Source organism: Gopherus flavomarginatus, chromosome 3 (assembly GCF_025201925.1).
Source record: "Gopherus flavomarginatus isolate rGopFla2 chromosome 3, rGopFla2.mat.asm, whole genome shotgun sequence".
Taxonomy (NCBI): domain Eukaryota; kingdom Metazoa; phylum Chordata; order Testudines; family Testudinidae; genus Gopherus; species Gopherus flavomarginatus.
The window spans coordinates 151,890,839-152,012,191 of NC_066619.1; the positions used below are offsets into that span (position 1 = coordinate 151,890,839).

At 46.0% G+C, this 121,353-nt stretch overlaps 1 protein-coding gene and 1 long non-coding RNA gene across 3 annotated transcripts; both read right to left on the reverse strand.

Moving 5' to 3' along the window:
• Positions 1-19,900: 19,900 nt before the first annotated feature.
• LOC127047137 (uncharacterized) lies at positions 19,901-25,695 on the reverse strand. Of its 2 annotated transcripts, none has more exons than XR_007773308.1 (3): positions 25,585-25,695; positions 23,448-23,602; positions 19,901-23,095 (listed from the first exon to the last, which is right to left on the reverse strand). It is a non-coding gene; the product is annotated as an uncharacterized LOC127047137 (long non-coding RNA). The 2 variants fall into 2 exon arrangements; XR_007773307.1 differs by having other exon boundaries at positions 23,448-23,622.
• Positions 25,696-39,921: 14,226 nt separating this feature from the next.
• PARM1 (prostate androgen-regulated mucin-like protein 1) lies at positions 39,922-93,747 on the reverse strand. Its single transcript, XM_050945058.1, has 4 exons — positions 93,618-93,747; positions 50,851-51,612; positions 44,121-44,199; positions 39,922-41,422 (listed from the first exon to the last, which is right to left on the reverse strand). Exons 1-4 carry the CDS (start codon positions 93,658-93,660, stop codon positions 41,338-41,340), a joined length of 969 nt encoding a protein of 322 aa, XP_050801015.1. The 5' UTR covers positions 93,661-93,747; the 3' UTR covers positions 39,922-41,337.
• Between the last annotated feature and the right edge of the window lie 27,606 nt (positions 93,748-121,353).

Consider the following 121,353-nt stretch of genomic DNA (forward strand, 5'->3'; position numbering starts at 1 on the left):
TCACAGAACTCAACACCATGTGGCCAGCTGACCCAAGATGCATGCTTGGTGCTTGTCACCTCAAGTCTACATCTAGCTGTGAGGGTCCCTGTCCGTTTCCAACAAGGTTTCATGGTGGTTCCATCACTGCCCAAGCCACGACTGTCCCTGGAAATACTGTTTCCACCAGCAGTCAGTCAGCTGTTCCCGTGATGAAAATTGGTGCTGCGGCCATATATGCTGGCATCCCATTAAGGGCTCTTCAGAAGTGGGCTTGTGCTTTGAGCCCTCCACAAAGAGGATAGTAGATGATGATGTAACTTTATGCAAATCCACATCTTGGCACAGCAACTTCCCTTTTAGTGAGTGTCTAAATTAAATGATGCTCTTTGCCCGAGCTGAAATCTGCACATTTTATAGCGCTTGTGCTGTGCTCGGTTGACTTTTCTTCCGGGCATTGTGCCATTGCCCCAGTACGTTTATGATTGATTTTATGCAGAGAAAATGGGCAACTTTTCAGCATCAGGCTTAAAAGTAGGTTCACTTTGTAACGCTAAGTGGCGTGAGGCGCTGCTCCGAGTGGTGTGTGTTTAGGATAATGTTGTGCCTCTTTGTTGAAAATAAGGCTTTATGCTATTTTGTTCTGATCACAATTGACTTCATTGAGGTACTATGTTAAACTGAGCTTGTCTTTCCTTCCAATGCTCCGCTGTACCTTCATTACCCTGGGAATCAGCTTTGATTCCTACATCTACTCCCTTCATGCCTAGGCTGTGGTCACGCTAGATCCTGTGGCTTTTTCCTTCATGTTTCTAAAGTCTATCCCAGATATCCCCATTAAAGTATAGCATTCTCTTCTTGCTCAGGTCAAAATCTTCTGACTATTGTGCTCGTGTTAATCAGGAATCACTCCATTTTAATGTGGTATCAAACTGATGTGAGATCAGGATCAAATCCTCCATCTTTTTCTGTAAAAGCGGCAAAGAGTTCTGTGGCACCTTATAGATCAGGGGTAGGCAACCTATGGCATGGGTGCCCAAGGTGGCACGCAAGCTGATTTTCAGTGGCACTCACACTGCCCAGGTCCTGCCACCAGTCCGGGGGGCTCTGCATTTTAATTTAATTTTAAATGAAGCTTCTTAAACATTTAAAAAGCTTATTTACTTTACATACAAGAATAGTTTAGTTATATGTTATAGACTTAGAGACCTTCTAAAAATGTTAAAATGTATTACTGGCACGCAAAACCTTAAATTAGAGTGACTAAATGAAGACTCAGCACAGCACTTCTAAAAGGTTGCCGACCCCTGTTATAGACTAACAAACATATTGGAGCATGTGCATTCGTGGGTGGAAGCTCATGCTCCAATATGTTTGTTAGTCTATAAGGTGCCACAGAACTCTGTCACTTTTACAGATCCAGACTAACACAGCTACCCTGCTGATATTTGACATCTTCTGAGCATTCATGTTTCAATTCCTCAGCCTCAGCTTTCCGCTATAATGGAGCACAAGCGTTTACCTAAAGAAATAAGAATTATTTCACTCTCAGCATGTCGCATATGGCTCTTTATTAGTTGGGGTTTCTAGATGAGAGCATGGAATGTCCCATGGCATTCTCACTTCCATTGCTTAAGGACATATAGAATGAGGTAACCTATTTATTAGGGTTGTATGTATGTTTGGAGACTCAGAGCTGCTGCATTAGTCTTAAATCTAAATAAGACTCCCTTAATGATTTCCAACTAGAAAAGAAAGATGATCCAGTGGTTAGGGCACTAGCTTAGGACTTCCACTGTGACCTTGGGTAAGCCCGTCTCTGTATGCCTCAGTTTCCCATTTGTCCAATGGGGATAAGAGCACTGACCTACCGCACAGGACTGTTGTGAGGATAGTTACATTAAAGACTGAGGCACTCAGACGTTATGGCAATAGTGGCAGGATAAGTACCCCAGTGAGGGAAACAGGAGCATTAGTAAGCCGGAGTGGGGAGAGCTTTCCCTGCCCTGCAGCCTCTTCCCTAAGTGCGACTGCAATGCACTGTTCTGGAGGGATAGCTCAGTGGTTTGAGCATTGGCCTGCTAAACCCAGGGTTGTGTGTTCAATCCTTGAGGGGGCCGTTTAGGGATCTGGGGGCAAAAGTCTGTCTGGGGATTGGTCCTGCTTTGAGCAGGGGGTTGGACTAGATGACCTCCTGAGGTCCCTTCCAACCCTGATTCTATGATTCTGTATCTCACCTTGGACTGTGTTTTGATTCTATTGGGTTCTACACACTTGGTTCTCACAACCTGGCATCCCCCACCCCTTGTCTCCATCCCGCAATTCCCCCTGTTCCTCCCATGAACCTTGGCTGTCCATCTCCTTCCACTTTCTCATGGTTCCATTGCACCTACCTCTCCAAGAGCAGTACAACACAGCCATCCTGAGCTCCTTCAGAACCTGACCCACAGAGATCACCAGCTAATGTAAGCAGTAGAATGATCTGGCACAAAATGGAGGACAAGGCTATATCTGAATTAATGGGTTTGGGGACCATGCATACCTTGAGCGTTACATAAATGCTGAACCTTCCTGCCCTACAGCTTCTTTACAACAAGGTATCTTTCCTCCCCAACCTTGTTTTTTGCTTTGTGCAGCTACTTGGCCATTCAGCTGGCCTTGTCCGGTTTTCCGTTAAGAAGACAAAGTGTATTGGTGAGATGTTCTTAGACCTAGGAGTAGCCTTTACATACAGGCTTTGCTGGGTGGGAAGGAATGACATGGCCCCATCTGAGGAATGATTCCTTCCTATCGTGCCCCTCTTGTTATCCTCCTCTGGGGGTGGAGCAAGCTGCATTTGTCCTTTTGCTTCCCTGCCTCAGTTTCCCCATCTGGAAATAACGTTTGCACTTAGCACAGCAGCTGAAACCTAGTGGAACTTGAAGTTATACTGATGATACTGCAGTGGCGCACTAGCTATGAAAGAGAAAACCCACCTAAGGGCTGGAGATATTGGTAACATCAATTTTTTTATGGCTCTGGTCTGTTTTTCCTTACGGGTTGCACAGTGTTAAAGGCTAACTTGTTTGGAAGGGAAAATAACATTATGAGAAAACAGAATACAGAAACTAATGAGAAGCAGGGGCCGTGCTCTGGTCCTTTCTGTGTTGTATTATCTACTTTGAGTAGAAGTAAATAGACAAGAATCTGGTTTCATAAGCAACTGAGGCCAGTTGATTAGGAGCAGAGGTGGGAAAGTGCCTGAATTCCCACCTGGCTGAGAGAGAATAACTTCATCCCCTGCTCCCTAGTGGGCCAGGATTGCTCACAGCACACTCCTGTTTTGTGAAGAGTGAACCATTCTGCAGTGTCATCTTTGCCATTGCTATCAGTTAGGTTTGTGAACAGAAAAGCTTCCCCCCCACTTATGACAATAGTCTTACACTTGAGAAAGGGTGGGGCTGTGTTGCGGAGGTGACCAGTGACATAGTGGGATTCTAGTGAAGGGGTGGGGCTCTATCATGGAAGTGGTCAGTGACACAGAAGGTTTTTTGAGCATGCCAAGGCCAAAATCTGAATACTCAAGTCTTTAAGGACATGGGTTGCTGGACAGTTCCCCAGTGACATTAGGCACAGCAAGAGCTGAGGTGGCTGCAGGTCCTCTTAGGAACTTTGGAGCAGTTGTGATGTGGACTCGCAATAGCTGTGACCTTGAAATGAGAAAAGAAGTTTCAAGGCAGAAAGCTATTTCAGTCCTCAGTCATTTGGCTCTTTGGACTCTGCGTTAATTCAGTGTCTTCTCACCCAGACTATCTCAGGTGTGTTAATCTATGTCAGGAGTCAGCAACCTCTGGTACGCGGCTCGCCAGGGTAAGTTTGCTTACCTGCCGTGCCAGCAGGTTCAGCCGACCGCGGCTCCCACTGGCCACGGTTTGCTGTCCCAGGCCAATGGGGGCTGTGGGAAGCGGTGCGGGCTGATGCAGCAGGTAAACAAACTGGCCCAGGCCACCAGGGTGCTTACCCTGGCAAGCCATGTGCCAGAGGTTGCCGACCCCGATCTGCGTAAACCCACACCTACTTTAATTGCAGGCTGGGTTACTAAATTCAGAGTGTAATTTGAACTGATGATGTCCCTTCATGAATTTTTACCTCCTACATTGCAAGTAACATTTAAAGTTGAAATTAAAAGATTGTATTTCCTATTTGTTCACTGCAGTTTACAGGACTTGGTTCCACTGGTTCTTCTGTGTTGCTAGTAGCCAGTTTCTCGTTTTGGTTTGTGTCATTCACAAAGCAACAATGGAGAGACAAATGTTTGAAATGTGATTTATAAAAGCGCAGAGCTTTTGGTAGAGGATCTTGGGGGTTAGTGTATAACTTGAAACTTTTTAACCAGCTCTTTCAAAAAACTGACCAGAATCCAACCTGTTTTGACTGATTGGGGCTAAGTTTCGATAAATTTAGCTCCTCCTTCGAGGTGTGGATCAAGTCTCCTCCTTGGCGTTTGCTACTTGTAGTGGCTTCTCCCCTCTCATTACACAAGTTGGGTCCTGGGTTCATTCTTGTGATGCTTAAGGTGGCTTCCTCGCTGTGCCCAGACACAAGGGGTGCTGTCCCTTGGGGAAACGGATAATGCTGCCACTGCTGGCAAGGAGTATAAAACCCAGTGCACCAGAAACAAAGTACACCTGCACAACCGCCTGCGAAGACATGATGCACCAAGGAAAGGCTGAGGGTTACTGAATAAGTACTTAACATTAACTCAACCAGTTCCCCACCTGCCACCCTTCACAGCTTATCCCAGCCCCCTGTAGTCTCCCTGGCACCTTCCCAGGCAGACGGTATGCTGAGGATGAAACCAGAGACAAGAGCTGCAGCACTGTGGACATTGGCTGATTTAAGCAAAAAGGGCCTTCTTACAGTGTCTTCTCCTGGGTCCTCTCCTTGGTCGCTGGCCTGAAGTTCTGTGCTAGTCTCAGCTAGCTCTCAGGTTTCAGAGGGGCAACGTGTTAGTCTGTATCAACAAAAACAATGAGGAGTCGTGGTGGCACCTTAGACTAACCCACTTATTTGGGCATAAGCTTTTGTGGACTGAAACCAGGCTGGTCCAGCTCTGTAGGGCTGGAACTTCCTGACCCATGCACCAGATCTCTCAGCAGCTCAGACTCCCTTAATGGGAAGTTGGAGTGAATGTGAATCAGACGCTCTCAGAGCTGCCCAGTTTCTCTCTCTCTCACGCCCAAGCTCAAAATTGAAACAAGTCTTTGTCTCTGAGCCCACAGAGGGGCTGAGCAGCCCTGGCTCTTTGTTGGTCCAGCAAACTCTATGCAGAAGCTTCCCTATGGATCTCCTCAGGAGATTCCAGACCATTCTGGCACTACCCCTGACCCCAAGCATGGGAGCTGGTATCCAAGGGCTCTTGTACTCCCTAGGGCAAGACCCCTTAGCGGCCCAGTGCAGACTTCCAGGAGCTGGCCTCAGTAATTGGACACAGATGCTGCCCCGTTTCCTGGGAGACGGGATTAGGGATGTGAATGGAACAGCAGGCTGGAAATGGAACATCTGTATTAGCTAAGGTAAGGGGGAGGGGACCCCCAGGGAACCATTTACAGGGGACAAGATAGCAATGAACAAAACAAGCCTGGACTATAAAGAGTAAGCTGTGCATGGACAGAGGACTGGTTCCTACAAAGTGCTTCCAAGCCAATCCCAAAATGTGTGATACAATGTACTGTAAATACATCAAATGTATCATTGTATATAAAAGAAGGGGTTTACCATGTAACATTGGATGTGCAGTTTCCCCTATACACCCCTCCCTCCGCCCACTATCCCATGGTTGAGTGTCTGGTCAGCCTGGTGTAGCTTTGCTGTATGCCAAATAAAGGAGCATGAGTAATGAGACTGGAGTCAGACTGAATGACGGGGGAGCCAAGTGGAAGAGGTCTAGGGGGAACCCCTACATTAGCAAACTCCAGTGAGCGTTACGTAAGCACTTCAGCATGTGTTTATGTCCATTGCTGAGCAAGGCTAGATGTCAGCATGTGCTTAAGTGCTTTGCAGAATTAACAAGACTCAAAATGCTCTTTCTTCTGCTCCTTGCACTAAGGGCTGGTCTACACTACGGGGGAAAATCAATCTTAGATACGCAACTTCAGCTACGTGAATAACGTAGCTGAAGTCGAAGTATCTAAGATCGAATTACTCACCATCCTCACGGCGCGGGATCGATGTCCGCCGCTCCCCCTGTCGATTCCACAACTCCATTCGGGTTGGTGGAGTTACAGAATCGATATAAGTGCCTTCAGGGATCGATATATCGCATCTAGATGAGACGCGATAGATCGATCCCTGAGCAATCGATTGCTACCCATCGATACGGCGGGTAGTGAAGACGTACACTAAGGGACATGAGTCTCTTATTTCTTTATTGTGGACTGAGACCTCATGTGTGACATTTCATCCAGAAGAAAACATTTCAGTATACATGGTACAAATTAGAAGTTTCTAATGCGAATTCCAGCACATCTCTTTATGGCATAGGGTGACCAGATGTCCTGATTTTATAGGGACAGGCCTGATTTTTTTGGTCATTTTCTTATATAGGTTCCTTTTACCCCTCACCCTCTTCCCACTTTTTCACATTTGCTGCCTGGTCACCCTATTATAGCATAACTAGATAAATAGATTTTTAAGCCAGGAAGAGACCATTAGATCATGTAGCCTGATCTTGTGTATAACAGTTACTCCTGTATTAAGCCAAATAACTTGCATTTGATATCAGCCTAAAGTATAGTAAAACTAATTGAAACAAAACAGATCTTCAAATTATTGTACAGTGAACCATTTTTAATGGTTGGTTAGCTGTCTTTCGTTACCATAGACCTAAAGATGAAAAGAGATGGAGAAAGGAGTGAATTATAGGTGGCATGTTTTCATTAGCTGTAGTGAAGATTGAGCACGTATTTCCATTTGGCAAAGATACAAGCAACGGAACAAAGTACCTTCAAATGTCTACTTGTTTGCTCACGGCAAAGAGTGAATTGTTTCAGAAACTTTAACAAAAATGGTTGAGGCATTTTGAAGAGTGAAGAGATAGGGGTGTGTGTGTCTGTGTTTTTAAGAAGAGAGAGAATGTACTTTAGCCATTATAAAATTCACCTCCACTTTTTTTTTTTTTGACAACTCTTGTGTCTTTAGTGGGATATTGCTCCAATCTGAAAAGAGGCAAGGACGTTAGAATATGAGCCGAAGGTTGGGGAGGACCTGTTTAGATATCGACGATATGTGGTTTGATTTACAAAGTTGCTGAGCACCCAGTAGTTCCCATGTAGGCACGCATCTTTGGAAATGTTGGCCACAGTGTCTAGATCACAAATGGACACTTTGGTCTGGAGACAATCTGTTCAGAATTGAACAATAAGGGTTTTAAAAGCATATGCTGTGTAGGAACCCTAACCCTAGGGCGGGTGCCCTACCCTTAGGAACCCTAACCCTAGGGCGGGTGCCCTACCCTTAGGAACCCTAACCCTAGGGCGAGGTGCCCTACCCTTAGGAACCTTAACCCTACCTCCAAGTGCCCAACCCTTAGGAAACCTAACCCTAGGGCGGGGTGTCCTACCCATAGGAACCCTAACACGAGCTCCAAGTGCCCTACACTTAGGAACCAAAACCCTAGGACAGGAAGCCCTACCTATAGGAACCCTAACCCTAGGGAGGGAAGTCCTACCCATAGGAACCCTAACCCTAGCTCCAAGTACCCTACCCATAGGAACCCTAACCCTAGGGCGGGAAGCCCTACCCATAGGAACCCTAACTCTAGGGCTGGAAGTCCTACCCAAAGGAACATGAACCCTAGCTCCAAGCAGGGGCGGCTCTAGATATTTCGCCGCCCCAAGCAGGGCAGCATGCCGCGGAAGGTGCTCTGCTGGTCGCCAGTCCCATGGCTCCGGTGGACCTCCCGCAGGTGGGCCTGCAGAGGGTCTGCTGGTCCTGTGGCTTCAGTGGACCCTCCCCTTCGAAACCCTAACTCTAGGGCGGGAAGCCTTACCCATAGGAACCCTAACCCTAGCTCTAAGTCCCCTAACCTTAGGAAACCTAACCCTAGGGCAGGAAGCCATAGCCATATGAACCCTAACTCTCGGGCGGGGTGCCCTACCCATTGGAACCCTAACTTGAGCTCCAAGTACCCTACCCTTAGGAACCCTAACCCTGGGGGGGGAACCCTACTCATAGGAACCCTAACTTTAGCACCAAGTACCCTACCCATAGGAACCCTAACCCTAGGGCGGGAAGTCCTACCCAAAGGAACATGAACCCTAGCTCCAAGCAGGGGCAGCTATAGACATTTTGCCGCCCCAAGCAGGACGGCATGCCACGGAAGGTGCTCTGCCAGTTGCTGGTCCTGCGGCTCCGGTGGACTTCCCACAGGCGGGCCTGCGGAGGGTCTGCTGGTTCCATGGCTCCAGCGGACTGTCCTCTTAGAAACACTAACCCTAGAGCGGGGCACCCTACCCATAGGAACCCTCACCCTATCTCCAACTACCCTACACTTAGTAACCCTAACCCTAGGGCGGGAAGCCCTACCCATAGGAGCCCTAACCCTAGCTCCAAATGCCCTACCCATAGGAAACCTAACCCTAGGGCGATATGTCCTTCCTATAGGAACCCTAGTTCGAGCTCCAAGTAGCCTACCCTTAGGAACCCTAATCCTAGGGTGGAAAGCACTAAATATAGGAACATGAACCCTAGCTCCAAGTGCCCTATGCTTAGGAACCCTAACCCTAGGGCAGGGCGCCCTACCCATAGGAATCCCAACCCTAGCTCCAAGTGCCCTACACTTAGGAACCTTAACCCTAGGGTGGGAAGCCTTTCCCAGGAGAACCCTAACCCTAGCTCCAAGTGCCCTACCCTTTGGAACTCCAACACTGGGGGGAGGCCCTACCTAAAGAACCCTATCCCTTGCACCAAGTGCCTTACCCATAGGAACTCTTACCATAGCTCCAAGTGCCCTTCCCTTAGGAACCCTAACCCTAGGGCGGGAAGTCCTACCCTTAGGAATCCTAACACTACAGCAGGGTGTCCTACCCATAGGAACCCTAATCCTCGTTCCAAGTGCACTACTCTTAGGAACTGTATCCCTAGGGCGGGAAGCCCTACCCATAGGAACCCTAACCCTAGCTCAAAGTGTCCTACCGTTAGGAAGAGGGCCGACTTTAGGAAGTCCGGTGTCCATTTCGAACAGTTTCGATGGGGCCCCAGCAGGGAAGACCAAAAAAAAAAGAAAAAAAAAGCACATAAAAAAAAACACGCGGGGCTTGTACTCACCGGGCGGTGCTCTGACTCTTCGGCGGCACTTCAGCAGCGCGTCCTTCGCTCGCTCCAGATCTTCGGTGGCACTGAAGGACCCCGCTGCCGAAGTGGCGCCGAAGACCCAGAACAAGCGAAGGACCCATCTCCAAAGTGCTGCTGAAGACCCGGAGCACCTCCAGGTGAGTAAAAATTAAAAAGGCACCTCTAGCCAGGGAAGAGATTCTCACTGGGCGCGGGGCCCTTTTAGGTGCTGGGCCCGATTCGGGGGAATTGGTGGAATTGGCCTAAAGCCGGCCCTGGCTGTGCTTATCCTCTGTACAATAGTTTAGTTATTGGAACTGCTCAAGTGTGCTGTTAAAATTGTGTAGAATTTTTTTATCCAGTCTACAATCTGTCAGCTTTCTGTTCACTCTGGCCATGTGCATAGGGGTGGGAAAGTTGAGAGAGTTTTCACCTTTCCTGCATAGGAATGCAGAAGAAATCTGGGAAGAGGGTGCGTATGGAGTGAGGCCAGGCTCTCTGTGATGGGCATCAAAGTGAATACAGACCAGAATTGTATTTAAATATGTAGATCTATATTATACCCAACAATAGCAGAGCATTTTGGAAGAATCACACATTCTGTTCCTGTTGACTAGTGGACTGACTCAGCCAAAAACAGCTGTAGTCAGCAAAGTGTGGACTGCAAGGGTGAGTGCTTTATAATAAGGAAGTATAGTAAACCGAAAGTACATGGAACAACTCCCTATTTAGGGACATAGCATGTTTGTATTACCTTGGGTGTGGCTTGCTCTCTTCCAACCAACGTATTTGTTCTGTGTTGGCATAAACCTACAGAATAAGTGTGGCTGAGATAAGAATGCAGGACTGAGCCCACACTATAATCAAAGAAAAACAGAGATGTTTTGAAGACTAAATGCTGATGCAGAAAGAAATGCAAAAGGGGCATTTCTGTCCTTTGATCATGTGAAATCTAGTTTGTGATGCTGCTTAGTGTATGCGCAACATGCAGGTGGCACGTGACCAGGATTCATCACTGAATTTGGTCCACTGGTTGGATTGTTCGCTTCCCCAGCTTGGGGCAGGTACTGACGGGTAGTGCGACGTGAATGCTGATCCATGTCCCCCTAGTTGTGCTAATTTTGTCACTTAAAACCCAAGTCATCAAAGTAATATGGGTTCCATACAGTAGGTGGAAATTTTTTGGTTTCGTATGTCATTAGCTCATGAAATGTGTTTATCCTCTTTCAGAGTGTAAGGCTTCATTCTAGCAGTGATGCCCACATTTGTATAATGTGAAGAAACTGGCACGCTGTCGATGGCATGCTTCAATATTGGGACAGGGCCATTTTTTAAAAAGTATAGAGAACTTGTGTTAGTAGAGCAGTTTATTTCCATTTGGGCTTCGTATGAGGTTAGAAGGCCTCAGACGAGCAGGATACTAAAGAAAAAGCTGGCAGAACTGAATGGGCACCTCTGCCGTAGATTTAAGGCCAGAAAGTACCATTCTCTAGTCTGACCTCTTGCACAAGCTATAGGTTTCAGAGTAGCAGCCGTGTTAGTCTGTGTCTGCAAAAAGAACAGGAGTCCTTGTGGCGCCTTAGAGACTAACAAATTTATTTGAGCATAAGCTTTTGTGGGCTACAGCCCAATTCTTCAGATGCATAGAATGGAACACACAGTAAAAAGATTGCACCCACACACACCCACCATGAAAAGGTGGAAGTAGCCATACCAACTGTAAGAGGTAGTTGGACTTAGGAAAAGGGAGAGGCCGTAAGACTCATCTAGACTTTATTTCAAGAGTTGAATGTTTTCATTTTTCCAAGTCTCAGTAATCTAATTTTCTGCTCTGATTGACCTACATTGCTGCCAAAAAATGTCAAAGCTAATATCAGGCTGAAAAAAGTAATCAAACCAGTATTAAAAGAGCAGTGTGTGAAAGGTCATAATACTTCTCAAGACAGATAACTATGGAGTTCAAATACAGCTAGTTGTATTTTTTTTTCCTGCTCTTTGCTTATCCTACTTAACATTGCAAACCTCTTATATGTTGTGCCAGCAGATGCAGCCATGGCCACAAATGTCTCCTTGTCCCACCACCTCAGCCCTATCCATATAAACACAACTCCAATTTGGGGGAGGAGGAGTGTTTGTCATGAAAATTCAGTGACTTGCAAGATTGATTCCTCATCAAGAAGAGGGTGATTGAGAATACAGTGTGGTCCTGGAGGCTTGGAGTATTTCAGATGCCACACAACTGCCATTGTTTCTTCCCCCGTATGACATAATTCCAAAAAGCTAAACTTTTTGAAACTTCAGACTTGATATGTAATGCAGCATCGGCTTTGCGGCTAGGTATTAGAAAGAAATATTGGTTGGATCATTGTTAAGCATTTGAAAAATCACTTCTAAGAATTTTCATGTGGGGGTGCGTGAATGTCTCTCCTAATGAAATGCTGCCTGCTCTCCCCGTGGTGAGGTATTTCACATTGATCCTGACTGGGATAAATTATTCCAGTGAGACTTTAGCTTTGCTGATTTGAATTCCAAAGATGTGAGGGTCTCAGAGAAATGAGAAATTGCAGATAAGTCTTTGTCTCTTAGAAATTAGAGACTAATGTAGCAAAAATCTCATTTTTTTTTAAATGTTATGCTCCTATCTGTTGGCAAGAACTGTCCTGCTGCCACCCAAATTAATCTGGCCTTGTGGTCAACTCTCTTCAGGCAAATGGGATCAGTGGTTGGAATTCTTCCTCCAGTCAATGAGATGAGAACATCCAAGTATTTAATGAAAACTACGTAGCATGAGAAACATGGTATATAATTAAAAACAATGGGGTTGTAATACAGTGGTATGCAAAACAGCCTCTGCCCACAAGAACATCATTTTTGGCAGTTGCTATCCATATAGAACACGGGCCCCCCCCCTTCTTTTCTCAGGGTGGGCTCTTAAAATCTGACGGAGGCCAGTCACTGCAGTCCCCGAATGTGGGTATTTTGTAGCTAACTTGCTGCATCCATTGTGGCAGGATCCTTAACTTACTTATTTCCCAACTTCTTTAATGGTGCAACCTTAATGTTGCACTTTTAACATTTGTGTAGGCTGACAGTTTCAAAGCTGCCTAGGAAATTTAGGTGCACAACTTCCAAGAGTTTCAGTGGAAACTCTCTAAATTCAATTTGTTTTTAAGTCCTCTGTGTGGCTCAACCATTAAGTCTAAGGCTTCTGCTTTTGTTGCACGGATAGTTCTGCTGAAGTTACTGGGACTACCTGCCCGAGTTAGACTATGCCTTTGAGAGAAGTCGCAGAACAGTGCTAGTTAGATGTTCTGCTAAGTTCTCAAAGGACCTTGTGCAGGCAGAAGAACAAGTTAGTTTAGTTTGTGTCTCTACAAAGTTTATACTGTGCCCTAAGGGAAAGGCAGGGGGCCAGAATGGGGGAGGGGTGGAGAGGGAAAGAGAAGCGGATGGTAACATACTACCAACCAGGGTTTCCACATGCTGGCTCCTCTGTAGGATTGGGGTAAAAGCAAAATTCTTGGCTATAGCTGGGCTATGCTAGAGTGTGTGGTGCAGATGGGGTCAAGGTGGATCTCTGCATCATGCGGGGTGTGGCTGTGAACCCATGTCAAGGGGATCAGTAGTACACGAGGGTCTCCAGTCTGCGGACCACATGTAAGTGGTAAAATACCAGATATTGTAGCCTCTGGCCTACAGCCAGAGTTAATTGGGACAAATTCATTGTCTTGTATGAGGTTGATGCATAGCTCAGTGACCAGGATGCAGAGTGGGCGTGAGGCAGGTGTAATGGAGAGGATCAGCTAAATGAAAAGAAGGGAAAAGGGAGAGGGGACATTTAGTGGAAGGGGGCGTGGGGGCAAGGCAGAGGAGAAGAGGGGAAAAGGGTCAGGGATGGAGTGAAACTGAGATCAAGACTGAGGGAGGGAGAGGGTTGGAGCAAACAGCCAATCAGCACAAGGCAGAGAGAGTCTCTGAATGTCCTGGCTGCTTCTGCAGCGTCTCTGGCTGGCTAGTGTCTGACTGGTTCCTCTGTGCAGTCCCCCCCGGCCCCCAATGCCACACGGTCATCTCCATGTGAATATATTTGTTTCAATAGGTCGGAACAGCTTTTCCAAAGTCACTGCTTGATGTGCTGAGTCACCCGAGCAAAGTCTGGTTGGGTAACATGCAGGAGTTACTACCATAGCAGAAAAAGAGCTGTTTATGTCATAAGGTGCATCACATGTGCTGGCGGCATCTGTGATAAGATCGTATGATCTTCATTGTTTTTAGATCTGTCTTCCTGTCTCAGGTTTGACACTTTTCAGCCTCGGAGATAAACACTGACTTTGATCAGCAGAGTGCAGTGACTTTGGCCTATTTTCTCCCCTAGTCATGAAACAGAACTCTTGCTTGCAGATCAGGATTCATGGGCAGCCCAAGGATTGCGCACTAGTATTTCTTGCAGACTTTGACATGACTGGGACAGAAAGGAGCCTGAAAGCTCAGCCACGCAGGGGAAACTGTAGCTTGAAATGGTCCCTCTTACCAGTGTTGTAACCTCCTTACAGTGGGGATTGATGTTGTCTCTTCACTAGTGTAGGTCTAGGACATTTAGTGGGTTCTAGTCCAGCTTGGTCACTAATCCTGACCTTGATTAAATCAACTTCACCTTCCTAGTACCCATTTGCCTCCTGTAACATGGACTTGATTCTGCCACCCTTACTCAAGTTGAGTAGCACCTTACTTCCCAAGTAGCCCCGCTGGATCCAGTAGGACTCTTTGCAGACTCAGACACTACTCGGATTGAATGAGGGAGTTAGGAGTTGGTAACCTTCAGGGTGAGGCTGTGAGATCTCTGTCTAGAAGGCACTGTTCCAGGGCACAGTGACTCACAAGCAGGTTGAATTGGGATTGGAACCACTGGGATCTTAGAAACATCCTTGCAAATGGCGTGAGTGATGCATAGGCCTTTCTGTGAGGGGCCCTGGGGCTGACCAGGCCTGGGCGAGGAATCTCGCAGGCAAAAGTATTAGCAAGGAAATATCAGAGTAGAGTTTGTTGGTGTGACGTGATAAAGTGCAGCTGGCTTGGGGGAGTGGAGCAGCAGAGGAGATGGTCTCATGCAGCTCACAGTGTGTGTTCTTGTGTTGGAAAAACTGCAGCCGTTTCGGGGGCGCAAAGTAACCAGCAGCATCCACATGCCCTCCTCAGCCTACTGCTCTGACACCCAGGGGCAGCGGGAACAACTGTAGCAGCCGGGGCCCTGAGCAGGCACCCACACAGTAGGGAGTCTGAACATTGTCCAGGAGGTTGGGGAACCCTCCTGGTGGGAGCAGAGGAGAGTTCCTGATGGGTGATGGGGCAGCCAGTGGGGTATGGGTGCTGATCCCCAGGCTGGGGGTGGGGAAGGTTGTGCCCTTTGGGGGGTGTCTGTGTACTGTGGGGTCCCTGTGCTGGCTCCCATGGGGGAGCGAGGCACTCAGCCCTGGGGAGTAAGGGACAGCCTGACAGCGCAGGGCATACTGAGCTGGGCCTCCCATCACACATGTTCCAAGTGATGTCAGGTTTTATGCAATGCACGGTAGCCAGTGCCGCTGCCGCTTGGAACATGTGCTCTGAGAACGATATACGCGTATGCAGAGGCTTGCTTTTGCGCCTCCTTCCCCCTGGTGGAAAACCCACGGTACTGAATTGCTAATTTCTGTGCAGTCTGTGAAATTGTGATTTTCCTCAGGGCCCTAATCTTAATCGAAGTCGGTGAGCTGTCGACTTGTCCCTGGGAAAGCTGGGAGGAAGGTTTGTGGTAATACAGGCCTGACCCGTGTTAATGTCTTCGGTGCTTTGCTGTGGGTTTTCCATCCCTATCCCATGGGAACATGCCCCAGTACCCACAGTAGTTTTGCACAGGAGCTGCTATGGGTTGGGGGCAATGGCAGAGCACTGTGCTTCACCCCTTCATTCTTAGCAGGCCCAGTTTTTCACATGTTAACTCCCTTCTGCCAGCAAAATGGGTCCTTGGGGGTGTCACGGGAAGGGGTGGTCACAACCTTGGAACCAGACTATCTCAGATGACAAATTTTATTACCTTATTGCATGTTTAATCCTTCTGGAACTAGAACAAAAGTTGTCTTAATAAGTATCCTTGCAGCACCCCAGTAGCCTCTCCCTGTTCCCTTCGAGTCCCAAACTCGCCGCTTTGCCTATGATATCCAAATTAGAGCTTCATTCCATTATAACTTACATTATCATCTGTATTGTTGTAGCTCCTATGAGCCCTGGGTTTATCCACTAAAATAACCCAAAGCTGTATTTACAGGCCTTGGAAATCAGTCTGCCTGCAGCACAACTATTTCTAACAATACATGTCTGTCCATGGAGCTGTCCTGTCAACTTTCTTCCCACCCCAAAATCTTGTCAGGCTTCATGTTAAAAGGAAGGTGGAGACACAGATCTTATTATTTTTGAAGCATTTGCTTTTTGTTCAGTGTTTAGCCTTTGCTTAGTCTGGTTACAGTGCCTGCCATACTCGTGTCCTGACCTTCCTTTTGTTCCTTATATTCTTGGAAGCCTCTTAATAGTTAACTTGTCTTATGTAATCTTCCTTTTACCCTCTACAATTAGCTTTTATGAGATGTAGTCTTGACGTCATTCAGTTAACTGCACTCCCTTTTTATTTTTCCACAGTGGCCTTTGTCCTACCCAGTGTGCGTAATTCTTCAATGTCATGCTAACTTACCTCAGAATGCTTTGTTACTTCACTTGGATCATTTCCCTGTGTGTTTATCTGTAGGTGTGGAAGGGACCTCAAGAGGTCATGTAGTCTATCCTACTGCACTGACGTAGACTGAAGTATACCCAGATTATCCTTGAAAGGTGTGTGCTTGTCTAACCAGTTCTTAAAAACCTCCAGGGATTCCACAACCTCCCTAGGTAACCTGTTCCAGTGCTTAACTATCCTTATAGTTGGAATGCTTTTCCTAATAGATAACCTAAACCACTCTTATTCCAGACTAAGCTGATTACTACTTGTCCTACCTACAGTGCATATGAAGAACAATTGACCACTGTCCTCTTTATAACAACCATTAACATATCTGAAGACTTGTCATGTTCTGACCTCCGCCCACACTCCCTATTTTCTCTCCCCTAGACTAGACATGTCAAATTCTTTAAACTTTCTCTCCTAGGCCAGGTTTTCTAAAACTTTTTTTTTTTTTTAGCATTTTTGTTGCTCTCTTCTGGACTCTCTCCAACTTGTTCACATCCTTCTTAAAATGTGGTACCCAAAACTGTGCACAATACTGTAGCTGAGACCTTATTGGTGCGGAGAAGAACATTACCTCCTGTGTCTTCCATCCGCCGCTTCTGTTAATAATCCTGGAATGACATTTGCCTCTTTCACAACATCATACTGTTAACTCGTATTTAATTTGTGATCCACTATCACCCCCAGATCTTCTTCTGTAAGGGTACGTCTTCACTACCCGCCTTATTGGTGGGTAGCAATCGATTGCTCGGGGATCGATATATCGTGTCTCATCTAGACGCGATATATCGATCCCTGAACGCGCTTATATAGATTCCGTAACTCCACCAACCTGAACGGAGTTGCGGAATTGACAGGGGGAGCCGCGGACATCGATCCCGCACCGTGAGGACGGTGAGTAATTCGATCTTTGATACTTCGACTTCAGCTACGTTATTCACGTAGCTGAAGTTGCGTATCTAAGATTGATTTTCCCCCATAGTGTAGACCAGCCCTAATACTACTGCCCAGACAGTTATTCCCCATTTCGTATTTGTGCATTTGACTTCTGTTTCTCTGGTACAGTACTTTGCACTTGCTCTATTGAATTTCATCTTATTGGTTTGGGCCCTGGATCTTTGTTTGGGGTTCCTAGCACCACTGTAATATCATTTGCTGCAATCTTCCAAAATTTGCTGTTAAACTTATTCTTATTTTTCCTCCCTCTTCTCACTGAAGCCTTGATCACAAACCCTTCTCGAGCTAGGAGAACCCCAAGATTCTGATGCTTATTCGTATGTTGTGCAAAATACTAGTTTGCCTTCGTCTTTGCTATTTTGCTCGTAAAGGAAAATGTTCACATGTGGTGGCAAAGTGAGGGATGGGGGAATTCTGTATTATTGATTCACGAAGGAGTTAAGTCTGAATCACCATGACCAGAAATGCCGCCAATGCCTTGCTGACCTAGGATTCCCAACATGGAGACTGTGACCAGCTGTTTGGTTCCAATGAATCCATGGAGCATGGAGAGACGTGTCCTTCTCTTGTTCTCAGACAGCAGCACTTTGATTTCTAGCTGAGCCAATTGGCACAGTGTGAGGAACCAGGAACTCTTGCTCAGCAGCTGTGCAGGACATGATGATGCTTCAGGAGCAAGACCCTCACACTCACTTGCTGGAGGATTCTTTGCACCTTGAGGTCTTTAAACCACGATTTGAGGACTTCAATAACTCAGACATAGGTTGGGGGTTTGTTACAGGAGTGGATGGGTGAGATTCTGTGGCCTGCATTGTGCAGGAGATCAGACTAGATGACCATAATGGTCCCTTCTGACCTTAAAGTCTGAGTCTAAAGTAGCTGGCGGCTTTAGCTGCCCTTCCTGCAGCTGGCCTCATCGCTTCTTGGCCTTTGTGCTCCCCACTTGTGCTGGGGGGATTTAGTGGGTTTTATGGTATGGATCCCTAAGAACTACACCGAGATCTGCTACAAATCCCCATACTGGGGAACGCTGGGATTGGTGTGGGCATGGCAGGGCCAGGAAATTGCTTTGGTGGGGCATTTCTGTGCCCCAGCTACTTCCACACCCATGGGGACCATGGTAATTGGGGGCACAAATTGAACTGGTCCCTGGAGGCCCCAGCAGCTTCCTCTTGCTCTGTACCAGCACAGAGATGCATTGTGGCTTCTGAGCCTGATCTGTAACATGCAGCATTATCCCTGTCTGCATTGGTGCCCTTGTCCCCCTTTCCTTCACATCCTTAGTGTGAGATTCCTGCAACTTGTCAGTCCCAGCTCTCCGGTTCTGTTGCCTTGCGCCCTTCTACGTCCCCAGTTAGCTGCCTCAATATGAAGGGACTAAGCTCCCAATCAGATGGTAGACTGAATTGACTCACAAGTAGAGTAAAACTGGTGCAAAATCAAGTTGCTAATCTGTTGTGTGGTGCTATATGTTGTTTTACCTCTATGTGGTGAGGTGATTTAGAAGAATGGTCACCTAGGTACTTCTTGGAATAGACTCTAGCAGGCTCTCTGGGGAATGGCTTCTTGTCAGTGATTAAGGCAGTTGTCTTTTCTCTTGACTGAACTTGTGGCTTTCATTGTAATCCAAAACTGCTAGAAATGCCCTTGCAGGCAAAGGCAGAAACCAGGAAAAGTGTGAAACACCTTGGAAATTCAGAACGTGCTTGTCCGTTTCAGTTCAGGAAGCATCTTGCACAAATAAAGTTGCAAGCTGCTAGTATTTAAATCCTAGTTAATCTGCCAGTCACATGGGATGACCCGTCTTCCAGCTCTAATACGTGAGTAAAATGTAGATAATATAGAAATTTAGAAAAAATCCAAAGCAATTTCTCATCCACTGTCACCAGGAATAACATGGTCTTCCTATCTTAGCTCTGCTTGCTGTAGCAGTCTTCTGATTCAAAGAACAGAGCCCAAACTAAGGACTGTTCAGAAACAACGTTCCAACAAGGCTTACTGATAAGTTGACACCTCCTTCAAAAACAACCAGGGGTGCTTTTTGGGTGAGAACCATAGACTTATTAGGGGTAGCTGATCAGGCATTTACGTTGACTGACTGGTGTCCACCCCAGGCCATCAAAGGATTCATGATTCTTAGTGAAAGACATGTGACGCTGTGTCAATTTGTATATGATAAATGTTGTTAAACCTCTTCTACTAAAATGAAATCAAGAACACATGGCTCTAGAATTAAACTAGTAATACTAACCACTGTTAAATCAAAATCAAATCAACTAAACAAGAAAGTCTCCATATTGAACTGGAGTCAAGTCATCAAATTAATACCAAACATAATCCTTTTTCTAAGAAAGTGGCTGGCTGTTTGGTTATAAATCCCCACTAATACATTTTACCAAAGTCATCAGATTTCTCATTTGTATTTGGTTAAGCAGCTTAATAATGAAACCAAATGATTATCTTCATGTCTGAACCACAACCTCTGGGCCAATTATAACACTTTCTCTCTTATGTGGCTTCCTTCCCCCAGCACAGCGCTTATAATAATCTTTAACACAACATTGTAGGTAAGCAGATGTTTTACAACTCTTGCTTGTAGGAAATTGGAGATGACAGTTTCAGGTCTCAAGACTTTAATTAGTGTCTGTTATGAGACCATGTTCTGGGCTTGTTTAAACCCAGAGAAGGTATCTGAAAGAGTAATTCTCTGCATAGGCTTTGAGGGCTCACACAGCCCCACTTTCACACCCTAAAATTAGAGAGACTAAAATGGCCAGGGCATTTCCCTGTTAATAAAAACAAGACAAAATCTAGAAAGGAACAAGAAGACACATTTGGGGTGAGGGCTTCATGGACTTCAGCTCTTTGTTGTCGTCTGGAGTCTTGTAGGGTAGGAGCTGGGACTGTAGTCAAGGAGCCAAATGTTGGGCCTCCTTCAGGTACAGAGAGAGAGGGCTGAAAGCTGGATTGGCTGGATTGTCTGATGTTGGGACTTACCTCCCCAAGTTGAGATCATGAAATGTCACTCTGTCCTCCCATGGCTTGTACACACACAGCAAGGTGTCTTTGCCATATCTGGGATTCTTATGGGTTATGAATTTCACTTGCTTCACCTTGCAGCTTCCATGGGTTCCAGACAAATCAGGTGCGAGAGGCCTGCTTTGGGGCTGTACGACTTAAGTCACTGTTATCAAGTGTCAACTCCGATAGGTCCCACTTAAGATTGCCTTATGTGTAAGATGTATCTGGTTTTAGTTTAACTGAGGGAGAAGATGACATTTATTGGATGTCTGCATTTATTTTTATTTCCTTGATGGATGAGTGCTTGAGAGCCTGACTTTTCCGAGATGGGTTTTGATTTTTATATTGAATTTAAAAAATATTCAGCCTTTTCTATAGCATATAACCTGTTGGTCTGTGTCTCCCTCTCCTCCTCAAAGATATTGAAAATCTAGCTACTTTTGAGGAAGCTGGCATGGTTTTATCTAGGTCAAATGCCTTAAACGTTGATGGGAAATTCAGTATAACCCCTTAAAAATAATCCTTAGCACAACAAAGCCAGTCTCTCAAACACTCATTCGTCAACAAAATAATAAATTCAGGCATGTGGTCTCCTCCACCGCTGATCTAAACCAGGCAAATTGTCTTCCTGTAGACAAGGCATTCCCAGTAACCTGTCTTGTCTGGAACTGGGCTACAGGTCACAAATTATTTTCTGAAACCAAAATCTTGGTGGAGAAAAATTGCTTTACAGCTTGTGAAGATGAAACCTTTTTGAAATATAACATCTTAAATTTTGTCTAGTTCTGTACGCCCAAACAGGCTATATGCCTTGTATTGGCCCTGTGAGAGACTCTGAGATCCTAGTTCGTCAGCTTACAGGAGATTGCTAAGGCTACCTCCAGGCCCGTTGAGAGAAATACATACATCATGGTTGCCAGATCCCTACTCCCTCCCATTTGATGTTAGACATTTTTGGGGGCTCCCTGAGCTCAGTGCCCTGGTACAATTGTTCCCTCTTTTCCCACCTCTCTCATCCACCCTGGCTACTGATGCTTCAGGAACTAGAACCTCACGCTGACAAAGTAGCTGGTGGTTTTAAGACTTCCCATCATACAATCAGTACCTCCCGCTCTTGGCACCTCTGCTACTAACCTCTGCCAATGATGGCAGTGGGTTATATGGTACTGTGACGTTATTAATATCAATTGTGACCGCATAGATCATTGTTGCAACCAAGGTCCTATAGTGGCACCAAATCTTGTACAAAGTGGGGTGTCTATGAAAAGGTTATGATTTGCTGGTTATCATTATGCTGTCTGTATGCGGGTATCATTTAAAGCTATAAGCATTGGCTCTATCCTGTCCGTATTTCAAACTTGTGCTGTGCTTCTGGGTGACACCCTGGACAGTTTGGCATCGGCACTGCTAGCCTGCTTGATCGCCCATTAAGGACCATCAGCTATACAACTGACCCTTTGAGAGAAGGCAGATACACCTCCCGACTCAGCAAGGCATGCAGGGACCTGCCTATGGAGAGAACGCTAAGGCTTTCAAGCTATGTGCTGGGCAGCTTGTGTTTGGAACAAAGGATGCACAGGCTGCATGGCAAGAAACTATAAAAGGCAGCTGCTCCTTCTCCATTTTGTCTTCAATCCTGCTTCTTACCTCTGGAGGAACTGAAGCTCTGAACAAAGGACTGAATGACCCATTCAAGCTGTGGATGTTCTCCAGAGACTTGATTTGAGCCTGCAGTTTATTCCATCACTGCTACAAGCCTGAACCAAGAACTTTATCATTGCTGTATGTATTTGATCGATTTGACCAGTTTTAACTCTCATCTATATTTTTCTTGTTATGAATAAACCTTTAGATTTTAGATTCTAAAGGGTTAGCAACAGCATGATTTGTCGGTAAGACTTGTATATTGACCTGGGTCTGGGGCTTGGCTCTTTGGGATCTGGGGAACCTTTTTATTTTACTGAGGTATTAGTTTTCATAATCATTCATCCCCATAAGGAGTGGTGCTGGTGGTAATACAAGGGAACTGGAGTGTCTAAAGGAATTGCTTGTATGACTTTGGTTAGCCAGTGGGGTAAAATTGAAGTCCTCTCTGTCTGGCTGGTTTGCTGTGCCTTAATAGTAAAGGAACCCCAGCTTTGGGCTGTGACTGCCCTGCTCTAAGCAATTTGTCCTGAACTGATACTCTCAGTAGTGTCCCACCAGAGGCCACATCGTTCTAGGTGTGGATTCCTAAAGACCTGTTACTGGGACGCCTGGTACAGAGAGCATACAAGGGGTTAGTGGGAGGGACGTGGCAGGTCTAGGAGCAGGAGTAGTTGAAATGCTTATATTGTCCAGTTGCTGCCACGTGCATTGAGGCTGTGGCAACTTGATCTTAAGTTGCAGTAGCCCCAGTTGCCGTGTCTTGGTTTTTGTGCTGGGCTCTGCATTAGCATGAGGATGCATTGCAGAACCTGAGCTGCTATAATGGAGGCAGAGAACAACCTTGTGGGAGCAAAGAAATGGAGAAGCAGCAAAGGAAAGAAAAACAAATCCAACCCAGTGAGTAACCTAGGTTCATTTCATGTTTAATGTGTATTAGTCCTAAGTAATGGAGGCTTCTCCTTGACTTGGATCTTTCCCTTCTCCCATCTGCTGATCTCTTCTTCCCTCTCACACTTCACACTGTGCTCCAGGCTTCTAACCTTTTGAGGACGAAGGCAATGAAAAATTACCTGTGCTAACTGAAAGTAGCCGTGTCGCTTACACACAGTGATTAACAGCTGTAGCTCTCTCCTGTGTTTATATCTTACTTGAAATTGTCTCTTTATAGTTTGTTTTACATCTTCAGCTTGGAGTCGGGATTAACTCTTACAGCAGTTTAGCTAAGGAATGATCCCCGAGCCACTCTAGAACTGCTGACATTTTAAGAATTCTTAGAGCAATCACTAATGAGTTGGCAGAATTCTGTTGGGCTGGGCTCATGCTCGCAGTAATAGAGTGCTGTTAAGAGGCTGATCTTTGTGTCCTGGCTTCACTCACATGTCTGCAGAAGGGTAACATGGAAGTTGGTTGGCAAATGCTATGTATTGTCTGAAAAAAAAAAATGGAACAGAGCAATAATTTTATAGAAAATATTTTGCTCATTTTCTCTTTTTTCTATTTTAGCTAAACGAAATCATTTTTTCAGAGTTCCCCTCCTTCACACTGGAAAGATGGGGAGGGAAAAACCAAAAGAACAATTTATCATTTTTCATTGAAAAAAATCTTTTTTCCATAATGAAAATGTCTTACAGAATTTTTGTTTTGGTTGAAAAGCCGTATTTTGGCCACCCCAAAAAATTTGACCAAAAAACAATTTTGGTCCAGTTACTATTTTCATACATGGCTGAGGTCAGCATCCTCTGACCATATCTACTTTGTCTGAGGAGTATACTTAATTTACCTGGAGAGTGAAAGATGATGTGGCTATTGGAAAATGCAGCCCTGCTTCCACGAGTGATGCATTTCCTTCTCTCCCAGCCAGTTGGTGCCATTCATTTTCTACCACTTTGTAGCCATATGTGTTTCTCACCAGAAGTTATGCTGTACTTAAGATAACTGGAAATAGAACGTTGCAGCTGCATAGAGGTGCAAGGTGAAAGGTTTGGTGTCTGAGATCGTTAGATGTTGCCCCACCTACATCACCATCCCTGAATTAGAGTTCCAGTTAACCCGAAGACCAAGAAGGAATTGTTACATTTATGGTATCTTGGACTCAGACTGTGGGCCAGAAGGGACCATCATGATCATCTAGCCTGACTTCCTGCACACCACAGGCCACAGAACCTCACTCTTCTCCTCCTTTTTATAGACCCATGGCCTCTGCCTGAGCAATTGAAGTCCTCAAATCGTGGGTTAGATACTCCAAGTTACAGAGAAGCCACCATTTACACTAGTTTAAACCTGCAAATGACCCGTGCTGCAGATGATGGTGAAGCCCCCAACCCCCCGCCAATCTGACCTGGGGGAGAATTCCTTCCCAATCCCTAATGTGGTTATCAGTTAGTTTCAGGACATGTCAGCAAGACCCATCAGCCAGACACCTGGGAAAGAATTCACAGTAGCAACTCAGAGCCCTCTCCATCTAGTGTCCCATCTCTGCTGTTGGAAAGATTTACTAATAGCAGACATGGATGGGCCATATGCCATTGTAGGCAGTCTCATCCTCCCTTCCCTTCCATAAATTTATCAAGCTCAATCTTGAAGCCAGTTAGGTGTTTTTTTTTTGTTTTGTTTTTTTTTGCCCCTACTGCTCCCCTTGGGATGCTATTCCAGGATGTCCCTCCTCTGATGGTTAGAACCTTTCATCTGATTTCAAGCCTAAACTTGTTGATGGTCAGTTTATATTCATTTGTTCTTGTGTCCACATTGCCCTTAATTTAAATAGCTTCTCTCCTTCCCTGCTGTTTATCCCTCTGTAGAGAGCAATCCTATCTTCCATCACATTTGGTTTGGTTAATCTAAACAAGCCAAGTGCTTTGTGTCTTCTCATAAGGGAGGTTTTCCATTCCTCTGATCAGCCTAGTAACTCTTCTCTACATCTGTTCCAGTTTGAATTAATCTTTCTTAAACATGGGAGACCAGACTTGTCCACAATATTCTAAATGAGGTCTCACCAGTGCCTTGTATAATGGCAATAATATGCCCCTCTCTCCATTGGAAATATCTCGCCTGATGCATCCAGGGATTGCATTAGCCTTTTTCACAGTCGCATCACATTAGCAGCTCATAGTCATCCTGCGATTTAAGCAATACTCCCAGGTCTTTCTCTTCCTCTGTTGCTTCCAAGTGATATGTTCCCAGCCAATCGCAAAAATTCTTGTTGTTAGTCCCTACATGTATGATTTTGCATTTTGCACTATTAAATATCATCCCATTTCTATTACTCCTGTTTCAAAGTCACTCAGATCTTTTTGTATGATGTTCTGGTGCTCCTCTGTATTGGCAATACCTCCTAACTTCATGTCATCTGCAAATTTTATTTGTGCATGTCCACATTTTGGGCCAAGGTCATTAATGAAAATGTTTAAGATTGGTCTCAAGACTGATCCCTGACGAACTCCACTAGTAACCTCCCTCCAGACTGATAGTTCATCTTTCAGCATGACCATTGTAGTTTCCCCTTTAACCAGTTCCTTATCTACAATTCAGTTCTTGTATTAATCCCCATCTTCTCCAATTTAACTAATTTCCCACGTGGAAGTGTATCAAATGCCTTACAGAAATCCAAGTAGATTAGATCTACTGTATTTCCTTTGTCTAAAATATGTTACTTCAAAGAAATAGATACGGTCGATCTGACAACTGTTTCCTTGTCTGGGTTTTGTAAATAATGTGAGGATATACTGTTAGCACTTAACAACTTTTAACTTGGTTTTGAAACACTATAAATAGCGAGACCCACTGTATAACTTCAGCCTTCGTCCTATTTCCTATGCGTGATGGTGTTCTATGCATTTGCCAGACAAAGTGTTAGGTTGGGATTGAGGCTAGCTAGCCAAATTCCAGGCCTTTGGTCAGCTCCTGATTTACATACTGACCTCTCAGATGAGTGACATGTTGTTGGCAAAGTCCTTTTACGAGTATGTGGGGGGAACAGGCCTGTCGTCCTCTTCGTGCTTAATAGAAGAATCAGTGAGCAGGGTGTTTTATCTCTGGGAATGTACAAAGTGAGAGTATATTATTCATCTAATGCACAAACATCTAGGAAATCTAGATGTATGAGAGAATCCCTAAAGGAATTCATGATCATATTTCCACGCCTCAGTGAGCATTAGATTGGCAATATGCTTTTGCAGACCCGGCCTCGACGCTAATTTCTTCTGACCTTCTCAGATGACTATTGTGGTCCCAGTTGCATTTGTTAAATGCACTTTATGAAAATAAGAGATCATGCATATAATAAAGGAAAGCAGCGAATGAAACAATTATGCAAATGGAGCAGGCTTTGTCATCCCCAGAATGCTTGATTTACTGGAGGCTGCTGAGTGAAAGCGAGATGTAGAGCCTGCATCGATAACTATGATTAACTGAAAGCTTAAATGAAGTGCATGGTGGCTCAGATCTGCCTGATACTATGATGGCAGATGTGGTTTATGTGAAATAACATTTGGCGATGTGCTGACAGGCTGGGGAACAGCAGGCTGCTGTGAGCAGGGCTATCTGTGGGTTCCCATTGTTACTCCTGACCTGGAAAACAAACAGCTGCTTGACAAAAGAAACCAGCCATCTTCAGTATTGCTCTTTAGCCAAAGATTTAGATGGGATTGCAGCTTTTTTCTTTATTTCATATTTTTTCCACCTGACTCAGCCCTCTGCTTTCCAAAGCCTCCCCTATCTCTAAGCACCCAGTTCACCACCTTGTGAAGTTGCTGGGAATTAGATAAAGCCCTATCAGGAAGCTTTTGCACCCATGCACTTGCATTGATAAACTGACATGAGAGGGTGGTTTCTTCACTTGCTGGAAGGGACCTCTCTTGACATATCAACAAATGACCAGAATTTGTTTTTTCTGGGCAGGAAGAAGAACGTAGGGGCCTTGGTTCATAATGCTTTGGCAGCTGTGGATACAAGCTGTCGATGGATATTCTGGCTAGTCATTTCTCTGCACCAGATCTTTGTCACCATTTGAGTGCTGTCTGCCCAGTCTGGTCTCGCTAACACATGCCCGGGTAACCAGGTCTCAAAACCAACCAGAGAGAGAAATTAACAGTGAGGGTGTCAAAGGTTGTGTCTTAAGGTTCTCTCTCTTCTCACCCCACCCTCCCCACTTGGGGTGAAGGCAGGCTCCTTGCTTGCTTCATCGTCACCTTGTTACCTGGGTGAGGGCACACTGATGGTTGAGTCCTGGGGGGTAGCTCTTGGGCTGTGCCCTGTAGCAAGTCCGTGCCCTCCTAGGGTGGGGAGTAGGAAACAGTCTAAGTAAAAAGTTCCAATGTCTCCAAGGGGCTCGGGCCCCTGCTTCGCCCAAAGCAGAAAGGAGGCCGTTTTTCAGGCTCTTCAGAGAGTCTTGGCTCCCACCGTCCTGCCGAGACTTAATCCTGGGAGTTTTAACGAAAACAAACTGACCCCTTGTCAGGCTGGGGGAAGGGGAGGGCTGGAGCATTAAACCAGTCACTCAGATAATGGCCCGTCTTTGTTTAACGTACCGTTCAGAAAACATGCCAAGCAGCTCTCACCCCATAAGCTTAGAGGTGACCGAGAGAGAATATCCGCCCTTGTATACTCGAGTGGGCTTCCCAGTTCCTATTTAGGGGAATGGGAGTTTTGCCATTCAATTCAGTGGGACCATGATTGGGCTCTGAGGTCTGGATCTGCAATCACTTAGATACGTGAGTGGCCCTATTGAATTCAACAGGACTACTCATGAGTATAAGTTAAGCACTTGTGTTGCAGATTCAGGCCGGAGTCTGCAACCTTAGCATTGCCTTGATTTTTTTTTTCTTTTCTTGAAAGGATTTTTTGTTTTATAAGCTGAAGTTCTTTCTGAAAAAACCTGGCCACACTTTGTGATCGCTTCAGACTGTGATGTCTTTATACTGAACCGACACCATTGGCGCTTAAGTTACTGAAGGCAGCCTAATTAAAGCTGGAGTCCTCAGACACGCAGGATGACTAAAGCTTAGCAAAACGCTTATGGATAAATGAGTTAAACCTATTACCTGTGATTCCACAGAGAGGTGTGTGTTGCTCAGACACTGCAGGGGTAGGAGATGTCAGATGATTTACTGTGACTTGTGGTGACCAAGTGATTAGAACGTACAGCAGGTCAGTGAGCTCGTTGTGTTCTACACTGATAGCTCCCAGTGCTATGCAGCGCGGTGTACTCATTTGACCACTTCCTGGGGCATAATATTGTAGGACGATATTTTTTTCATATGGAAAGAAGGGTGTGACCAAGGGACCTTTTGGTGCCAACTGGCAGAGGGCATGAGGTGCATAAGGGTTGCAAGGATCCCCAGGTCTGGTATCTGCATCCTAGTTTGCCAGAGTGTGTCACATAAGGTCTCTATGGAAACTAAGGGCATGGCTACACTCACAGATGTAGAGCGCCAGTCGTTAAACCAGCCTTCGGAGACAGCAGCAGGGAAAGCGCTGCTGTGTGTTCGCACTGTGCTCCTTGTGACCGGGGAGCATGTCCACATTAGCAGCTCTTGCAACGCCACAGAAAGCAGTGTGTTGTGGTAGCTATCCCAGTGTGCAAGTGGCTGCAGCGTGCTTTGGAAAGGGTTTGCAAAGCATGGGGGGGCAGAGTGTGTCAGCATGCTATCTTGTGAGTTCAGACAGCGGCAGGGGGGATGGGGAAACCCGACATCAGCCCCCGCCTCTCTCTATCTCTCACACACACACAGACGCCTGCTTCTGCAGCAGGAGCATTCCACAGTAATGGTTTGCTGTGCGTTCCAGAGTAGATAAGCATGTGGGCAGGGCGGTCCTTAGGATTTATGGGGCCCTAGGCAGTATTATTAAACTGGTGCCCCTATGCCGGATGGCAGCCCAAGCTCACAGCCTGGTGGGGGAAGGGGAGGAGGGACTTGACAGCAAAGGATAATGAGATGCCCAGCCTGCCTCATGGTGGCGGAGAGTCACAGTTCCCCGCAGAGACTTCCATGCACTCTCCCTCATGCAGAATGGACATGAAGAAAGTACCTAATTAAAAGCACTAAAATTTGGGAATAAAAAATGTCAGTCACAGGTTTTTTGATATGCCCTGAAGTTTGTCAGAGATTTATTTGCAAAAACTTCATAGTAAGGGTGAGTCAGCTGTCCTGCTGAATACAACATTACATATAATGGAAAACATGATGTAGCTCTTCTCTGTTTTACATTTTCTTCATCAGTATTTCTAAGTTGAATTTATATTTTAAATGTACTCAAATCTTAAGCCAGCATTCCAGATTACTACATATTTAACTCACTGAAACAAAGACATTCTTTTAAATTAATCAGAGAGATTTAGTGTGTTCATAACAATGTTCATTGCTTTTAGAAAAAGGGAGCAGTAATTTACTTTGTGTGATCTCCATAACAAGAGACATGGTTATGAAATTTCACCAACTTTAAAAAAATATGTTTCCAAAGATTTTAGGTATAACAAGGATTTTGTCTTACTAAGGTCCTGTTTTGCTGGAGGGTTCTTTTAAAACTAGTTTGTCGGATAGTCAGAAGTAAAGAAAGGGAACTCTTTGTCCAGCTATCTGGAAGGGAAGGACTGTTGTCCCTTTAAGGGCTCTCTTCAGTGGGGAGTGGGGGGAGAGGTGGTGAAGGGATGGACAGAAAGGACAGGAAAACTTGGAAGCACTTTTTTTTTTAACTATAGTAATTAAAATGTGTATTTTAGATAAGGGAGGTCTTTTGAAGGATTTATTTAAAAAACTATGTGTGAAGATCCACACATTTAAGGCTAAAGATGATTGTGCATCTAAAACTCTATGCAAGCATTTTTTAGAAATGTGATTTTATCATCTTCACCAGCTCACTAATGAAATATTTTTAAAGCAAATTTTAAACTAAGGTCCTGTAGACTGACATATTCTGTGTAAATATTACATTAATGCACAACTGTTTTTGTCAGTAAAGTCAGAAACTGACAGTATAAAAATTTATTTGGGCATAAGCTTTCGTGGACATCTGATGAAATGGGTTCTAGTCCACAAAAGCTTATGCCCAAATAATTTGTTAGTCTTTGAGGTGACACAAGGACTTAGTCTGTATCAGCAAAAACAAGGACAACAGGACTACCACTCTGAAACCTGTCAGTATATACCTTGGGGTTGGCAAATGCCTGTTAAATGGCTTTATTACCCCTTGAATGTCTCTTTAACAGTTTCAATGTTGTGCTAATAGGTCTGGCAGGCTGGAGGTTTTTTCACTTTTAACTACTAGATTCCCTCCCAAGGAAGACTCACCAGGCTAGAGCAGCCATCTGTGGGAGCCTGCAGGAAGGGTCAAAACAGGGATAGGAAAACAAGAGGGTGGACACTAAGACCCAGTGGTGCCCCAAATTTTCAGGTGCCCTACGCAGCTGCCTATGTTGCCTATGCCTAAGGACGGCCCTGCATGTGGGCTGTAAGAAACGGAGCTTTGAAAGGGGATATTCGCATGCCTGCAGCCGAGTTCAAAACAATGAGGAGAGTGGCCACTTGATTTCAGGGGATGATGGGACGTTTCTGGAGGCCAATCACAGTGCAGTAATGGAACATGTTGTCTCCACTGACACTCCAGCGCTCCAGCCTGGGCACAGCAAGCTTTATGCTTCTTGTGGAGGTGGATTACCAGGGGCGCTCCAATCGCAGGGTCTGGGTGCTGTAAGTGCCTTGCCAGTGTGGACATCTCAGGAGTTAGAGAGCATTAAATCAGTCCCGGTGCCCTAACTTGCAAGTGTAGCCAAGGCTTAAACCTTTGTCTCAGTGGTCATTGTAATCCTAGCAAAATGTATGTGCAGACAATGCTTAAGGATTTACGTAGATCAGCGGTTCTAAGATTTTTTTGTACTGGTGACCCCTTTCACATAGCAAGTCTCCGAGTGTGACCACCCCCCCTTATACATTAAAAACACTTTTTCATATATTTAACACCATTATAAATGCTGGAGGCAAAGCGAGGTTTGGGGTGGAGGCTGACAGCTCGCGACCCCCATATAATGACCTTACGGCCCTTTCAGGGGTCCCAACCCCCAGTTTGAGAACCCCTGATGTAGATATACTGAAAATTATATTCTTAAAGTGTGTGAGTTGGGATGAGTCATTAGAATGTCAGAAACTGGTTTCATGCAGGCAAAAGATGTCTGTTGGTCTACATGTGAATTGAGTGTTGTATGTGCTGCAGGGAATACCATTTACAGGCCGAACAAAATGCTAATCAAGTAATTGCAAAGTCCCCCATGGAGATTCCAGACAGAAAAACACAAGTAGTGGGGGATAGACCAATTAACCTTAACCTGAACGTGGAGGAAACCTAGAGAGTGCGAGGGCCTGATTGCAGATGAAGTCCAGCTTGGGGGAGGAGCTCGGCAGGATCTGTAAAGAGAGGACATTACCAGGTTGGGAGAGACGACCTGTAGTTGCACTCCCTGGTACAAGGAGGGAGAGCAGGAAGCTGTCAGGGCAGAGTAGGAAGCCATCCAGAAAGGAGCAGTCAGGGCTGGAAGATTAATGCCCAGAACTGCTGCATTGAGGGTCCGTGGATTGGAACCTGCTGCAGAGGGTGGGCCCGGGTCCCCCTACCAGCCACTGGGGGAGTGGCACAGACCAGGTAGTAGGGAGCTGACCACCTGGGACGGGGTTTGCCTCAAAGAACTTGCAGTATCCCAGAAGGGGGGGGAACTTGAATGTGACTTGGCCGGAGGGCTAAGCTATGAAGAGGAAAGTTCTGCAGCTCCAGAAGCAGAAGTTGCTGTGGAGTGAGTGAGTGAGGGGATTGATGGACTGTGTAACCATAGAGAGGGGCCTCTGACCAGCTGACTGAGCTAATTCCCCAGATGAACAGCAAGGAGGTGCCACTGAGCAGTGAGTACAGCAGTCCCCAAAATAAAATGACAGGCCTGACTGGGAGCTGCTGAATCCCTGCTGCTCACTGTAGTCAATGGGAGATGTGGGTGCACAGGTTTTAAGGATCAGGGCTAGCTTTAAGGATCACTACCTACTGAAATGCTGACATGTTTGCCCCTGCTGAAACAGTCTATTTTTCCCCTTCCCACTCCAGGTATGAAAGAAGTGTTGTGTCTGTGCAAAGTCAGAACAGCTGGTGGAGGAGCAGTGATAAAAATCCAAGTTTTTAGTATAGAACAGCTGGAGGGCATAACTGGCATTACAAATGACCTGTATTAAATAATTCATGCTACTGCTTCAGGAAGGAGAGGAAAAGTGCTGGAGAGCAGCACACCTGAGCAGCTGTATTGTCTAATCAGCTGCTGGAGTGATGACAGGAACCTATGTGTCTTCATCAGACATGCTGCCGGGTCCCTAACTGAGATGTGCCAATGTCAGTCCAACTCCGACAGCAGCAGATGCCACCCAGGTTTGATGCATTGTAAGCGCAGAGATGGGTATGCGATGGGATGCCTACTCCTCGCATGCTTTGATTGTGTCTTTCTTATCTCAGACATTGCATCCCCTAGAAAAATGAAATCCTGTTTACCCGTAATTACCTTTAATTATCCAGGGAGCTCCATGCTTCTTGAAATATTATGTATGGCTTCTAAAAGCAAATCTCTCTGGATACCTGTACGGGTGTCCGCTGTCGAGAGATGGGGCGCTCTTCGGTCTCCGGGGCGCCTGGGAGCCAGGCCGCCTCACTACACCGAGCAAACCGTTCAGCCTGTAAAGCCCAGGCCCTGGGTTTGGGTGGGGCAGCAAACACAGCAAAGTCAAATAGGCTCAGGCCTCCTCAGGCCCAGGGAGAGGGGGAGGCTGCCACCCAGACGTTGGGTGGCAGGGGGGACACAGGCCCTCCCACTCCTCTGCATCCCAACCCAGGGCCCCTAGCAGCGGCATGCAGCCTGCTGCTGTGTCAGTGGGGATCCTGGCCGCAACACACTGACGTTGGTTCTGGCAGGGTTGCAGCCAGACTGGGGTCGGCTGCACCCGGGCTACTTCCATTCCCCCTGTCCTCGAGTATCGGAGTCGTCGTGGCCTCGGCATAAGAGTCAACCACCATCGGCTCCTCAGGGTGAGTGTCCACGGGCAGGCTCAGTGGGTCCTCGGGGTAGGTGGCGAGAGGTAGGCTTGGCTCCTCCTCGGGGTAGCTGGAGCGGGGCGGTCTCGGCCAGTCCTCCTCCGGGTAGCGAGCGTGGGGCAGGCTCGGCCAGGCCTCCCCAGCGGGAGCTCAGTCGCAGACGTCTGGCCCCTCTGATGGCTGGTCCCTCACTGAGCTCGGAGGGCCTGCCTTTATACTTCTGGGCCGGCGCTTGACCCTTTGCGGGGCGGGCTCCGAGCTCCGTAGCTCCGCCCAGTCTGGCCTCCGGCTGGGCTCTTCATTCTCTGGGGCGCTGGGAGCCAGGCCGCCTCACTACAATACCCCAAATAACTGTGACTTCAGAGGCAAGATGGAAATATAGAAATGTACGAAAGTGACCCAAATAATCAGGAGAGAGTGCCATTTTCCTGAATGTTTCACACTCATTCTTTTCCTCTTATTTTGTATGTCTATGAAGTGTGATTCCCAAGCTCCTGATGAATGGCTGAGTAGAGACTCGATTGGTTTATGCATCTACTGTGTCTGAGCTCCTGGGGGGCCTGGGTCGGAATTGTGCTGGGTACTGTTCAGATGTAAGCCCAGACCCCAGCGATTGGGTCCATACAATCAGTAAGAAGTGGGTAGGAGAAATAAGACCTTATCCCTACAGCCCTGCTTCCATGTTACACTTAGTATTTATACCTTTGAGGAATTTATATAATTTTTTTTTAAAAAATAGGAGGTGTGAGAAGAGAAATTGCCTCTTTTTCCCATGGGAAAGGTCTCTGTGCATGGATGTGACATTGACAGCAGAGTGCGTGTTGGAGCGTCACACTGGCAATGGAGAGATGATCTGTGGTTTGTTTTGCAGGATCCCAGACTAAGTTAGCGGGACCCTGTCCACTTAATCACCCTTCTGTCTGAATCTTCAGCTACAGTTGATGCAAAATACAGCAAATGCAGCTGGTTTGGAAAGAGATTAGCCAGGATGACGACGTTCTTAGTTTATTTTGCACATCCGAGAGCCTGTTGTGGTGGTAACCTAGTTATTTTTATCACAGTAGCACCTGCAAAAGCCTGGGTAGGGGAAGGTCCCAGACTACACTGACAAATAAACTCCAGCCCTGTGAGATGCTGCCCACAGGAGATTGTGCAGATGTTTACCATAAGTAGGCGTGTGCCACTTGTCTGCGCTCAGCAGGGCTTCGTTATGCACATGGGCCCCGCTAGGTTCCTTTGGGTTGGCTCCTTCTTGCTTGGGGGTTTGTTATAGGAGTGGGTGGGTGAGATTCTGTGGCCTGCATTGTGCAGGAGGTCAGACTAGATGATCATAATGGTCCCTTCTGACCTTAAAGTCTATGATTGGGATGGGGAGGGGAATGATATATAGGGGTATTTCCAAAATGCCACCCACTTATGGCACCCAATGAGCTATCACTTGTGGTAAATTGTGCAGATCTGTGACTCTTACCCCTCCCCCGCCCAAAACCTTTTTTTTTTTTTTTTAACCTGAGGGATGAGTCAACACTGTGTACATTTAAATTGTCATCAGAGATGTTTGAGAGAACCCTTCCCTGAGCTGAACGGGGCAGTTCACACTCCCTCAGAGGTCGTGTTCCAGGCATTCTGCACTCTCATCTCTGCTTTAATTATGCTCAGGTTGCGTTTCCGAGGCTTTTGCTGCAACCAGAACAGCTAGAGACTTCTTAAAAATGAAAACTGAGATTCAGAAGAGGGTCCTACCTTCTGAGAGGTGCTGTTACAGCATTTAGGCCCATACCACCTGTGTCTGATCCCTGAGCACCTCGCAGGCCCTGGTTGGGGTTATGCTGGGTACTGTTCAGAAATAAGCCCAGACCCCAGTGATTGGTTCCATCCTAGGCAGACTCTTGTGCCCACACAGAGCCACGCTCCAAAAGAGTCTACTCACACAGCTCTGGTTGCAGGTTGTTTCTCTTGTGTAGTCAGTTTCCTTTGTTTCATGTGGGCATTTCACACAGCAATGGGCAGAGAGATTCTTTGGGGGTATTTTTGTAAAACCACAAATAATGGCCAGGCTGCTGTATGACCAGTTAGAGCTGGGCGAAGAGTCATGGGCACTTAGCTGAAACGCTTCTGTTTTGTCAAAGCTTGAAAGATGTCACCCAGCTCTACGATAAATGTATTTTAGCCGACGAGATTTCCAGTTGTCCCCTCAACTCTAGACGTGGAATTCCTTTTTTTTTTAAATGTAGGGCATTCAGCATTTCGTACCAAAGATGCACAATGCACTGTGCATGGGGAGAGATTCTTTAAAGAGTTTGTAGGATGTTAAAGGACTTGATGAACGGGCACTAAGATTGGGTTGAGTTTTGGCCTTGTCTACCTGGAAACCCATTTCAGGTGTGAATTTAAACAGACACAGTTATACCAGTCCAATATATTTGCGCTATCCTCTTATTCTGAAATAAGTGTGTTCTCAGGACTTCCCAAGTCACATAAACAAAACCTCGAAAAGCAATTCTTACAGTGGAGTAAGTGTCAAACCTGTATAACTCATAAAATTTCTCCATGTAGACAAGGTCTCAAATAACCCATTGTAAAGCACAGTTAGTAGCCTGCCTGTCTTCCTAAAGCATCTAAAAGGGAGGCAGAGCTCTTGCTGCAGCTGCTTCCTCCAGATGCTGTGTAATGAGGACCAGGTGTTCACTTGGATGGCAGTTTCTCATACAGATTAGGTCTGTGGCTGCCTTACTGGGCAGACAGTACCCAATACCATTCCTCACAGTAGGTTGGAAAACAGCTGCTTATGGTTCCTGTGCCTTATGAGGTGCAGTAATTGAGTGGCCAGACTAAACTGTCTCTGATCGGGGTTAGGACAAGAAGGGGAGTAGACCCTCTACCATTCTGAAAGCAGCCCATGCTAATGCAATGGCTCCAGGCTTTATTAGTTCATATATCATCTTCTTAAATTGTTGGGAAGTGAATGGTTTGAATGTCACACACCACAGTTTGTACTTAGCTATGGTGGCTCCTCCTTCTTCTTCAAAGTCTTACACCGAGGTGAAAAGCAAGGAACAATATGGTCCCCAGAAATTCCACAGCCAACTTGGCTGCAATACTACAGCCTTTCTTTTAGGACTGGTAGAAACCCCCACATTTTAGTTTCTGTCCAAAATTCCGAAGGAAATGACAGATGTGAGCTATGTTCAAAATTCTTCATGGATATCTTTGGGAGAAAATTCAAGTCAACGTGTTTGTTTTCAAATGGAAAAATTCCACATTGGTTTTTGAAAACCCAAGTATTTCAGTTTTTGCCTACCCCATGGGACAACTGAGTGGAGAGTAAATGGAAAGGGGGAAACGTCTCCCCATCCAGAAAACCAGAAGTTACAAACTACAACAAATTTCCAGTCCAAAACAAAGCAATGGTTTCACTTTGAACATTTCCCAGTAATATTCACTGCATCAAAAAAAATTCATGAAAGTTTGACTCTGTCAAAAGAACGCTTTGACTATAAATGTGACTAGCTCTGTTTCCTGCAGAAAAATTCCATTTAGGATGTTGGCTTACACACACAAAATGTTCCCTCTTGTACAGCTGCCAGTCAAAAGACAAGGCTGACAAATGCAAGAGATAGAATCACAATTCAGGAGCCTGGAGCATGGGTGTGGGGTTTACTGACAAAAGGAAGTGATTACTTGAACAGAGGCATTTTTGAAGGAAAGAGAAGTTTGTAGATGGCAAGGAATTTATTTCAGGTCTAGAGGCAGTATAATAGAAAGCATTGGATGGCCAAGGGAGCAGTGAAGAGAATCAAGATGGGAGAGAATATAGGGAAGGGGGCAGGGTTCTAAATGGGAGCAAGATTATGGATTTCAGAAGAGTGAGGGGGGATTTGATAGCAGCCTTCAACTACCTGAAGGGAGGTTCCAAAGAGGATGGCGCTCAGCTGTCCTCAGTGGTGGCAGATGACAGAACAAGGAGCAATGGTCTCAAGTTACAGTGCAGGAGGTCTAGGTTGGATATTAGAAAACACTACTTCACTGGGAGGGTAGTGAAGCACTGGAATGGGTTACCTAGGGAGGTGGTGGAATCTCCATTCTTAAAGGCTTTTTAAGGCATGGCTTGACAAAGCCCTGGTTGGGATGATTTAGTTGGGTTGGTCCTGCTTTGAGCAGGGGGTTGGACTAGATGACCTCCTGAGGTCTCTTCCAACCCTAATCTTTTATGATTCCACTAGTGTCTGCTTTGCAGCTACTGGATACCCATAATCTTCCTACAAAATGAGAGTCACCCTTTCTACTTAGTAAAAGTCAGCATTGAACTAGGCAGCAATGAAAACTGGTCAATTCTGAACTGGGGGAAAACCGTTAGGGCTACTTTCAGCCTGCCAGATCAGGGCACAATTAGAAGATACTATCTTTACTTGTAGACTGAACAATTTGATCTGCAACTGGAGACCCAAACAGCATGAAACCCAGAGATGTCACTACAGGGAGTAACTCTAGACACTGCTCCAACATGACTTGACTCAAGCTGGAGTCCTTGACTCCTCCCTTTAAAAATGTCACCGGGAACTGTATAGAAACAAACAGAAAGTTAACACACCTCAGTACAACATGGCACAAGCTTTGCATGACTTTAATTGGTGTCACTGGTATATCTTACAATGAATGTGGTTATGACGATATCAAATATCCAATTGGCTCCACTTAAATCTTCCCATTTTTTCCCCACCTGCCCCAAGTAAAAATGACCACTGTTACAGACTGAGTTTTGGCCCTGCCATCTGTTGCCTTTTTTAATAAAAGCAGCCTTACTGATCCATTCATTGCCAGAAAGCTAGAGGCAAAAGGTGAATGTGCAAATTATCATCCTAACATACGGTGAATCCCTCCTCCGAGGCGTCGGGGAAAGAGGAATACACTAAGGTGGGGCTGTAATCCAGGGCAAATGGGAGAAAGGAGAACTAATGAACAGCTAACTCTGCTGGAACTAGGAGATCTTGGAAGCTCCCTTGACACAGACTTCAGACAGTCCTTGCAGTTTTCTCTGGTATTTCATCAACTGCTCTTATTACTGATGCCATGGTTGTGACATCCCATCATATGACTTTGGCTGTCCCCACTAGAGCATATGGGGGGCCTGGCATTAGAAATAGCCTGTATATGGTAACTGCTTTTGATAGGCCAGCAACCAGCTACTTGGATTGAAAGCTTTACAAAGCAGAGACCTCCTCATTATTTTGTGTCCATAAAGCACAATGTCCATCAATTGGGTGACATGAAAACTGCTGGGAAAAGCTCTCTAGCCATTAAACAAAAAATCCTATTAGGAGATGACTTAGTAGCTCCCTTCTTCTAAACCCATCTCATCCCTTGTTTCTTTCACAACTGAAACTAGGGATGAGATGTCATTTGCCCAGTGTTGAGCTCCTTTGAATCTGCTAATTCCCCAGCTCTTTCCAAAGAAGATTGGAGAAGCACTACTCTTTCTGAAGAAGTTGATGATCAACTTTTCAGAATTTTTTTGACTTATGATATGCTAACTTCTGCAGTGGAGGTGGGAGGGACTGAGCAAAACAGGTGGTTTTCTCTAAGTGGGCCACCTCTAGCCTTTGATCTTGAATTGTTTGTTTCCCTGACACACTGAGACATTCCAATGATGTTGGATGTACCTAACATAACTAAATGAAAGAGATTTAACACAAGGAATGTGGGAAATATAATGCAGATATAATCTTTGTGAGTACCAAGAGATGGTAGGGAATGTGGTCTGATGGGCAGAACCAAGGCAATAGACTTGTTTTCTTTCTTTCTGTGCCATTTGTGACCAGTGACAACCCCTGGGTGTTTCCCCAACTGTAATGTGATAACACTTACCTGTATCAAAGGTGTGTGTGAGGCTTAATTAATGTCTATAAAGCACCACAAGATCCTTATTTGAAAGCTGCTGTAGAAACAATGTATTTTTTAAGCAATCCATAATCTATATCTTTAGGGTACTACAGTAGGAATCCCATGTAATGGTACAGAGCAATAATAATGGCCCCAACAAGGGTACTTTTGTATGATTTCTCATGTTGGATCAAATTCTGTTGGGGAAAGAGGCAAGCTTTTGAACTTTTTGGTTCTTCAGGCTTGGGAAAGGTCATTAGTGCCTCAGCGAAATACAAAGTAGGACAGATTGTTAAGCACAAGGAGTTAACATATGCTGGTTTCTCATTGTCGTTTGTATTTATGCAGATTGCGTTTTTTGAGTCTGTCAAAGCAGTTTAGACCCTAAACCTCTCAACGCTCCTTAAAGTGATGCTAGGTAACTTCTTATCCCGATTTGACTGAGGGAGTCTGGACTGACAGCATATATTCCAAGCGTCCACTAATTTTAGGTGCTACTACTTTGGAGTACCCAAGGTGAGCTCCCCAAGTGCTCTGAGGCAGGGGTTCTGTTTCTATACAGCACAATGGGGCCCCGATCCATGACTGTGGCTCCTAGTGCTACTGCAGTACCAATAATTCACAGTTCTTGACTGGTTTTCAAACATGGTCTGTGTTCTCCGTAGAGGTGACTTTTATTCCCAACAGCAAGGCCCCAGCACAGGTATCTCATCCAGTGGAACTAACACCACTGCAGCAAAATGTCCCGCTGCTCTCAAGTAGTTACCTGTGCCTTCTATCTGACAAAGGGGAGTGACAGCTACAAAGCAAGTTTCCATCCAAGATTACGTTTTGGGAGTGCAGGTCTTGGTTCACCTGTCAAACTGGTAAAATGGAAATGCATCCCAACCACCACTGCAGCCTTGAAGAGCTAATGCATGTTAACCTAATGATACTGTCAGTTGGCTTTTTAAAACAATGGAAAAACACAAGGTTTTGCCCCCAAGCAGCGCGCCAAAAAAAAAAAAAAAAGCTGCATCAGCGCGATCTCACCGCTCCACTGTTCAATTCAGCGGCTGGTCCTTCACTCCGAGGGAGTGAGGGACTTGCCGCTGAAGACCCGGAGCTGCCGCCCCAATAGCGGCCGGAGGGCCGCCCCCTGGTATTGGCCGCCCCAAGCACCTGCTTCTTTAGCTGGTGCCTGGAGCCGGCCCTGTGTGCTCCAGTGGGAAATGCTATTATGCATTTAAACAAGCCAAGTCTGTTTTGATCTCCTCATAAATGAACCCCTCTGGCTTTCTTTACTGGGAGCAGTAGCAGGTTTAGTAAGCACAAACTCTGGATTAAAAATACCTGCTTGTTTTAGCAAATGACCTTACCAGATAAAAATAACTGTAAGAACATAATTCAATAAAGCAATATATGTAGCAGATGACAACACTTCTATCTCCCATTCTGTAGAAACAGGTGCTATATTTGTTTCCTTACAGCACTGGTGATCTGTCAAGTTTCTTTTATGTAGTAAACAAACACACCCAGACTTGTTCACACATTTAGAAAAGAAAAGGGAGAGGTCAGGGAGAGAGAAATGACTGAATTGGTCTGAAGATTTGCTGCAGGGAACAGCTATTAAACATGAAGTTGAGACTCTCAAAGCAAAGCATCCTAGGGGTTAATTTCAAAGAGAGGTGTGTGCAATTCCCATAGACTGTTTTGAAAACCTCTACCACATCTTCTAATTTTGGGCCTAATTCTGCGATCTTTACCTCATGTTAAATAGTAGTTACTCATCCCAGCAGCCTAAATGAAGGGAAGGGCAGCAGAACTGGTTTCTCCTAGTTGGTTTATTTTGGGTATAACCATATTCTTCACTAGCAGCAGTTGGATCAGAGGAAGTGGTGTTTTGAATGTGAATGTTGCGCTTCACAGAATCTTACGTTGCCACGGTGCTGACAATGTACGGGTTTTCTAACGTTTCACCCTTCCAAAAAGAAAGTTCCCAGCTCCTGCCGGCGTTTCTACCACGTGCCTTCAAGGCAGCAGCAGTGGTACCTTTGTCGCCCCTCCCTGCTTATCACTAATTTTCCACTTTAAGGTGTAACACATCAGTGTGCAAACCTGCCGCTCACCGTGACATAGGTGGTGGATTTAACCTTCAGCTGGATTTATAATTATAACATTCTGAAAATGAGACACCCTGGTAAAGACGACCAACAATAAAAGCATCAGTTTCTGGCATGACCCTGCTGAGTTTCCCTTTTCTCTACTTCCCAGCCTCCTGGGTAATTTGTTTTGATCTTTTGGTAATAAACGGTAGAAGGCCTGTACTGCACTGCAGAGCTCTTACCAGAACCCCATCTGCTCTGAACAGACAGGGAAGATTAAAGAGAAATCAAAGGAACAGAAGCCATACAGATGAAAACCTTTCGGTGATTACTTCTCATCCCCTCACTGAGATTTTAATATAATTTCCTCCTTAAAAGCATAAACTCAAATTTATTGCGCTTGTGGAGTGACCGCCTTTGGTTTCGAGATGGTGACTGCAGTCCGTCAGCTTCAGTTTAGTCCCACTGCAATGATTCAGCATTTAGGCTTGTCTTAAAAGTATGATTCTATGGTGTAACAGAGGAAGAAGCAGCAGGAAGAGAAGATGGGATGGAACTGGAAGTGGATGCACATCCGGCGACTTATTATTGTTCTACTGTATAAGCACTTATAAATAAGAACATTTATTTCTTGTCCCAATTAACTTTCCTTTGCTAAGAGTCGTCATAGAGAGGGTTGTTGTAGTTTCCCCAGGAGCCGTAGTCATGATCATCCAACAGCCTTCCATATGAAGAATGTCTGAGAGGGTGAGAGGGAGGGAAAAAGACAAGTCTGGGATTATTTAGGAATGGTTTAGAAGCACCCTGTTCCAGCGCTATTCCTATTCAGTCGCACAGCCCTGTAGAAGGGATGCCCTCGCTCCTGCAGACACTGAGAAGCACCTACTGCTAAAACCCATCTCTGTAGCCAGGCCAGGGAACTTAATGTGTGAGAGGATAAACTGGTGGTGTTTAGATCCTGATTAATTTTAGGCTACGGTTTGGATTCTGGGTAGATGACCCCTAAATTACATCTCAGCTCCAGGTGCCTAAAGTCTTTAATGATCAACCATCTGGGACAGCGAGAAGTCTAGCACTAGCTGTTTTCTTGTAAAGCTGCTTCCTTGGTCCAGTTCAGGGGCACACTTAAAACACAGCTAGATCCTGTCTATGCTATAGGAATGATATGGGCCTCAATGATATCAGGGAACAATCCCGTCCCCTGACTGCGTATTGCAACACAATTTGATCAGTTACTTTTTTATTTCCATTTGCAGTGAGCCCCATGCCTTCTAGTTTCTAATTCCTGTGGGTGATTGATGATTCTGTGTTGTGGTATGAATGCATTTGAGTGGAGTAGATGGTCTGTTGTTCCTCTGCAGGAAGTTAAAACCTTTCTGCTTGTATATAGATACTAATATTGCCTCTTGAGCTAGTGTTAGATCTGGTAGTGTACTGAGTGCTATGGATTTTTAATAGGGTTGTTTTGTTAAGCTCTGAATATTCAGTGGTCTGTAGGCTGGATCTCAACTGTGTGAGAAGAGACTCTGTTCCCAACCCTCTCCTGTTTATTTTTTGTGAACATAAGAGCACATGAGATTCCTGTCAGGAACATTTGTGGAAATAATGAATTTTTTTTAAATGAGAATATTTGCAGAAAGCAAGTATTTTTATGTGTGTAAATATGCAGGCTTTTATAATGCTGACATTGGGGCCTTGAACTCATCCCTCAGAGGCAGGAAAGGACTTCTGCTCCTGTTCAGCACTGCCTGGGAGACATGGCTGCGGATGGGAGGTTGGCATGGAGCCCAATATTTGGATGTATGGAGCCTGGGAAGGAACTTGCTTTCACTGAATGTTTATTAAATGCTGGCTCTGAGATTTTTACAGGATGGTGTGCATGTGTAGTGTACAGTGGCATTTGGGATCCTGCAGTTCTGTTGTTGTTTTAACAGAATGCGATTTGCCTCTGGCAAATTCCACATAAACGTCATGCCAAAAATACCCCGGAATATAATTCTGAAATACCTTAAATCCTTCTAACAATCTCTGCAATTGCACCCAAGCTTTGAGAACCTTCTTAGAGACCCCAGTTCATGCTGTGCCCTACCTGAGCACTGAAAACCTCTTTCAATTTCCAAAGCAGCATGTTCTTGTTCAATGCCACCTACTCCCTTCTTCAGCCACACTTAAGTTATTCTAGTCAGAGAGAATGCCAACCGAACACTTGACTTCCAGGAAATACTTGGCCAGGGGGGACTGGGTCCGTGCAAACAAGACATTCATTTTTACAGCAAGAATAGCTGGCTGTTGTTTGATTTACTAACTCGTCTATTTTCTAGTGTCCCTCCATAGCACCAGTGATAGCTCTGCACAGCAGTATTTTGGTTGGGCCCAAGCCTGAACTGGTATGAATCACTATGAAGTAGCTGAAACAGAAACCTTGCTTACCTCAGCCTTAAATTAAACCCAATTAAAGATGCCCCGTGTAGGCTGTTCTTATTTTAAGGTCACAGACAGGGTATGAGTAAAGCTTGCCAGAGGGATAATTACTGTTTACAGTCACAACACATTGCAGTACTGGCTCTGGCATGTGAGTGAGGCTTTTGTAATGAGAAAAATGCCACCTTGTACCATTGAAAACTACATAAAATGGGATTTCTACAGCGTCTCCTCCATCTCCCAGCCTCTTTGCACTCAGATAATAGCGTGCCTTCGATTGCCCCCTAGAGCTGGTAGAGGTGCACCAAGGAAGGCAGGAGATGTGGTACCACTCACTGTCGGCTAACGTGCTTGTAGCCCCGCCAGCCCAATAACGGCTGAACGTCATTTTCTTCGGGTAGCTGCTTGGTGACCTTGATAAAATGAGCCAGAGCTCTTATTCCTGTGGCCAGGTGTCGACCCCACCATTGTTACCATCACTGGCAGTCGCTGGTCCCTCGTCACAAGGCTGAAATGCGCTGGGTTCCCCAGGGTTTGAGGTGCAGTGGTGGGCCAGCAGCACACAGCCGCAGCCTGACTACTGCTGCTGGGGCTTGAGAGCAGAGCAGTCGGGCTCAGGCCTCTCCTGAACACAACAGTCACTGACTCACAGTCCAGGCCTGACAGCAGCAGTGCCACCAGCTCTGCTGTATTAGCATCAGCTGTTGCATGGAAGGGAGGTGACCTGTCAGTCCCATCAATGTGAATACACATGGAGAGGAGAATGTACTCCAGCCTGTTCCAATAACTGAGTTGCTTCCAGGAATGGTGTCCCTTGCCTCTGTTAGCCAGAAGCTTGGAATGGGTGACAGGGAATGGATCACTTGATGATTACCTGTTCTGTTCATTCCCTCTGGGGCACCTGGCATTGGCCACTGTTGGAAGACAGGACACTGGGCTAGATGGACCTTTGGTCTGATTCAGTATGGCCGTTCTTATGTTCGGGGTAACCGTCCTTTTACCAAGTGGATGCTTACCTGATCTTAAGGTATGCTGCCACCCCGAACACCAGCAGCACCACCACAATGACCGTTACTGTAATGGCTGCAATGCTTCCTGCAAAGGGGGTGGGAGGGAAGAGGAGGAAGAAAAGGGCATAAACAGGCATTTTAGTAAGGTCATAACTTATCAAAACTACTCCCCCTGTCCCCTTCTGGCTCACTTGTTTGCAGTGCGCGGGCTAACACCATGCTGGCCACGTGTGGATTTGTCTGCACATGTATGCAATCTGGTATTTGCTGTCAACCCCAGATGTCTCATTGAGAAGGAAGGCAGTTCATTCACCACACAGCTGAGAGACTATGGCCACTCCGCCTCACCGCTAAGATCTGTCCTTGTTTGTAACCGAGGCCTGGATGTGAATGGGGACTTGCACTGTGGAATGAGACTGCCCTTTAGCCTAAGCTCCCCCTCCCTTCCCAAGCTGTCTGTTCCCAGGGCAGGTTCTATTCCCAGGGCTCTCAAATGGGGGGTCGGGACCCCTCAGGGGATTGCAAGGTTATTACATGGAGGGGTTGCGAGCTGTCAGCCTCCATCTCCAAACCCTGCTTTGCCTTCAGCATTTATAATGGTGTTAAATTATATTAAAATGTTAATTTATAAGGGGGAACGGGTTGTGCTCAGAGGCCTGCTGTGTGAAAGGGATCACCAGTACAAAAGTTTGAGGACCGCTGTTCTATTCCCATTCGTTACATACTGTAACTTTTACCTGCTGACATCAGGCAAAGTGCCCGAACCAGGAACCTGATTCTCTCTGGTTTACACTGATATCAGTCAGGAATGCCCCACCGAAGTCAGTAGTCTCACTGACACATCCCTGCATGATGGGAATGGGGCCCTTAGGCTAGATTTTTCTAAAGAGTTTGGTGCCCATTTAGGCACCAAAATATGTGGCCAGACTTTCAAAAAGGGCAGGCTAGATTCTGAGCTGGTAGTGGCATAATAGAAGCTGCTGGATGCTGTGGATTTTGGAAAATCTGGTGCTTCAGGCATGGAAATGAGAGCTAAGTGCTTGGAAAACGAGGTCCCAAGAGTTAGCGCTGGGCCCTTGAAAATTTGTCTCTAGTTGTCTAGTTCCATGCCATCCAGGCTTACTGCTTTTCTCCTGGGATGGGCTCACGTTCCTCACTTTAAAAGCCACATGTCGCTATGTTCCTCTTTGCGTGCGAGTGTTTCTCTGTACACACAGTGGGGTTACAAGTGGTTGAAGGTTTCCCTGCTGCAGGAGGAAGCTGTGGTGCAGCTCTGGCAGGAGAGTAATGACGCCTTTTAATAGCTCAGTTAAAATCTCCTGGGGGTGTTTTTACAAGAAGTGAATAAGCAGGTTTATGGATGCATGATCCAAGGGAGGCTCGGTCCCTGACAATGTAGAGTCACTCTTTAGGAGCTGCCCTCAGAACTGATCTCATTTAAATTCCCAGGGGGACAAAGAGGGGAAAGTTTTCAACACTCCTTCAAGTTACAGGTTTATTCTTAAGTAATGAGCTTCTGAGGCCAGTGGTTCTGCAGCCTCTAATAACGTATTCAACAGGCTACCGGCCGCAGGGGCTTCCTGACAGTTATTCAATGGTGCCTGTTAATTGGCTTCACCTTGCAGCCCTTCCAGCTAAGACTGCAGTGCCAATGCCATACTGATTCCACTCTGCAGCCTGCAGACACTCGCTGGAAAAGCAGCACTTTTGACTGGTTTCTCCTGAGCATTGCTATTAGCTGAAGAAGATTGTCAGGGCCAAACGTCAAACGAAATCTTCACTTGCTCTCTTTAATGCTCTTGTCTGCTTGGTATGATAACATTTAAGGGGGAGGGGAAAATATATGCAGTCTTTGTATTTCCTTTGCAGCAGGGAGATATTTGATGAGAGTTGGGCAGCTTTATGTTTTTGAAACTGTAATGCTCTGGTAAAAGCAGCAGAATGGATTTGGATAAAATAAAGACAGCAAACACTGCAGGGGGGAGGGAGAGAGAGAGAGAGAGTGTGTGTGTGTGTTCTGAAATACTGACTCTGCGGTATATAGGTCACAATTTGGCTGACAATGAAAATATGGTACATGGGTTTTTTTATCACCTTTAAGATAAGTCTCAAGTGCCAGACTTGTGACTTCATACTCCCAACCTGAACTTCCAAAAACAATCCACAAAAGCATATAATCCTCTGCCCAAGAAGTAATTACTTCACAGGGAAATGGGTTTGCTTATGCAAAAACACCGTTCAGCGCTTATGTAGTGTGTTAGACAAAACTTTTAGAGCTCAGAAGGGTCCCCCAAAAATACATTTTTTTTTAATAATCTCACAAAAATTAGGGCCAAAATTGTCAGAAGCCACTGGTGACTGTGGATGCCCAGTGTGAGACACACGGAGGGGCCTGATTTTCAAAGGGCAGGAGATCAGCACTGTCTGTGGGGTGCTGAAACTTGAGCAGCCAGACTCACTGGCTGCTTTGAAAATTTTGGACAAAATATCTAACAAATAGGTGACTTCTGCAGACCTGTTAAGATTTCTGCCACAGCTCTTCAAATCTGCCAACCCCTGCTAGGTCTCCTCTCCACTTCCTATTCTCCCTTACAAAGTTTCTTCTCTGCTCTGGTTTTCTTTAGGAACTCCTCTCTTCTCCCTTCCATGGCTCCTCTGTCCCCCTCTTCCCACTGCTGGGGACAAAGATTCCTCCTTTGAGAAAGAAGGAGCAAGTTTCTGGCACCAGCTGTAGACGGGCAGAGGGTCAGCACCCAGCTGAGGCAGGCAGAGCTCGGGAAATGTGGAAGTGGCCATGCTTATGGTCATGACACCATGGTTAGCTGGGTGTCCTATTTTGTGTGCTGAAAGAATCAACCTTTACCTATTACTGCTCAGGACAGCCAGGGCTTCCTTCTGTAACAAGTCACACATCTTACTTCAGCCTCTTAACTGCACTCTCACAGCACCTTTCAAACTATAGACTTTATCACTGTCCTATGTTATTTTAAACAACCCCTCTGCCTCCATTGTCATTATGTGGCAACGCTGCTACTCTATTTTACTGGGATGGTAACACTTATTTCTCTCCCCCTGCCCCGCCTCCCACATAATGGGCACACATCCACTGCCAACTGCAAGCCAGCAGCTGCCGCCAAGATCCAGTTCAGGGTGTATCTCATTCAGCCACCTTGGCTTTCCAGCCCCAGGAACTGTCTGTGTGTCGAAGACAGCTCACTCATCACTTCTGGTGTATGGCACCTCTGTCCATACTCTTAACCCCAAAGGACACAAGCTGCTAAGATGTTTGATGTCAGCTTCTGAATACACTTGTCTGATGACACAGGAGGGAAATCAACTCTGAGACATGGCTCCAGATGCTATGGTTCTAGCACCTTGAGACTCTCTTGCAGAAAAAAAACTAAGATTGCTCTCACTGGAAGACACTTCTCAAGCCCTTACACCAGAGATGGGCAAACTATGGCCTGCGGGACCCTCCTGCCTGGCCCTGGAGTTCCCGGCTGGGGAGGCTGTCCCCCCTCCCCCGCAGCCTCAGCTCACTGCACCACCGGCGCAATGCTCTCCATGGCGGGGCTTCGAGCGCTTGCTGGGCAGTGCAGCTGCAGAGCCGGGGCCTGACTCAGTGCTCTGTGCTGCGCGGTGGTGTGGCTGGCTCCACCGGTGCTCCAGGCAGCGCGGTAAGGGGGCAGGGAGTGGGGGGGGCATGGATAGAGGGCAGGGAAGTGCGAGGGGGGGCGGGGGCAGGGGTGTGGCTAGGGGTTGGGGTGCTCAGAGGGTGGGGAACGGGGTTGAATGGGGGCAACGGTCTGGGGGACAGTCAGGGGCAGGGGTTCTAGGGACGGTCAGGGGACAGGGGGTTGGATGGGGGAGTCTGGGGGGAGGTCAGGGGGTGAGAAACGGGGGGGTGGGGCCACGCCACAACTGGCTGTTTGGGGAGGCACAGCCTCCCCTAACCGGCCTGCCATACAATTTCAGAAACAATGTGGCCCTCAGGCCAAAAAGTTTGCTCACCCCTGCCTTACACTATCCTTCTCTATAAATCAATGCCTTCTACCTTGGGGGGCTGCAGAGAGACTGAGTGGACACCCATGTCCACAAACCCAGCATAACTGGCAAGTCTCGTGCTGCTTGTCTGTGTGCCCTACGTTCAAAAGGAGCTACAATTAGCCAATGCAGTTAAGTGGAGAAGATACTGGACTTCTGCCTGGGGAAAAAAAACAGTCTGAGAATTCCGCCTCTTAACTCAATGCAGCTCCTCTTAACCGTGGAGACAGAAAACACTAACAGCAGCATGGGACTTGGCAAGCATTCAGATGTGGCTGGGGGAAACAACAGGCTGAGGAATGAATGTTGGCTTTAACCTTTGAAACTACCAGGATTTGTACATAACCATCCCACCAAAATTTCAAGGGGCTGATTCAAGGTGTCCCGACACCTGTACTGAGGAGACATGGCGGTGTAGGGGAGGATGAGCAAGGATGTCCCTAGCAAAGCGGAGGAAGCACGTGCAGTGGCTTGTGCTGGTACTAAGCATGCTGGCCTGGGACCCAGACTGTTTGCCTGTGAGTTTGTCTTGCAAAACCAGCAGAACTTGTATCCATTACTTTAAATCCCCTCCCAGTATCCTAGTCTGTTTTCCCCAAAAACCAATCCATTAAGATAAGAACAGACCCCTTCTACCCCAAAATAGCTCTTATGCCCCATGAAGATGCAGCCTAATAGTACTTTGATCTACGTTGTATGTATGAAGTGGTTTTTACTGCACTCTCACGTGTACCCATAACATTGTCATCCTGTATCAAATACACTGGGGCCCAAAGGCTGGACCAGAGCCATCATAACTTCTTGTTTTACTTTATAGGGCTTGATGAGCCAGCCTTAATGTGCTGTTAACTCTCTAGATTTCGGCTGTTAGAGATCTCTCCCACTTGTTCTGCTTAATGAGGGGGAAGAAATGTTAATGACTAAAGGAATGCGATGAAATAAACGAAATAGCTAGTGATTTTATTTTTTTTAAATACGAGTTGGGACTAGATGGCACAAATTCAAACTCCTCATGAACTTTGGGGATCCATATTCCAGTTGTGCCTCTATCTTGTCTTTCTTTATATAGTTGAGATGGTTCACAACACATCTACTAATCTCTAGTCTCAATGAATAAGATCTTTGGTGCTGTAATGCAGGGGAGTGCTGAATTATGCATTTGAGCACTCTACAAATGAGATGCTGTTTATCTGTGTCTTTATAGCACCACTACGTCCTTGCCCTCTCTTAAAAGGGTCACTTTTGTATCACAACTTGCAATCAGCCCTGTATCTGATGTTTAATGCTATGGAATATGCTGCAGAGACTAAAATTAATCAGAAGAAAAAATACACTCTAATACATCACAGCACTATAGGGCTCCCCCAGATTTCAGGGTGACGGGGACTGATTTCTCTCTAGAGGTACCACCTGCATGTTCACTGCATTCTATTCAAAATTCAAGAGAGCAGGAGGGCATTCAGTCTGGCAGAAGTGCCTTTATTTTGTTGTTTTTCCCATGGTAACTGGTGAAAGTGAATGATCCTGACTCTAGCTCCTTGAACTGTGATGGCTCCAGCCCTGGGAATAGACCACCCCACCTGCAATGAGATTGGGGAGGAAAATGCCACCAAACAAGTTTGAAAGATTGTATAAAGCTTGCTGTAGCCTCAGTTTGAAAATGTCTCACTCTGTACATAAAGTTACCGGATTAAACAGAATGCCAGGTATGGAGAGGACAGGAAAGAATCATTCTGAAATAAGTAAGGTCACCCATAATGAAGGACATTGAGATAATATCCTGATCATGGGAATCCACGTTGATTCACACCATCCCTGGTCTATTCTCACACTAGCCCTTCATAGGGTAACTTGCCATGGTGACATCACCATATGTGGTGTATATACGTGCACACAACGCACCTTTGACCACTTTTCAAAGATAATTGATGAGTAAGTGATTGTATCTGACCTTCTAAACACCTAAGATGCCATTAAAAGCCTGTGCCAGAAAGTTGTCATGTTGTTTCCTCCATAAATGGGGAATTTCCCTTCAACTATCTTGAGCTCAGGCATTGACTATATATAATCCTGAACCAGTGATTTGTTTAAGGTCCAATACCTCATCCATCAGGATGAGAAGAAGTTGTATGCCATCAGAAAGCCATGAATTCTTCAATTTTTCTAGCAGGATAGGGTACTTATCTAAACATGGCAGGTCGAGATTTCAAACCTTAAAACTGTGTATAGAAAAGCTATTGGATAACTCTCAGGTTTCTAAGTTCACTGGCCGTGCGGAAAAGGAAAAGTGTCTATTCTCATTAGAAAACACGGCATCTATGGTCAGAAGATATGTTGTGGTCTCCTAGTCTAGAGTGTAGAAAGTGAAATTCTTATTGAAACTTAGAGTTTAGTGTCAGACCTGTCAGAATATACCCAGTCATTGTTATAACAACTTTCTATGAAGGGATCACAGGTTTAGAAGAGATTCAGAATAAGGCTATACTGTGTGATGTACATAAAACACAGAGCTGTAGCTCCTGGGTAACTTTGTTAATATTACAAGTAACATGAAAGCACTTCTTATGAGTAGATGCAAGTAATCTTTTTCTTACCCCTTTGCCTCCCCACTCAATGCCCCCCAAATAACAGGAGAAATGAAGCACTAAAGGTGACAGCATAAATAACGCACATACTAAATCATTTGCCTCACCTGAACTTAAAGCACGCTGGACCTCTTCCATGGTTACTCCTGTGGAGAAAGTGGTGCTATCCGTGGAGACGGCCTCTGAGACAGACTTGGTTGCCAAAGTCACTTGAGATGTTTGTCTGATCACTGGGCCTAATGAGAGGGACACTGGGGGCATCTCTTTAGTTGAGGCATTCTCTGTAGCAGGTGCTGCTGTGGATGCGTTTGTGTTTGGCAGTTGGATTGTGTTTTGATTTGTAATGGTGGTCTGTCTGAAAGAACCTGCCGATGTCGAAGACGACAAGGTATTAATTAGGTGAGAAAAGGTGGTTGCTGGGGTCTCTTTGGGAGGGGTGGCTGTATCTGGAGCTGTTGTGGGAGAGGTGGCTGTATCTGGAGCTGTTGCATTTGTCAGGTTGGAAACTGAAGTCTCAGAGCTGTGTTCTGTGGCTGTTAATTCTGACCCAGTGCTTGATGACGGTGACGGGCTGGTGGCTGAAACATTTGCTCTTTCCGTATGTGAGGCAAGATGTGTAGTGGTAGCTGACAACTCTTTTGTGGTGCCTGAGGAGATTGTGGTATCGCCCTGTTCTGCTGGTCCTGAGGTGACTTTGTCTCTTGAAGTGGTCGCTGTTACTGCTGTTTCTGATTGTAGCTTGTTTGCTGATGTGCTAGCAACAAGGGTGACATGGACAGTAGTTTGAGTTGATTCTGACGCAATGGTACTTCTCTCAGAAGGACTGAGAGAGGATGTAAGTTCTGAATGTGCAGAGTGAACACTCAATCCTGAGGAGAAAAACACACACAAATTTCAACACTGGAAAATTATTGTGACGAGCTGCACTCTGAGCACACAGCGAAGGGCTTGGAATGAATGGCCTGTCAGTTAGTTTTACTATACACATCCTTGAAAGGATGTTTGCCTGAAGTAAGGAGGATTTTGGTTACCACTGAAATAGATGGTACAAATGAAAAATCGTGTTGTAAAAGTAAGAAACTGTTTTTGAGTTTACTTCCTACTACATTGATTTATATCAAATTGGGGGCACTTATTCAAATAGACTGTGATATAACTCAAACATGGTTGGTAGCAGGACAATAACACGGCATTGAGCAGTAGCTTTGGGAAGACAGCTTTGTTCACATGAGGGATATTGGGTTACACCTGAATATCCAGGTTTTGTGTATGTTACAGACTGTCCTATAAGGGTTCTTCTGCAGTAGGACAACCACCTGTTTAATGGCTGTCAATAACACCTCTCTTGGGTCCCGGGAACTAGTATCTGAAACTCAGAGCTGGCTGGAATTTCAAAATTAAAGGGGAAACTATTGTTTTCTTTTCTGACCAGCACCTAATGGAATGGTTTGATTATTAGTACACACCATGCCAAACATCATTTTCCATTGTTAAGGAAAGTACTAGGAAATCTAGAGTGTCTTACCATGTCTTCTATAACTGTATTGAAAACAGCTTAGCCCCAGGTACACTAGCAGCCAGCAGTTGAGGCCAATGGGACCTCCTGCTGATAGTCATTAACAATGGGTCATTTTCCTGGTGTAGACAGACCCCAAGAGGAGACCCCTTGATCCTAAGCTAGATCCTGAGCCATTGCAAGGCGCTGGCTGGCACCGTAGCCAAGACTGACAAAATAGCAACTATGTTTGGTTACACAAGAGTGCACTACTTTGATTATTTTGCCTCTGTTTTTATTCTGAGACCACCTTCCACCAGGATGTTCATGCATCCTACTTTCCACAGTTGTTAACCATCCTTAGGCGAGAAGCTCTTTTAAATGAACCATATGATATGAAGTATAATTAGGTTTGGAAGGATTTCATTTTTATTGGAGTAAATGCCAGTAAACGATTTCTCAGCACACAAACTGATGAAAACATATTTCCACTGATCAAAATGTACAGATAGGTGAAGTAAGAAGTCTGTATCACCACTGCTGCTAGTGCACTAGTGTGAGCATTACAGTTTGATTTCAGGATATTTCCTTTGTTTATTTTGACATGGGATGTTGCCAATTTAACTGTTAAGCTTTAACTTTCTGAATCGCAGCATCTACTGTCATTAAATAATTGTCTGACACCCCCATAATTTCCCAGATCTGTGAAAATTTAAATCTATCATAAAAAAGGACTTAAAAATAAAATAAATATTCTGCTAAGCCGAGGTATACTCCAGTAAACTTAGACCAATGTTAACTAAGTTACGAGAAATAACTCATTCCAAGTGTAGGATCAAAATATTGCAATGACCATAAGAATGCTATTGCCATGTTGACTCTCTTCTCTCTGGAACACAATCACTTGAAATCACTCCAGCAAAATCAGAGGGCAGCAAATTATCTATTGAAACGCTTCCTTCTGTTTAAGGTCTGAAAATAGAAACATCTTCCCCTGCTGCTTGCATTGTCTGCCCACTGCAGGTGAAGATGGATAGGCTTAGTTAAACTGAATGTTATCACTTAATTTGATTTTCTAGAGATGCTTTTTTTCACTGGAACACAGAAGGTGCATCTACTCAGCAAAAAGAACCCCGTGGCAGCGAGTTTCACGGCTCGGGTCAACTGATTATGAAGCAAAACAGAAAAGTCCTGTATTGCATTTTGCCAACAATGCAATATTTAGCCTCCTGCTCGGTATACCAGGAGTACTACATAGGGTGACCAGATGTCCCCATTTTATAGAGACGGTCCCGATATTTGGGGCTTTGTCTTATATTGGTGCCTATTACCTCCCACCCCCGTCCTGATTTTTCACACTTGCTGTCTGGTCACCCTGGTACTACACTACATGCAAACTCACCCATTCACTCATCTGCACACTGAAGAAATATTAACATTCATTTCTAAAATCTGCATGTACTCAACTCCAACACTCCAATATTACTTTGATCTACAATGGCCTTTCCTTGACGCTCTGTCACCTTTGACCTGGCCTTCACTGGCTTATGTACAGGATGGATGTCTTGTCACTGCAATAGAGAAGCAAACGACACAAAGTACGGTACCCAGATACTTGCCACATCTTGCCAACCTGAATTCCAGCATTAGCTGTGGGTTTAACACATCTACTTTACGATGCTGGCTTGTTTCTGATTGCATCAAGGCCAGAATTACACACAAATCCAGATGGTGTTTATGTATGCTGGACTGGCAGAATTTTTTGTTTGTATCTGTGAGAGCACACCTATTAAAAAGGCTACTGCTGTCTCCATTTTGGGACTGCATGTTCAAAGGCACCAGGTGTCAGGGAAGTTATGACCTCTGTAGGACTTCCCTCCATGCTAGCTGCAGTCATGGGAGGACAAAACAGGTATAAGAGCTACCCTGGCTGTAACACCAAGATAAGCTTGAAGCTATCAATAATGCTGCAGGGAGTCTCTTTGTATGTAAGAATGCGCAGACTTGGGGAAATAAATTGGCTCATTCCTGGTGTGCCTCAGAAATGATTAAAAAAACTCTTTTTCCAAAGTCACAGTTTCTAGAACATCTGATTTGCCAACATTCCCTCCTACGGTCTCTCTGGCCAGCAGCTTCCTTCAGCAAATAGCACTTCAGCACCTGTGTAGCAAACTCAACCTATTCAGCACACGTTGGGCACCTGGAAATTACAGTGTATCCTTCCACCCCCAACCCCTTTCCACTTCCTTGTTTGTTTCTCAGCAGAAAGATGAGTCAGTCTTTTCTTTCTTCTCCTCAGCAACAGACTTCAATTTTTCTTAGAATTTGCCCTAGTAGATTAGATCATCTTCCTTTGGGTTAGTTTGGCTACAGAAAGAACATGCAGACAATACATTACCTCGGAATAATTTTTATTCTTGTGACATTCATTTATTTATATCCAAAGAGCAGCGCTTCAAATGCTGTGGCGCCGCACTCATTCGAGCACCAACAAGCAACACAATTAACTAATTATAATATGCTACAAGTTAGACTCTGTGTGGGTGGCAATTGCTTGGTTAAGTTTCAGCATCCATTATAACTTCCTTCTTATAGCTGCTCATTACAAATTCTTTGTGAGCTGAAATTTTTCTATGCTTGGTCTCATGTGAAGGTGAAATTCTTAAGGAGAGTTGGTCAGAGAAAACTCTCGTGGTTTTGAAAGTTGACCAGAAATGATGGGTGGAGAATTGGGGAAATGGTCTACAAAGAACGCATGCATGGGTAGTTACTTCTGAGTCATTTTTTCCAGCCAACTATGGAAAAGAGATTCCAACGTTCAGCGCGTGCTCTCACTCTCTCTTGGATAACTCAAGGGATGGAAGTTAGAAACTTCAAACTTGTCTTGATTTGATGATCTCATTTGGACTTGAAGTCAATTGGGTGGGAAGAGTTCCAGCTGAAAAGTTCCAAAGTGTGCAAAAACCGAGTGAGTTTAAGAATTCCTCTCTGTTTAGAGGTGCATTTTCAGAACCTACTAAGGACACCCCTGCTGAAGAGCTTTTTAGAGGTCTCAGGGTGGGGGTGGGGATGATTGTGTATCAGGGAGGTTCAATACATCCTGGAATTCCTAGGCACACAGGGGCAGTATTCATGATGCTTCATTATTAAGCATAGGACAGTGCAGAGTGTCTCTGTATCTGGCTATGGCCCGGTCTCCTCTGTCCCTTTTTTCTGCAGTGGCTTTTGGGGGAAAAGAGTTCCTGCTCTGCAGTTGTGCATGACTACTACCTTGGGAAGGCTCCAGGGAGAAAAGCTCTTTGTATCCTCCCATGGGTGCCCCTGCTGAAGCACTCTGGCCCCACATCTCTCTCATAGCTTGGGAAAGTAGCTGTTTAGAGCAGCGGTGGATGAACCTGGAAACTTTGAGGCTCAGGTATCTGCACAAGCTTTGTAGCCATCCCCAAACCAAACTGCTCTCTGGGCTCCAGGGGTGGGGTCCTAGAACTCAGTGGTGCTCTAAGCTGCTGGCATAAAGTGTTGATAGCTGAGTCACAATGCACTTGTCTGTTAGGCTGCTGTCTCTGTTGAACCAGAACTTGCAAGTCTTGTGGTTTTCATACAGTGGGCTGGAATGCAGCCAGTTCAGGCTCCCACCTAAACCATTCACCCAGCCCTTAAAAACTGCAGCCCAGGCAGCCAACTCTTCATTTGTGGAAAATGGTTCCATTGGGAATGCTCCGTTGCCATTGCTGCTGCAGGCATCCGGCAAAGCAAAGGGGGCAAGGCGCTGTTCCCCATAGGAGGGCAGCCTGCACAGATGTTTAAATGCGGGGCACAAGATGAAACGGATCAATATTCTCCTTTCACCATCTAGATAACTATACATTTGTGCATGTGACTTTTTTTACTAGTGCAGGCTTGCTCCTATTAAACCGAAGAGAGGTTCTGGTTGGCAACACAGCCACACAGAGATAGGAGGAATTGTAGGGGTGTCCATGCGACATTGCTTGTTGAAAGCCACACACTGACACATAATATTGTACTTAGTGTTTGTAAAGTCCAGGGGCTCTTGAAATATACAGAAAGCTTGACATTTGGGTAGGAAACATTGAGTAGGCAAGTAGCACCTCTGCTCTCGGGTATCCAGCCACAAGACTGTTATTCTGTGGTGAGGTTTAAGCTAAAAGTCCCACAGCCTCTCTAATTTGAGGCTTCTGGGGGAAGATAGTGTGGTTCGGGGGACAGAGCACTGTGCCCCCCGGGACTTGGGGGGAGGCAACCTGGGTTTTAATCTCTGGGCAAGTCACCTCCCCGTGCTTCAAGTTCTCCATCAGTGAAATGGGCATATCTGCCTCTTTTGTGAAGTGCCCTGATGTCTGGAAGAAAAGTGCTGTATAATTCTCTCTGCCCAGCCCCCACTCACTCCTTAGCCAGACCGGCTAGACTGGGCTGCACATACTCCAGTGCTGCCAGTCCAATCTATCGTGCTTCTCCAATAAAACAGGGTTATGTTTGGGCTGGCAGGGCTCAATAACTCAAACGTGTGGGGGCCTCTGAATGATCAGCTGTGCTGTACTCCTGCAGGACTCATTAACAATCCTCGTTGGCTAAACTTACTGTGTGCGGTGTTCTTTCCCCCTCCGCCCTGTAAAAGTTCAGTGAAAGTGGGGGCAGCTCTCAGAACGAGTCTTTATGTGTAACGCATGCACGCGAGCAGAGTGGTTTCAGCAGGATTAAAAAGCAGAAGCCAGACAATTAGAGCACTAATGTTTTTATATGAAAAAGGAGGTGCAGTCTCCACAATCCTGGCTCCATTATATGGCATCTGCTATTACTTTAAAATCTCAGCATCATGCGAACAGAAGGCTTCTGATTTAGAACAGGTTCTACTTGTTTTTATGGCTGATTCAGTTAGATGCAGAAGGGATTTTTAAAAGGCACAAATTCTGAATTCCTCCTCCTTATTGGAATGTGTGCTACGTTTTTGCTGCTTATTGGTCTTCAGCTAGCTAACGCTGCCACTGGAAACTGCAAACATGTGTATACCAGGGCCAAGGTTTGAAAATAGTCCAAAGAAGGCTCCTGGGTGTTGATTTTCCAAAAGCACCTAAGGGATTTAGGAACATGAGTGCTATTGAAAGTCACTGACTTGTGAGCCTAAATTGCTTTGCTGCTTCTGAAAATCTCCCTAAGTAAACGGACTGATGTGCTGAACACCCAGCAGCTTTACCTGCAGGCTCAGGACTTCTGAAAATCAGGTCACCTGACTTTAGACTCTTGTGTTTGAAAGTGTTGTTCTTCATGTGTTGTTTTCTCTCCCATTACCTCCTTGCATAACCATCTCTTTAAAATCACTCTGTAACCACAAATGAAAATGACAAAGCATTTTCCTTCACTTCTAAAACTGAACTTGTAAAGGGCATTTCACCTTCTCGTGCTTGCCTGCCACAGACACACACGACAGCCAATTTTGCCAACCATGACTGGGCAGAGGCCAGAAGCAGGGGCATCAGCTGGGGGGGATGGTTTTAAATGAGTCCTGTCGCTGGCACAGGAGAGCAGAGTGAATTTGATTTAAATCACTGGTCGCATATCAGACTCTATTGAATCACGGATTTATTTCTACATAAAAATGCATTCTTGCTGGTGGTTATAACCTTAATACATATTCTTCACAACTCAGAGATAGATGGAGGTTTCATTTTTAGAAGATACACACTGTACATTTTTTAAGTGATTTATTTTGAAAACTTTTCAGATTAGTTTTATAGCTATATCAGAAAATGAATTATTGATTATTTCATTTACCAAAGGTAACTGAAGCAGATATTTATGAAGTCACTGGGAGGTGAACTATCTCCAATTCAACAGGTTAATCATTAATATTTGGAGGATTTTCTTGGCATGCTGTATGAGGAAGAGATCATCATCAGACAGACGTTTACATTGTTTTATTTAACTAAAACAATGTTATGTATTCTGGATTTTTTCTTCAACAGCAAACATATGCTTGTTTTGTTAAAATATTATATGAATTTTTGAATTTAGTTAAACATTCAAGTTTGTTAAAACTGTTTAAATAAAATAGTTTAAATGAAATATTTCTTTAAAAAAATTAGACTGTCAGCCAGGTCAACAGGAGAAACATAAAATATTGGCTTCTGCAGCTCAGTCATCTTCACCTTCATTTCCTGTTTGTTCGTAATTTAGAAAAGAAAAACAAGCCTTCCTGCTTTTTCAGGTCCCAAACGATTTCTCAATTTGGAATAGATTAGTCCAAAGGAAGAAAATATTCTTTCTACAGCAGCAGAAGTAGTTACTGCTGTTAAAAGTGAGATTATCACTACAACAGTCTCTGAATCCAAGTGCTTAAGTGACTTTCACCAGTTCACTGCTGTGACTTTCTTTAAAACATCATCAGCAAACACATTTCTTGAATAGTTCTTATTCCCAAACTGGGTCTCTCATGGCCTGCTGCCATTCTAGGTTTTCCCTTCTAGTGACAGAATGCTATGGTAGATCTCAAATCAGTGCAGGCTACACTCAGAAAGACCTCAAGACTTCTGGAATATGCTGCTCAAACAGTTTCACTTTTGTTTCTGCTGCCTTCTCACATTTATCTCCAGACTTCTTCTCCTTATCCAGATCTGTTGCACCCCCAACAATCTTCTGTTCCTTGGACTTCTTGAAACTTTGCACTTTTAGAGAGAGGTAAGGGATTGACTCTGTTTACACAAATTTGCAGAGGGACAATAGGGTTGAGGTCTGTTTCTCACCTCTGTATATTTATTTAAAACATTTTTGCTGTTAACAAGCATGTTATCTCTAGAAACACAAATCCACAGTTTGAGAACTGCAAAACTAAGCATCTTCTAGACTGAGCACTGAGTACCATTGGGTAGATAGAAAGATTAACCTAAATAATCTATACAGAAGCCCTTGGAATAGGGTGACCAGACAGCAAATGTGAAAAATCAGGACGGGGGTGGGGGATAATAGGAGCCTACATAAGAAAAAGACCCAAAAATCGGGACATCTGGTCACTCTACCTTGGAACCCCATAAAATTGGGTCCCCTAATCCATGAACTATTGGAACTCATTTACAAAACTTTTCTTCAACATTACATGAATATATTGTCTCACACTAGAGAATTAAAATGTATAATCTCTATTTCATGACGATATCTTTGAGTTATCACGCATCTTAATTACAACTATCTTTAGATAGGTTTTTTCCTCAAAAAGCATTTTATAAATTTTTTTTTTAATTTTTACCCCCCCTGCAGGAGAGTCTTACGGCCTGGCTGTTGGACAGAGGTCTAGACTTTCCGACGCTGTGGTCAGATGGTAAATGCCCCAGAAGCACCCTGGAGGTATAGCCCCAGCTGATAGGCTCCATTTGTGGCCTGTTGAGGTGCTAATGCTAAGGCACCCATACAGGGATACTCGGGGAAACCCAAGGTCTGTAGTAGCAAAGATGCTATTCTGACAGTTGGTCTGTTACCAAAGGAAATCTCAGCCTGGGGGTTGCCTGTGAGTGGGTGGGACAATCTCCTTCTGTTTTTTTCCTTCTTCTCGTTCGTTGTGGTGATGGAGGTGGACAAAGAAAGGTGCACCAGGGCTGAGTTCCAGGAGGCAGTAGGGAGCAAAGCAAGACTTGTGACACAGAACTCTCTAGAGCAATGGTCTCTTTTTGGGTTCTCTGGTTCCCGGTCGGTGAAGCCTATCTGGTGAGGGATGGGAAAGAAGGGCTGAGTAACAACACGGTGTTTGGTTGCCAAGATTGTTTGCTATCTTAGAGCTCTCAGGGTGTACTGTGCCTTTAACCCTTGAATCAAGACCAGCCACCCCTCAAATGGTTCCATACTGTAGGTTCTATCAGCTCAGAGATTCTTGTGGATCCCATTCTCTCCTGATGGTGCCCCTCCGCTCCAGCTTATAAACTATGCCGCATCCCTGTGTCAACTGCGGCGACTGCATGGGAAAGAAGCATGGATGTACATCCCGTCTCTGATGCCATAAGGGCGATTCCTTTTTATTATAAAATGTGGCTAGTTAATAAATTTCAGTAAATAATGAAGGTGCTTCTTGTTGAGCTTGTATTGAGGGAGAATGAAGTCCTTGGCTTGTAGCTGCACAGCTCTATGTATATCTAACAAACTGAGTCTTCAGCCAGGAGCAAGTGCAGATCAGCAGATGGACCTGCAAACAGGAAGTGCCGTGGAGAGCTGGTTTATGATGGAGATCCACTCACTCTTCTTCAACATGAGGAAATGGCTAAATAAAACTCTTCTCTCGGCAAACCTGAAAAATACTAGTAGCCAAATGTCATTTTTCTTTACTCTGGTGGTGGGGAAGATTTTCCTATGCAGAAAAAGATGCAGGTTACCCCTGGGTTCCAGCCCAGTACTGCAGCTGAACATTCCAGTTTCTGGAACTTGAGTTCACTTAGTGTCACACAGGGAACAACTGAAATCAATGCTGGCTCCAGCTGACAGCTATAATTTTTAGCAAAAGGGACTGTTCTCCCTACTCGCTTGATTACTCACTTTTGCTGAAAAATGAAGGGTAAGAATTCATTACTAGAGCCAGACAGCCCACAAGGCCGACTAATACAACATGAAATATTACCTTCATTGCTTAATTTGTTTGCTGGACACTAAATGCTTGTGTAGTACAAGCGGCAACTGCCAACACTTTCTCCTGCAATATTAGTAAATCTGCTAATGCCTGGGCCCATAATGTCCTAGCTGGAGCCACTCCCAGCTTTCTCTTGTCTCAGCGCACTGTTGCTGTGAAGCTCTTTGGGATCCACCAGAATGGCTGGGCCACATCCATTGTGGACAAACACTATGAAATACATTAGTACAAGAGGTCAGAAACCAGCTGTAAGAACTTACTCCCTTAAGATGTAAATGTTGCACAAACATTGGTTCAGTTGATAACTATCCTCTATAAAGACCGTTTTCTTTTCAAAGAAATCATTGTAACTTCAGCGTCCTCCTTTGTGAGAGCTTTTGAGGTTATTAAAATAGATCAGTCCAACACGCTCATTTAGGGTACAAGCTACTCTCGTGTAAGGCAGAAGGGGATGGCATACAATTTTCAACAGCAGGCAGCATTTCCTTGTCTAACACAGGGATGCTAATAGCACAGTTTACAGCAGGCATTGTCAGGTAGTGACCTTCTGTGCTAAAAATTGTCAGGAGGCCAGCTGTCTGAGTTTTTGAGCAACTTGTAAAGAACAGAATGCACAGCAATTTAATGACTGGAAGTCAAAGGAAAGGATGGTATGTGAAATCCCTTGTTGCTTTCATGAAGTCTTGAGCAACTAAGTAGAGAGAAAGCGATATTTTGAACAAATAGCTGTCCTGAGACAGCAGAGGAGGTGTGTGTGGTTTGTTTTTTTTTTTACAAGGTGTGTAGACCTCATGTATCTCTGAGAGGGAAGGCATTTTCTCCATCTTTCTGCGAGTTCAGGTTGCAATTCCCCATGTACATTTTGCATTCACTGAAGGTGTTCTGGGATCAAAGGGCTGCTGTATCGTAGCAAGTGTTGTTTAAGGGTGTGCATGTAATCGCGCACAACCACCTGTCATGTGGAGTGTGCAGGGTTTGACTCAAAGTGCCCATGCACCAATTTCTCTGTCATTAGCTCCAGATTGGTTGCAACCTCCCTGCTCACCCTTGGGAGCCCAGCTAGTAAGACATTTCACAAGGCAGGCTGGCACCTTCCCAATGTTTCTAATGAAAGAGGCATCTTCATTATAAGGGCTGTTGCAAATGCTCCGTATAATGACGCCGGCTGTCTAAAACCTCACGTGCAGACTTATCTCAGAAAGGTGGGTGTCTGATTCTGTGTTAACTGAAAAAGGGGCTCTCGCCAACCAGTGTGCTGCTGGAGCATCGAAGGCCAAGGCACAGCTATGTGCAGCTCCCTGCTGCGTTGTGGCTGGCCCAGAACCAGAGCTGCAGAGCGTCTCAGCAGTAGGGTATGCGGCACAAATCACCTTCCGTGCAGGTGTAAGAGGAGAGCAGCCAACAATTGGTTATTTTCAAAGCAAAAGGAAAGCCAGTGGGGGAAGTGTGATTCTCCCCTCCCCCCCGGACAAAATTACATTGCCTTGTATTACACATTCAGAATTGGGTAGGCAACTACAGGAAACACATGGGAGGTAAGCTAGGGCAGAATTTGGCCACTACATTTTGTTCATAATGCCAGAAATGTTGATTAGATTTAACCAAAGGACCCTGTCTTGATGTTCTTGAAGTCCTGTTTCATTTTACACTTAGTATTGTTTAAAAATAACCATTGTAAATCACACTTCCATTTTGCTAATGGCAGTGCCTTTTCTAACCACTTACAGAATTAGAAACCAGTTAAAGAGATTTCTTTTCCTTGACTGACTCCGGTAAGGTGCTATAGCACTTACTGTCACAGTTTCATTGAGCAGGGCAGTAACTTTCGAGAGTACGGCAGTATGCTAGCCAGATACCCAACCTCACTCTGAAATCAAACGCCAACACAGGGTGCTTCCAGCCTTCCCAGGAGTTCTCCCATAGCCACACCAGCCAGTTTATGTATTTCTAGAAGATACCACTCTGGTTAATGTACATAGACTGGCCCATCTGTTTGCGCCGGTTTCTTACCAGTGGATTTGTTGCATTAAATACTGAACTGACTTCCTTCTACCAGTGTAAGAATGGACTATTAACAACCCTATTACCTCCTGCGTACATAAGTTACCGTAGATGTAGGTGTATTGGTACCGGTTTGCCTCAGTTCTGTGCATTCATGCTGTTGCTCAATGTTTTATATGGAAAGTTGGATGCCCGAGATTTGAGGTAGGAGCCAGACACTGATGAGTCTGATGAATGGTCAGATCACTTTATCCCAAGTCTGATGTGTCTCTTACAGCACCAGCTCAGAGTCAAGGGGCTACATCAGATTCCCCACTTTGTTTTGTTTGTTTCCCTAGCCCTCGTAGTTGCAGAAGAAGGTAGCTTGAAAATGTGAATAGAGTGCACCTTAAAAGCTCAAACTAGAAGGGAAATTAAAAAATCTATTACAACATATATATATATATATATATATATATATATATATATTTGCCCATCTTAGGCTTTTTTGCAGCCTGACTCCTGAATGTTTGGGGTTAGCAAGAGTGTAACTGCTTGTCTGGACTTTGGAGATGTAGGGTTGAACAAGGCCTACCAGAAAGGGGCTCAGTCTCAAGTGGGGCTTCTAGGCCTTACTTTTACAAATCTCGAGAGACAGCCTAGGTAGCCAGCCACTGCCTCTATCCCTATGGTCACCTCAGAGCCTGTGAATCTGCTACAGTAGATTGGAAGTGCATGTAGTGAGAAAAACATTACTATTGTCAAGTCTGAGACAGGGACAGTGCATTTCTTAGGCTTCTTAAAGACCCAAGTCTTAGGCCTATTTAAGCAGAATTCTGGCCCCCTGGGAGGATGCAAATTGCTCCTGAATGGAGTTAGTCATAAAGTTTAAGGCCAGAAGGGACCACTAGATCATAGCTGACCTGTACAACACAGGCCACCAACGTCCCCCAATAGTTTGGGAAAAAAGGCCTCTCAGTGTCAGTGGCCAGAACGTCCACATTGTGACATCTACACTCACATAGCTCGACGATGGTTACACTGGGATGTGGGTGGTGCGTACTGTCAGAAAACTTGTATATTTACGTAGTGCTTCCGCATGTGGTGCTTGCGAATGAGGTCAGGTGCGTAGCTCCCTGCATTCTACAAGCAGATGTCTATGTCAGGCTTCAAATGGGGAACAATTATAGCCACTTTTTTGTTGTTGTTGTTTTTAAAGCTGAATTTAAAATGTTCACATCTTAATACTTCATTGGTAATGGTTGGCAGCAGAGTCTTGAACAGTAGCCAGAAAGGAATAATAAAATCAAGCAGTCAAATATCTCCAAAGATATCTTTCTATAGAAACAATTTTTTAAGGCTTAAAAACAAGTAGGTTGGGCCAAAGGGAGTTAGATACCTGAGGACTTCTGGTGTGAGCTGGGCATCTAATTCCCTTAGGTCAATTTGAAAAAACTCAGCCATAATCTTACATTGGACCTCAAATGGGAATTGTGGTTGGCAACACAATGCAATTGGATAGGAAAACAGCAGTGGGGTAAGAGGCTTCTTATACGGCGTGCACATCAGCCTCAGCACCTCTGCTGCTTGCCAGCGAGAACAGATAGCTTGATGCAGGCTGTAAATGTGAACAATTAGGTTCCTTTTCTAGGTCATCTCTGCTGGAATTACAGTGACATCGGTCAGAAAAACCTCCGCTTGAATTTCTGCTGACACATTATTATGCTCCTGGAACATACTGACTTAGGTAATCTAACTGCATCTACTCAGATTTTTAATCTCCTTTCCAATATGTATATTACTTTTCTTAGTGTGAGAGACTGCAGCTTTATGTAACCCTGGCCCTAGGCATGTTGAATTATTTTCACATATTTTAAGGGAATTTCCCTTAGCCCTGGTTGATATAAGGTTGATATAAGGTGTAGCGCTTAGGTTGATGTAGTTAAGTCAACTCAGTGTCAGTGTAAACACTGCGTTGCTTACATCAACTGTTGCTGCCTTTCAGAAGCCGTCTCACAATGCCCCACACTGAGAGTTAAATCGGTGCAAGTGTTCCTGGTGTGGACAGGCAAAAGCGATTTAATTACTGCAGTGGCTGTACGTTGATGTAACTTAGGTCAACTTAATTTTGCAGTGTGACTTGATCTCTCTCTTTTGCAATGCCTCTGGAGATTCTATACCTACCAGAAACAAAGCTTTCTGAGCTTGGGTTAAAATGCTGGCTGAAAACTACGGCGTTAATTAGTGTGTGTGAGAGTGACTCTAAACAGAGTTGTACAAATGGCAAGTAAGGGGAGTCCTGCCACAGTAAACAAATTCCAGGTGATAAGACAGTGACCCACTTTTAATTTTGTTTTGCTACCACAGCCCTACTAGTAAGTCACCCAGTCACAAATTGAAACAGTTCTATTGAATGTAGACCCCTTTTCTGTATTGTCTGGGACCAGATGAGCTCTGTATCAGCTTGAAGCCTTGTCTCTTTCACCAACAGAAGTTGGTCCAAGAAAAGATATTACAACTCCCACCTTATCTCTGATTTTCTCCTACATGTCAGATTCTTCAGCCAAGCCTCTCCTCTTAAATGGATCCGTAAGAGGCAACAAGCGGCAATGCATTCGATTGTGGTGTGATTGCCTCTCCCCTTCTTGGGTAGTCTGCTGCCATTACCGTGTCTATTTACAGTGCTAGGCTTACAGGGCTCTAGGCAGGGAGTTCAAGAAACAGTAACACAGCGAGGTCAATATCGGGGCCGGCGCTACCATTTTTGCCACCCCCAGCAAAAAAAAAAAAAAAAAAGGCCGCTCGGAGTTTGCTGCCCCAAGAATGGCTGGAATGCCGCCCTTTATCATGTGCCGCCCCAAGCACGCGCTTCCTCTGCTGGTGCCTGGAGCCAGCCCTGGTCGATATTATGGGTTGAAGTTAGGCTCTTTGAGCCAAACCAAGCAGGGAGTGAGATGACAGCGGTGCCGTGGGGACATGCATACCATCAGGCTACCTACACCTAGTGAAAAGGTGTAGCATGCGCTTTGCACCTTCTGGCCCTGTGAATGTGACCTTTCAATGGGCTTTCCCAGCAGGAGATTTAATCTGAGCAGTACTGAGATGGGCCCTCTGCAGTGCTTGTTCATGAGCCTTCCCGTATGCAACCCTTGTCTGTCTGTCTTCTCCAATGTGTGTACCACTGTCCTCTTCTAAAAGGAACATCAGACTGGATTGTGTAGCCTTCTGGTGACGACACAGGATGTTGCTTTACAAGCGTGAACACTCCCTGGAATACTAGGAGCATTTGATAAACAATTTAATTGAGTTATTGTGCTTATTAAAAGGATATAGATGAATCTGGAATGACTAATCCAGGTCAGGCTCTCTTTGCACATGAATAACTAGGAAGGCATTTAGAGTTGCTTGGAGAACAGCCTCTTAAAGTGTACAGATTTGTGACAGAACTATAGCTCAGCTCAACTACTGGTTCATTAGTGCATATTGAAGATTTTTAAATGGCACGTATCCAAGAAGCAGCAGCCACACATCCTTTACTACCTGGTGTTAATCTAGGTGTGTTAAAATCAGTATTTGTAGTGTCCTTGCAGCTTCATTTTTATGATGACACCATGGAAGGGTTGTCAGAGAGAAGCTGGGTAATGTCTCAAAGATGGCTCTGAAGAAATAAACTTTCACCCTTCACTCAAAATGAACACCAGGTCTCATTAGCCAGACTCCTATTGGGGTGTGATACCTTTTGTATCATTTGGTGTGCATGGATTTAAACAAGTGAAGTGGCTTTTTCCCTGCATAAAATATGGCCAGTGAAATAATGGCGATTAATGCTCTGAATACTGCATGGTTAAGGACAGGAAGTAGTGACGCCATGAAGGGGATTTTCCTGAACAGTACTATAGTTGCTCTCTTCAGCATATGTGCTAGCACTCCACTGGAGCGAGGGAAAAAACCCTACTGAACATGAACAAATATTCATATTACCATGCAGATGAAATGAAAATCGGATGTGTGTAATAATACTGTCATAAACAGATAGCTAAGGGTTAATGTCTCTTTCACCTGAAGCACCTGACCAGAGGACCAATCAGGAAACTGGATTTTTTCAACTTTGGGTGGAGGGAATTGAGTGTCTGTGTCTTTGTCTTTTTTCTTTTGTCTGCCTGCCTGCTTTCTCTGAGCTTTGGAGAAGTAGTTCTATTTTCTAGTCTTCTGTTTCCAAGTGTAAGGACAAAGAGATCAGATAGTAAGTTATATGGTTTCTTTTCTTTGGTATTTGCATGAATATAAGTGCTGGAGTGCTTTGATTTGTATTCTTTTTGAATAAGGCTGTTTATTCAATATTCTTTTAAGCAATTGACCCTGTGTTGTATCATCTAAATACAGAAAGAACATTTGTACTTATTTTTCTTTCTTTTTATATAAAGCTTTCTTTTAAGACCTGTTGGAGTTTTTCTTTACTGCAGGAAAATTGAGTCTGTACTCACCAGGGAATTGGTGGGAGGAAGAAATCAGGGGAGATCTGTGTGTGTTGAAGTGGCTAGCCTGATTTTGCATTCCCTCTGGGTGAAGAGGAAAGTACTTTTTGTTTCCAGGATTGGGAACAGAGAGGGAGATTCACTCTGTTTGGATTCACAGAGCTTGTGTCTGTGTATCTCTCCAGGAGCACCTGGAGGGGGGAAGGGAAAAAGGATTATTTCCCTTTGTTGTGAGACTCAAGGGATTTGGGTCTTGGGGTCCCCAGGGAAGGTTTTTCAGGGGGACCAGAGTGCCCCAAAACACTCTAATTTTTTGGGTGGTGGCAGCAGGTACCAGGTCCAAGCTGGTAACTAAGCTTGGAGGTTTTCATGCTAACCCCCATATTTTGGACGCTAAGGTCCAAATCTGGGACTAAGGTTATTACATGGTGGCAGTGGGTGGGAGATAGACAGAATCCAGAAGCCAGTAGGAATATTATATTTTTCTTTTCTCTGCTAAGGGCTTTTTAGCAGAGAGAAACAGTTGGTTTTAAAAGGGAACCAGAGAGAATTTTTTTTTTTCTGCTCTCTCTGGCAGTTTGTGGCTTGCATGTTAAGCGAGAAGCCATTAAGAGGCTGTTGAGCGTCTTTTGTCATGCAATAGCCCTCCCATTAGGAGGCAAGTAACAGCACTTATATGCATGCAAATAAAGTGGTTTTTCTGGTTTCCTTTCATTGAACATTAGCTAGAGAGAGAAAAGGAAAAAAGCACTGTTGCTAGGCAGACTTCAGGAGGCAACAGAACCTGCAGTTCAGAAGATAAACACCGGAGGGCACCCCAACACAAGAAAACAGGAACCATGACTTCTAAGGCAAAAATTGACGCCGAAGAACAAATCAAAAAAGCTAAACACAGGCAACAGATGGAGATGAAAGAAAAGAAAGAAAGCATAAAACTGGCAGCCTTCCAAAGAGAACAGGCAGCCCAAGAGGCAGCACACAAAAGAAAACTAGAAGAAGAAGAGAGAGCCTACCGAAGAAAACAAGCAGAAGAAGAGTTGGCCCACCACCAAGAAATGAAAAAACACCAAAAAAAAATGAAAAAACACCAAAAAAAAATGGAAAAACACCAAAAAGAAATAAAAAAACAACAAAAAAAAAATGAAAAGAAGGAAAAACAGAGAAAACATGAACTGGAGTTGGTAAAAGCTGGGCTGCATGTGCCAGCCAACCCTAACAACCCGGCGCCAAATATTGCTCCACAGCACAGGAAATTTCCCACCTACAAGGCAGGTGATGACACCGAGGCCTTCTTGGAAAATTTTGAAAGAGCCTGTCTTGGGTACAGCATTCCCGAAGACCAGTACATGGTAGAATTGAGGTCACAGCTCAGTGGACCTTTAGCAGAGGTGGCAGCTGAAATGCCTAAGCACCAAATGAATGACTATAAACTTTTTCTAACCAAGGCCAGATACAGGATTGGGATAACCCCAGATCATGCCCGTCGGCGCTTCAGAACCCAAAAGTGGAAACCAGAGGTGTCATTTCCCAAACACGCCTACTACATTGCAAAAAACTATGAGGCCTGGCTAACAGGAAACAACATTCAAACCTTGGAAGAACTGAACCTCCTCATACAAATGGAGCAGTTCTTGGATGGTGTTCCTAAAGACATCACGCGGTACATACAAGATGGAAACCCCAAAAATATCGCTGAGGCGGGGGAGATTGGAGCCAAATGGATGGAACTGGCAGAAAGCAAGAAAGCTACTGTCAAGGGGAACGATTACCCCAGGGGGCACACAGACCATAAACCCTACAACCGAGGACAGCCAAAGACCCCACATACCACCCAAGTAAAGCCACAGATACCCTACCCTTCAACCTCGCCAGTCTCCAGTAACTCACCTCGGCCCAGTGACCCATCAGATGGAAGATGCTTTAAGTGTAATAAACTGGGACATATCAAGGCCAAGTGTCCCAAGAACACCATGCGAGTGCAATTCATTACACCACCATCACACCAAAGATCCCCAGGCCCGGATGCCTCTCAAATACCCTTGGAGCGAAGGGAAAATTTGAGAGTGGGCGGAAAGAAGGTTACTGCGTGGAGAGACACGGGGGCACAAGTATCAGCTATCCACCAATCCTTCGTTGACCCCAAATTCATCAACCCAAAGGCCAAAGTGACAATTTACCCCTTCATGTCACAAGCTGTAGACTTGCCTACAGCTCAACTGCCTGTCCAGTACAAAGGCTGGTCAGGAATGTGGACTTTTGCAGTCTATGACAATTATCCTATCCCCATGCTACTGGGGGAAGACTTGGCCAACCAGGTGAGGCGGGCCAAAAGAGTGGGAATGGTTACACGTAGCCAAACCAGGCAAGCTTCCAGACCCATTCCTGTTCCTGAACCGTCCACAGAGGCCCCGTCTGTGTTACCAGAGACCCAGACAGAGGTAGTGGACCCGGATTCCATGCCTACCACTGAAACAGCCACAGCATCTCCAGTCCCAGGCCCGGAACTGGAACAGCAACCAGCACCAGCAAGTGAAACCCCCTCTTCAAACTCAACGCCAGTGGGCGCCAGCGAGCCACAACTGGCAGAAGCAACAGACAGCCATACCCAAAAGGCTCAGCCAGAGCCTGAAATACCCTCAGGTGCACCAGCAGAGAGCGGTTCACCAGCAACGAAAACAACCCCATCACCTACATCGCTTCCAGAGGGACCAAGCCCAAGTCCACAGTCTGAGGAAGAACTGGTGACCCCAGCCTCAAGGGAACAGTTCCAGACTGAGCAGGAAGCAGATGACAGCCTTCAGAAAGCTTGGGCGGCGGCACGGAGCACCCCACCGCCTCTCAGCTCTTCTAATCGATCCCGGTTTGTTATAGACCAAGGACTTTTATACAAGGAAATTCTTTCTGGTGGACACCGGGAAGAATGGCAGCCGCAAAAACAGTTGGTGGTTCCAACTAAGTACCGGGAGAAGCTCTTAAGCTTAGCCCATGATCATCCCAGTGGCCATGCTGGGGTGAACAGAACCAAGGACCGGTTGGGGAAGTCCTTCCACTGGGAGGGGATGGGCAAGGACGTTGCCAAGTATGTCCGGTCTTGTGAGGTATGCCAAAGAGTGGGAAAGCCTCAAGACCAGGTCAAGGCCCCTCTCCAGCCACTCCCCATAATTGAGGTCCCATTTCAGCGAGTAGCTGTGGATATTCTGGGCCCTTTCCCAAAAAAGACGCCCAGAGGAAAGCAGTACGTACTGACTTTAGTGGACTTTGCTACCCGATGGCCAGAAGCAGTCGCTCTAGGCAACACCAGGGCTAACACTGTGTGCCTGGCCCTAACAGACATCTTTGCCAGGGTAGGTTGGCCCTGCGACATCCTTACAGATTCAGGGTCTAATTTCCTGGCAGGGACCATGGAAAAACTGTGGGAAACTCATGGGGTGAATCACTTGGTTGCCACCCCATACCACCATCAAACCAATGGCCTGGTGGAAAGGTTCAATGGAACTTTGGGGGCCATGATACGTAAATTCATCAACGAATTCTCCAATAATTGGGACCTAGTGTTGCAGCAGTTGCTGTTTGCCTACAGGGCTGTACCACATCCCAGTTTAGGGTTTTCACCATTTGAACTTGTGTATGGTCACGAGGTTAAGGGGCCATTACAGTTGGTGAAGCAGCAATGGGAGGAGTTTACGCCTTCTCCAGGAACTAACATTCTGGACTTTGTAAGCAACCTACAAAGCACCCTCCGACACTCTTTAGCCCTTGCTAGAGAGAATCTAAAGGATGCTCAGGAAGAGCAAAAGGCCTGGTATGACAGACATGCCAGAGATCGGTCCTTCAAGGTAGAAAACCAGGTTATGGTCTTAAAGGCGCAACAGGCCCATAAGATGGAAGCATCATGGGAAGGGCCCTTCACGGTCCAAGAGCGCCTGGAAGCTGTAAACTACCTCATAGCATTTCCCAATTCCTCACTAAAGCCTAAAGTGTACCATGTTAATTCTCTCAAGCCTTTCTATTCCAGAGACTTACAGGTTTGTCAGTTTACAGTCCAGGGAGAAAATGCTAAGTGGCCTAACGGTGTCTACTACAACGGGAAAAAAGACGGTGGCGTGGAAGAGGTGAACCTCTCAACCACCCTGGAACGTCTGCAGCGGCAACAAATCAAGGAGCTGTGCACTAGCTTCGCCCCATTGTTCTCAGCCACCCCAGGACGGACTGAACGGGCATACCACTCCATTAATACAGGTAATGCTCACCCAATCAGAACCCCACCCTACCGAGTGTCTCCTCATGCCCAAGCTGCTATAAAACGGGAGATCCAGAACATGCTACAGATGGGTATAATCCGCCCATCTACCAGTGCATGGGCATCTCCAGTGGTTCTGGTACCCAAACCAGATGGGGAAATACGCTTTTGCGTGGACTACCGTAAGCTAAATGCTGTAACTCGTCCGGACAACTATCCAATGCCACGTACCGATAAGCTATTGGAAAAGTTGGGACGTGCCCAGTTCATCTCTACAATAGACTTAACCAAGGGGTACTGGCAAGTACCGCTAGATGAACCTGCCAAGAAGAGGTCAGCATTCGTCACCCATGCGGGGGTGTATGAATTCAATGTCCTTCCTTTCGGCCTTCGAAATGCACCCGCCACCTTCCAGAGGCTGGTAAATGGTCTACTAGCTGGACTGGGAGAATTTGCAGTTGCCTACCTCGATAATGTGGCCATTTTTTCAGACTCCTGGCCCGAACACCTACTACACCTGGAAAAGGTCTTTGAGCGCATCAGGCAGGCAGGACTAACTGTTAAGGCCAAAAAGTGTCAAATAGGCCAAAACAGAGTGACTTACCTGGGGCACCAGGTGGGTCGAGGAACCATAAACCCCCTACAGGCCAAGGTAGATGCTATCCAAAAGTGGCCTGTCCCACGGTCCAAGAAGCAGGTCCAATCCTTCTTAGGCTTGGCCGGATACTACAGGCGATTTGTACCACACTACAGCCAAATCGCTGCCCCACTGACCGACCTGACCAAAAAGACCCAGCCAAATGCAGTTAAGTGGACTGATGAGTGTCAAAAGGCCTTTACCCAACTTAAGGCAACGCTCATGTCGGACCCTGTGCTCAGGGCCCCGGATTTTGACAAGCCATTCCTAGTAACCACAGATGCATCTGAGCGTGGTATAGGAGCAGTGCTCATGCAGGAAGCAACAGATCACAACTTCCATCCTGTCGTGTTTCTCAGCAAGAAACTGTCTAAGAGGGAAAGTCACTGGTCAGTCAGTAAAAAGGAATGCTATGCCATTGTGTACGCCCTGAAAAAGCTACGCCCATATGTTTGGGGACGGCGGTTCCAACTACAAACTAACCATGCTGCACTAAAGTGGCTTCATACTGCCAAGGGGAACAACAAAAAACTTCTTCGTTAAAGTTTAGCTCTCCAAGATTTTGATTTTGAAATTCAACACATCACAGGAGCTTCTAATAAAGTTGCTAATGCACTCTCCCGTGAAAGTTTCCCAAAATTCAGTAGTTAAAAAGTGTTCTTAAAATGTAAAAGTCTGTTAGTTATATACTTAGAAGTATATGTAAAGGTGTATGTGTTGTATTAATCTGTTTATTTTCAAGTTCTAAAAGGAAATCGCCGCCAGTGAGCTTCCCCACTGTCTGCAATTTGGGGGGCGTGTCATAAACAGATAGCTAAGGGTTAATGTCTCTTTCACCTGAAGCACCTGACCAGAGGACCAATCAGAAAACTGGATTTTTTCAACTTTGGGTGGAGGAAATTAAGTGTCTGTGTCTTTGTCTTTTTTCTTTTGTCTGCCTGCCTGCTTTCTCTGAGCTTTGGAGAAGTAGTTCTATTTTCTAGTCTTCTGTTTCCAAGTGTAAGAACAAAAAAATCAGATAGTAAGTTATATGGTTTCTTTTCTTTGGTATTTGCATGAATATAAGTGCTGGAGTGCTTTAATTTGTATTCTTTTTGAATAAGGCTGTTTATTCAATATTCTTTTAAGCAATTGACCCTGTGTTGTATCATCTAAATACAGAAAGAACATTTGTACTTATTTTTCTTTCTTTTTATATAAAGCTTTCTTTTAAGACCTGTTGAAGTTTTTCTTTACTGCAGGAAAATTGAGTCTGTACTCACCAGGGAATTGGTGGGAGGAAGAAATCAGGGGAGATCTGTGTGTGTTGAAGTGGCTAGCCTGATTTTGCATTCCCTCTGGGTGAAGAGGAAAGTACTTTTTGTTTCCAGGATTGGGAACAGAGAGGGAGATTCACTCTGTTTGAATTCACAGAGCTTGTGTCTGTGTATCTCTCCAGGAGCACCTGGAGGGGGGAAGGGAAAAAGGATTATTTCCCTTTGTTGTGAGACTCAAGGGATTTGGGTCTTGGGGTCCCCAGGGAAGGTTTTTCAGGGGGACCAGAGTGCCCCAAAACACTCTAATTTTTTGGGTGGTGGCAGCAGGTACCAGGTCCAAGCTGGTAACTAAGCTTGGAGGTTTTCATGCTAACCCCCATATTTTGGACGCTAAGGTCCAAATCTGGGACTAAGGTTATTACAAATACAAACTCCATATATTGTAGGTGAAATTGGTCATGCTGCCTATAGCGAACGTTGCCCACTGCTTCTCATTATAAGGCATTGTGTTCAGTTGCTTATAATTCTACCAAACTTTAAAGGCGGCCCAGGCAATATAATTAAGGCATTTTCTTATTTTTTGAGGGCTTACTCTTGCAAGCAGGGCTTAATAATGAAGTCTAATATAGACTATTGGATGAGGGTCGGGGAAGCTGAATCAAGGAGCAAGTAAGCACAAAGTCAACAGCTAAAAGGCACAGTCTAGCAAATATCTGGGCAGAACTACCTAATAAATAGTCTGTTACTTTGATTTATTGGCTAGCTGAGTAGGTTTCCTGTGTCACTGCTTCATGCTGCTGCATGGTCACTAGGTGATCTAAGTAATTTTTATGGAGTCTCGAGCTCTCTGTATTTAAAGAAAGAGATACAAAAATTCAAAGAAAACAAATGGGAGGGAGGAAGGGGTGTCTTTTGTGCTGTCCCATTTTCCCCTCTGTATCTGTGGATTAGGAGTGTAAGCAGGGGAAGGGGCTGCCTTATTTGCAAAACACCTGGCACGCTGTAACACCCAAGGAGAGGTGTGCGTGGATGCTGTCTCTGTCACCTAACCTCCTGCACCTATCCCTGCAACATCACAGGGCCATCCCTTCCCCATTGCGACCGAAGTTTGCAGCTGCACAGAGGAGGTTGGCCCCAGAGAATCCACACTGGATTTTGTTACTGACCCAGGTTAAGCTGGCACAGGCCCTGGGATGCTTACGCAGTGTTGTATGGTTTCCAATGCAGTGCAGGCCTGCCAAATGTCATGCCTCTTGAGTGACTCGTGTGGCAGCCCCTGGCAGGTGAACTCTCATACATGAGACACTCCCCCCATGAAACATCCTTTGGCCTAGGTGAAGGTGCACTGGTCTGGGAGCCATGAGATCATGGGTTCAGGTGTTGCCACTTCGACCAAGTGAGGTTAGCTCTGTGCAGTCCACAACCCTTATTACTGACCAAGGCCTCACATCCCTGTTCTAGGCATCATGAAACAATCATTCCCCCACCCACTAACTGACAAGGTCACTTGTGGTGGGTCTGTAATAGGACAGAGCAGAGCTTTGTTTCCTATCTATGGGCTCGGCTATCCTGTCTGTAATGGCTGCTCTAACCAGCTCACTACCCTCTCTGAATCATGAAGAGAACACAGGGATATAACCTGCTCTTAAAAACCTCCAATGATGGGAGATTCCACAACGTCCCTAGGCAATTTATTCCAGCGCTTAACCACCCTGCCAGATAGGAAATTTTTCCTAATGTCCAACCTAAATTGCCCTTTCTGCAATTTAAGCCCGTTGCTTCTTGCAACAACCTTTTATGTATTTAAAAACTGTTATTTCTCTGCTCAGTCTTTTCTTCTCCAGACTAAAGAAACCCAATGTTTTCAATCTTCCCTTATAGCTCATGTTTTCTAGACCTTTCATCATTTTGTTGCTCTTCTCTGGACTTTCTCCATTTTGTCCACAACTTTCCTGAAATGTAGCACCCAGAATTGGACACAATACTCCAGATGAGGCCTAATCAGTGCAGAGTAGAGCAGAAGAATTACTTCTCGTGTCTTGTTTACAATGCTCCTGCTAATACATCCCAGAAGGATGTTTGCTCTTTTTGTACCAGCGTTACACTGTTGACTCATATTTAGCTGGTGATCCACTATGACCTCCAGATCCCTTTCCGCAGTACTCCTTCCTAGGCAGCCATTTCCCATTTTGTATGTGTGCAACTTATTGATTGTTCCTTCCCAAGTGGAGCACTTTGCATTTGTCCTTATTGCATTTCATCCTAGTTACTTCAGACCATTTCTCCAGATTATTTTGAATTTTAATCCTATCCTCCAAAGCACTTGCAACCCCACCCAGTGTGCTATTGTCTGCAAACTTTATAAGTGTACTCGTTATGCCATTATCTAAATCATTGGTTAAGATATTGAAGCAGACCCAGGACCAGTGTTCCCTCTGATTTTCCCCATGCATGTGGGGAATGAATTTTGTTACGTGCACCCACATGGAGGTGATGTGTGATACATCACCTTCATATGGGTGCACATAACAAAATTCATGTGGTGCGGGTGGGGCTGAGGGGTTCGGAATCTGGGAGGGGGCTCAGGGCTGGGGCAGAGGGTTGGGGTGCAGGGGTGTGAGGGTTCCGGCTGGACGTGCAGGCTCTGGGGTGGAGCTGTGCAGGGCCGGCTCTAGCCATTTCGCTGCCCCAAGCACGGCAGCATGCTGCGGGGGGCGCTCTGGCGCTTGCCGGTCCCGCAGCTCCGGTGGACCTCCTGCAGGCGTCCCTGCGGAGGGTCCGCTGGTCCCATGGCTCCGGTGGAGCATCCACAGGCACTCCTGTGGGAGGTCCACCAGAGCCGCGGGACCAGCGGACCCTTCGCAGGGACGCCTGCGGGAGGTCCACCGGAGCCGTCTGCTGTCCTTCCGGCAACCAGCAGAGTGCCCCCCACGGCATGCCGCCCCAAGCACATGTACCCCATCTGTGGCAACAGACTGGGGTACAGGTGTGTGAGGACTCCGGCTGGAAGTGTGGGCTCTGGGGTGGGGCTGGGGATGAGGGGCTCAGGGCTGCGGCAGAGGCGGGGGAGGACGACTCTGGGGGTGTGGGCTCTGGAGTGGGGCTGGGGATGAGGCGCTCAGGACTGGGGCAGAGGCGAGGGGGAGGACTCCAGCTATGGGTGCGGGCTCTGGGGTGGGGCTGGGGATGAGGAGTTTGAGGTGCAGGAGAGTGCTCTGGGGCTACGGCAGGGAGAGAGGACTCCCCCTAGCTCTCCCTCCTTGCAGCAGCACGTGGGCTGGGGGTCAGGGGGAAGAGGTGCCTCTCCCTGCCGTGGCAGCTCCAGGGCTGGGGCCACATGACAGGTGCCCTTCCCACAGCCCCTGCAGGTCTGGACTGGGTTTCGGGAAGGGGCGCCCTGCGACGGGTCTGGGCCATGATGGGGCCAGGCCACCCCGGCCACGGCTGGGTCCGGGGGCTGTGGCATATCTGGGGCTGGGATCCTCCCCCAGCAGATCCCCTGACGGGTTCCCTGAGCACCTGCACGGCGCTAAATAGGCTGCTGTGTGGCCGCGCAGCTTATAGGGAAATTAGGCCAGGATCAATCTCTGCAGGACCCCACACAATATGCTCTTCCAGCTTGACTGTGAACCACTGATAACTACTCTCTGGGAATGGTTTTCCACCAGTTATGCACCCACTTTATTGTAGCTCCATCTAGGTTGTATTTCCGTAGTTTGTTTATGGGAAGATCTCGCAAGACAACATCAAAAGTCTTGCTGATGTCAAGATATACCACATATCCTGCTTCCCCTCTCCCCATCCACAAGGCTTGTTACCCTGTCAAAGGAAGCTATCATGTTGGTCTGAAAATTTTTCTTGACAAATCCATGCTGACTGGTTACTCATCACCTCATTATCTTCTAGGTATTTGCAGACCTATTGCTTAATTATTTGTTCCATTATCTTTCTGGGTGCTGAAATTAAATTGACTGGTCTGTAATCCCTGGGTTGTCCTTGTTCCCCTTCTTATAGATGGGCACTATATTTGCCCTTTTCCAGTCCTCTGGAATCTCCCCCGTTTTCCATGACTTCCGGAAGATAATTGCTAATGGCTCAAATATCTCTTCATTCAGATCCTTGAGTATTCTAGGATGCATTTCATCAGGCCCTGCTGACTTGAAGACATCTGACTTGTCTAAGTAATTTTTAACTTGTTCTTTCTCCATTTTAGCCTCAGATCCTACCTCATTTCCACTGGTGTTCACTATGTTAGATGTCCAATTGTTACTAAACTTTTTGATGAAAACTGAAACAAAAAAGTCTGCCATTTCCATGTTTTCTGTTGTTCCCACCCCCTGCTCCGCCTCATTGAATAATAAGCCTACCCTGAGGCTATCAAGGCCAGGACAAAACAATCACTGTTTATGGCAGATACCACAATGGACCAATACTCACAATCTAGCCTGTACTGCCAGAGCTATGGGGAGAAGAGGGACTGTAGCAGCCCTGTGGAGACTTCCCATCCTAGGCAGCCAAGAGGCAGGACTGTTCAGGGTGCCTGGGATTCGCACGCTCAGCAGCAATTGTTATGACTGCTCCAGACGCAATTTCTAAGTTACTGAGGATGCGCTGGGGTGGAGGCCTTGGTCACATCCCACTGGATCAGTGAGTGCTGCTGAGCAAATTAACTAGGTCCTCCTTGCAGACAGGGCATTCTCCACGAGGGGCTCTCCAGATTGGAATTTACTCCTCCCCTTGGTCTAAAACTGCCTGAATTTGCTGAGTCTGGCACGGTGTCCCGAAGACCCTGGGTCTGGGTGATATGTGGGAGGGTTTTGGCTGGTTATTTTCTGGCTTTGGGGAAGTGGCTGGCTTTATTCTGCTTCCCACGATTGTTTAACATCCCCCAAAAACACATCTAATTTTGGATAGGTGCGTTACGTACTGTATAAATCCAAACAGTGTTCCTTGGAGGGCTAGGTCACAGTTCTACCTGGCTCCTGCAATGATGCACGAGGTGAGGGAAAAGGCTCCCTCTTCCCCAGAGCATCTGAAGAAGAGGAGACGGAATGTCCCCCACACATGGAGTGTGGATAACTTTGGGAATGTCCCAGTGGCAGACACAACTCAGTGTATTCAGGGTTATGTAGATGTCTTCCTGAACAAACATTCCAGTAAAACTCTCAAGTGCTTTACCACGCTCTGAAGAAAGGTCATCACTAAGATTTTTAAGTCATAACCTATCTGTGAAAGCGGTTCTGTGCTTCCAACTTCCTGACTTTCTCTGTGTGATGCTTTGAGGTTCAGTAAGGGGTGTCACTGTCTGCCCTGCTACTTTGGGTGCTTCTATGCTGCTTTGGCTCAGAGCCCTGCTTACAGCACGAAAGCCTCACCCTGGAATTGACCACCCTGGTTACTCCTTGTGGGGTGGCACCCACAAACTCCCGTCCCTAGTTTTCCCAAAACCAACCTTCTGATTGCAGCACTCTCAGAAGCATATGAAGTTTGCTGCTCCCTTAAAGAGACGGTACACACGACCAACCCGGTAATTTAGGAGAGGACTTGCCCTTTCTTAAACATACAGCACTGAAATGCAAGGCTTTGTCTACACTACCACTGTTGTCAGTCGGAGGTGTGAAAAAACCACCCCCGACCGACATAAGTTTCACTGGCAAAAGCACTGGTGTGGACAGTGCTACGTTGGCAGGAGATGCTCTCCTGCCAACACAGCTACTGCTGCTCTTGGGGGTGGTTTAATTATGCCAGCAGAAGAGCGGCTGCAAGGGAAACAGTAGAGCTGTGCCATTGTAAGGTCCATAGTGAAGACATTGTTAATAAACTTATTTTTAGGCTAAGACTATAGGCTGAAGTGATTTCTAATAAGAGGGAAAGAGATGAAAAAAGTTACCAACTAAACATGGATTCTAGTGACTAAATGTAACTTCAGCAAGTTACAGACTTGGTCGAAGCAGGTTTCTCACCTATGTTCAGTTTCAGAGGCTTTCAACTCCCGTGGTTGAAAGGGGTGGTTTGCTCAGATGTACAAGAGCTCTGGCATCTTGTTTTACAGATGCCATCATGGCTTTCTGTCCTTGCTTAGAGCTTCCAAAGTTCAATGACCTTGTTTCAGGGGGAAGGAAAGTTTCCTGGCTCTGCCATTTCCATCCCCCCATTGAGAGTGTTAAGTGGCCATCTTCCACAGTGATTTGCCGGACACTTTTGTCTACTCTTCATGTAAATGTAATTTCATTTGTGTCTCCTTGCTCAATTTGGAGACCCCTCCAAATAGGAGGAACCATGTTCTAGGGTGGAGTGACTTGAGCCTTGCCTGACAAACACATTTTAAGAACATATTTCCAGCACATTTATATTTGTTCATACATCACCCATACATACACTACACCATAATATTTGGCAATTTATTATGATACCTTACATGATACCTTTTAGATACAGAATATGACCATAGTGAATTGGAGCAAGGAGTATGTCAGACCTAACAGGAGATATGTTACCCTCTCTGCCGGTTGGCACTGAGGGGCTCGCTAGTTCACTCTTATCTCACATGTTGCAACTGCAAAGTCAGCTTTTTAAACATGAGCAGATGGCTGCTGTATCTAACTGGCCCACTGCTGTCAACTCTTTCAAAGATATGGGCAATTTTTTCTGAGTCATTCTTGAATGCCTTATGACCGGACTATGACAAAAATCTGCAACTACACCATACACCTCACATCAGCTCTCACCTACTCATGCCCCCAGATTGACTAGATCAGATGAAAGGATAACGTTTCCACAACAGAACAGTCTCAGCTTTCAAATAGCAAAGACCTATTTGACCACCAGCTAAGCTCTTGACTTGAAAAGTAAACAAGGGTGAGACCCCAGAAAAGACCTCAGTTTGTTTTCCACTCATACGTTTGCACAACAAAACCTAATCTAACAGGGTTTACCTGCAACCATGAAGGTCAAACAGCATCCCAGCTGCTGCAGAAACTAAAGAACCGTCCTTTAGCTCTTCTCGGCTAGACTGTCTGAAATCACCAACTTTCCATATGCATTGCTTTGTAAACAATCTACTGTACACGGAAGAGCAAACCAAGCCAGGCTGCTCCCACAATAAGTAACACAAACTCTGGCTATTTTCCAGTAAGAGCAGATGAAGCTAAATTCAGCTTTGCACTATGGAACACCCCAACCACATTTCACTGGGTAAATCAAGTACTGAGGTTAGACTCTCACAAGCAATCATGGCTAAGCCATCCAGTCTCCTCCTTGCAAACATAAAGTGAATGTTTGTTCTTTAGTTCTAAATGTCTCTCTTTTTTCTAGCTATTGTTATACAGATACTTCTATCTGAAATCACAGTGGACTTCAGACAATGGAGAACGGATGGTATCTGTTCTGGAACTGCTGTACTTATGTTCTGGCAAAAGCACACATCTCGTCCTCAAATGATGGTCATATTCTTAAGGATTTTCCCAAAAGTTGGAGAAATGTGCAGGTGTTGGTCACCCTGTCCCCTACACAGCCAGAAACGTCTGATAAGGACACAGTGTGAAAAGCCACCTATTAATGGTGAACTTTTGAAGCTACTGAATCCTTACAGCCTTCTGCGTGCTGAGATCTGGCATCCTGTCACATCGCTATATGCCAGCCACACAATGGCTTAAGTTGCTTTTTGAACATAATGAGGCTGCTGGCTCATTTTGTAACCCTTTATCTCAGCATGAACTCTGTTCTCATTAAAACAGATTGTTTACAGCTTCAAGTCTTTCTCCAATGATGATTTTCCTCCCCAATGAAGAGCTTTCTTGAGATGCTGGACTTGGTGCATTTCTTAAGTCTCTCTTGCCTTTACAAGCCAAAATGGGCTGAATAATTAAAACACATGTTTATCCCACAGGGATTTCAGCAGCTCTTATAACCATAAGAGGAAATAATTCTGTAGCTAGTGGCACCAAGGAGGGCAAAGAGTTATTTAAACTAAAGGACAACAGTGGAACAAGAATAAATGCATATAAACTGGCCGTGAACAAATGTAGGCTCAGGGCCGACCTTAGGGAAAATTGGTGTCCTGGACCTCATGGGCTCCCCAGAATCCCCCCTTCGTGCCGAACCACTGCACTGTGCCCTCTTAGCCCCTAGCCCCTGCACCCCCACCCCTAAACTGCACCCCTCCTGCAGCCACATGAGGAAGTGACCTGGATGCACACAGCACTTGGTGTTGCTCCTCACCTCACCCCCACAGCCCCCTGGGGAGGGTGGAGGAACACTGGGGGGAGGTGGGGGGAACAGTATCTGCCTCACTGCTCACCTCCCCCTCATGTTCCTCCACTAGGAGGAAGCAGGGAGAAATCTGGCCACTGTCCTACATGGCGCTTTCCTGCTAGCCCGGAGCAGCTTCTGACTCCACACCAGCCGTGCATGCCTCGGTGCTACTGCACAGCACCCCCTTGACCATGGCACCCTGGGAGGTCATCCACCTGGCTCACTCCTAGGGCAGCCCTGCGTAGGCTGGAAATGAGAAGGTTTCTAACCATCAGAGGAGTGAGGTTCTGAAACAGCCTCTCCAGAGTGGTGGCAAACAACCTAATCAGTGTTAAGCTGAAGCTTGTTATGTTCATGAAGGTGGATTATATGATGGGGTTGCCTGCGATAGCAAGCGACTGGACTTGATGACTCAGGAGGTCCCTTCCAGTCCTATGTTCAGGTATGTTTGGAGACCAACCAATCTGGAAGTGTCGTCACTTTGAATGTTAGGTAGAAAAAAATACCAGTACATTAAAAATTAACAGCTGCTGGATCAAGAACACGACCAGCTGTTGAACTGCAAAATCTGAGGTAAAGAATATTCAAACTACGAGGGCTAACACTTTGGGAGAGAAGTAATGGCAGAGACAAAAGTTTTTAGTTTCAAAGACAGAAATGATATAATGAAGGCCTTCTGCTTCCCCTCTCAAATGGAGAAATGTGATCATTTGAAAACTTTCTCAGTTTGTTCAATGCAAACTTGGTGATCTTCCTCCTCCAAAGTAATGTCCTTGTTGTTGTTTAAAACTTCAAAGACTGAGCAGGAGCAATATATCCTAGGAGTCTTTTGGTTAATGAATTAGGCGAAAAAGAGAAAAAAAAAGGCAATTCTTTTTGTGGAGCAATTTTTGGATTAAACTAGAAAGCACCTGAGAGACTTAATGTTCCTTTTGAGTATTTTATTTTCTGAAGCAGGGTTCAGACTCACAACACTCTGTTGGCCTTTGTACTTATCAGATCCAATTTCCAATGGGAGGATCCAGAAGTCAAGTCTATACTTAGAGATTGTGACCCACTGTCTTCCACCATTAAAACGGGAGTAATTAATTTTCAATAACCATGAAATATTGTTGAGCCAATTACACTGTAAGAATTTCAAAAGAAAAGGTATTGTGTGTTAATAAACCCGCTGGCATTCATTTATTTTACTATAAGGGGAACCAAGTTAGAGTTTGGCATAAGTCATTCTTGCTCAACAACAATGCTGCTGTGTTTAAAAACAACAGCAGCTAAATCCTTGCAGAATTAAGGTTCACTCCTGCAAACAGTCACACAGGTGCGTAGTGCAGGTAGATTCAGGCCTTATGTAGTTAGGGTAGAATTGCTTTCTTCTTCTTAAGATAATTAATTTATCTGATGTCCTGAGTTTGTGAGCTGTCTGTAACAGATGCGGGAAGCAAGCTGCAGTGCTAGAGGTGAACCCTGCTACAGAGCTGTGAAATCACGGAGTGGGAGAGCTGTGTTATGGCCTGCTAGTGGATTTTAAACCTGGCAAGCAAATTCTGTAGTCAGTAAATACCTGCCTGGCACCTAGAGGGAAAACTGGCACACAGATGTCAGTTAGTCCAAAATCTTGGGCAAGTCCTAGTGCTATTAGTGGTTCTTGAACAAACTGTTCCCTTTGCACGTTTGCTTCTGGACTGTGAGGAATGCCACTGCGTTCTATGCAGTTCAACTTACTAGGACTTACTAGGGTAATCCGCTGGTGGGCCGCGAGACAGTCTGTTTACACTGACCATCCCTAGGCACGGCTGCTTGCATCTCCCACTGGCCGTGGTTCGCCATTCCTGGCCAATGGGAGCTGCGGGAAACGGCGGCCACCCCGTGCCGCTCCCATTGGCCAGGAACGGCGAACCGCGGCCACTGGAAGCTGCAGACGTCAATGTAAACAAACAGTCTCGCAGTCCCCTAGCAGATTACCCTGACGGGCCACGTGCGGTCCGAGAGCCGCAGGTTACTCACCATTGCTGTCTGGTTAGAGCCCATCCCAGGCTGTCTTTCCCTAGGCTTCCCTCTAGCAGTGTGTGATGCAATTCACTGAGCAGTGGATTTAGAGCACTTAAAAAACAACCAGGGAGCTTGATCCTGGTCCTAAGGCAGTGGACGGCAAAACTCCCATTGACTTCAGTAGAAGCAGAATTGAGCCCCGAGTGGAGCTAGCCAGCTGGGTTTATTTTGCTGACCTACATTTGATTCTCATAAACCACCCATAGTTTCAGTGTGTGAGAACAGCAGTCACAGTGTCATCCTGGAATCTTGATTGGTGCCAGTGATAGGCAATGTGGTTCTTAACAGATTTCAGACAGCATAGGCTCCGGCTGGCCTGCTTCTCCAGCGACTCACGTTACCCAGGCACCGAACTGAAAATGAAAAGGGTGGCGCTCATACTCCTCCCACTTCATTGACACACAAAATGACAGCACACTCTGTAGAAGGGACAGGTTTCCGTAACACCATCCTCCCTGTATGCGTTTATCAGCGATGAAATTAACAACACTGACTTCTCTGGGGTTCAGAGTCAACCCCTTACTGTCATGGACAGGGTAGCTGGCATTAGTGAAACAGGCAAAGGTCGCTGAACTAAGCTTGGTTCATATTTTTGAGGTTATCATGAAGCCTGTTCAGGTTAAAGAGATTCATTTCTTTGCAAAGAAGCGAGTTTTGATTCTGGAGCACAAAACACAGCCAGGGGAGAGCATCGCAGCCGGCCAATCCTCACTGAACAAGCCTAAGTCAAGGCTTGTAGCACAGAGAAAATGAGGAGCAGAGAGAGAAGCACCCAGTTCGAAGAACATGCAGCATTGCTTAAATCTAAGGGTAGAATATAGATGTGATTAGGCCAGGAAACATCTAACTTACCCAAAGGAATCTGTTCAGACATCCTGATACAGGTCACGAGGAGGAGTGCACGTTAGTAACATGGCTGCGTACTGCCGACAGAATAACAACGAGCCAAACCTGTCGGCTTTGCTAGAGCACTTCTAGTGATGGCACTGGGATACAATACTTGCAGAGGGGAGCAGGATTTGGCTCCATAGCCAGTTGAATCCCCTTTTATGAAGGGCCTGCTCACGTACACGGCATGCGTGGCATGTTACAAATATGAGGACAAGGTGCATCGCAATTAGCAGGGAAAGGGAGCCGAAGGGGTGGTGGTATTGTGGCAAGAGTGCTGTAGCACAGCTTCCAGGTTATCCTTGCCTAGTTTGGAGAAAGGCCAAGCTGGAGTGTATCGCTAAGTGGTTCCATTTGCAGGAGGCCGGTACTGAAAACTAGAGACTCCTATGTCTGCCCACACCCAGCTCTCTCTTACCCTGCATTTTCACTAGGCTGGATGCAGGCATGCAAAGGACCTGAGAATTTCCTCTATTCAGTGCATGGAGTGATTCCCGCACTTAACTTTACCCATACTCTCTCACAGTCGCCTCTCACGAGTGTGAGAATGCTGCAATCTTTTGCTATGGGTTATATTCTGCACAAGGTCTCACAGGACCAGTGCTGAAGTAGGACAGCTGGAGAGCCTACTGTAGCTCTTGGGGTTAAAAGCCCAACTCTCTGAACGTGACTCTAATCCCACTGGGTGTAACTAAATGAAGCCAAGAAAGGACCTATTGACTCCACTGTGGCACTTGTAGGGGTTGACCACATCCAGTGGAACATTGCATCCTCTCCTGGCTGCCTGAATTATAGCAGTTGCAAACTAGAGTATCCTGCAACCACGAGTCTTTGAAAAGTGGATCATGGTGGGGAAGTATTGAGAATGGAGGAAGTGATCTGCCTGACACATCAGCTCTTTGACGATCCATGCCTTCCTTCCATGAACCTATTTCTCAGAGACTTCCCTTTCTACTCCACAAGTATAAAGTGCATGGTTGAATAAATCAACTGCTCACGTACATGGCATGCGTGGCATGTTACAAATATGAGGACAAAGTGCATCGCAATTAGCAGGGTTGAATAAACCTGTTTCTCAGAGACTTCCCTTTCTACTCCACAAGTGTAAAGTGTAAAGTGCATGGTTGAATAAATCAACTGCTCACGTACATGGCATGCGTGGCATGTTACAAATATGAGGACAAGGTGCATCGCAATTAGCAGGGAAAGGGAGCAGAAGGGGTGGTGGTATTGTGGCAAGAGTGCAGTTGGTGGCAAGGTTGACAAATGCCTACCAGGCTGCCTGCCCATTTTGTAAACCAAGAGCTGAAAACACTGCTTGGCTGAGGAACTGACAGAATGAATACATGATGAGGAATGAGGAGATCAGATCCCACCAACCTGATATTTGGTTTTTAAATAACTCCTGAGAAGCACATTTCTGTCCATTTCCCTGACAAAATATCAAGCTTCTGTTCCTGCCATTTTAAAAAAAATCTCTAATTTTTTTTTTTTGGAGGAATAAGAAATGTGTATTCTTCCCCTGCCCCAATTTTCCTCGTTCTCAAAAACAAACAAAAAGTGACAGCGGCAGGAGCAACCAATTAATTATTTGGGCTTAAACTTTCCAAACAAAGTTCACTCCTGGACTGAGAACAAACCTACCAAATTTAAAACAGAGACTGAAAAAGTTACAAGCAACTAAAAATGAAACCTTAGAATGGAAACAATTGTACAACCTTAATTAGGCTCTGCTGCACCTCTGACAGAAATGTTTGTAAATCTACCTACAGTTATGTGAACATATGTAAACACAAACACAACAGGTTCAAAATATGCTGTGCACAGTTGCTGTTGGCTTTCAGATTTCATCAAGTTCCACTCAACTTTACGTTCTGAGTTAGAAATGACAACAAATGTGTTTCTTCCTCGACCTTGGTATGTTTTGCAGTAGTACCAGTGACTAAGTGTTTGTTCCAAAGTAGTCCCACACCAACACAGGGGTGGACACTTGTGACATCAAAGCCAACATCTGACAGGACGTTCCACTGAGACGTTACAGCAAATTGCTGCATTCATGTTTGTTCTGTGGTATGGAGAAGCAGCCAAAATTTAACATTAAATATTTTTGTAATGCTAGTTTTGACTATGCCTAGAAACAAAGGTAGAGGCTTGCAATTATCTATGTATATAAAAGCTGATACCATTTACATGTTCTGCAGCTACTGTATAATAAAACCCATGCAGACAGTATTGAGAGTTCTCATATCCTTCCGAACAGAAAAGGCACACAAGTCTACACCCTCCATGAACCAGAGCTGAGCCTCTGCTTTATACCTGCAGACTGAATTTTGCAAGTAAACAAATACAATATTAAACCTGATGAAGTATTTCCTCACAAGCTGGATTTGTTCACTTTTTTTGACAATGTACTCAATCACACTTGATATTACGTGTACTTTTATAAACCCGCTTTAAAAGGGTTAACGATTAATATATGCTATAAGCATGTCAGTAGAAGGTTCAACGTGGTTATAAGCAATCTGTTGGACTTTTACCTATTAACCATTAGCAATCTAATCCTTAAACCCTTTATAAAAGACTATACGTACCCTTAATATGAAGAGTGAATCATTGTAGCAGATTTGGTAAATGTACTGAAGTGTTAGTGCAACACTGGAAGCCATTGTCATCTCTGAGCAGTGCGGGGAGCCTGATGTTTGAAAGAATTACTGGGTTTCTGAATTAGCAAGCTTGGCTTGACTGAATTACTAAGTGTTTTTGTGCAGCAGGGAAGAAGTGATAAAAACACGAGCCAAGTAGCAACCACACTTGAAACTGAGCTGTGTAACTTTAGGGATGAATTTCCAGTCTCAGCAGTAAACAATAAGGAGGCTGCCTATCTCCTGCAAAATGGTCCTTTGCTTTAAATTCTACAGCCATTTTCTGGTGCTAATGGCCTGCTGGGGACAATAGCAAAGTTTTTTTTCTCCTGACTCTTAGGGGATTGGACAAATCTACATAGCCGACCATAACTTCACTTCAGATAATGTCCTGGCTTTTACAAAGCCTTCATCAGTGAAATGTGGGTAATATTCCCCAGCTCCCTGGAACATGGAGGACGAGCTAATGTCTGTAATGTGTGGAAGTGCCACACTGTGGGATTGAGCCTGCCAGTGCTTCTGCACGTGAGAAGCTTTACAGACTGGGACATCCCATGGAAGTCAGTGGAACTCCCCCATCAGTGAAGTTGCTCACATGCAAAAGCGTTAGCGGGATCAGATCACTTATATGGTTAAATGTTAAATATTCTGACTCTTTCGGCTGTCTCCACACTACAGTCACCAGTGAGGTAAAAATGCAGAAGGACTGGGCAAGGATGCTTTGCCCTTTTCACTACAACCTGACAAATGTATATTGTGTCCGTGTGTTGAAGGGCTTGAGGGCATGCACCTGCTTTGCTCTCCCTCCCCCAGCAGGCTCCAAGCACTCGAACCGAGAGCACCGAGAATCTCTCCTATGCTCTCAAGGACTTCCCAACCTCTCCCCAGGCAGCATGGAGGAATAAGCTGTTTGATTTGAATGTAGAGGGGAAGAGCTGGATCTCGCGGGGCAGTGGGAGCAGATTGAAACTAGGTGCCTGGGGCAGCAAAGACTGAGACTGAAGGATGGGGACTGGAGACTGGGACTGGCTGGTCATAGACATAGGACAAAAAAAGAGTAGGGGGTGGGAGATGCAGGAATGGCTGGGCAAGGATGCAGATGAGAAGGCTGAGTGGGGCGGAGACTGATATTGGCTAGGTGACTGGGATGGGATGAGATGAGACAGCAGGGAGGACACGACAGAGACAGGTAGGAGGGGACAGGGCAAAAAAGGTCAAGCTTGGGGGGAAATGGACAGAAGACTCTGTGCCCACTACAGCACACTTCCCTTCAGAGCCTGGAATGGACCCCAAGATTCCTGAGTCTCACCACTCCTTTGCTGTCAGCAAATATCTGTGAAACTGTCTCATCCCCCTCTGGTCCACACAGAAGATAACAACCTACTACTTCTCTCAGTTACTCCAGAACCTAGAGTAGGTACAGGCAAAACAGTGGGCCTAAGCCCACCTATAGCTAAAGCCCTCCCCTTGGCTGGGGGAAGGGGCCATGGACCACGGCTACAAGCAACTATGGAGGACAAGCGAAAAAACAGACAGGAATGAAGGTCACAGGGCAAAAATCAGGTGAACACAAGGGGACATTTTGCAGAGAGCCCCTGACAGTGCCCACTGTTCATCAAAGGCATCTAGGGAGTCAGAGGACATTGCCCAGAGAAACTTTGCTCAGAGACGTGACTGTACAAGGAGCACTTGAGATTCTGGAGTCTGATTATCAGAAGTGCTGAGCAACTAAGTTCCCTCTAAGCTGCGCGGCCACGCAGGAGGCTATCAAGGGCTGCGTGGGGGGGCAGAGGCGTCTCTCCCCCATAGCTGCCGCGGCTGGGGACAGGCACCTCTCCCCTGGTCCTGGAGCTGCTGCAGCCGGGTAGAGGTGCCTCTCCCCTGCCCCCCCCCCCAGAGCTGCACCAGTAGGGAGAGAGGCTCTCCCCCGGCCTAGGGCTGCTGCAGCGAGAGAGGGCTGGAGGGCGTCCTCTCTCCGTGGGGCAGCCTGCATCCCAACCCTCTCATCCCCAGCCCCACCCCAGAGCCCGCACTCCTCCCCCCCAAACTCCAACCCTCTGCCCCAGCCCTGAGCCTCCTCCCACACACCAAACCCCTCGGCCTCACCCCCACCACACATCACCTCCATATTGGTGCACGTAACAAAATTAATTCCACACATACATGTAAAAAACTTAGAGGGAAAATTGCTGAGCAATTGCAGCTGCAACCACAGTCACTGGGACCTGTGCTTTGAACATATAAAGTGCTATATAATGCTACATTCTCTGAAAATCAGGTCCTAGGCACCTGAAACTGGAAACCCAAAGTTAGCAGATAGTTTTGACCTTAAATCGTGTCTCTGATTCCCATGGATAAAATGGGGAAGATACCCCCTCATATCACACAGCTGTTTTAAAAACTGATTAATATTTATGAAGCTCTGTAGAGATAAGCACTGTAGAAAAGCCCACGTGTAAATTAAGAACTGGCTTCAGAGCAATGATGATGCAGTAAATCAAGGCCTGGGGCCACACAGTGAACAAGGAGAAAACAAAACAGAGAATAGTTGTGAGTGAATGCTATCCATTATGTGCACGGAATGAGACAAGGGTCCCGTGGAATTTCCTGACTTTTGAGTGCTTGACACTGTACCTTTAAGGTTCTCTTAGCATAGTTTTTTGTGTGCATGCAATTTACACATATACACCTGTCTTGGAACAGAGGTGATCAGGCAGCATGCAAGCAATCCTTTCTTCCAGGGATCTCAGCGTCACCGATTTCTCCTTCACTGCGGAGCTGACCTACAAGGCTTTGATGTCAACTTTCACTCAGCAGAGGGGCGACAGTGGTGGTGGAACAAAAGGCAACCGCATTCTTCCCCTCCAAGATGGTAAATGCGTCATGAGGCCAGGGCTGGGGCAAGGATGTTTCACGCCCTAGGTGAAACTTCCACCTTGCGCCCCTCCCCCCAGCTAACCATGCCCACCTGCCTCTCCCACCAGAGGAGCCCCCCCTGCAGCAGCTAACTCTGCCTGTGGCAGCAGCTAACCCACCCCGCCACCCGGGGAGGCCCCCCACCCGCAGCAGCAACCCCCCCTCTCCAGCTAACCCCGCCCGGGGAGCCCCCCCCATTCTGCGGCAGCTACAGGGCCGGCTCTACAGTTTTCGCCGCCCCAAGCAGTGCACCGAATTGCCGCCACGGACAGCAGGGGCAGTCCGTGTGTCCTTAGGGCGGCAGGCGCGTTTCCGCGGCGGCAATTCGGAAGCAGCTTCTATGTTTAGCTGAAGCCGCCCTGGACAGCTAAACATAGAAGCTGCCGCCGAATTGCTGCCACCACGGAAACGCACCTGCCGCCCTAAGGGCGCATGGACTGCCCCCGCCAACCGCGGCGGCAATTCAGTGCTCTGCTTGGGGGCAAAACAACAGGGACTGCCGCCCCTTGCAGATTGCCGCCCCAAGTGCCTGCTTGGAATGCTAGTGCCTGGAGCCGGCCCTGGGCAGCTAACCCCGCCCCAGCTCACTTCCTCTGAGCACGCCGGCGCCGCTCTACTTCTCCTCCCCTCCCAGGCTTGTGGTGCCGATTGGAGGAGAATTAGGGCAGGGGCTGTGTGCTCAGCGGAGGAGACAGAGTGGAGGTGATCTGGGGCAGGGAGCTGTTCCCCTGTGCGCCAGCACCGTTATTGCGGGCGGCCCTCCCCCCACCAGCTCACCTCCACTCCGCCTCCTCCTCTGAGTGGGCTTTTAGGCGGCCGCCTAGTTCGCCTAGTGGTTGCACTGGCCCTGCATGAGGCCCTGTCCTACTCCTATTGACTGCTATGGAGGCAGAGTATGGCCCTTAGTCTGCTATAAAGCACCACAAACGTTTACAAATAATTGCAGAACTGGTAAGTCAGACCTATCTGCTTCACGGGACTGTTGAGACTTACTGGAGTGTCTCAAGCCACTGGAAAACCATTAAGCGCTGCATAAGGTGTCCAGTAACCTTATTACGACAGATGTGTCCATTTTTATGTGCCCCCTGGTTCCGATGGCTCACCTGCTCCATAGCCGCTTAGCGTCACTGGGGCTATGTTAACAGAACTCCACTTGGCTGCTGCTAACCCCAGGACGGCTGTGCAGAAAGGGTGTGGAGGCCAGGGGATGCTGCCTGGAGTTGAGCTATAATTGTAGGTCCCTACAGGGTTTGAGATGGTGCTTCCCCACCCACTGCTCACTCCTCCAGTCACCTGGCCCTGACTCCAGCTGCACAGTGAGGGCTCTGCCAAGCCCAGGGCGAAGGGACGACAAAAGGCTTGGGTCAGCGGCGTCACCGAGGCACCTGTGTCAAAAGGGTGTGGAAATCCAAGTGGAGGGGGCCCCACCCAGCCATATGCAGTTAACAGGGAAGGGTGTGAACAGCAGTGTCTGGCAGCATTCTCAGAATGGCTCCAGTCGTAAACTTTGTGGTTGGACTTTCCTTCCCCAGCATTCAGGGATGGTTTCGTTCAGGCCTATCTCTGCTAGCGAGTACTGTAAAAACCACCACCACCACCCTGCAGCAGCTCTCAGCCATATGACTTAGTGCTTAATACCTAGCTCGCTTCCCCACCCCCCCTTTTGTCTTCCTGTTCTATGCAAGGTCATTTTTCAAACACCCCCTCCCCCTTTTACAGTGCCTACCATCGTACCACTAGGAAAAGAACTCACTCTCACGGACAGACTGCAAGGGCTGTAAAAATACACATAACAGAGGGATATCGGATCTTTTCTCCTTAAATCGGGTCTGTACTCCTCCAGTAGGCAGACAGCTTTAATGCAGACAAGTCTTTATCAGCAAGCAGACCGTGACATTTTGGAAACTATTATGAATGGGAGCGATTTCTGCTAAACTACAGTTGAAAACCTGAAATCTTTTTAAGCAGACTGAAGCAATTATAAAGTATATTGTAGCGTTTTTCTCTGACATTGTGGTGTTTTTTTTAAAAAGCCACAAATGCTGAACTAGACAAACGATATGTTTCACTTTTGCTTCTTCCCAGAGTAGCAATGGCTAGATGTATGGGTCACACACCTACCTACATTTTCACCATTGCAATGTTCATTTCCCAGTATAAATATAGCTCATTGTTTACTGATGGATTACAGAAGCTCAACCGTAAAATCACAGGCCAGTAAGTAATAATCCATTCTTGCTGTGTGGGTAAAGTAATAATCTCCCCTCTAAAACCAGATCCTATCATCAACATGCAAGTTTCACATTTCAGACGTTAAAAGGGATCTCTAGGCATCTAAAACGCAGTTGCATCAGAGGAGCTGTGGATTTCTCCATCACTGACAATTTGTAAATCAGGATTGGGTGTGCTTATAAAAGATATACCCTCGGAATGATCTGGGGGGGAGTTCTATAGCATGTGTTGTACAGGAGGTCAGACTGGATAATCACAATGGTCCCTTCTGGCCTTAGTATGTATAACTCTCTATGGGGTTCTGATTTTATTAATAGATGAATACGCAGCAAAGACTGGCATGCTTTGCATTGGCAAGGTGAACTCACCAGGTAGTCTATAAAGTTGGGATAATCAGTAGCACTTCCCAGGACCACCAGCGGCAGGTCAGAATCATCCCTAACCCTTCTCCTCCAGAGTCCAGTTCTAAGTGCCTCCCCGCTGTCCCCTTCAGTCCAGCTGCTTCCACTTATGCATCAGATGGTTATGGCTGGGGGGGGAGCTTCCTAAAAACCCACAGCTGGTGGGAAGAAAAAACTCTCAGCAGCCCAATCCCCTGCTTGGCCCCAGCACCTTGGCTGAGTCAGCCAGGAGTACAAGGAGTCGCAGCTGGTCTGTGCCGAATCAACACAACAGTGTGTGTGTCACTATCTGAACGCGAGTCACTGGACTAGAGTGCTGCCCTTAGCTCATGAGAAGGGCAAGGCACAGGTGTTATCAACCTGCTGCCGGGCCCGGGCACCTGGTGTCACCGGCTGTGTTTCCTCGCTCCGGGCCTGGCCGAGAAGGGAACAGGGCTGAGTTTTCCAGGGGATGAGCCAGGGCAGCGTGATGACACCCAGACATAGAAGCCAAAAACCGAACTGTCCCGGTAAAACACACCTGGGTGGCAACCCGGGGGGAGGGGGGGGGCTACAGTTCCTCCCTGTAGCATACCAGGCAAGCCTAGCCCCACTCCCCAGTAAGCGATGGGTTTGGGGGCATGGGGGGGCACAGGTGCTGGAAAAGGGGGTGCTGGGAGCGCTGGCTTGAAGTGGTTTCCATGATATCCAGGGTTCACAGTTTGGTTCAATGGCTCTCAGCACCCCCACTGTATAAATGGTGCCCACCCCCCCGGGGGGGGGGGCAGCCCCACTCCCGCCCCCTTACCTGCCGCGAGGAGGAGGAGGGCCAGGCGAGCCGGGCAGACCATGGTCCGCGGCGGGAGAGGAGCAGGAGCAGCCGGGCGAGAGCGGGGCGCACTCAGCAGCTGCAGCCTCCGCGCGTCTGCTCCACGCCCGGCCCCGGCAGCCAAACCCCTCCCACGCCGCCCAGCCCTCCCCGGGGAGCGGGCCCGCGGCGGCCGGGCGGCCCCTGCTGGACGGTGCGGGGGGAGCCGGGCCCCTCTGCCCGCGGCAGGTGCCGTTTGCGGGCTCGGGCAGCGCAGGAGCCGCAGCGAGTCCGCTCTCTCCTCCCCCAGCACCCTGGTGCCTAGCGCTTCCCCCTCCCCCAGCAGCCCGGCCGGGGGCGGGATTGGAGCAAGGCCTACCGGGGTGCCACAGATCGGGGCCCCATTGCGCTCGGCGCTGTACAAGTGCAGGGAGAGAGGCTGTCCCTGCCCCACAGGGGTCACAATCCAACCCCACAAGACTGGGCTGAGAACTAGCTGCGGGAACCGGCCCCCTAACTTCATGGTACCACTGGCTGGAGGAAGTCACAGTGCGCCAGATGCTCAGGGTTAAATGTTTTAGAAATGTCTAGTAGTCCTTAGCAGTCATCTCCTGTGACCAAATGCACCCCCTAGTCACACTCTGCTTTTGTACAAAATATGCCTGTGTGAAGTGTTATTTGAAAAGTAATAACTCATTGGTCCATAATGGTGAAATGTGTGTAAAGCTATGAACATAAACTGAAATCATGACAGAAATGTGTTTATTACCAGACAAATCTGGGGAGTGGGTAAGCTTGTTCCTGGAAGAGAAAGGACAAGCTAACACCTCAAGCCAGGTGTCAGCAATGTTGATTGGCAATCACTTATCAGGTGGTTGTGTATCCAGGGGACAGGGCTGGTTGAAAAGCTTGCTTTTAAAAATCCAGGCTATGTTGCCTTTCCGCAAGACCAAAGACTAGGAAGGGGAGGAGGCATTTGTACTTTCATAAGGGAAAGATTAAACTACATAGCAAGAGAGAATGCAGACATAAGCCAAGAATATAAGGCTGTTGTGAGCCCCATGCAGAAGAATAATATTTCTTTATGGATTTATAACCCATGTGAGAAATTAGAAAGACTGGTGCTACAAGAAATAGTGAAGAATGCTAAAAGTCAATATATTATATGTGCCCTAAAGAGTCCTAATAAATTGTGGGGAAGCAAGATAAATGTTAAAAATGGCACAAGCTTAGAAAAGTTCATCAATGAAAACAATCTAGTGACTTTAAACAATGGCACCCCAATTAGAGTTAATGCAGCAGATGGTAGTTTTTCCTGCTTAGACCTGGGAATTATTACAAGTACATGTAATTATAACAAGTACAGATATTGCAAGTACATGCAACTGTGAAATAGACAAGGAAAAGGGAGTGATCATTTCCGTATACTTACTATTTTTCTAGGGTAAGTTTGAAGATAGTGGAAAATAATCCACCTGGAATTTGAAGAAAGCTGACAGGAAGCTATTTACAAGCCAATGAACTGAATTTGTGAATAATCGTTGTGTAAGTGATAACAGAAGAGAATTTCAATGATAATGTAATAAGGAGATTACGGGCAGCAGCTACAGTAGCCACACCTAGGATATAGAAATATCCTCAGACTAAAAACTTGCGTCCCCCTATAAAAAAAGAGAAAAATATGATGAATAGTGAAGATCTAATGAAGTATAAAAGAAGTAAGGCAATAGCACAAAGAATTATAAAAAGATCAAGGGAAAATAAAAGATTTAGAGGAAGTACTGAGGGCGGATAAACAAAGATACCAAAACGTCAGAAATATACAGGCAAGTTAAAAGAATTATTGGAATTCAGACTAAGAGTCGCCAAATCCCAGGTCTGATTGGGACTGACAACATACACCTCTACCTCGATATAACGCGACCTGATATAACACGAATTAGGATATAATGTGGTAAAGCAGCGCTCCGGGGGGATGTGGGGGCCTGCACACGGGGGTGGATCAAAGCAAGTTCTCTACAACGTGGTTTCACCTATAATGTGGGACAAATTTTTTGGCTTCCGAGGACAGTGTTATATTGGGGTATAGGTGTAGTTAGAAGCTGATAGACTTTAGGGCCAGAAGGGACCATCATAATCATCTACTGACCTCCTGCACAATGCAGGCCCCGGAACCTCACCCACTGACTCCTGAAATAGACCCCTAACCACTGGCTGAGTTACTGAAGTCCTCAAATCATGAGTTAAAGATTTCAAGTTACAGAGAATCCACCATTTACACCAGTTTAAACCTGTGTAAGTGACCTGTGCTCCATGCTGCAGAGGAAGCCAACCCCACCCCCACCCCAAGGTCTCTTCCAATCTGACCCAAGGAAAAATTCTTTCCTGACCTCAAATCTAGCACTCAGTTAGACCCTCAGCATGTGAGCAAAACCTACCAGCCAGATACCTAGGAAAGAATTATCTGTACTAACTCAGAGTCCTCCCTTTCTAGTGTCCCATCATCAGATGTGGAGACATTTGCTGCTAGCAGTCTCAGATTGGCTACATCGTGCTATTGTAGGTAGTCTCATCATACCATCCCCTCCATAAACTTATGAAGCTCAATCTTGAAACAAGTTAGATTTTTTTGTCCCCACTGCTCCCCCTGATCATGAGAAAGCAGACATTTTATCAGACACTTTCCGAGGGGTGAGTAAACCAAAGTGAAGTTTTTCACCAGATTTAAAGATAATTAATTGAAGACAATCATGATCTAATATGTAGTTGGAGTAAACATGAAGATACTATACTGAATGAATGGTTTTGTGTGCAAGAACTTGAGAAAGCTATTCATATCATCACGAATACATCCCCAGGTAAAGATAAGATATGTAACATAGTGTTTAAATATCTCTTCCAAAAGCAGTTTGAAAGTTATCTTTGAATTAGTTAATGCTACGTGGGTAAAATGAGTGATCCCGGTAGGATGGAAACATGCAGTAGTAATCCCAGTATGCAACCCAGGAAACTATCCATGAAAGTGGATTGCTGTTAAGTGGTAGGTACGTTCAGGATTAAATTAGGGAAAGAATGGTGTATGAAGGATTCGTTGTCTATTTGGAAAACAATGACTTTATAGACAAGGGGCAGAGTGGTTTTAGGAGAGGAAGATGCCCCATCGATAAGATTGCTAAATTAGAAAATGAAATACAAAAAAAGTCTGAAGCACAAGGGTTTGATGTGAGCTGCCTGTCTAGATATTGAAAAGGCATACGACATGCTCCAGAGGGAAGGCATATTGCACTAGGGATAAGGAGAAGACTGTATGGCTGGCTTAGAGAATTTTTGAGTAAAAGCACTATGCAGGTCTGAGTTGGGAAAGTTATCTTGACTATACATAATACTAAAATGGCACACTATGGGGAAGTGTTATCAGCCCTGTCAGGGTTCCTTCCTCACTCTGAACTTTAGGGTACAGATGTGGGGACCTGCATGGACACTTCTAAGCTTAATTACCAACTTAGATCTGGTATCGCTACCACCACCCCCAAGCACTACCTTTTTTCCCTGTGCATCCTTGAGAGACCTCACCAATTTCCTGGTGAACACAGATCCAAACCCCTTGGATCTTAAAACAAGGAGAAATTAACCACCCCCCTCCTTTCTCCCAACAACTGCTGGTGGATCCAGATCCAACTCCCTTGGGTCTTAAAACAAGGAAAAAATCAATCAGGTATTTAAAAAGAAGGCTTTTAATTAAAGAAAAGAAAAGTAAAAGAAAACCCTCTGGGAGAGATTAGCATACCAGCTACTCTCACAGACAACAGATTCAAAACACAGAGGATGTTCCCCTGGGCACAAATTTAGTTACACATAAAAATACCCAAATACCCAATTTTGATAATTCCCTTAATGGTACCAAGACAAGTTACAAAGAAAATAAACATAAACCTGTTTATCCCTTTCTAAAACTTACTACTCTGATAAGAGGCTGGTTCCTTGATCTTTTTCACTCCGGCTTAACTGAAACTCTCAACAAAGGAAAACGTCCCTCCTTCCTTTTGAAACATCTTGTGCCCCCATTGGTTCCTCTGGTCAGGTGTCAGCTAGGCTAGGTGAACTTCTTAACCCTTTACAGGTAAAAGAGGCATTAACCCTTATCTATCTGTTTATGACAAGCCCAATGTTATTTATCATTATGATGATTGATCTTGCCAGGGTAGGTGTCACTCTATTTGCATATGCTTGTGATCTGTTGATTAGGAGCAGGAAAGAAAGAGGAAGTTATCTGAGAAACTAGAACAGAGGTTCTGAATCTTTTTTACTGGTGACTTTATTCACAAAGCAAGCCTCTGAGTGCAACCCCCCTTATGGATTAAAAACACGTTTGTATATATTTAACACACCATTAAAAATGCTGGAGGCAAAGCACGGTTGGGGTTTATACTCCAGAGGGGGTCCGTGGAAAGCCTGCATGTAACTGCAGCTGAGTGTGTCCTTACCTGTAGGTGTGCTGGTGAAAGTCCAGGCTGGAGGGCTTTGCAGCAAATACAGCAATCAGTTAGACCCTCAGCTTATGAGCAAAACCCACCAGCAGTACAGTGTGAGAAGGAGCCCAGGCTGGTGGGCCAGGAGGCTCAGTGGTAACCCAGTTCTAGGTGGCACCCTGGGGGGAAGCTGACACACTAGGTACCGAGTAGCATTTTTTTCTGGCATGGAATGGCTGGAATTTTTCATTGTGTGTGCAACAAATTGGTGCATTGCAAAGATGGCTTTATTAGTGGTCTGCATCTGAAGAAGTGGGTATTCACCCACGAAAGCTCATGCTCCAAAACGTCTGTTAGTCTATAAGGTGCCACAGGATTCTTTGCTGCTTTTAGTGGTCTTTGCAGCTGGTGGAATGCTTTAGTTACCTGATTATGCTGGCCTATTTCCTAAGGCACTGCTTACAGAATTTTGCAATGTGCCTTTCATAGATTCCCAGGCCAGAAGGGACCGCTGCGATCAGTCTGACCCCCTGCATAACACAGGCCATGAATTAATTCCTGTTTGAATTAGACTGTTTTTTTTTAAAATCCAGTCTTGCTTTAAAAATTGCCAATGATGGAGAATCCATCACACCCTTGTAAATTTTTCCAGTGGTTAATTACCCTCACTTTTTAAACAATGCCACCCTATTTCCAGCCTGAATTTGTCTAGTTTCAGTTCTGCTGTAAGTTCTTTTTAGGATAATGGTTATTTTGTACTGGAAGCCAAAGAAATATTAACCGTGGGGGGTTGCTCTGGCAAAATACCTGAAGATTCGGTTCACATAAAGCAATCTCTAATGTTAAAAAGGCAGAACGCGCTCACACACAAGTGGAATTGAAACTTAAGGCAGATGCTTCATTGTTCAGTTTGGAGCTGCCCTTTCCTGAGCCGACATGGAAATGTCTCCGTGTGTGAAGTGTGGACTGTGTAGGGAATGTGGATCTTTAGCTAAAAGATTTTTCAGGGGGAAATGTGAGAGTCAGGAAAACTTTCAGCAACAGTTAACTCCCTGTTAGCAAGCCTAGAAACTACAGGACAGTTGAGTCAAATGTAGCTGTGGTTCTTCTGCATGCACCTTATGCATATTTGATAATAGGCTGCCATCTGCTGGTCAATACAGTTCAGCCCAACTAAAACTAATCCCTTTGCAAAGCCCCACTGGTTTTTATCCACTATGAACATTTAACTTGCATAAAGATTGTAGGTTTCCCTGCATTGTGCTGCAGGATGGCAGGGCTGAACATCTAGCATGTTACAGGATTGCAGCAATCTCTGTGAAACATGCAACATTGAACATTCATCTAACAGCAACAGTAAAAGTGGGTTATTTTTGTATGTTTATCCTTATGAGTTAGGGGTATCATTAAGACAGTGGTGCTATTTCAGTTGTTGGTTGTACCCACAGCTGGATGGGTCCAAACTAGTTGCCTACTGCTATTCCAGAGCATCGCTACTTTGTACAGTCACACATCTGCTAAAGAGAGAAACTTTTTCATGCCCCCATGTGTTAAATGAATAGCTACAGGGTGGTTTTGTTTTATTACAATATTTTTTAAGTGAAAAAAATCACAGACACGAGAAGAAGACTGTACTTCCTGCTAGACATTGTATTCCACACAAGACCGTTGGGTTTTATTGAAATGCTATATTTTAAGAGATGCTGTCCAAGAGACTAACATACACTTAAAGATTGACTTTCAAAACTTTGCTCCCATTGATCTTTGACATCAATCGGAACAGAGTTAGTACAGCACTAAATGTTCTTTGAAATCTTATCCCTTATCTTCAAGATTCCCCTCTCTCCATTTTTTCCCTTCAAAACTTTCAATTTTTTCCCCTCCACACTGGAAATACTGAAATTACAAAGAAAAGTGAAGGGCTGAGGGTGGACGCCAATGTCAAACTTCCAAATGAGTGCTAGTCTGTGCAACGCTTATACATAATTTGATACATTTCTATGCCCTTAGGGACAGGATCTTAACTACCCAATTGCAGTAAATACCCATGTTTCAATATGTATTATCCACTCCAGTCCTTGCCATATAGATAGCATACAAATTACATGTGCCAACGAGTTTCAAATAGTCTCCTAGAGCAATCAGTGCTGAGAACTTAAGCTAGAATGTCTGGGGCACACACAACAGATTTCTTAGTGTTATCTGCTGTCACAGAGCAAAATTTTTCTTTTTATTTCTTTTCTTTTTTTTACTGAGGATCTTTTATCTGCAGCATGGGCACCACTTTCATCTGCAGCATGGGCATCCTCTTTCGCCACCGAGTGGCACCATGGATAAAGGGTTCATGGTGCAATTCCTCATGGAAAATCTTGCCTGTAATGTGCTCGCATAGCTTTGTCTGTTACGACACATTTAAGATCAATAGAAAGTCCATTTTTTTCACGAGAAACAATTATCTGAAAAAACCCATGGGGACAAGAGGCAGGGCAGAGGAATCCCAAAAGACAGACACAATTAAAATCAGCTCTATTTCTGAGGCTTTTATAAGCCGTGTAGCATTTGTTTTAGCTTGCTTGTGCATTGCCTCACCTCCACTATACATTATTTCCTGGGGAACAGTGACGTGTTCTCGGAATTACGCAAGCTTGGGGTTCCTATCTTAGCTGTTGTCCCCAAGGGACCTACTCCGCTTGACTCCTTCGCACTCAGTAGGAGTGTGTTGTATTACTGCATGTTGACACGTCACTAGCTGATCCAGTAACCTCACAACATGAAGGCTGAGTACTGCCACCAAATGAACATGACTCTTTATTTCTTTGGAGTACCTACCTGTAACGTTCACACCGTACACCCAGAGAAGTTAGATGAACATTTTCGCTGAAAGGTTGCAATGTTCTACTGCTTTATTTTTTTAGAATTCAGCAAGATAACACGCAGGAATCCACAACCAGAAACAGTCAAAGCAGGCTGATCCTTAAAACAGAGAAGCACAAACTGCCCTATTTTCCTTTAAGCTGCCTGTCTACAGAACCGACTGCTGCTAGGTTCAGATGGCACACAAGCCTGCAAGCAGGACCAGGAAAACCCCCACAGCATTTAAAGTGACCGCTTATAATTTTCATACGGTTTTCAATGTACCACACTACCCATCAAAGTTAGGGCAATAACGTGAACTTTGGGACAGGTGCCAGCCCTAAATTTAAATTCTTATTTATCCTCCAGAGTAAAGTCTCTCCTCTCTGCATACAGCCCTCACATAACCAGAACTTTTCTGCAGCTACGAGGGCTGAAGTGTGTTCTGCTTGGACGCCTTGGCCCATGGCTTGGAGGAAGCAAGCCACTCAGGCCAGGGTTCACGCCCAGGTTCACCACTTTGTAGCATTATGGAACGGAGACAGCACAAGAAAAAAAGAAAAGCCACGTTTAGGATCACTGTTTGGGGGAGCCTTAATGACCTCGCATCCTTTTTTAACTGTTTGAGAATGAAAAAACATCGATGGAAAAATATTGTTAGGGCAAAATTGGGGATCTAGTTTTGCAAACAAACCAACCCCTTCCTCCTCAACTCTTTACTGGTATTTTTTTCCTCTGTTTTCCTCAGGTACACCACCAGGGAACTGTAATGAAGGCACCTCAGGGAAAGTGTAACCTACTAACCTTGTTTAAAAAAGTACTCTCTAGACATGCAGTGGACCTTCCATGTATTTTAATAATGGTCACTTTCCTGATTCTTCTGCATTTAAACACTCAATCTCCATACTGCATTAACTATTCTATACAGTTGCTACGAGTTTACAGCTTGGCTAGGATTTTCAGAAAATGCCAGTGTGTTACTTCATCTTGCCGGGTCTCAGAGCTGGGGCTTCATCCTGAGCCCGAATGGCTACAGAGCCCAAGCCCCATGAGCCCAAGTTAGTTGAACCAGGCTCTGAGTTGTGCCCTGTTGGTTTTTCTTTGCAATGTAGACATATCCTGAGGGCCTAACTCAACCTCCATTGAAGTCAATAAGAATCTTTCTATTAACTTCAATGATCCATGATTCAGGCTCTCAGCGACCGGTGTCCTGGGCCTCAGAGCCCAACTTGCTGGCACACAGATGTGGAGCTGAGACTCTCTCGCCAGCAGGAGGGGTAAAAAGCCAACCCTGAGAGAGCCATCATTGAACAGTCACAGGCCTACAGAAACCACGAGGCTCCTTCTGCCTTTCACTCCAGCGGAACCCTCAAACACTCGCATGACGCCTTCGGAAGGGTGGGTGGCAAAGCTGGCTTATTCCGTAGCTTTGACTGAAGCAGGGATGGGGGGATGCAGAGGAGGTAAAGGCTTTGCAAGCGTCGTATCTCCTTTCAGTGTGATGGCACTAAATACGTTAGAGGTTGGCCAGGTTCCCGCACCTCCCCATTGAGCACTCCTGCAAGTAACACTCTCTCTTTCTCCCTGGATAAGGCACCCACAACCTGGCCCACGTTTAACTCATTACTCAGTGATCCTAGTACTATGTATAGTCGATGGGGCTCATGACCATTCACAATCTGGCCCTAAATTGCTTGATTTTCTCCTCAGCGAGAGCAGCGGGGTGATCAACACTATTGAAATTGGGCTTCCGAATAACTTCAGGCTCCCTTTCCTGAAAATCTTGGCCCAAATTTCTGTTCACAGTTTCCTTTAAGGACTTGTCCGCACAGAGCAGCAATGGGTGCGAGAGCAGCATGATTTCTAAAGTGCACCGATGTGCTACACGTGAACTGGCCTGGGGAAACCCGGCTGGTGTGAAGTAGAGGTTCCCAAGTGTGCACTAGCCGTAGTGCTGTTGGGGAGCGTTTAGTCTGCACCAGCAGCGTCTTCCTGGTGAAGTGGGCTGTAGCCCACGAAAGCTTTTGCCCAAATAAATGTGTTAGTCTCTAATGTGCCACAAGAACTCCTGGTTGTTTTGCTGATGCAGACTAACCCGGCTACCCCTCTGTTTCCTGGGTCAGTTAGTGGACAAGGTGAGAGAGTGCTTTAGAAATCCCATCCTGAAGGGTACATTATTACTCCGTGTAGACAAGCCTGTAGAAACATGGGCATCTTTCTCCTTCTAAAGTGAAACTTGTACCCTGGAAACAGTGATGAAAACCAGGAGTGACAAACGACTATGCTGCTTGGGTTTTTTTTTCCCCCTCCAAGAACTTAACAAAGAGCTGCTCAGTGGCTAGGTGCTTTAGAGATGATGGTGCAGCTGCTTGAGTGCAGTTGAAATTAATGTTTGATGCAGAGGATGCCCTGAAAGATATGTTCAAATCAAGGGCATGGATGCCACAGAGCCAACTACGGTAAAAAATAAAATCTGAAAATAGGATACAATGCATTCTCAGCAATAGCCCTGGTAGAACATGGTGTTATTGAAATGCGTTGTTCTCCAATACAATTTCGTTTGGAAAATGGCACCTGTCAGAGAAGAGAGAGACAGTTCACTTTAGTATGTTCAGCTCCCTTTGATCAGCAAATCACAAAGGTAAATAAATCCCTATCACATGGCAGGGGGCCTTGTCCACTCCCTCCAGGGGTGGTTGTTGCTTCTCCAATACAAATGAAACTTAATAGAAAACCTCCACCACAAATTAAGGCAGCCAGTTAATAAAACACAGCAGTGGAGTCTAGAATGGAGGCTAGGGTAGGCTACTGAGGGTATGTCTACATTACGGGATTATTCTGATTTTACAGAAACTGGTTTTTGGAAACAGATTGTATAAAGTCGAGTGCATGCGGCCACACTAAGCACATTAATTCGGCAGTGTGTGTCCATGTACCAAGGCTAGCATTGATTTCTGGAGTGTTGCACTGTGGGTAGCTATCCCATAGCTATCCCATAGTTCCCACAGTCTCCCCCGCCCATTGGAATTCTGGGTTGAGATCCCAATGACTGATGGGGCAAAAAACGTTGTCGCTGGTGGTTCTGGATACAGCCTCACCTCTCCCTCCGTGAAAGCAATGGCAGACAACCGTTCCGCACCTTTTTTCCTGGGTGAACTGTGCAGACACCATACCACAGCAAGCATGGAGCCCGCTCAGCTCAAGACAGCAGTCATGAACAGTGTAAACACCTTGTGCATTTTCTGCTTCTGGACATCAGTCTGTTACTACTCACTCTGAATCTCAATGGTTTTCTTAGCACCCGGCCACCTCTGGTTCTCAAAACAGTCCTCTCTGCCATGGCCTGGGGTGGAGCCACCACTTGGAGCTCATTTGCTGTCATTGTCAGTAGCTGGTTGTGTGTCAGTTACTGCTCTCAGGAAAGAGAGCTGGTGTCATCCATCAGCTTTATTTAGATGCCTTCTGGAAGGCTGGCCTGATGCTGTATGATCTTGCTGCAATTAATACAGCTGTTACTTTGTTAGATTTTAAATAGAAAGTGTCTGGCAGCCTGCCGTTATCTCCCTCATGCAAAGGAGATAACTGTTTAACTAGCGTGTTGTCATGTTTGTTTCTAATCTAGTTTCCTGGCAAATAGGGGTTTTTAAAACTACTTCAAGCTTAATTGTCTTTGGTGCAATATGCTTGTTAAAAAAGCAAACAGGATGTTAGGAATCAGGATGTTAGAGAATATCTTATTGCGCTTATATAAATCTGTGGTACGCCCACATCTTGAATACTGCATGCAGATGTGGTCTCCTCATCTCAAAAAAGATATACTGGCACTAGAAAAGGTTCAGAGAAGGGCAACTAAAATGATTAGGGGTTTGGAGAGGGTCCCATATGAAGAGAGATTAAAAAGGCTAGGCCTCTTCAGCCTGGAAAAGAGGAGACTAAGGGGGGATAGGATAGAGATATATAAAATCATGAGTGATGTGGAGAAATGAATAAGGAAAAGTTATTTACTTGTTCCTATAATATAAGAACTAGGGGTCACCAAATGAAATTAATTGGCAGCAGGTTTAAAATAAATAAAAGGAAGTTCTTCTTCACACAGCGCACAGTCAGCCTGTGGAACTCCTTGCCTGAGGAGGTTGTGAAGGCTAGGACTATAATGGGGTTTAAAAGAGAACTGGATAAATTCATGGAGGTTAAGTCCATTAATGGCTATTAGCCAGGATGGGTAAGGGATGGTGTCCCTAGCCTCTGTTTGTCAGAGGGTGGGGGTGGATGGCAGGAGAGAGATCACTTGATCATTACCTGTTAGGTTCACTCCTTCTGGGACACCTGGCATTGGTCACTGTCAGTAGAGCAGATACTGGGCTGGATGGACCTTTGGTCTGACCCAATATGGCTGTTCTTACGTTGGCACTGAAGTTTTTTGTTCTGCCATAAATCTCTGAACTGGTGATCCTAGTGAAGCCTTGAAAGGTGTATTATGAATTTCAAGTAATGCTAAAGATGGATCCATTGGATCTATAAGGGTCATGTAAAATATAGACTTCTTTTTGCCCTGTCTCCTCTGCTTCTCCTCTCTTTCTCGCTGACTGTGCATGGTAAGGGCTTGACATTATGTGACTGAACCAGTGCACCAAAATTGCTGAACTGGCTCATGAATTGTGAGCACTATCTGTTAACTCACTGGAAGCCCATCGTGACTAAGCAGCAAATCATGTTGTTACTTTGTGATTCAAGGTGTCGTGCGATAGTCAAGTTCCAAAACACATGAGCAGTAATCCACTAATAGAGAGGTAATCTTATCTTTCCTTTTTTAATTCAAAAACACCAGTCAATATTGATCCAAGGTGCTCACAAATCTCACATCTTTGCAGCTGTTCTTATATATTGCTGCTTGTATTTACTGCTTGTATTTACACTTGGAACGTCAATGGATCTTAAATCATTTGGGGACTTTTGAAATGTTAGCCCTTATACCCCATAACAGCACTAACGCGTGGCCAGGAAAGACATCTCAAGCTATCTGCCTTCCCTCCTCTGTACCCAGATGGGCACTGAGGATAAGGCTTAACATTTCTAACCTCATGCCATGTGGTACTGTCACAGCGTCACCGGGCGATGCTCTGGAACTACTCCATACAAAGCCAGTCAGGACTCTGGGGGAGCCTCCTCTCTCTGAGCAGACTGTCTCCAGGGCAAGAAGCTTACACAGCTTCGACCTTCCTGGGTCTGACCTCGGAGCATTCACCATCCCCTTCCACACCGTGTGCTTCCCACAGCGAGTCCACACAGGTGAGGCTCCTGGGGAAGCCAGAGAGCCCAGCACCCCAACTCCACACTCAGACGTGACTCTCAGCCAGCCAGTAAAACAGAAAGTTTATTAGACGACAGGAACACAGTTCAAAACAGAGCTTGTAGATACAGGAAACAGGACCACTAAGTCAGGTCCATCTTGAGGCAGGGCCGCCCAGAGGATTCAAGGGGCTTGGGGTCTTCAGTGGCAGGGGTCCTTCTGCTCTGGGTCTTCGGGGCACTTCGGCAGCGGGTCCTGGAGTGAGTGAATGACCCACCGCCGAACTGCCACCGAAGACCCGGAGTGGAAGGAGCCCTTGCCTCTGAATTGCTGCCGAAGACCTGGAGTGGAAGAAGCTCTGGGTCTTTGGCAGCGGGTCCGTCACTCGCTCTGGGTGTGTTTGGTGGCACTGAAGGACCTGCCGAAAACTCTCATGGGGGCCCCTGAAAACTCTCGTGGGGGCCCCCGCGGGGCCTGGGGCAAATTGCCCTACTTGCCCCACTTCTGGGCGGTCCTTCTTGGGGGCAGGGAGGCCGGGCCCCAGGTCTGGGCCTCCCTCTGTTTCCCCAGCCAGCTCCAAACTGAAACCCCCTCCAGTCCCTCCTCTGGCCTTTGTGTCTTTCCTGGGCCAGGAGGTCACCTGATCTCTTTGTTCTCCAGCACCTTCAGTTGGCACTTTTCAGGGGAGGGGCCCAGGCCATCAGTTGCCAGGAGACAGGGTGTCAGTCATTCTCTGTGCAGAAAGCATCACACTGGCCCTGTAAGGCTCTGCAACAATCACACGCCCTTATCCCACCACCTACATACTTAAGAAAGGCATAGGGGAAACTGAGGCACCCACACAGTATTCAGAGAAAACATTAAGAACATTCCTACTTCATCACAGGTACTGTGGCATGACATTCTTTGTATAAAACCCCATCATATGTGGCAATTCAGTCTCTGATCCTGTTAAGCATGGAAGGACCTGGGCTTTTTCTGTTGACTGTCCATTTAGGATCACTCTCTCCATCTGTTATAAGGTTGGTTTAATTTGCATTTCTGAGGTTGTCATGTCATTTCAGAAATGGGTCAGACAAGGGTCATATTTACTTCAAATTCCTCTTTCAGCGGCTTTTTGCTTTTGCTATTTATAGGTGCTTTTGAAAGCATGTTGGCTATAAGAAACTGGCTAACCAAGCTTGCATTTTAATGAGTACTGTTGCAGTTGCATTGGAAGCCCAGACTGTGCTTTACGCCATGGCTTTTGTAATATTTCTTCCAGTGGTTTGTGATCTTCCTGCCTTGATCGATTGCTGCGCAGAAAGCTAATTACTAAAACTGCATGCATCTTAAACAGATTGCCAGCATTTCTGTTTCAACATGAGCACTACTCCGTGGTTTTAGTCAATGCATGCCAGCAGTGAACATGCTGCAGGATAGCCCCATGCTCATGTGCGATCTCGCTCAGTACACTGGCGTCCCATAGAATTTCAAATCAAGGCCAGAGTCTCAGTCCTTATCTTCAAAACGCTCCATGACCTGGGCCTAAGATGTCTAAAATATTTCCTAAAGCTCTGATGAAGAATTCAGGGTGGACCACGCTGCTCCTCTGGCACAACTGCTCTCTCTACAATGAAGGTAAAGCCAATCTGGGCAAGAGAAAGAACTTCCTCGGGGACTGGTCTGAGACTGTGGAATGAACTCCCACAGGAACAAAAAGCCATCACAAACCTGCCCACCTTTGGTTTCCAGTGCTGGACCTTGCCTTCTCTAACATAAATACAGAGCAAAATGTTTATTAAAAAAACCCCAAACTTAGAAAAACAAAATCAGCTTCCCTCTGCTCCCCAACCGCCCCCCTTTTAATCCCTCCCCTCTACCAAAACAAGACACTCCATTGCACTCAGTTCTCTTTCTGGGGGGATGATGAGACAGGGCTGCCCTGGGGGGGGGGGGGCAAGTGGGGCAATTTGCCCCAGGCCCCGGGCCCCGCAGGGGTCCTCACAAGAATATATAGTTTTGCAACTTTTTTTTTATGGAAGAGGCCCCCAAAATTGCTTTGCCCCAGGCCCCCTGAATCCTCTGGGCAGCCCTGTGATGAGAAACCAAACCACATGTGACACGTGTAGTCATGCTGATTAATGCACTACTGGAAGGCGCTCAGATATCTCAGATCCTCTGGTGATGAGCGTCGTGTGGGAATCCCTGTACGCTGGCTCCCTGGTACCTGGTAAGCTGGCTTTTGCTGAGTATGTGGAGCAGAGGCCAGGAACCGGCCCTTTGAGTCTGAGAGCTGCTGCTGCTTCATCTGCAGCTGGAAAACATTGACTGGAGTAGAAGTGGAAGCTACAGTGGCAATCGGACCAGGGCTGTGCTTCATGTTTGCAAAGGATTTCACTGTTTGCTGTTCCATGTTTGCACCTTCACTGTCTGGGTAGTGTCAGTCTTCTGTCAAGTCGTGTGGCAGTTCCAAAACTTTGAACTGAGGATTCATTAGCGCAGCAGGTACATAATTTCCAGATTTGATTGTGTTTAACTTGGCATCATTCTGCAACTGTCCAATCATTTTTGGAACCAGAGCCGGCATTTCTTTACGGTCATGCATCGTGTCTAGCAGTAGAACTCATGCAGTTTTGGCCAAAGGCCAAATTGCATCCTTGGGGCTCTGCCAGTGGCTGTATTAATAGTTCTCATCTTCACGTTATGTTACTGTTCCCTATGTTCTTCCACTCCTCTCCACGTCCCTTCTTCACCTCCACTCCTGTGATCAGATTTGCAGGAGGGGGGATTGAAATCTTTTTAGAGGAGTCCAGGGGTGTTCTACCTTGGGAATACTATTTGTAAACATTTATCCGGTGGTGCAGATCAAAAATAAAAATGTGCACTGACTTCATGAGCAAAAAATAAGTCTTTGTTGGCAGGGATAAAATTAGCAGCATGCAGAGAGGGGTTCTCAGATAAGGTGGTGATGGAGGAGGCATATAAGAAACTGTATCAAAATGGATACATTGGGCGAATTCCATCACAAGCAAGGGGCTCTCCTTTATTAATTCAGACCCTAGAATGAGGGTCTGGATACACTAGAGAAGGGTTCAGGCAGTAACTGTGTGTGGCTCAGTCACCGGGCCAGGTCCTCCCTTGGCGTATATCTGCATCGCTTCAGTGGGGTTGACAATTTACAGCAGCTGAGGAGCTGGCCCCTTGTGTTTTGTTTATGGCAAGAACAAACCACCGTGGTTTTGGATCCTATGGGGAAGGGAAAGTATGTATTTTCTAAGTTCCAAGCACGCTTATGAGATAATCATAGATGAAATCATTTGCTTCCCTTTTTGAAATAACTCCTGCCCTGTTTCCAGCAGGGGAATCGAATAGACACTATGCAAACCCAGGCTCAAGATGACTAACCAACATACCGTATAAGAGCATGGAACATACCAGCCTCCAGCACAACAATTATGAATGGTATACAGATATATTACAGATGGGATTTTCAAAAGCACTAAACATTAGCTTCACTCTGCTCCCAATGAAGCCAGGGAGAGTTTTACCATTGACTTCAGTGAACTGCTGTTGTAGCAGTGATGAGGCATCTGAAAAACTCACCCATAATATATAAAGTTAGCAATATACACCAGCCCCGAGAGCAGCAAACACACACAGGTGCATATGGGTAAAACAACCTCTAGTGTAAGCAAGAATGTGTCTTTGCTTTGTGGGGGCTGTGTTTTTGGATGCAGAAATGCATAGATCAGTCTGTAAGAAACCAGCCCTGAACACAGTGAAAATCCACACCCTTGGAGTGTGTTTCAGCTGATAAAGATCCAGACGTTCAGCTGCTTCTCCAAATTTCCCCAGCTTGTTACCAAGCCTGTAACACAGCAACGCAAGAATGAGAGAAAACATGAAACAGATTGTCACCGCCAGTGTTTGGTGTTCTACAAACAGAAATCATCAGACCTTCTGCCTCACTCCCTCTCCCGCCACCAAAAAACAAGTTAAGGTGACACAATTGGGTGCAAATTCTGATCGTATTTGTTCTGCTGCGAATCTGGAGTAACTGCTCCACATTCAGTGGAGTGATGATACAAGTGCCTTGTAACAGCAAGCAGAATTGTCCTTCTCTGTACTGGATGTTTTCAGATTCTAATGTAGTTAGGCCCAAACCCAGCCAATGCAGGGCCCTTCCTCAGTCACATTCGTTCCTGCAAATTCTGACCCTGTAGAGGGTTTCTATGGGTTCCTGGAAAGGAGCAGATGATGCCTTGGTAGTGACTGACATCCCATTCAGGATAGGCAGTGAGAGATCGTCATGCAGGGATCTCCTCCACACACAGATTATGGATAGGAAGATTCCCAACCTGCTGCCTCAGTAATTTGCACTTTAACCGAGGAAGGAAATGAAAGTTCAGGCAGGAAGGACCCTTGTTTTGCCATGCTTAGATGGAATGCAAGCCCACATGAACTCGGATCAATGGCCCAAGTTCACACTGCAGAAGATTTTAGTGAGAGAATTTTTTTTCTTCAAAAATGCATTGTCCTTCTGTAGTGCACAGTTCATCTGTGGAACTCTCTGCCACAAGGTATAGGCCAAGAGCTTGCAAGAATAAAATAGAGTAGACCTTTATATGATGAGTGTATTCAGAATCGGAACACTAAATATTAAATAAACAAGCACTTTAGAGGTGATGCAGCCCCTCCTTATTCAGGGCACAAACCAATCTCTAACTATTGGGGTTAGGAAGTAATTTTCCCTAGGAATAGGTTACCCCAAAACTGCCTACTGTAGGGCTGCTTCCTCTGAAGCATCTGGTAGGTGACTAGCTGGCCCACTGGTCTGATTCAGTGTGTCAGGCTCAGATCCACAAAGGTATTTTGGCTCCTAATTTCTCTTGATTTCAATGGAAATGGGGAACCTAAATACCTTTGTGGATCTGGGTGGCGGGGTGTAATCCAGTCCCCAAAGCAATCAAATGGAGAAGTGTGTACAGGTGTGAAAGGGAGGCGCCAGATTAGGGAGCAGCGTTTGAGAACACAGACTACAGCTGGGATTCGGCACGCTATTTAAGCATGTGCCGAACTTCGAGCAAGTGAGTCCCACTGAAGTCGAGGGGCTACTCACCACAGGCCCCCATTCGGGGGACTTGATCAAAGTTCCCTAGGCTGTGGAATGTGGGTGGGGAGCATGGCCCGACCACTTGTAAGCAGTGGTCCTGTTATAAATCAGTTTGGCGGCTGTTGGAGTGGTCCGGCTGCAGGTTTGCGATGCCACTCAAATATGATACGGCTGCCCCTCTGTTCAGAGTGTGGCGTGGGGAAAAGGTCTCCCCTTCCCCCCACCCCAAAATATCTGAACTGGCATGGCATCACTGCTACTCCCACCCTTACAGTTAAGCATGTACCTAAGTGCCTCGGTTGGATCAAACTAGGGTGACCAGACAGCACATGTGAAAAATCGGGACAGGGGGTGGGGGTGGGGGTAAGAGGAGCCTATATAAGAAAAAGACCCCAAAATCAGGACTGTCCCTATAAAATTGGGACATCTGCTCACCCTAGATCAAGCTCTGTGAGAGGACAAGAATTTAATGATAGCAGCTGGAAAATGACTGCAGAGCAAAATGTTAGCTGTACTGTCCAGAAAACCTCCTGGGAGCAGAGCTGCTTACGGGCACGTCACTGAGCACTCGGCAACAAGCTAGACCTCAATGCTGCTGCAGAAACCTCTGGGAGCTGCAGCCAGGGCCGGCTTTACGAAGTGCGGGGCTCAATTCGAACATGTTCGGTGGGGCCCTGGCAGGAATGACTAAAAAAAAAAACAAAAAACCAAGTAAAACGAAACCTTTCATTTCTTAGCAACCAGTTCCCTATAAAAAGTTCTGATTTAAGGGATGTGCCACAGTATGCATTTTTTGTACCAATAGGGTTACCATATGTACGTACTTTTCCAGGAGGAATTTTAAAATTTTAAAATTTCCTCCCAGATGGCAATTTAAGAACCAAAAAGCCTGACATGTCTGGGAAAATATGGATGTTATATTAACCCTACCTAAAGTTCTTTTTAAAAAAGAAGGGCCTGAACTAGAAATGAGCTCCATTTCACATGTGTGGGTCCCCGCCACTCCCTGGGGGTGTGTTAGGGTGACCAGATGTCCTGATTTTATAGGGACAGTCCCAATTTTGGTGTCTTTTTCTTATATAGGATCCTATTACCCCCACCCCCTGTCCTGATTTTTCACACTTGCTGTCTGGTCACCCTAGGGTGTGCACATGTGTGGGTCCCAGCTGCTCCCTGCCCCCCTCATTGAAGCTGGCATGCAGGGTTACTGCCCGGGAACTGCAGGGCACCAGTGGACATGGGGCTGGTTGGAGGAAGGGCAGGGGCTGACTGGAGGTAGGATCTGGCTGCAGGCAGGGCAAGGGGTGCGGGGCTGGCTGGAGATAGGGGATGTGTGGGGTGGGCTGGCTGGCTTCAGGTAGGGCTGCTGGGGGGAGCAGCAGGGGTTGGCAGGGCTGTAGACAGAGGAGTGTGGGACTGGCTGGCTTCAGGCAGGGGGGTGCAGCAGGGAGGGGTTGGCTGGAGACAGGGCAGGGGGTGTGGAGCTGGGTGTGGGCAGGGCGGGCAGGGCAGGGTGTGCAGGGCTGGTGCAGGCAGGGCACGGGGGTGTGACAGGGGCTGGCTGGAGACAGGGTAGGGGTTGTGGGTACAGGAGGTACAGCCCAACCTGTACGGTGAGTGCCCCCTCCTCCTCCCTCCCCCATCGGGGTAGCAGCAGCAGCCCAGGGCTCGGGGGCTATTTAAAGGGCCCAAGTCTCCCCTGCTTCTATCGCCCCATCCCTTTAAATAGCCGAGGGAGCCCTAGGGAAGTGGTGGGGCTTCAGTGGCTATTTAAAGGACCCGGGCGGCAGAAGCAGCTGGAGCCCTGGCCCTTTAAATAGCCCCCAGAGCCCTGCAGCCCTACCCCAGCGCTCCAGCAGTGGGGCTGTGGTGGCAATTTAAAGGGCATGGGGCTCCACCCCCTGCTGGGAGCCCCAGACCCTTTAAATTGCCCCCGGGGAAGCCAGGTACGCCATACTGGGGCTTGGGTGCGGGGCCCTCTTAGAGGCAGGGCCCGATTCAGGGGAATTGGTTGAATTGGCCTAAAGCTGGCCCTGGCTGCAGCAGACTTGAAATGTTGTGACAGCTTCATCGGTAGTAGTTCACACAGGATTTGACTGCATGGCCCCCGAAATTCAGTAATGCAATCCCTGCAGCAGGGCCTGTGTTTGATACTAAATTGCAGGAAGATCCTATCAACAGGAGGGAGGAGAAGTGAGGAGAGCGTGTACAGGCTGTGACCTGTCGGACAGGTTACCCTCCTGCCTTGATGAAGCCGCAGCACATGGGTGGACCGGCATTGCCGGTCCACCCATGTGCTGCGGCTTCTGGCATCACTGTGGCTTCCATTAGTCACCCTGGGATGAGGCCTGGGTGTGAGCTGGCACCCTTGCAATGTTGTGAAAGGTGGCTGTTACAACTGCAAAGCTTTCCCCGTGTCCTGGGTGTTAGCAGCCAGCGTGTGGGGAAGGGCAGACGTGGTCGGTAAATCCAATGAAACTGGGATAGGGAGAAACAAAAGATTAAGAGTCCCCTGTTTGCCAGCCGTCCCCCACAAACCCTGGGGAAAGCCTCAAAAGCTGCAACCCGGCCGGTATATTGTTGCTGTTCCTCGACCCCGGCCCCTGGAACTGGAATAGCCTCAAGAATGATTCCCTCCTAAAGTGACTAGATGACCTGGTTTTATGGGACAGTCCCAATATTCGGGGATTTGTCAGATATAGGTCCCTATTAATCTCCACCCCAGTCCCAATTTTTCATACTTGCTATCTGGTCACCTTACCCCCTGAATAGTTTTCTGGGGCATTCCTATATCTCATATTGATCCCTGCTGTGGTGCAAGAGGCTTTTAGGATAGCCCTCCATACCCTAATGAAGATCAGCCCAAATGAGCAGACTACAGTGCCTAGTGGGGCGGGGGGGGGGCTCCCAGTGCCTCAGTTTCCCCATCTGTGACATGGGGATGATGATACTGGCCTGCTTTGCAAAGTGCTTTGTGATTGATGCATGAAAACTGTGATATAAGAGCTGGATATTATTATTATGTGACTCTGTTTAATTAGCCCCCAAACAAGAAAGCTAACAGATAAAACTCAACTGGAGGAGGGGGTTGTCTTATTGTAGTTTGTGTGTATGTATGTATGTATGTATGGTGCCCTGCACATTGGGGCCCTGTTCTCTAATTGTGGTTTCTAGACATGACTGTAATACAAATAATTTAAAAGACTACCTTCAAATTTCAGATACACATTTTTAAAGAGAAATTTCCTCTGGTTGTAATTGGTAAAATGAACAAACTACCTTTGCTGCTGTTGTTCTCGAAACATTCATAGGGTTTTAATTAGCAGTTTGCCATGAATAAATCACCCACTGCTGAATGCTCTGGTGCAGGAGAAATGGCTTTTGGGGAGGTGTGGTTCGGCATTGGTCACTTTAGTTACAGTCAAAATGATCTACTCCCAGGATTCCCCCTTGTGACCCAATCTGACCGTAATTCGCGGTCAGATGGTCAGGCGGTTGTGGCACTGGCAGCCTGGCAGAAATGCCTGGCGCAGGCGTAGAAGTATCGTTAGTTCGCTGCTTTATCCCTGCTCCACTGGCCGGCGGTAACTCTCCTTGGAAAATGTACCTGTGTTCCACGTCTGTTTTCCATTTCTCAATAAATGCAGGTACGCTACTGCTGCTGATCCATCTTCTGGAGCACACAGCCACAGAGCACATGCTGATTCATTTAGGGAGGGGAAAAATCTCATTAGAGAGAAAGTCCAGATTGTAATTAAGAAATTATACAGTTTGGATTTTTTTTTTTTTTTTGCTACCTTATTCCCCCCGCCCGCCATGCATTACAAATCTCCACTGACATTAATGAAGCTCACACAGGGCAAGGATGTGACCACAAAAGTAATTGATATGTTTTGTTCGAAGCCAAATAGTAAATGCCTCTAATAGTTCCTTTTTCCAAGCCCCACACCGGTGTAGGACGGACTTACAGTGGTGAAGGGAACAGTCCCCAACCCCGTTATGTTATCCTCAGTGGGTAGAAATCAACATCCTCAATTTCCTCCCAGGTTTGTGCCAAAAAACTCAGTGTTTTATAATGAAAATGCTTCCCCAGTTCTTTCTCCAGGGTCCTGAATGGCACCTAGCACCATAGTAGTTGAGAACCTCACAATCATTAAGGGATTTTAGCCTCAAACTGGCCCAGGAACAAGGAAAGTAGTAGTGTCCCCATTGTACAGATGGGGAACTGAGGCACTGAAAAATTAAGTGACTTGCCCAAACTCCCACAGAGGGTGGGATTGAGCCAGGCATGAGGCTCTTTTGACTCCAAATGTTCTGTCCCAGCCGCTGCACATTCCCAGCTAGAACATTCGTGTGGCTGCTCTAAGGACTGTCTGTGAGGGGATTGAGGACAGATGTGGTGCTCTGTTAAGACCAGTCCTGCAAACTGCTCAGTGTGGACAGACCCTTGCCCCTGCTCAGGGCCTCTCCGAAGTCAACGGGGCTCTGCAAAGCACAGCGGTCAATCCACAGAGTCACTTCCAGGATGGGGGACTTGAAGGAGAACAGGAACAGGGTTTTCTGTTGTTGGTTTTTAAAGAAGCCAACTCTCGTTTCTGGCACTAATCTTTGTTACCAGTACTTGGCACTTCCTAAACCATTTTTAGAGGTGGGATTTCAAAAGCACTCAGGCTTGGCCTGACTCTGCTCCCTTTGAAGTCAAGAGGCAATTTCCTGTGGACTTTGCACACTTCATCCTCAAAGTGCCTAACAAATAATTAAACTGGCTACCAGCTCAGTGGCGGAAAACAGAAAGAAACGATGGGCTCTGGGCATGTCTAATGCTAGAAAAACTAAGTTCCAACTTCCACCAGTTGTACAGATGCAGTGGTGCTAGATCATGCATGAAGACAATTTTCAGGTGTTTTATGGCTATATCATGAAAACATGCTCTGTTGTAAAATTACCCTCACCTCATCAATGCAACACTGACACCATTGCTACCTAGTGCAGGTCCAGGGTTGTGAGAATATCCTTAATGTAGACTGTGACCTGAAAGCACCCTAATGCCAGAGGGAAAGGGCTTCCTGATATCAGTGAATCTCAGCTGGTCTGACCGGCTGGGTGTACCCCAGCTCACTGTTGTAATAATCTGTATATAAAAGGTATCATGCAAGGGATCAGATGCAAAATGGTAACCTGCTGCTCATTAATATTATTGTGTGGTATATGCAGAGCTGATATATGAAAAATTATAAATATATGATGGAAATATGGCCTTAGCATGTGTTTGGCAAGTAAGGTGGAAGTCACCCTGCCCTAGACAAAGGAATGTGGTCCTGCCTGCTTGAATATATCCAGTATAAATTAAGCAGGAAGAGACAATGCAAGTACATTTACATAAAAGGTCAACAAAGCCATCAAACTAGCTAGTGGGGGAGATAGTTAAGAAGCAATCTCGAGCAGGGGAGGAGACTGCACAAATTAACATGTCATCAGCTTGCTGATGGACCTCCCAGAAGGGCTTCTTGCCTTTGAAAACAAAGATAAAACTTGGAGGCTATATACAAAGAGAAAAGCCACTTTGGCATTGTGATGTGGTCTAATTAAAATGTAAACATGCAAATCCTTATGGCTACCACTGTTATATAATTGCAATGAATCTTATACTAAGAATAATACATGGCCAGAAAGGGTTAAACAGCTTGCAGGATGAATGACCCAAAGCCAACCATTAAAGTCATGTTAGAATGGTAATGAGGGCCATTCAATGCTAGATAGGCCAGAATTTTGAAATGCAAACCTATGTTGTTAGAAGTTAGAAGTAATACTAATTGTCTGTGTGTATTCATAAACCTTAGCCATGTAAACAGACAGTTCCTGTGTCACTATAACTATTAATTCAAGGATCAAAAGGAAATATTAACGTTTAGATCAGCGGTTCCCAAATTTGGTTTGTGGCTTGTTCAGGGTAAGCCCCCTGTGGGCCGTGAGACGCTTTGCCTGAGCGTCCACAGGTACGGCTGCTTACAGCTCCCAGTGGCTGCAGTTCGCCATTCCCGGTCAATGGGAGTTGTGGGAAGCAGGGCAGACATATCCCTTGCATGAACAGACCTGAGTTCAATTTTTGAGGTTCAGATCCCTAGCCAAGTTGGTGAGCTCTGTAGTTGCAAAGAGTTCTTTTAGAATTTAGTCCATAAATTATAGTCCAGTGATCAATATCAAATTCAGGGTGTTCCAGCTTAACTGGGATCTCAGTCTTGCAACTCAAACTTCCCCTGATGAAGCTTAAGCAAATCTGAGATGACAGGATCAGGACCCAAGGATCTTTTATACAGTTTTCTAGCAGCCGCTTGATCATACAGTCCTGGATAAACAATAGGCTTTTGATGGAGCCTTCTGTTTCCTAAGCACTACCAGTAATTAGTTACACAAATTAACATAGGGCAATTTATCAATTAGGCAGTCCATCACTAACTTCAAAGAGACATACAGACAACGACATTATTTCACCTAAAATTCATCTATATCAGTGGATCCCAAACTTGGTTCGCGGCTTGTTCAGGGTAAGCCCCTGGTGGGCCACAAGATGCTTTGTTTACATGAGCGTCCACAGGTACAGCCACTCCCAGCTCCCAGTGGCCACGGTTTGCCATTCCCAGTCAATGGGAGCTGCGGGAAGCGGTGGTCTGGTCTGCACTGCTTCCCACAGCTCCCATTGACTGGGAATGGCGAACTGATCTAAGCGTTAATATTTCCTTTTGATCCTTGAATTAATAGTTATAGTGACAGGAACTGTCTGTTTACATGGCTAAGGTTTATGAGTACACACAGACAATTAGTATTACTTCTAATTTCTAACAACATAGGTTTGCATTTCAAAGTTCTGGCCTATCTAGCATTGAATGGCCCTCATTACCATTCTAACATGACTTTAATGGTTGGCTTTGGGTCATTCATCCTGCAAGCTGTTTAACCCTTTCTGGCCATGTATTATTCTTAGTATAAGATTCATTGCAATTATATAACAGTGGTAGCCATAAGGATTTGCACGGTTACATTTTAATTAGACAACATCACAATGCCAAAGTGGCTTTTCTCTTTGTTTATAGCCTCCAAGTTTTATCTTTGTTTTCAAAGGCAAGAAGCCCTTCTGGGAGGTCCATCAGCAAGCTGATGACATGTTAATTTGTGCAGTCTCCTCCCCTGCTCAAGATTGCTTCTTAACTATCTCCCCCACTAGCTAGTTTGATGGCTTTGTTGACCTTTTATGTAAACGTACTTGCATTGTCTCTCCCTGCTTAATTTACACTGGACACATTCAAGCAGGCAGGACCACATTCCTTTGTCTAGGGCAGGGTGACTTCCACCTTACTTGCCAAACACATGCTAAGGCCATATTTCCATCATATATTTATAATTTTTCATATATCAGCTCTGCATATACCACACAATAATATTAATGAGCAGCAGGTTACCAGTTTGCATCTGATCCCTTGCGTGATACCTGATACTGATCTTTTAACCATACTCTCTTTTCTTTTCTAAATACATTTTCCTTTAGTTAATAAGAATTGGCTGTCAGCATGTATTTGGGTAAGATCTCGAATATTTATTAATGTGGGAGGTGATGTGTCCGATCCTTTAGGATTGGAAGAACCTTTTCTTTTATATGATGAAAAAGAGTTTCCGTAATCTTCATCATTCTTGACTTGGGTATCTGGGTGGAGACCTGAGGCTGGGAACTGTGTTGTTGGCTTCTGGGCAACCAATGAGGTAATAAAGAAACTGTTTTGTGCCGGCTTGGTAAATCTAAGTATTGAAATATCCACAAGCTTTGGGGATTATCTGCCCCATTCTTTGCAGTTCACCCTAATTGAGTGACCTCAGCTGGCTCCACTGGGATCCCAATCACAGGCATCCTTCTCCCGAGGAGTCAAGGAAACCAAGTGCTTTGAGCTCTGTATGTTGGGTCCTGGCTAAAGAATGGGCCAGCCATGCTGCAAGAATAACTGTGGTGGCAAAAATGTCTTTGGACTCTTAAGTTGTGCTTTAGTCTCAGAAGCATATTTTTACTTTTTTTGTTTGTAACCATTTCTGTCCTTATTCCTCGTGTGTGGTATCCCTTAAACCTATGTCCTGGTTTTCCCTTTGCCATAAGCCAACAGAGTGCTTTGATGGAAGTGGTGGGTTTGTCAAGTCCTGTTAGTCAGCTTCTGTGCTGTCCCTGTAAAGGAGCAGCAAACTTGAGCTGGGTTTGTGGGTGCCACAGTCTGAGGGGCTGAGCACTGCAGAGCAAGATGGTTTTGGGGAGAACTCGAGCCTGGGAGGGTGTTAGTGGCACCCTGCGTGGTGTAACCAGGCCACTGTGCTGTGCGCACCCTGCTGGCATCAGCTGCTCTCAGCCAGAGTTACAGGGCAGGCGGTAACAAAACCTCTGACTGGGTTGAACTTCAGAGCGTCAGATACATCCCCTCCTCCCCAATCTTTTTTTCTCTGTTTGGAGGTGACTTCTCTTTCCAGTTATCAGGTTGGCATTCGCTATACAAATGGGCCTACTGCAAACTCACTCCCTGCTCTGGATCAATGCCAAACCATTGACACGTTTATTTTATTGCATCTTATTGACATAATAGAGATTGTATTAGGGAGTAATTAGTTGATCAACACAGCAAACCCAGAACAGTGAAAAGTCTAGAGTCATCCCCCCACAACTCAGAAAAATGGTTTAAACACATGACTTAATTCCTCCCAATTTTTTTTTGACTTCTGGTTTTTAGCCTTCAGAGTTCACTTGTTTTATGTTTTAAACACTTCTCTGCAACCAGGAGTGCTAGAAGTGTACTGATTTAGCTGAGATTCTCATGCTATCTCTTCTCTTGGCTTCAGCAGCTGGGACTTAAAAAACAAAACAAAACACCAAATCCTGCAAACCATGAGGTAAAATCATGACGGCTGGCAAAAGAGAAGCAGAATTAAATAGAAGGATGATGACATGTCCTGATTACTAATCTCCTTCGGGTGTGTACGCAATCCAACCACCCTCTGTAGGGGACTCCAGGGTATAAAGACATATCTGCACATGGACGTACCCCAGTTTAGCTAAAGGTGTGATTTCAAACCAGTTCTCTTTTACACGCACACACCCACACCCTGTGTTCACACTCTTATCAGTGTCTTTCATCAGCTTAGCTTGCATGGTGCATGTGATTGTGTGCCCCCCCATCCCGCCAAGTGCAGCCGTTTCACGAACAGGTGTGATTTTACACCAGTTCTGTTTACACACACACACACCTCCAGCGCGCGGGGATGGACACAAGAGTCTTTCATCAGCTTAGCTTGCAGGGTGCATGTTACACAGATTTGATTGTGTACCCTCCCCCATCCCGCCAAGTGCAGCCGTTTCACGAACAGGTGTGATTTTACACCAGTTCTGTTTACACACACACACACTTCCAGCGCGCAGGGATGGACACAAGAGTCTTTCATCAGCTTAGCTTGCAGGGTGCATGTTACACAGATTTGATTGTGTACCCTCCCCCATCCCGCCAAGTGCAGCCGTTTCACGAACAGGTGTGATTTTACACCAGTTCTGTTTACACACACACACACACCTCCAGCGCGCGGGGATGCACACAAGAGTCTTTCATCAGCTTAGCTTGCAGGGTGCATGTTACACAGATTTGATTGTGTACCCTCCCCCATCCCACCAAGTGCAGCCGTTTCACGAACAGGTGTGATTTTACACCAGTTCTGTTTACACACACACACACACCTCCAGCGCGCGGGGATGGACACAAGAGTCTTTCATCAGCTTAGCTTGCAGGGTGCATGTTACACAGATTTGATTGTGTACCCTCCCCCATCCCGCCAAGTGCAGCCCTTTCACGAACAGGTGTGATTTTACACCAGTTCTGTTTACACACACACACCCCAGCGCGTGGGGATGGACACAAGAGTCTTTCATCAGCTTAGCTTGCAGGGTGCATGTTACACAGATTTGATTGTGTACCCTCCCCCATCCCGCCAAGTGCAGCCGTTTCACGAACA

What these genes read in the sequence shown, in the direction of transcription:
- PARM1 (XM_050945058.1), bottom strand. Translation starts at nt 93,660, where the DNA reads ATGGTCTGCCCGGCTCGCCTGGCCCTCCTCCTCCTCGCGGCAG. An exon ending in CCTCCTCCTCCTCGCGGCAG is followed by an intron (nt 51,613 to 93,617) that starts GTAAGGGGGCGG and finishes TTTTCTCCTCAG; the next exon opens with GATTGAGTGTTCACTCTGCA. An exon ending in GCAGCATACCTTAAGATCAG is followed by an intron (nt 41,423 to 44,120) that starts GTAAGCATCCAC and finishes TCACCCTCTCAG; the next exon opens with ACATTCTTCATATGGAAGGC.